Raw genomic sequence first — 144,179 nt, forward strand, 5'->3', positions numbered from 1 at the left:
ACTCTCTCCCTCCCCCGAGACCCTCACTAAACACCGGACACTCCCTCACCTCAGACTCTCTCCCTCTCCCGAGACCCTCACTAAACACCGGACACTCCCTCACCTCAGACTCTCTCCCTACCCCGAGACCCTCACTAAACACCGGACACTCCCTCACCTCAGAGTCTCTCCTTCCCACGAGACCCTCACTAAACACCGGACACTCCTTCACCTCAGACTCTCTCCCTCTCCCAAGCCCCTCACTAAACACTGGACACTCCCTCACCTCAGACTCTCTCCCTCCCCCGAGACCCTCACTAAACACCGGACACTCCCTCACCTCAGACTCTCTCCCTCCTCCGAGACCCTTACTAAACACCGGACAATCCCTCACCTCAGACTCTCTCCCTCCCCCGAGACCCTCACTAAACACCGGACACTCCCTCACCTCAGACTCTCTCCCTCCCCCGAGACCCTCACTAAACTCCGGACACTCCCTCACCTCAGACTCTCTCCCTCCCCCGAGACCCTCACTAAACACCGGACACTCCCTCACCTCAGACTCTCTCCCTCCCCCGAGACCCTCACTAAACACCGGACACTCCCTCACCTCAGAGTCTCTCCTTCCCACGAGACCCTCACTAAACACCGGACACTCCTTCACCTCAGACTCTCTCCCTCTCCCAAGACCCTCACTAAACACTGGACACTCCCTCACCTCAGACTCTCTCCCTCCCCCGAGACCCTCACTAAACACCGGACACTCCCTCACCTCAGACTCTCTCCCTCCCCCGAGACCCTCACACTAAACACCGGACAATCCCTCACCTCAGACTCTCTCCCTCCCCCGAGACCCTCACTAAACACCGGACACTCCCTCACCTCAGACTCTCTCCCTCCCCCGAGACCCTCACTAAACACCGGACACTCCCTCACCTCAGACTCTCTCCCTCCCCCGAGACCCTCACTAAACACCGGACACTCCCTCACCTCAGACTCTCTCCCTCCCCCGAGACCCTCACTAAACACCGGACACTCCCTCACCTCAGACTCTCTCCCTCCCCAGAGACCCTCACTAAACACCGGACACTCCCTCACCTCAGACTCTCTCCCTCCCCCGAGACCCTCACTAAACACCGGACACTCCTTCACCTCAGACTCTCTCCCTCCCCCAAGACCCTCACTAAACACCTGACACTCCCTCACCTCAGACTCTCTCCCTCCCCCGAGACCCTCAGTACACACCGGACACTCCCGCACCTCAGACTCTCTCCCTCCCCCGAGACCCTCACTAAACACCGGACACTCCCTCACCTCAGACTCTCTCCCTCCCCCGAGACCCTCACTAAACACCGGACACTCCCTCCCCTCAGACTCTCTCCCTCCCCCGAGACCCTCACTAAACACCGGACACTCCCTCACCTCAGACTCTCTCCATCCCCCGAGACCCTCACTAAACACCGGACACTCCCTCACCTCAGACTCTCTGCCTCCCCCGAGACCCTCACTAAACACCGGACACTCCCTCACCTCAGACTCTCTCCCTCCCCGAGACCCTCACTAAACACCGGACACTCCCTCCCCTCAGACTCTCTCCCTCCCCCGAGACCCTCACTAAACACCGGACACTCCCTCACCTCAGACTCTCTCCCTCTCCCGAGACCCTCACTAAACACCGGACACTCCCTTCACCTCTCAGACTCTCTCCCTCCCCCGAGACCCTCACTAAACACCGGACACTCCCTCACCTCAGACTCTCTCCCTCCCCCGAGACCCTCACTAAACACCGGACACTCCCTCCCCTCAGACTCTCTCCCTCCCCCGAGACCCTCACTAAACACCGGACACTCCCTCACCTCAGACTCTCTCCCTCCCCCGAGACCCTCACTAAACACCGCACACTCCCTCCCTTCCCCGAGACCCTTATTAAACACCGGACACTCCCTCACCTCAGACTCTCTCCCTCCCCCGAGACCCTCACTAAACACCGGACACTCCCTCACCTCAGACTCTCTCCCTCCCCCGAGACCCTCACTAAACACCTGACACTCCCTCACCTCAGACTCTCTCCCTCCCCCGAGACCCTCACTAAACACCGGACACTCCCTCACCTCAGACTCTCTCCCTCCCCCGAGACCCTCACTAAACACCGGACACTCCCTCACCTCAGACTCTCTCCCTCCCCCGAGACCCTCACTAAACTTCGGACACACCCTCACCTCAGACTCTCTCCCTCCCCCGAGACCCTCATTAAACACCGGACACTCCCTCACCTCAGACTCTCTCCCTCCCCCGAGACCCTCACTAAACACCTGACACTCCCTCACCTCAGACTCTCTCCCTCCCCCGAGACCCTCAGTAAACACCGGACACTCCCTCACCTCAGACTCTCTCCCTCCCACGAGACCCTCACTAAACACCGGACACTCCCTCACCTCAGACTCTCTCCCTCCCCCGAGACCCTCACTAAACACCGGACACTCCCTCCCCTCAGATTCTCTCCCTCCCCCGAGACCCTCACTAAACACCGGACACTCCCTCACCTCAGACTCTCTCCCTCCCCCGAGACCCTCACTAAACACCGGACACTCCCTCACCTCAGACTCTCTCCCTCCCCCGAGACCCTCACTAAACACCGGACACTCCCTCACCTCAGACTCTCTCCCTCCCCGAGACCCTCACTAAACACCGGACACTCCCTCACCTCAGACTCTCTCCCTCCCCCGAGACCCTCACTAAACACCGGACACTCCCTCACCTCAGACTCTCTCCCTCCCCCAAGACCCTCACTAAACACCGGACACTCCCTCACCTCAGACTCTCTCCCTCCCCCGAGACCCTCACTAAACACCGGACACTCCCTCACCTCAGACTCTCTCCCTCCCCCGAGACCCTCACTTAACACCGGACACTCCCTCCCCTCAGACTCTCTCCCTCCCCAGAGACCCTCATTAAACACCGGACACTCCCTCACCTCAGACTCTCTCCCTCCCCCGAGACCCGCACTAAACACCGCACACTCCCTCCCTTCCCCGAGACCCTCATTAAACACCGGACACTCCCTCACCTCAGACTCTCTCCCTCCCCCGAGACCATCACTAAAACACCGGACACTCCCTCCCCTCAGACTCTCTCCCTACCCCGAGACCCTCACTAAACACCGGACACTCCCTCACCTCAGACTCTCTCCCTCCCCCGAGACCCTCACTAAACACCGGACACTCCCTCACCTCAGACTCTCTCCCTCCCCCGAGACCCTCACTAAACACCGGACACTCCCTCACCTCAGACTCTCTCCCTCCCCCGAGACCCTCACTAAACACCGGACACTCCCTCACCTCAGACTCTCTCCCTCCCCCGAGACCCTCACTAAACACCGGACACTCCTTCACCTCAGACTCTCTCCCTCTCCCAAGCCCCTCACTAAACACTGGACACTCCCTCACCTCAGACTGTCTCCCTCCCCCGAGTCCCTCAGTAAACACCGGACACTCCTTCACCTCAGACTCTCTCCCTCTCCCAAGACCCTCACCAAACACAAGACACTCCCTCATCTCAGACTCTCTCCCTCCCCAGAGACCCTCAGTACACACCGGACACTCCCGCACCTCGGCCTCTCTCACTCCCCCGAGACCCTCACTAAACACCGGACACTCCCTCACCTCAGACTCTCTCCCTCCCCCGAGACCCTCACTAAACACCGGACACTCCCTCACCTCAGACTCTCTCCCTCCCCCGAGACCCTCACTAAACACCGGACACTCCCTCACCTCAGACTCTCTCCCTGCCCCGAGACCCTCACTAAACACCGGACACTCCCTCACCTCAGACTCTCTCCCTCCCCCGAGACCCTCACTAAACACCGGACAATCCCTCACCTCAGACTCTCTCCCTCCCCCGAGACCCTCACTAAACACCGGACACTCCCTCACCTCAGACTCTCTCCCTCCCCCGAGACCCTCACTAAACTCCGGACACTCCCTCACCTCAGACTCTCTCCCTCCCCCGAGACCCTCACTAAACACCGGACACTCCCTCACCTCAGACTGTCTCCCTCCCCCGAGTCCCTCAGTAAACACCGGACACTCCTTCACCTCAGACTCTCTCCCTCGCCCAAGACCCTCACCAAACACCAGACACTCCCTCATCTCAGTCTCTCTCCCTCCCCCGAGACCCTCAGTCCACACCGGACACTCCCGCACCTCGGCCTCTCTCACTCCCCCGAGACCCTCACTAAACACCGGACACTCCCTCACCTCAGACTCTCTCCCTCCCCCGAGACCCTCACTAAACACCGGACACTCCCTCACCTCAGACTCTCTCCCTCCCTCGAGACCCTCACTAAACACCGGACACTCCCTCACCTCAGACTCTCTCCCTCCCCCGAGACCCTCACTAAACACCAGACACTCCCTCACCTCAGACTCTCTCCCTCCCCCGAGACCCTCACTAAACACCGGACACTCCCTCACCTCAGACTCTCTCCCTCCTCCGAGACCCTCACTAAACACCGGACACTCCCTCACCTCAGACTCTCTCCCTCCCCCGAGACCCTCACTAAACACCGGACACTCCCGCACCTCGGCCTCTCTCACTCCCCCGAGACCCTCACTAAACACCGGACACTCCCTCACCTCAGACTCTCTCCCTCCCCCGAGACCCTCACTAAACACCGGACACTCCCTCACCTCAGACTCTCTCCCTCCCCCGAGACCCTCACTAAACACCGGACAATCGATCACCTCAGACTCTCTCCCTCCCCCGAGACCCTCACTAAACACGGGACACTCCCTCACCTCAGACTCTCTCCCTCCCCCGAGACCCTCACTAAACACCGGACACTCCCTCACCTCAGACTCTCTCCCTCTCCCGAGACCCTCACTAAACACCGGACACTCCCTCACCTCAGACTCTCTCCCTACCCCGAGACCCTCACTAAACACCGGACACTCCCTCACCTCAGAGTCTCTCCCTCCCCCGAGACCCTCACTAAACACCGGACACTCCTTCACCTCAGACTCTCTCCCTCTCCCAAGCCCCTCACTAAACACTGGACACTCCCTCACCTCAGACTCTCTCCCTGCCCCGAGACCCTCACTAAACAGCGGACACTCCCTCACCTCAGACTCTCTCCCTCCCCCGAGACCCTTACTAAACACCGGACACTCCCTCACCTCAGACTCTCTCCCTCCCCGAGACCCTCACTAAACACCGGACACTCCCTCACCTCAGACTCTCTCCCTCCCCCGAGACCCTCACTAAACTCCGGACACTCCCTCACCTCAGACTCTCTCCCTCCCCCGAGACCCTCACTAAACACCGGACACTCCCTCACCTCAGACTCTCTCCCTACCCCGAGACCCTCACTAAACACCGGACACTCCCTCACCTCAGAGTCTCTCCTTCCCACGAGACCCTCACTAAACACCGGACACTCCTTCACCTCAGACTCTCTCCCTCTCCCAAGCCCCTCACTAAACACTGGACACTCCCTAACCTCAGACTCTCTCCCTGCCCCGAGACCCTCACTAAACACCGGACACTCCCTCACCTCAGACTCTCTCCCTCCCCCGAGACCCTCACTAAACACCGGACAATCCCTCACCTCAGACTCTCTCCCTCCCCCGAGACCCTCACTAAACACCGGACACTCCCTCACCTCAGACTCTCTCCCTCCCCCGAGACCCTCACTAAACACCGGACACTCCCTCACCTCAGACTCTCTCCCTCCCCCGAGACCCTCACTAAACACCGGACACTCCCTCACCTCAGACTCTCTCCCTCCCCCGAGACCCTCACTAAACACCGGACACTCCCTCCCCTCAGACTCTCTCCCTCCCCCGAGACCCTCACTAAACACCGGACACTCCCTCACCTCAGACTCTCTCCCTCCCCCGAGACCCTCACTAAACACCGGACACTCCCTCACCTCAGACTCTCTCCCTCCCCCGAGACCCTCACTAAACACCGGACACTCCCTCCCCTCAGACTCTCTCCCTCCCCCGAGACCCTCACTAAACACCGGACACTCCCTCACCTCAGACTCTCTCCCTCCCCCGAGACCCTCACTAAACACCGGACACTCCCTCACCTCAGACTCTCTCCCTTCCCCGAGACCCTCACTAAACACCGGACACTCCCTCACCTCAGACTCTCTCCCTCCCCCGAGACCCTCACTAAACACCGGACACTCCCTCACCTCAGACTCTCTCCCTCCCCCGAGACCCTCACTAAACACCGGACACTCCCTCACCTCAGACTCTCTCCCTCCCCCGAGACCCTCACTAAACACCGGACACTCCCTCACCTCAGACTCTCTCCCTCCCCCAAGACCCTCACTAAACACCGGACACTCCCTCACCTCAGACTCTCTCCCTCCCCCGAGACCCTCACTAAACACCGGACACTCCCTCACCTCAGACTCTCTCCCTCCCCCGAGACCCTCACTAAACACCAGACACTCCCTCACCTCAGACTCTCTCCCTCCCCCGAGACCCTCACTAAACACCGGACACTCCCTCACCTCAGACTCTCTCCCTTTCCCCGAGACCCTCACTAAACACCGGACACTCCCTCACCTCAGACTCTCTCCCTCCCCGGAGACCCTCACTAAACACCGGACACTCCGTCACCTCAGACTCTCTCCCTCCCCCGAGACCCTCACTAAACACCGGACACTCCCTCACCTCACAACTCTCTCCCTCCCCCGAGACCCTCACTAAACACCGGACACTCCCTCCCTCAGATTCTCTCCCTCCCCCTAGACCCTCACTAAACATCGGACACTCCCTCACCTCAGACTCTCTCCCTCCCCCGAGACCCTCACTAAACACCGGACACTCCCTCACCTCAGACTCTCTCCCTCCCCCGAGACCCTCACTAAACACCGGACACTCCCTCACCTCAGACTCTCTCCCTACCCCGAGAACCTCACTAAACACCGGACTCTCCCTCCCCTCAGATCTCTCTCCCTCCCCCGAGACCCTCACTAAACACCGGACACTCCCTCACCTCAGACTCTCTCCCTCCCCCGAGACCCTCACTAAACACCGGACACTCCCTCACCTCAGACTCTTTGCCTCCCCCGAGACCCTCACTAAACACCGGACACTCCCTCACCTCAGACTCTCTCCCTCCCCCGAGACCCTCACTAAACACCGGACACTCCCTCACCTCAGACTCTCTCCCTCCCCCGAGACCCTCACTAAACACTGGGAACTCCCTCACCTCAGACTCTCTCCCTCCCCCGAGACCCTCACTAAACATCTGACACTCCCTCACCTCAGACTCTCTTCCTCCCCCGAGACCCTCACTAAACACCGGACACTCCCTCACCTCAGACTCTCTCCCTCCCCAGAGACCCTCACTAAACACCGGACACTCCCTCACCTCAGACTCTCTCCCTCCCCCGAGACCCTCACTAAACACCGGACACTCCCTCACCTCAGACTCTCTCCCTCCCCCGAGACCCTCACTAAACACCGGACACTCCCTCACCTCAGACTCTCTCCCTCCCCCAAGACCCTCACTAAACACCGGACACTCCCTCACCTCAGACTCTCTCCCTCCCCCGAGACCCTCACTAAACACCGGACACTCCCTCACCTCAGACTCTCTCCCTCCCCCGAGACCCTCAGTACACACCGGACACTCCCGCACCTCAGACTCTCTCACTCCCCCGAGACCCTCACTAAACACCGGACACTCCCTCACCTCAGACTCTCTCCCTCCCCCGAGACCCTCACTAAACACCGGACACTCCCTCACCTCAGACTCTCTCCCTCCCCCGAGACCCTCACTAAACACCGGACACTCCCTCACCTCAGACTCTCTCCCTCCCCCGAGACCCTCACTAAACTCCGGACACTCCCTCACCTCAGACTCTCTCCCTCCCCCGAGACCCTCACTAAACACCGGACACTCCCTCACCTCAGACTATCTCCCTCCCCCGAGTCCCTCAGTAAACACCGGACACTCCTTCACCTCAGACTCTCTCCCTCCCCCAAGACCCTCACCAAACACCAGACACTCCCTCATCTCAGACTCTCTCCCTCCCCCGAGACCCTCAGTACACACCGGACACTCCCGCACCTCAGCCTCTCTCACTCCCCAGAGACCCTCACTAAACACCGGACACTCCCTCACCTCAGACTCTCTCCCTCCCCCGAGACCCTCACTAAACACCGGACACTCCCTCACCTCAGACTCTCTCACTCCCCCGAGACCCTCACTAAACACCGGACACTCCCTCACCTCAGACTCTCTCCCTGCCCCGAGACCCTCACTAAACACCGGACACTCCCTCACCTCAGACTCTCTCCCTCCCCCGAGACCCTCACTAAACACCGGACACTCCCTCACCTCAGACTCTCTCCCTCCCCCGAGACCCTCACTAAACACCGGACACTCCCTCACCTCAGACTCTCTCCCTCCCCCGAGACCCTCACTAAACACCGGACACTCCCTCACCTCAGACTCTCTCCCTCCCCCGAGACCCTCACTAAACAGCGGACACTCCCTCACCTCAGACTCTCTCCCTCCTCCGAGACCCTCACTAAACATCGGACACTCCCTCACCTCAGACTCTCTCCCTCCCCCGAGACCCTCACTAAACACCGGACACTCCCGCACCTCGGCCTCTCTCACTCCCCCGAGACCCTCACTAAACACCGGACACTCCCTCACCTCAGACTCTCTCCCTGCCCCGAGACCCTCACTAAACACCGGACACTCCCTCACCTCAGACTCTCTCCCTCCCCCGAGACCCTCACTAAACACCGGACACTCCCTCACCTCAGACTCTCTCCCTCCCCCGAGACCCTCACTAAACACCGGACACTCCCTCACCTCAGACTCTCTCCCTCCCCCGAGACCCTCACTAAACACCGGACACTCCCTCACCTCAGACTCTCTCCCTCCCCCGAGACCCTCACTAAACACCGGACACTCCCTCACCTCAGACTCTCTCCCTACCCCGAGACCCTCACTAAACACCGGACACTCCCTCACCTCAGAGTCTCTCCCTCCCCCGAGACCCTCACTAAACACCGGACACTCCTTCACCTCAGACTCTCTCCCTCTCCCAAGACCCTCACTAAACACTGGACACTCCCTCACCTCAGACTCTCTCCCTCCCCCGAGACCCTCACTAAACACCGGACACTCCCTCACCTCAGACTCTCTCCCTCCCCCGAGACCCTCACTAAACACCGGACACTCCCTCACCTCAGACTCTCTCCCTCCCCCGAGACCCTCACTAAACACCGGACACTCCCTCACCTCAGACTCTCTCCCTCCCCCGAGACCCTCACTAAACTCCGGACACTCCCTCACCTCAGACTCTCTCCCTCCCCCGAGACCCTCACTAAACACCGGACACTCCCTCACCTCAGACTCTCTCCCTCCCCCGAGACCCTCACTAAACACCGGACACTCCCTCACCTCAGACTCTCTCCCTCCCACGAGACCCTCACTAAACACCGGACACTCCTTCACCTCAGACTCTCTCCCTCTCCCAAGCCCCTCACTAAACACTGGACACTCCCTCACCTCAGACTCTCTCCCTCCCCCGAGACCCTCACTAAACACCGGACACTCCCTCACCTCAGACTCTCTCCCTCCCCCGAGACCCTCACTAAACACCGGACAATCCCTCACCTCAGACTCTCTCCCTCCCCCGAGACCCTCACTAAACACCGGACACTCCCTCACCTCAGACTCTCTCCCTCCCCCGAGACCCTCACTAAACACCGGACACTCCCTCACCTCAGACTCTCTCCCTCCCCGAGACCCTCACTAAACACCGGACACTCCCTCACCTCAGACTCTCTCCCTACCCCGAGACCCTCACTAAACACCGGACACTCCCTCACCTCAGACTCTCTCCCTCCCCCGAGACCCTCACTAAACACCGGACACTCCCTCACCTCAGACTCTCTCCCTCCCCCGAGACCCTCACTAAACACCGGACACTCCTTCACCTCAGACTCTCTCCCTCCCCCGAGACCCTCACTAAACACCGGACACTCCCTCACCTCAGACTCTCTCCCTCCCCCGAGACCCTCACTAAACACCGGACACTCCCTCACCTCAGACTCTCTCCCTCCCCCGAGACCCTCACTAAACACCGGACACTCCCTCACCTCAGACTCTCTCCCTCCCCCGAGACCCTCACTAAACACCGGACACTCCCTCCCCTCAGACTCTCTCCCTCCCCCGAGACCCTCACTAAACACCGGACACTCCCTCACCTCAGACTCTCTCCCTCCCCCGAGACCCTCACTAAACACCGGACACTCCCTCACCTCAGACTCTCTCTCCCTCCCCGAGACCCTCACTAAACACCGGACACTCCCTCACCTCAGACTCTCTCCCTCCCCCGAGACCCTCACTAAACACCGGACACTCCCTCACCTCAGACTCTCTCCCTCCCCCGAGACCCTCACTAAACACCGGACACTCCCTCACCTCAGACTCTCTCCCTCCCCCGAGACCCTCACTAAACACCGGACACTCCCTCACCTCAGACTCTCTCCCTCCCCCGAGACCCTCACTAAACACCGGACACTCCCTCACCTCAGACTCTCTCCCTCCCCAGAGACCCTCACTAAACTTCGGACACTCCCTCACCTCAGACTCTCTCCCTCCCCCGAGACCCTCACTAAACACCGGACACTCCCTCACCTCAGACTCTCTCCCTCCCCCGAGACCCTCAGTAAACACCGGACACTCCCTCACCTCAGACTCTCTCCCTCCCCCGAGACCCTCATTAAACACCGGACACTCCCTCACCTCAGACTCTCTCCCTCCCCGAGACCCTCACTAAACACCGGACACTCCCTCACCTCAGACTCTCTCCCTCCCCCGAGACCCTCACTAAACACCGGACACTCCCTCACCTCAGACTCTCTCCCTCCCCCGAGACCCTCACTAAACACCGGACACTCCCTCACCTCAGACTCTCTCCCTACCCCGAGACCCTCACTAAACACCGGACACTCCCTCACCTCAGACTCTCTCCTTCCCACGAGACCCTCACTAAACACCGGACACTCCTTCACCTCAGACTCTCTCCCTCTCCCAAGCCCCTCACTAAACACTGGACACTCCCTCACCTCAGACTCTCTCCCTGCCCCGAGACCCTCACTAAACACCGGACACTCCCTCACCTCAGACTCTCTCCCTCCCCCGAGACCCTCACTAAACACCGGACACTCCCTCACCTCAGACTCTCTCCCTCCCCCGAGACCCTCACTAAACACCGGACACTCCCTCACCTCAGACTCTCTCCCTCCCCCGAGACCCTCACTAAACACCGGACACTCCCTCACCTCAGACTCTCTCCCTCCCCGAGACCCTCACTAAACACCGGACACTCCCTCACCTCAGACTCTCTCCCTACCCCGAGACCCTCACTAAACACCGGACACTCCCTCACCTCAGACTCTCTCCCTCCCCCGAGACCCTCACTAAACACCGGACACTCCCTCACCTCAGACTCTCTCCCTCCCCCGAGACCCTCACTAAACACCGGACACTCCTTCACCTCAGACTCTCTCCCTCCCCCCAGACCCTCACTAAACACCGGACACTCCCTCACCTCAGACTCTCTCCCTCCCCCGAGACCCTCACTAAACACCGGACACTCCCTCACCTCAGACTCTCTCCCTCCCCCGAGACCCTCACTAAACACCGGACACTCCCTCACCTCAGACTCTCTCCCTCCCCCGAGACCCTCACTAAACACCGGACACTCCCTCCCCTCAGACTCTCTCCCTCCCCCGAGACCCTCACTAAACACCGGACACTCCCTCACCTCAGACTCTCTCCCTCCCCCGAGACCCTCACTAAACACCGGACACTCCCTCCCCTCAGACTCTCTCCCTTCCCCGAGACCCTCATTAAACACCGGACACTCCCTCACCTCAGACTCTCTCCCTCCCCCGAGACCCTCACTAAACACCGGACACTCCCTCACCTCAGACTCTCTCCCTCCCCCGAGACCCTCACTAAACACCGGACACTCCCTCACCTCAGACTCTCTCCCTCCCCCGAGACCCTCACTAAACACCGGACACTCCCTCACCTCAGACTCTCTCCCTCCCCCAAGACCCTCACTAAACACCGGACACTCCCTCACCTCAGACTCTCTCCCTCCCCCGAGACCCTCACTAAACACCGGACACTCCCTCACCTCAGACTCTCTCCCTCCCCCGAGACCCTCACTAAACACCGGACACTCCCTCACCTCAGACTCTCTCCCTCCCCCGAGACCCTCACTAAACACCGGACACTCCCTCACCTCAGACTCTCTCCCTCCCCCGAGACCCTCATTAAACACCGGACACTCCCTCACCTCAGACTCTCTCCCTCCCCCGAGACCCTCACCAAACACCGGACACTCCCTCCCCTCAGACTCTCTCCCTTCCCCGAGACCCTCATTAAACACCGGACACTCCCTCACCTCAGACTCTCTCCCTCCCCCGAGACCCTCACTAAACACCGGACACTCCCTCACCTCAGACTCTCTCCCTCCCCCGAGACCCTCACTAAACACCGGACACTCCCTCACCTCAGACTCTCTCCCTCCCCCGAGACCCTCACTAAACACCGGACACTCCCTCACCTCAGACTCTCTCCCTCCCCCAAGACCCTCACTAAACACCGGACACTCCCTCACCTCAGACTCTCTCCCTCCCCCGAGACCCTCACTAAACACCGGACACTCCCTCACCTCAGACTCTCTCCCTCCCCCGAGACCCTCACTAAACACCAGACACTCCCTCACCTCAGACTCTCTCCCTCCCCCGAGACCCTCACTAAACACCGGACACTCCCTCCCCTCAGACTCTCTCCCTCCCCCGAGACCCTCACTAAACACCGGACACTCCCTCACCTCAGACTCTCTCCCTCCCCCGAGACCCTCACTAAACACCGGACACTCCCTCACCTCAGACTCTCTCCCTCCCCCGAGACCCTCACTAAACACCGGACACTCCCTCACCTCAGACTCTCTCCCTCCCCCGAGACCCTCACTAAACACCGGACACTCCCTCACCTCAGACTCTCTCCCTCCCCCGAGACCCTCACTAAACACCGGACACTCCCTCACCTCAGACTCTCTCCCTCCCCCGAGACCCTCACTAAACACCGGACACTCCCTCACCTCAGACTCTCTCCCTCCCCCGAGACCCTCACTAAACACCGGACACTCCCTCACCTCAGACTCTCTCCCTCCCCCGAGACCCTCACTAAACACCGGACACTCCCTCACCTCAGACTCTCTCCCTCCCCCGAGACCCTCACTAAACACCGGACACTCCCTCACCTCAGACTCTCTCCCTCCCCCGAGACCCTCACTAAACACCGGACACTCCCTCACCTCAGACTCTCTCCCTCCCCCGAGACCCTCACTAAACACCGGACACTCCCTCACCTCAGACTCTCTCCCTCCCCCGAGACCCTCACTAAACACCGGACACTCCTTCACCTCAGACTCTCTCCCTCTCCCAAGCCCCTCACTAAACACTGGACACTCCCTCACCTCAGACTCTCTCCCTCCCCGAGACCCTCACTAAACACCGGACACTCCCTCACCTCAGACTCTCTCCCTCCCCCGAGACCCTCACTAAACACCGGACACTCCCTCACCTCAGACTCTCTCCCTCCCCCGAGACCCTCACTAAACACCGGACACTCCCTCACCTCAGACTCTCTCCCTCCCCCGAGACCCTCACTAAACACCGGACACTCCCTCACCTCAGACTCTCTCCCTCCCCCGAGACCCTCACGAAACACCGGACACTCCCTCACCTCAGACTCTCTCCCTCCCCCGAGACCCTCACTAAACACCGGACACTCCCTCACCTCAGACTCTCTCCCTCCCCGAGACCCTCACTAAACACCGGACACTCCCTCACCTCAGACTCTCTCCCTCCCCCGAGACCCTCACTAAAACCGGACACTCCTTCACCTCAGACTCTCTCCCTCTCCCAAGCCCCTCACTAAACACTGGACACTCCCTCACCTCAGACTCTCTCCCTCCCCCGAGTCCCTCAGTAAACACCGGACACTCCTTCACCTCAGACTCTCTCCCTCCCCCAAGACCCTCACCAAACACCAGACACTCCCTCATCTCAGACTCTCTCCCTCCCCCGAGACCCTCAGTAAACACCGGACACTCCCGCACCTCAGACTCTCTCCCTCCCCCGAGACCCTCACTAAACACCGGACACTCCCTCACCTCAGACTCTCTCCCTCCCCCGAGACCCTCACTAAACACCGGACACTCCCTCATCTCAGACTCTCTCCCTCCCCCGAGACCCTCACTAAACACCGGACACTCCCTCACCTCAGACTCTCTCCCTCCCCCGAGACCCTCACTAAACACCGGACACTCCCTCACCTCAGACTCTCTCCCTCCCCCGAGACCCTCACTAAACACCGGACACTCCCTCACCTCAGACTCTCTCCCTCCCCCGAGACCCTCACTAAACACCGGACACTCCCTCCCCTCAGACTCTCTCCCTCCCCCGAGACCCTCACTAAACACCGGACACTCCCTCACCTCAGACTCTCTCCCTCCCCCGAGACCCTCACTAAACACCGGACACTCCCTCACCTCAGACTCTCTCCCTCCCCCGAGACCCTCACTAAACACCGGACACTCCCTCACCTCAGACTCTCTCCCTCCCCCGAGACCCTCACTAAACTCCGGACACTCCCTCACCTCAGACTCTCTCCCTACCCCGAGACCCTCACTAAACACCGGACACTCCTTCACCTCAGACTCTCTCCCTCTCCCAAGCCCCTCACTAAACACTGGACACTCCCTCACCTCAGACTATCTCCCTCCCCCGAGTCCCTCAGTAAACACCGGACACTCCTTCACCTCAGACTCTCTCCCTCCCCCAAGACCCTCACCAAACACCAGACACTCCCTCATCTCAGACTCTCTCCCTCCCCCGAGACCCTCAGTACACACCGGACACTCCCGCACCTCAGCCTCTCTCACTCCCCAGAGACCCTCACTAAACACCGGACACTCCCTCACCTCAGACTCTCTCCCTCCCCCGAGACCCTCACTAAACACCGGACACTCCCTCACCTCAGACTCTCTCCCTCCCCCGAGACCCTCACTAAACACCGGACACTCCCTCACCTCAGACTCTCTCCCTCCCCCGAGACCCTCACTAAACACCGGACACTCCCTCACCTCAGACTCTCTCCCTCCCCCGAGACCCTCACTAAACACCGGACACTCCCTCACCTCAGACTCTCTCCCTCCCCCGAGACCCTCACTAAACACCGGACACTCCCTCACCTCAGACTCTCTCCCTCCCCCGAGACCCTCACTAAACACCGGACACTCCCTCACCTCAGACTCTCTCCCTCCCCCGAGACCCTCACTAAACACCGGACACTCCCTCACCTCAGACTCTCTCCCTCCCCCGAGACCCTCACTAAACACCGGACACTCCTTCACCTCAGACTCTCCTCCCTCTCCCAAGACCCTCACTAAACACCGGACACTCCCTCACCTCAGACTCTCTCCCTCCCCCGAGACCCTCACTAAACACCGGACACTCCCTCACCTCAGACTCTCTCCCTCGCCCAAGACCCTCACCAAACACCGGACACTCCCTCACCTCAGACTCTCTCCCTCCCCCGAGACCCTCACTAAACACCGGACACTCCCTCACCTCAGACTCTCTCCCTCCCCCGAGACCCTCACTAAACACCGGACACTCCCTCACCTCAGACTCTCTCCCTCCCCCGAGACCCTCACTAAACACCGGACACTCCCTCACCTCAGACTCTCTCCCTCCCCCGAGACCCTCACTAAACACCGGACACTCCCTCACCTCAGACTCTCTCCCTCCCCCGAGACCCTCACTAAACACCGGACACTCCCTCACCTCAGACTCTCTCCCTCCCCCGCGAGACCCTCACTAAACACCCGGACACTCCGTCACCTCAGACTCTCTCCCTCCCCCAAGACCCTCACTAAACACTGGACACTCCCTCACCTCAGACTCTCTCCCTCCCCCGAGACCCTCACTAAACACCGGACACTCCTTCACCTCAGACTCTCTCCCTCCCCCAAGACCCTCACTAAACACCAGACACTCCCTCACCTCAGACTCTCTCCCTCCCCCGAGACCCTCACTAAACACCGGACACTCCCTCACCTCAGACTCTCTCCCTCCCCCGAGACCCTCACTAAACACCGGACACTCCCTCACCTCAGACTCTCTCCCTCCCCCGAGACCCTCACTAAACACCGGACACTCCCTCACCTCAGACTCTCTCCCTCCCCGAGACCCTCACTAAACACCGGACACTCCCTCACCTCAGACTCTCTCCCTCCCCCGAGACCCTCACTAAACACCGGACACTCCCTCACCTCAGACTCTCTCCCTCCCCCGAGACCCTCACTAAACACCGGACACTCCCTCACCTCAGACTCTCTCCCTCCCCCGAGACCCTCACTAAACACCGGACACTCCCTCACCTCAGACTCTCTCCCTCCCCCGAGACCCTCACTAAACACCGGACACTCCCTCACCTCAGACTCTCTCCCTCCCCCGAGACCCTCACTAAACACCGGACACTCCCTCACCTCAGACTCTCTCCCTCCCCCGAGACCCTCACTAAACACCGGACACTCCCTCACCTCAGACTCTCTCCCTCCCCCGAGTCCCTCAGTAAACACCGGACACTCCTTCACCTCAGACTCTCTCCCTCCCCCAAGACCCTCACTAAACACCAGACACTCCCTCACCTCAGACTCTCTCCCTCCCCCGAGACCCTCAGTAAACACCGGACACTCCCGCACCTCAGACTCTCTCCCTCCCCCGAGACCCTCACTAAACACCGGACACTCCCTCACCTCAGACTCTCTCCCTCCCCCGAGACCCTCACTAAACACCGGACACTCCCTCACCTCAGACTCTCTCCCTCCCCGAGACCCTCACTAAACACCGGACACTCCCTCACCTCAGACTCTCTCCCTCCCCCGAGACCCTCACTAAACACCGGACACTCCCTCACCTCAGACTCTCTCCCTCCCCCGAGACCCTCACTAAACACCGGACACTCCCTCACCTCAGACTCTCTCCCTCCCCCGAGACCCTCACTAAACACCGGACACTCCCTCACCTCAGACTCTCTCCCTCCCCCGAGACCCTCACTAAACACCGGACACTCCCTCACCTCAGACTCTCTCCCTCCCCCGAGACCCTCACTAAACACCGGACACTCCTTCACCTCAGACTCTCTCCCTCTCCCAAGCCCCTCACTAAACACTGGACACTCCCTCACCTCAGACTATCTCCCTCCCCCGAGTCCCTCAGTAAACACCGGACACTCCTTCACCTCAGACTCTCTCCCTCCCCCAAGACCCTCACCAAACACCAGACACTCCCTCATCTCAGACTCTCTCCCTCCCCCGAGACCCTCAGTACACACCGGACACTCCCGCACCTCAGCCTCTCTCACTCCCCAGAGACCCTCACTAAACACCGGACACTCCCTCACCTCAGACTCTCTCCCTCCCCCGAGACCCTCACTAAACACCGGACACTCCCTCCCCTCAGACTCTCTCCCTCCCCCGAGACCCTCACTAAACACCGGACACTCCCTCACCTCAGACTCTCTCCCTCCCCCGAGACCCTCACTAAACACCGGACACTCCCTCACCTCAGACTCTCTCCCTCCCCCGAGACCCTCACTAAACACCGGACACTCCCTCACCTCAGACTCTCTCCCTCCCCCGAGACCCTCACTAAACACCGGACACTCCCTCACCTCAGACTCTCTCCCTCCCCCGAGACCCTCACTAAACACCGGACACTCCCTCACCTCAGACTCTCTCCCTCCCCCGAGACCCTCACTAAACACCGGACACTCCCTCACCTCAGACTCTCTCCCTCCCCCGAGACCCTCACTAAACACCGGACACTCCTTCACCTCAGACTCTCTCCCTCCCCCAAGACCCTCACTAAACACCAGACACTCCCTCACCTCAGACTCTCTCCCTCCCCCGAGACCCTCAGTAAACACCGGACACTCCCGCACCTCAGACTCTCTCCCTCCCCCGAGACCCTCACTAAACACCGGACACTCCCTCACCTCAGACTCTCTCCCTCCCCCGAGACCCTCAGTAAACACCGGACACTCCTTCACCTCAGACTCTCTCCCTCCCCCAAGACCCTCACTAAACACCAGACACTCCCTCACCTCAGACTCTCTCCCTCCCCCGAGACCCTCAGTACACACCGGACACTCCCGCACCTCAGCCTCTCTCACTCCCCCGAGACCCTCACTAAACACCGGACACTCCCTCACCTCAGACTCTCTCCCTCCCCCGAGACCCTCACTAAACACCGGACACTCCCTCACCTCAGACTCTCTCCCTCCCCCGAGACCCTCACTAAACACCAGACACTCCCTCACCTCAGACTCTCTCCCTCCCCCGAGACCCTCACTAAACACCGGACACTCCCTCACCTCAGACTCTCTCCCTCCCCCGAGACCCTCACTAAACACCGGACACTCCCTCACCTCAGACTCTCTCCCTCCCCCGAGACCCTCACTAAACACCGGACACTCCCTCACCTCAGACTCTCTCCCTCCCCCGAGACCCTCACTAAACACCGGACACTCCCTCACCTCAGACTCTCTCCCTCCCCCGAGACCCTCACTAAACACCGGACACTCCCTCACCTCAGACTCTCTCCCCTCCCCGAGACCCTCACTAAACACCGGACACTCCCTCACCTCAGACTCTCTCCCTCCCCCGAGACCCTCACTAAACACCGGACACTCCCTCACCTCAGACTCTCTCCCTCCCCCGAGACCCTCACTAAACACCGGACACTCCCTCACCTCAGACTCTCTCCCTCCCCCGAGACCCTCACTAAACACCGGACACTCCCTCACCTCAGACTCTCTCCCTCCCCGAGACCCTCACTAAACACCGGACACTCCCTCACCTCAGACTCTCTCCCTCCCCCGAGACCCTCACTAAACACCGGACACTCCCTCACCTCAGACTCTCTCCCTCCCCCGAGACCCTCACTAAACACCGGACACTCCCTCACCTCAGACTCTCTCCCTCCCCCGAGACCCTCACTAAACACCGGACACTCCCTCACCTCAGACTCTCTCCCTCCCCCGAGACCCTCACTAAACACCGGACACTCCCTCACCTCAGACTCTCTCCCTCCCCCGAGACCCTCACTAAACACCGGACACTCCTTCACCTCAGACTCTCTCCCTCTCCCAAGCCCCTCACTAAACACTGGACACTCCCTCACCTCAGACTGTCTCCCTCCCCCGAGTCCCTCAGTAAACACCGGACACTCCTTCACCTCAGACTCTCTCCCTCCCCAAGACCCTCACCAAACACCAGACACTCCCTCATCTCAGACTCTCTCCCTCCCCCGAGACCCTCAGTCACACCGGACACTCCCGCACCTCAGACTCTCTCACTCCCCCGAGACCCTCACTAAACACCGGACACTCCCTCCCCTCAGACTCTCTCCCTCCCCCGAGACCCTCACTAAACACCGGACACTCCCTCACCTCAGACTCTCTCCCTCCCCCGAGACCCTCACTAAACACCGGACACTCCCTCACCTCAGACTCTCTCCCTCCCCCGAGACCCTCACTAAACACCGGACACTCCCTCACCTCAGACTCTCTCCCTCCCCCGAGACCCTCACTAAACACCGGACACTCCCTCACCTCAGACTCTCTCCCTCCCCCGAGACCCTCACTAAACACCGGACACTCCCTCACCTCAGACTCTCTCCCTCCCCCGAGACCCTCACTAAACACCGGACACTCCTCACCTCAGACTCTCTCCCTCCCCCGAGACCCTCACTAAACACCGGACACTCCCTCACCTCAGACTCTCTCCCTCCCCCGAGACCCTCACTAAACACCGGACACTCCCTCACCTCAGACTCTCTCCCTCCCCCGAGACCCTCACTAAACACCGGACACTCCCTCACCTCAGACTCTCTCCCTCCCCCGAGACCCTCACTAAACACCGGACACTCCTTCACCTCAGACTCTCTCCCTCCCCCAAGACCCTCACTAAACACTGGACACTCCCTCACCTCAGACTCTCTCCCTCCCCCGAGACCCTCACTAAACACCGGACACTCCCTCACCTCAGACTCTCTCCCTCCCCCGAGACCCTCACTAAACACCGGACACTCCCTCACCTCAGACTCTCTCCCTCCCCCGAGACCCTCACTAAACACCGGACACTCCCTCACCTCAGACTCTCTCCCTCCCCCGAGACCCTCACTAAACACCGGACACTCCCTCACCTCAGACTCTCTCCCTCCCCCGAGACCCTCACTAAACACCGGACACTCCCTCACCTCAGACTCTCTCCCTCCCCCGAGACCCTCACTAAACACCGGACACTCCCTCACCTCAGACTCTCTCCCTCCCCCGAGACCCTCACTAAACACCGGACACTCCTCACCTCAGATCTCTCCCTTCCCACGAGACCCTCACTAAACACCGGACACTCCTTCACCTCAGACTCTCTCCCTCTCCCAAGACCCTCACTAAACACTGGACACTCCCTCACCTCAGACTATCTCCCTCCCCCGAGTCCCTCAGTAAACACCGGACACTCCTTCACCTCAGACTCTCTCCCTCCACCAAGACCCTCACTAAACACCAGACACTCCCTCACCTCAGACTCTCTCCTTCCCCCGAGACCCTCACTAAACACCAGACACTCCCTCACCTCAGACTCTCTCCCTCCCCCGAGACCCTCACTAAACACCGGACACTCCCTCACCTCAGACTCTCTCCCTCCCCCGAGACCCTCACTAAACACCGGACACTCCCTCACCTCAGACTCTCTCCCTCCCCCGAGACCCTCACTAAACACCGGACACTCCCTCACCTCAGACTCTCTCCCTCCCCCGAGACCCTCACTAAACACCGGACACTCCCTCACCTCAGACTCTCTCCCTCCCCCGAGACCCTCACTAAACACCGGACACTCCCTCACCTCAGACTCTCTCCCTCCCCCGAGACCCTCACTAAACACCGGACACTCCCTCACCTCAGACTCTCTCCCTCCCCCGAGACCCTCACTAAACACCGGACACTCCCTCACCTCAGACTCTCTCCCTCCCCCGAGACCCTCACTAAACACCGGACACTCCCTCACCTCAGACTCTCTCCCTCCCCCGAGACCCTCACTAAACACCGGACACTCCTTCACCTCAGACTCTCTCCCTCTCCCAAGACCCTCACTAAACACTGGACACTCCCTCACCTCAGACTCTCTCCCTCCCCCGAGACCCTCACTAAACACCGGACACTCCTTCACCTCAGACTCTCTCCCTCCCCCAAGACCCTCACTAAACACCGGACACTCCCTCACCTCAGACTCTCTCCCTCCCCCGAGACCCTCACTAAACACCGGACACTCCCTCACCTCAGACTCTCTCCCTCCCCCGAGACCCTCACTAAACACCGGACACTTCCTCACCTCAGACTCTCTCCCTCTCCCAAGACCCTCACTAAACACCGGACACTCCCTCACCTCAGACTCTCTCCCTCCCCCGAGACCCTCACTAAACACCGGACACTCCTTCACCTCAGACTCTCTCCCTCCCCCAAGACCCTCACCAAACACCAGACACTCCCTCATCTCAGACTCTCTCCCTCCCCCGAGACCCTCAGTAAACACCGGACACTCCCGCACCTCAGACTCTCTCCCTCCCCCGAGACCCTCACTAAACACCGGACACTCCCTCACCTCAGACTCTCTCCCTCCCCCGAGACCCTCACTAAACACCGGACACTCCCTCACCTCAGACTCACTCCCTCCCCCGAGACCCACACTAAACACCGGACACTCCCTCACCTCAGACTCTCTCCCTCCCCCGAGACCCTCACTAAACATCGGACACTCCCTCACCTCAGACTCTCTCCCTCCCCCGAGACCCTCACTAAACACCGGACACTCCCTCACCTCAGACTCTCTCCCTCCCCCGAGACCCTCACTAAACACCGGACACTCCCTCCCCTCAGACTCTCTCCCTCCCCCGAGACCCTCACTAAACACCGGACACTCCCTCACCTCAGACTCTCTCCCTCCCCCGAGACCCTCACTAAACACCGGACAATCCCTCACCTCAGACTCTCTCCCTCCCCCGAGACCCTCACTAAACACCGGACACTCCCTCACCTCAGACTCTCTCCCTCCCCCGAGACCCTCACTAAACTCCGGACACTCCCTCACCTCAGACTCTCTCCCTCCCCCGAGACCCTCACTAAACACCGGACACTCCTTCACCTCAGACTCTCTCCCTCTCCCAAGCCCCTCACTAAACACTGGAAACTCCCTCACCTCAGACTGTCTCCCTCCCCCGAGTCCCTCAGTAAACACCGGACACTCCTTCACCTCAGACTCTCTCCCTCGCCCAAGACCCTCACTAAACACCGGACACTCCCTCATCTCAGACTCTCTCCCTCCCCCGAGACCCTCAGTACACACCGGACACTCCCGCACCTCAGCCTCTCTCACTCCCCAGAGACCCTCACTAAACACCGGACACTCCCTCACCTCAGACTCTCTCCCTGCCCCGAGACCCTCACTAAACACCGGACACTCCCTCACCTCAGACTCTCTCCCTCCCCCGAGACCCTCACTAAACACCGGACACTCCCTCACCTCAGACTCTCTCCCTCCCCCGAGACCCTCACTAAACACCGGACACTCCCTCACCTCAGACTCTCTCCCTCCCCCGAGACCCTCACTAAACTCCGGACACTCCCTCACCTCAGACTCTCTCCCTCCCCCGAGACCCTCACTAAACACCGGACACTCCCTCACCTCAGACTCTCTCCCTCCCCCGAGACCCTCACTAAACACCGGACACTCCCTCACCTCAGACTCTCTCCCTACCCCGAGACCCTCACTAAACACCGGACACTCCCTCACCTCAGAGTCTCTCCTTCCCACGAGACCCTCACTAAACACCGGACACTCCTTCACCTCAGACTCTCTCCCTCTCCCAAGACCCTCACTAAACACTGGACACTCCCTCACCTCAGACTCTCTCCCTCCCCCGAGACCCTCACTAAACACCGGACACTCCCTCACCTCAGACTCTCTCCCTCCCCCGAGACCCTCACTAAACACCGGACACTCCCTCACTCACCTCAGACTCTCTCCCTCCCCCGAGACCCTCACTAAACACCGGACACTCCCTCACCTCAGACTCTCTCCCTCCCCCGAGACCCTCACTAAACACCGGACACTCCCTCACCTCAGACTCTCTCCCTCCCCCGAGACCCTCACTAAACACCGGACACTCCCTCACCTCAGACTCTCTCCCTCCCCGAGACCCTCACTAAACACCGGACACTCCCTCACCTCAGACTCTCTCCCTCCCCCGAGACCCTCACTAAACACCGGACACTCCCTCACCTCAGACTCTCTCCCTCCCACGAGACCCTCACTAAACACCGGACACTCCCTCACCTCAGACTCTCTCCCTCTCCCAAGACCCTCACTAAACACTGGACACTCCCTCACCTCAGACTCTCTCCCTCCCCCGAGACCCTCACTAAACACCGGACACTCCTTCACCTCAGACTCTCTCCCTCCCCCAAGACCCTCACCAAACACCAGACACTCCCTCATCTCAGACTCTCTCCCTCCCCCGAGACCCTCAGTACACACCGGACACTCCCGCACCTCAGACTCTCTCACTCCCCCGAGACCCTCACTAAACACCGGACACTCCCTCACCTCAGACTCTCTCCCTCCCCCGAGACCCTCACTAAACACCGGACACTCCCTCACCTCAGACTCTCTCCCTCCCCCGAGACCCTCACTAAACACCGGACACTCCCTCACCTCAGACTCTCTCCCTCCCTCGAGACCCTCACTAAACACCGGACACTCCCTCACCTCAGACTCTCTCCCTCCCCCGAGACCCTCACTAAACACCAGACACTCCCTCACCTCAGACTCTCTCCCTCCCCCGAGACCCTCACTAAACACCGGACACTCCCTCACCTCAGACTCTCTCCCTCCCCCGAGACCCTCACTAAACACCGGACACTCCCTCACCTCAGACTCTCTCCCTCCCCCGAGACCCTCACTAAACACCGGACACTCCTTCACCTCAGACTCTCTCCCTCTCCCAAGACCCTCACTAAACACTGGACACTCCCTCACCTCAGACTCTCTCCCTCCCCGAGTCCCTCAGTAAACACCGGACACTCCTTCACCTCAGACTCTCTCCCTCCCCCAAGACCCTCACTAAACACCGGACACTCCCTCACCTCAGACTCTCTCCCTCCCCCGAGACCCTCACTAAACACCGGACACTCCCGCACCTCAGACTCTCTCCCTCCCCCGAGACCCTCACTAAACACCGGACACTCCCTCACCTCAGACTCTCTCCCTCCCCCGAGACCCTCACTAAACACCGGACACTCCCTCACCTCAGACTCTCTCCCTCCCCCGAGACCCTCACTAAACACCGGACACTCCCTCACCTCAGACTCTCTCCCTCCCCCGAGACCCTCACTAAACACCGGACACTCCCTCACCTCAGACTCTCTCCCTCCCCCGAGACCCTCACTAAACACCGGACACTCCCTCACCTCAGACTCTCTCCCTCCCCCGAGACCCTCACTAAACACCGGACACTCCCTCACCTCAGACTCTCTCCCTCCCCCGAGACCCTCACTAAACACCGGACACTCCCTCACCTCAGACTCTCTCCTTCCCCCGAGACCCTCACTAAACACCGGACACTCCTTCACCTCAGACTCTCTCCCTCTCCCAAGCCCCTCACTAAACACTGGACACTCCCTCACCTCAGACTCTCTCCCTCCCCCGAGTCCCTCAGTAAACACCGGACACTCCTTCACCTCAGACTCTCTCCCTCGCCCAAGACCCTCACCAAACACCAGACACTCCCTCATCTCAGTCTCTCTCCCTCCCCCGAGACCCTCAGTCCACACCGGACACTCCCGCACCTCAGACTCTCTCACTCCCCCGAGACCCTCACTAAACACCGGACACTCCCTCACCTCAGACTCTCTCCCTCCCCCGAGACCCTCACTAAACACCGGACACTCCCTCACCTCAGACTCTCTCCCTCCCCCGAGACCCTCACTAAACACCGGACACTCCCTCACCTCAGACTCTCTCCCTCCCCCGAGACCCTCACTAAACACCGGACACTCCCTCACCTCAGACTCTCTCCCTCCCCCGAGACCCTCACTAAACACCGGACACTCCCTCACCTCAGACTCTCTCCCTCCCCCGAGACCCTCACTAAACACCGGACACTCCCTCACCTCAGACTCTCTCCTTCCCCCGAGACCCTCACTAAACACCGGACACTCCTTCACCTCAGACTCTCTCCCTCTCCCAAGCCCCTCACTAAACACTGGAAACTCCCTCACCTCAGACTGTCTCCCTCCCCCGAGTCCCTCAGTAAACACCGGACACTCCTTCACCTCAGACTCTCTCCCTCGCCCAAGACCCTCACCAAACACCAGACACTCCCTCATCTCAGACTCTCTCCCTCCCCCGAGACCCTCAGTCCACACCGGACACTCCCGCACCTCAGCCTCTCTCACTCCCCCGAGACCCTCACTAAACACCGGACACTCCCTCACCTCAGACTCTCTCCCTCCCCCGAGACCCTCACTAAACACCGGACACTCCTTCACCTCAGACTCTCTCCCTCGCCCAAGACCCTCACCAAACACCAGACACTCCCTCACCTCAGACTCTCTCCCTCCCCCGAGACCCTCAGTACACACCGGACACTCCCGCACCTCAGACTCTCTCCCTCCCCCGAGACCCTCACTAAACACCGGACACTCCCTCACCTCAGACTCTCTCCCTCCCCCGAGACCCTCACTAAACACCGGACACTCCCTCACCTCAGACTCTCTCCCTCCCCCGAGACCCTCACTAAACACCAGACACTCCCTCACCTCAGACTCTCTCCCTCCCCCGAGACCCTCACTAAACACCGGACACTCCCTCACCTCAGACTCTCTCCCTCCCCCGAGACCCTCACTAAACACCGGACACTCCCTCACCTCAGACTCTCTCCCTCCCCCGAGACCCTCACTAAACACCGGACACTCCCTCACCTCAGACTCTCTCCCTCCCCCGAGACCCTCACTAAACACCGGACACTCCCTCACCTCAGACTCTCTCCCTCCCCCGAGACCCTCACTAAACACCGGACACTCCCTCACCTCAGACTCTCTCCCTCCCCGAGACCCTCACTAAACACCGGACACTCCCTCACCTCAGACTCTCTCCCTCCCCCGAGACCCTCACTAAACACCGGACACTCCCTCACCTCAGACTCTCTCCCTCCCCCGAGACCCTCACTAAACACCGGACACTCCCTCACCTCAGACTCTCTCCCTCCCCCGAGACCCTCACTAAACACCGGACACTCCCTCACCTCAGACTCTCTCCCTCCCCCGAGACCCTCACTAAACACCGGACACTCCCTCACCTCAGACTCTCTCCCTCCCCCGAGACCCTCACTAAACACCGGACACTCCCTCACCTCAGACTCTCTCCCTCCCCCGAGACCCTCACTAAACACCGGACACTCCCTCACCTCAGACTCTCTCCCTCCCCCGAGACCCTCACTAAACACCGGACACTCCCTCACCTCAGACTCTCTCCCTCCCCCGAGACCCTCACTAAACACCGGACACTCCCTCACCTCAGACTCTCTCCCTCCCCCGAGACCCTCACTAAACACCGGACACTCCTTCACCTCAGACTCTCTCCCTCTCCCAAGCCCCTCACTAAACACTGGACACTCCCTCACCTCAGACTGTCTCCCTCCCCCGAGTCCCTCAGTAAACACCGGACACTCCTTCACCTCAGACTCTCTCCCTCCCCCCAGACCCTCACCAAACACCAGACACTCCCTCATCTCAGTCTCTCTCCCTCCCCCGAGACCCTCAGTCCACACCGGACACTCCCGCACCTCAGACTCTCTCCCTCCCCCGAGACCCTCACTAAACACCGGACACTCCCTCACCTCAGACTCTCTCCCTCCCCCGAGACCCTCACTAAACACCGGACACTCCCTCACCTCAGACTCTCTCCCTCCCCCGAGACCCTCACTAAACACCGGACACTCCCTCACCTCAGACTCTCTCCCTCCCCGAGACCCTCACTAAACACCGGACACTCCCTCACCTCAGACTCTCTCCCTCCCCCGAGACCCTCACTAAACACCGGACACTCCCTCACCTCAGACTCTCTCCCTCCCCCGAGACCCTCACTAAACACCGGACACTCCCTCACCTCAGACTCTCTCCCTCCCCCGAGACCCTCACTAAACACCGGACACTCCTTCACCTCAGACTCTCTCCCTCCCCCAAGACCCTCACTAAACACCAGACACTCCCTCACCTCAGACTCTCTCCCTCCCCCGAGACCCTCAGTACACACCGGACACTCCCGCACCTCAGACTCTCTCCCTCCCCCGAGACCCTCACTAAACACCGGACACTCCCTCACCTCAGACTCTCTCCCTCCCCCGAGACCCTCACTAAACACCGGACACTCCCTCACCTCAGACTCTCTCCCTCCCCCGAGACCCTCACTAAACACCGGACACTCCCTCACCTCAGACTCTCTCCCTCCCCCGAGACCCTCACTAAACACCGGACACTCCCTCACCTCAGACTCTCTCCCTCCCCCGAGACCCTCACTAAACACCGGACACTCCCTCACCTCAGACTCTCTCCCTCCCCCGAGACCCTCACTAAACACCGGACACTCCCTCACCTCAGACTCTCTCCCTCCCCCGAGACCCTCACTAAACACCGGACACTCCCTCACCTCAGACTCTCTCCCTCCCCCGAGACCCTCACTAAACACCGGACACTCCCTCACCTCAGACTCTCTCCCTCCCCCGAGACCCTCACAAAACACCGGACACTCCCTCACCTCAGACTCTCTCCCTCCCCCGAGACCCTCACTAAACACCGGACACTCCCTCACCTCAGAGTCTCTCCTTCCCACGAGACCCTCACTAAACACCGGACACTCCTTCACCTCAGACTCTCTCCCTCTCCCAAGCCCCTCACTAAACACTGGACACTCCCTCACCTCAGACTATCTCCCTCCCCCGAGTCCCTCAGTAAACACCGGACACTCCTTCACCTCAGACTCTCTCCCTCCCCCAAGACCCTCACCAAACACCAGACACTCCCTCATCTCAGACTCTCTCCCTCCCCCGAGACCCTCAGTCCACACCGGACACTCCCGCACCTCAGACTCTCTCACTCCCCCGAGACCCTCACTAAACACCGGACACTCCCTCCCCTCAGACTCTCTCCCTCCCCCGAGACCCTCACTAAACACCGGACACTCCCTCACCTCAGACTCTCTCCCTCCCCCGAGACCCTCACTAAACACCGGACACTCCCTCACCTCAGACTCTCTCCCTCCCCCGAGACCCTCACTAAACACCGGACACTCCCTCACCTCAGACTCTCTCCCTCCCCCGAGACCCTCACTAAACACCAGACACTCCCTCACCTCAGACTCTCTCCCTCCCCCGAGACCCTCACTAAACAGCGGACACTCCGTCACCTCAGACTCTCTCCCTTCCCCGAGACCCTCACTAAACACCGGACACTCCCTCACCTCAGACTCTCTCCCTCCCCCGAGACCCTCACTAAACACCGGACACTCCCTCACCTCAGACTCTCTCCCTCCCCCGAGACCCTCACTAAACACCGGACACTCCCTCACCTCAGACTCTCTCCCTCCCCCGAGACCCTCACTAAACACCGGACACTCCCTCACCTCAGACTCTCTCCCTCCCCCGAGACCCTCACTAAACACCGGACACTCCCTCACCTCAGACTCTCTCCCTCCCCCGAGACCCTCACTAAACACCGGACACTCCCTCACCTCAGACTCTCTCCCTCCCCCGAGACCCTCACTAAACACCGGACACTCCCTCACCTCAGACTCTCTCCCTCCCCCGAGACCCTCACTAAACACCGGACACTCCCTCACCTCAGACTCTCTCCCTCCCCGAGACCCTCACTAAACACCGGACACTCCCTCACCTCAGACTCTCTCCCTCCCCGAGACCCTCACTAAACACCGGACACTCCCTCACCTCAGACTCTCTCCTTCCCACGAGACCCTCACTAAACACCGGACACTCCTTCACCTCAGACTCTCTCCCTCTCCCAAGCCCCTCACTAAACACTGGACACTCCCTCACCTCAGACTCTCTCCCTCCCCAGAGACACTCACTAAACACCGGACACTCCCTCACCTCAGACTCTCTCCCTCCCCCGAGACCCTCACTAAACACCAGACACTCCCTCACCTCAGACTCTCTCCCTCCCCCGAGACCCTCACTAAACACCGGACACTCCCTCACCTCAGACTCTCTCCCTCCCCCGAGACCCACACTAAACACCGGACACTCCCTCACCTCAGACTCTCTCCCTCCCCCGAGACCCTCACTAAACACCGGACACTCCCTCACCTCAGACTCTCTCCCTCCCCCGAGACCCTCACTAAACACCGGACACTCCCTCACCTCAGACTCTCTCCCTCCCCCGAGACCCTCACTAAACACCGGACACTCCCTCACCTCAGACTCTCTCCCTCCCCCGAGACCCTCACTAAACACCAGACACTCCCTCACCTCAGACTCTCTCCCTCCCCCGAGACCCTCACTAAACACCGGACACTCCCTCACCTCAGACTCTCTCCCTCCCCCGAGACCCTCACTAAACACCGGACACTCCCTCACCTCAGACTCTCTCCCTCCCCCGAGACCCTCACTAAACACCGGACACTCCCTCACCTCAGACTCTCTCATTGCCCCGAGACCCTCACTAAACACCGGACACTCCCTCACCTCAGACTCTCTCCCTCCCCCGAGACCCTCACTAAACACCGGACACTCCCTCACCTCAGACTCTCTCCCTCCCCCGAGACCCTCACTAAACACCGGACACTCCCTCACCTCAGACTCTCTCCCTCCCCCGAGACCCTCACTAAACACCGGACACTCCCTCACCTCAGACTCTCTCCCTCCCCCGAGACCCTCACTAAACACCGGACACTCCCTCACCTCAGACTCTCTCCCTCCCCCGAGACCCTCACTAAACACCGGACACTCCCTCACCTCAGACTCTCTCCCTCCCCCGAGACCCTCACTAAACACCGGACACTCCCTCACCTCAGACTCTCTCCCTACCCCGAGACCCTCACTAAACACCGGACACTCCCTCACCTCAGACTCTCTCCCTTCCCACGAGACCCTCACTAAACACCGGACACTCCTTCACCTCAGACTCTCTCCCTCTCCCAAGCCCCTCACTAAACACTGGACACTCCCTCACCTCAGACTCTCTCCCTCCCCCGAGACCCTCACTAAACACCGGACACTCCCTCACCTCAGACTCTCTCCCTCCCCCGAGACCCTCACTAAACACCAGACACTCCCTCACCTCAGACTCTCTCCCTCCCCCGAGACCCTCACTAAACACCGGACACTCCCTCACCTCAGACTCTCTCCCTCCCCCGAGACCCTCACTAAACACCGGACACTCCCTCACCTCAGACTCTCTCCCTCCCCCGAGACCCTCACTAAACACCGGACACTCCCTCACCTCAGACTCTCTCCCTCCCCCGAGACCCTCACTAAACACCGGACACTCCCTCACCTCAGACTCTCTCCCTCCCCCGAGACCCTCACTAAACACCGGACACTCCCTCACCTCAGACTCTCTCCCTCCCCCGAGACTCTCACTAAACAGCGGACACTCTCTCACCTCAGACTCTCTCCCTCCCCCGAGACCCTCACTAAACACCTGACACTCCCTCATCTCAGACACTGCCTCCCCCGAGACCCACACTAAACACCGGACACTCCCTCACCTCAGAGTCTCTCCCTCCCCCGAGACCCTCACTAAACATCGGACACTCCCTCACCTCAGACTCTCTTCCTCCCCCGAGACCCTCACTAAACACCGGACACTCCCTCACCTCAGACTCTCTCCCTCCCCCGAGACCCTCACTAAACACCAGACACTCCCTCCCCTCAGACTCTCTCCCTTCCCCGAGACCCTCATTAAACACCGGACACTCCCTCACCTCAGACTCTCTCCCTCCCCCGAGACCCTCACTAAACACCGGACACTCCCTCCCCTCAGACTCTCTCCCTGCCCCGAGACCCTCACTAAACACCGGACACTCCCTCACCTCAGACTCTCTCCCTCCCCCGAGACCCTCACTAAACACCGGACACTCCCTCACCTCAGACTCTCTCCCTCCCCCGAGACCCTCACTAAACACCGGACACTCCCTCACCTCAGACTCTCTCCCTCCCCCGAGACCCTCACTAAACTCCGGACACTCCCTCACCTCAGACTCTCTCCCTCCCCCGAGACCCTCACTAAACACCGGACACTCCTTCACCTCAGACTCTCTCCCTCTCCCAAGCCCCTCACTAAACACTGGACACTCCCTCACCTCAGACTGTCTCCCTCCCCCGAGTCCCTCAGTAAACACCGGACACTCCTTCACCTCAGACTCTCTCCCTCTCCCAAGACCCTCACCAAACACCAGACACTCCCTCATCTCAGACTCTCTCCCTCCCCCGAGACCCTCAGTACACACCGGACACTCCCGCACCTCAGCCTCTCTCACTCCCCAGAGACCCTCACTAAACACCGGACACTCCCTCACCTCAGACTCTCTCCCTCCCCCGAGACCCTCACTAAACACCGGACACTCCCTCCCCTCAGACTCTCTCCCTCCCCCGAGACCCTCACTAAACACCGGACACTCCCTCACCTCAGACTCTCTCCCTCCCCCGAGACCCTCACTAAACACCGGACACTCCCTCACCTCAGACTCTCTCCCTCCCCCGAGACCCTCACTAAACTCCGGACACTCCCTCACCTCAGACTCTCTCCCTCCCCCGAGACCCTCACTAAACACCGGACACTCCCTCACCTCAGACTGTCTCCCTCCCCCGAGTCCCTCAGTAAACACCGGACACTCCTTCACCTCAGACTCTCTCCCTCGCCCAAGACCCTCACCAAACACCAGACACTCCCTCATCTCAGTCTCTCTCCCTCCCCCGAGACCCTCAGTCCACACCGGACACTCCCGCACCTCGGCCTCTCTCACTCCCCCGAGACCCTCACTAAACACCGGACACTCCCTCACCTCAGACTCTCTCCCTCCCCCGAGACCCTCACTAAACACCGGACACTCCCTCACCTCAGACTCTCTCCCTCCCCCGAGACCCTCACTAAACACCGGACACTCCCTCACCTCAGACTCTCTCCCTCCCTCGAGACCCTCACTAAACACCGGACACTCCCTCACCTCAGACTCTCTCCCTCCCCCGAGACCCTCACTAAACACCAGACACTCCCTCACCTCAGACTCTCTCCCTCCCCCGAGACCCTCACTAAACAGCGGACACTCCCTCACCTCAGACTCTCTCCCTCCTCCGAGACCCTCACTAAACATCGGACACTCCCTCACCTCAGACTCTCTCCCTCCCCCGAGACCCTCACTAAACACCGGACACTCCCGCACCTCAGACTCTCTCACTCCCCCGAGACCCTCACTAAACACCGGACACTCCCTCACCTCAGACTCTCTCCCTGCCCCGAGACCCTCACTAAACACCGGACACTCCCTCACCTCAGACTCTCTCCCTCCCCCGAGACCCTCACTAAACACCGGACACTCCCTCACCTCAGACTCTCTCCCTCCCCCGAGACCCTCACTAAACACCGGACACTCCCTCACCTCAGACTCTCTCCCTCCCCCGAGACCCTCACTAAACTCCGGACACTCCCTCACCTCAGACTCTCTCCCTACCCCGAGACCCTCACTAAACACCGGACACTCCTTCACCTCAGACTCTCTCCCTCTCCCAAGCCCCTCACTAAACACTGGACACTCCCTCACCTCAGACTCTCTCCCTCCCCCAGAGACCCTCACTAAACACCGGACACTCCCTCACCTCAGACTCTCTCCCTCCCCCGAGACCCTCACTAAACACCAGACACTCCCTCACCTCAGACTCTCTCCCTCCCCCGAGACCCTCACTAAACACCGGACACTCCCTCACCTCAGACTCTCTCCCTCCCCCGAGACCCTCACTAAACACCGGACACTCCCTCACCTCAGACTCTCTCCCTCCCCCGAGACCCTCACTAAACACCGGACACTCCCTCACCTCAGACTCTCTCCCTCCCCCGAGACCCTCACTAAACACCTGACACTCCCTCACCTCAGACTCTCTCCCTCCCCCGAGACCCTCACTAAACACCGGACACTCCCTCACCTCAGACTCTCTCCTTCCCTCGAGACCCTCACTAAACACCGGACACTCCCTCACCTCAGACTCTCTCCCTCCCCCGAGACTCTCAATAAACAGCGGACACTCGGTCACCTCAGACTCTCTCCCTCCCCCGAGACCCTCACTAAACACCTGACACTCCCTCATCTCAGACTCTGCCTCCCCCGAGACCCACACTAAACACCGGACACTCCCTCACCTCAGAGTCTCTCCCTCCCCCGAGACCCTCACTAAACATCGGACACTCCCTCACCTCAGACTCTCTCCCTCCCCCGAGACCCTCACTAAACACCGGACACTCCCTCACCTCAGACTCTCTCCCTCCCCCGAGACCCTCACTAAACACCAGACACTCCCTCCCCTCAGACTCTCTCCCTTCCCCGAGACCCTCATTAAACACCGGACACTCCCTCACCTCAGACTCTCTCCCTCCCCCGAGACCATCACTAAACACCGGACACTCCCTCCCCTCAGACTCTCTCCCTGCCCCGAGACCCTCACTAAACACCGGACACTCCCTCACCTCAGACTCTCTCCCTCCCCCGAGACCCTCACTAAACACCGGACAATCCCTCACCTCAGACTCTCTCCCTCCCCCGAGACCCTCACTAAACACCGGACACTCCCTCACCTCAGACTCTCTCCCTCCCCCGAGACCCTCACTAAACTCCGGACACTCCCTCACCTCAGACTCTCTCCCTACCCCGAGACCCTCACTAAACACCGGACACTCCTTCACCTCAGACTCTCTCCCTCTCCCAAGCCCCTCACTAAACACTGGACACTCCCTCACCTCAGACTGTCTCCCTCCCCCGAGTCCCTCAGTAAACACCGGACACTCCTTCACCTCAGACTCTCTCCCTCTCCCAAGACCCTCACCAAACACAAGACACTCCCTCATCTCAGACTCTCTCCCTCCCCAGAGACCCTCAGTACACACCGGACACTCCCGCACCTCGGCCTCTCTCACTCCCCCGAGACCCTCACTAAACACCGGACACTCCCTCACCTCAGACTCTCTCCCTGCCCCGAGACCCTCACTAAACACCGGACACTCCCTCACCTCAGACTCTCTCCCTCCCCCGAGACCCTCACTAAACACCGGACAATCCCTCACCTCAGACTCTCTCCCTCCCCCGAGACCCTCACTAAACACCGGACACTCCCTCACCTCAGACTCTCTCCCTCCCCCGAGACCCTCACTAAACTCCGGACACTCCCTCACCTCAGACTCTCTCCCTCCCCCGAGACCCTCACTAAACACCGGACACTCCCTCACCTCAGACTGTCTCCCTCCCCCGAGTCCCTCAGTAAACACCGGACACTCCTTCACCTCAGACTCTCTCCCTCGCCCAAGACCCTCACCAAACACCAAACACTCCCTCATCTCAGTCTCTCTCCCTCCCCCGAGACCCTCAGTCCACACCGGACACTCCCGCACCTTGGCCTCTCTCACTCCCCCGAGACCTTCACTAAACACCGGACACTCCCTCACCTCAGACTCTCTCCCTCCCCCGAGACCCTCACTAAACACCAGACACTCCCTCACCTCAGACTCTCTCCCTCCCTCGAGACCCTCACTAAACACCGGACACTCCCTCACCTCAGACTCTCTCCCTCCCTCGAGACCCTCACTAAACACCGGACACTCCCTCACCTCAGACTCTCTCCCTCCCCCGAGACCCTCACTAAACACCAGACACTCCCTCACCTCAGACTCTCTCCCTCCCCCGAGACCCTCACTAAACAGCGGACACTCCCTCACCTCAGACTCTCTCCCTCCTCCGAGACCCTCACTAAACATCGGACACTCCCTCACCTCAGACTCTCTCCCTCCCCCGAGACCCTCACTAAACACCGGACACTCCCGCACCTCGGCCTCTCTCACTCCCCCGAGACCCTCACTAAACACCGGATACTCCCTCACCTCAGACTCTCTCCCTGCCCCGAGACCCTCACTAAACACCGGACACTCCCTCACCTCAGACTCTCTCCCTCCCCCGAGACCCTCACTAAACACCGGACAATCCCTCACCTCAGACTCTCTCCCTCCCCCGAGACCCTCACTAAACACGGGACACTCCCTCACCTCAGACTCTCTCCCTCCCCCGAGACCCTCAATAAACTCCGGACACTCCCTCACCTCAGACTCTCTCCCTCCCCCGAGACCCTCACTAAACACCGGACACTCCCTCACCTCAGACTCTCTCCCTCTCCCGAGACCCTCACTAAACACCGGACACTCCCTCACCTCAGACTCTCTCCCTACCCCGAGACCCTCACTAAACACCGGACACTCCCTCACCTCAGAGTCTCTCCTTCCCATGAGACCCTCACTAAACACCGGACACTCCTTCACCTCAGACTCTCTCCCTCTCCCAAGCCCCTCACTAAACACTGGACACTCCCTCACCTCAGACTCTCTCCCTGCCCCGAGACCCTCACTAAACACCGGACACTCCCTCACCTCAGACTCTCTCCCTCCCCCGAGACCCTCACTAAACACCGGACACTCCCTCACCTCAGACTCTCTCCCTCCCCCAAGACCCTCACTAAACACCGGACACTCCCTCACCTCAGACTCTCTCCCTCCCCCGAGACCCTCACTAAACACCGGACACTCCCTCACCTCAGACTCTCTCCCTCCCCCGAGACCCTCACTAAACACCGGACACTCCCTCACCTCAGACTCTCTCCCTACCCCGAGACCCTCACTAAACACCGGACACTCCCTCACCTCAGAGTCTCTCCTTCCCACGAGACCCTCACTAAACACCGGACACTCCTTCACCTCAGACTCTCTCCCTCTCCCAAGCCCCTCACTAAACACTGGACACTCCCTAACCTCAGACTCTCTCCCTGCCCCGAGACCCTCACTAAACACCGGACACTCCCTCACCTCAGACTCTCTCCCTCCCCCGAGACCCTCACTAAACACCGGACACTCCCTCACCTCAGACTCTCTCCCTCCCCCGAGACCCTCACTAAACACCGGACACTCCCTCACCTCAGACTCTCTCCCTCTCCCGAGACCCTCACTAAACACCGGACACTCCCTCACCTCAGACTCTCTCCCTACCCCGAGACCCTCACTAAACACCGGACACTCCCTCACCTCAGACTCTCTCCCTCCCCAGAGACCCTCACTAAACTTCGGACACACCCTCACCTCAGACTCTCTCCCTCCCCCGAGACCCTCATTAAACACTGGACACTCCTTCACCTCAGACTCTCTCCCTCCCCCAAGACCCTCACTAAACACCTGACACTCCCTCACCTCAGACTCTCTCCCTCCCCCGAGACCCTCAGTACACACCGGACACTCCCGCACCCCAGACTCTCTCCCTCCCCCGAGACCCTCACTAAACACCGGACACTCCCTCCCCTCAGACTCTCTCCCTCCCCCGAGACCCTCACTAAACACCGGACACTCCCTCACCTCAGACTCTCTCCCTCCCCCGAGACACTCACTAAACACCGGACTCTCCCTCCCCTCAGATTCTCTCCCTCTCCCGAGACCCTCACTAAACACCGGACACTCCCTCACCTCAGACTCTCTCCATCCCCCGAGACCCTCACTGAACACCGGTCACTCCCTCACCTCAGACTCTTTGCCTCCCCCGAGACCCTCACTAAACACCGGACACTCCCTCACCTCAGACTTGCTCCCTCCCCGACACACTCACTAATCACCGGACACTCCCTCCCCTCAGACTCTCTCCCTCCCCCGAGAATCTCAGTACACACCGGACACTCCCGCACCTCAGCCTCTCTCACTCCCCAGAGACCCTCACTAAACACCGGACACTCCCTCACCTCAGACTCTCTCCCTCCCCCGAGACGTTCACTAAACACCGGACACTCCTTCACCTCAGACTCTCTCCCTCTCCCAAGACCCTCACTAAACACCGGACTCTCCTTCACCTCAGACTCTCTCCCTCCCCCGAGACCCTCACTAAACACCGGACACTCCCTCACCTCAGACTCTGTCCCTCCCCCGTGACCCTCACTTAACACCGGACACTCCCTCCCCTCAGACTCTCTCCCTCCCCAGAGACCCTCATTAAACACCGGACACTCCCTCACCTCAGACTCTCTCCCTCCCCCGAGACCCTCACTAAACACCGCACACTCCCTCCCTTCCCCGAGACCCTTATTAAACACCGGACACTCCCTCACCTCAGACTCTCTCCCTCCCCCGAGACCATCACTAAACACCGGACACTCCCTCCACTCAGACTCTCTCCCTCCCCCGAGACCCTCATTAAACACCGGACACTCCCTCACCTCAGACTCTCTCCCTCCCCCGAGACCATCACTAAACACCGGACACTCCCTCCCCTCAGACTCTCTCCCTCCCCCGAGACCCTCACTAAACACCGGACACTCCCTCACCTCAGACTCTCTCCCTCCCCCGAGACCCTCACTAAACAGCGGACACTCCGTCACCTCAGACTCTCTCCCTCCCCCGAGACGCTCACTAAACACCTGACACTCCCTCATCTCAGACTCTCTCCCTCCCCCGAGACCCACACTAAACACCGGACACTCCCTCACCTCAGACTCTCTCCGTCCCCCGAGACCCTCACTAAACATCGGACACTCCCTCACCTCAGACTCTCTCCCTCCCCCGAGACCCACACTAAACACCGGACACTCCCTCACCTCAGACTCTCTCCCTCCCCAGAGACCCTCACTAAATACCGGACACTCCCTCACCTCAGACTCTCTCCCTCCCCAGAGACCCTCACTAAACTTCGGACACTCCCTGACCTCAGACTCTCTCCCTCCCCCGAGACCCTCACTAAACACCGGACACTCCCTGACCTCAGACTCTCTCCCTCCCCCGGCTCCCTCAGTAAACACCGGACACTCCTTCACCTCAGACTCTCTCCCTCCCCCAAGACCCTCACTAAACACCGGACACTCCCTCACCTCAGACTCTCTCCCTCCCCCGAGACGTTCACTAAACACCGGACACTCCTTCACCTCAGACTCTCTCCCTCTCCCAAGACCCTCACTAAACACCGGACTCTCCTTCACCTCAGACTCTCTCCCTCCCCCGAGACCCTCACTAAACACCGGACACTCCCTCACCTCAGACTCTCTCCCTCCCCCGAGACCCTCACTTAACACCGGACACTCCCTCCCCTCAGACTCTCTCCCTCCCCAGAGACCCTCATTAAACACCGGACACTCCCTCACCTCAGACTCTCTCCCTCCCCCGAGACCCTCACTAAACACCGGACACTCCCTCACCTCAGACTCTCTCCCTCCCCCGAGACCCTCACTAAACACCGGACACTCCCTCACCTCAGACTCTCTCCCTCCCCCGAGACCATCACTAAACACCGGACACTCCCTCCACTCAGACTCTCTCCCTCCCCCGAGACCCTCATTAAACACCGGACACTCCCTCACCTCAGACTCTCTCCCTCCCCCGAGACCATCACTAAACACCGGACACTCCCTCCCCTCAGACTCTCTCCCTCCCCCGAGACCCTCACTAAACACCGGACAGTCCCTCACCTCAGACTCTCTCCCTCCCCCGAGACCCTCACTAAACAGCGGACACTCCGTCAACTCAGACTCTCTCCCTCCACCGAGACGCTCACGAAACACCTGACACTCCCTCATCTCAGACTCTCTCCATCCCCCTAGACCCACACTAAACACCGGACACTCCCTCACTTCAGACTCTATCCGTCCCCCGAGACCCTCACTAAACATCGGACACTCCCTCACCTCAGACTCTCTTCCTCCCCCGAGACCCTCACTAAACACCGGACACTCCCTCACCTCAGACTCTCTCCCTCCCCAGAGACCCTCACTAAATACCGGACACTCCCTCACCTCAGACTCTCTCCCTCCCCAGAGACCCTCACTAAACTTCGGACACTCCCTGACCTCAGACTCTCTCCCTCCCCCGAGACCCTCACTAAACACCGGACACTCCCTGACCTCAGACTCTCTCCCTCCCCCGACTCCCTCAGTAAACACCGGACACTCCTTCACATCAGACTCTCTCCCTCCCCCAAGACCCTCACTAAACACCAGACACTCCCTCATCTCAGACTCTCTCCCTCCCCCGAGACCCTCAGTACACACCGGACACTCCCGCACCTCAGACTCTCTCCCTCCCCCGAGACCCTCACTAAACACCGGACACTCCCTCACCTCAGACTCTCTCCCTCCCCCGTGACCCTCACTAAACACCGGACACTCCCTCCCCTCAGACTTTCTCCCTCCCCCGAGACCCTCATTAAACACCGGACACTCCCTCGCCTCAGACTCTCTCCCTCCCCCGAGACCCTCACTAAACACCGGACACTCCCTCCCCTCAGACTCTCTCCCTTCTCCGAGACCCTCATTAAACACCGGACACTCCCTCACCTCAGACTCTCTCTCTCCCCCGAGACCCTCACTCAACAGCGGACACTCCGTCACCTCAGACTCTCTCCCTCCCCCGAGACCCTCACTAAACACCTGACACTCCCTCATCTCAGACTCTCTCCCTCCCCCGTGACCCACACTAAACACCAGACACTCCCTCACCTCAGACTCTCTCCCTCCCCAGAGACCCTCACTAAACTTCGGACACTCCCTCACCTCAGACTCTCTCCCTCCCCCGAGACCCTCACTAAACACCGGACACTCCCTGACCTCAGACTCTCTCCCTCCCCCGAGTCCCTCAGTAAACACCGGACACTCCCTCCCCTCAAACTCTCTCCCTCCCCCGAGACCCTCATTAAACACCGGACACTCCCTCACCTCAGACTCTCTCCCTCCCCCGAGACCCTCACCAGACACCGGACACTCCCTCCCCTCAGACTCTCTCCCTTCCCCGAGACCCTCATTAAACACCGGACACTCCCTCACCTCAGACTCTCTCCCTCCCCCGAGACCATCACTAAACACCGGACACTCACTCACCTCAGACTCTCTCCCTCCCCCGAGACCCTCACTAAACACCGGACACTCCCTCACCTCAGACTCTCTCCTTCCCCCGAGACCCTCACTAAACACCGGACAGTCCCTCACCTCAGACTCTCTCCCTCCCCCAAGACCCTCACTAAACACCGGACACTCCCTCACCTCAGACTCTCCCCCTCCCCCGAGACCCTCACTAAACACCGGACACTCCCTCCCCTCAGACTCTCTCCCTCCCCCGAGACCCTCAATAAAAACCAGACACTCCCTCACCTCAGACTCTCTCCCTCCCCCGAGACCCTCACTAAACACCGGACACTCCCTCCCCTCAGATTCTCTCCCTCCCCCGAGACCCTCACTAAACATCGGACACTCCCTCACCTCAGACTCTCTCCATCCCCCGAGACCCTCACTAAACACCGGACACTCCCTCACCTCAGACTCTCTCCCTCCCCCGAGACCCTCACTGAACACCGGACACTCCCTCACCTCAGACTCTCTCCCTCCCCCGAGACCCTCACTAAACACCGGACACTCCATCACCTCAGACTCTCTCCCTCCCCCGAGCCCCTCACTAAACACCGGACACTCCCTCCCCTCAGACTCTCTCCCTCCCCCGAGACCCTCACTAAACACCGGACACTCCCTCACCTCAGACTCTCTCCCTCCCCTGAGACCCTCACTAAACACCGGACACTCCCTCACCTCAGACTCTCTCCCTCCTCCGAGACCCTCACTAAACACCGGACACTCCCTCACCTCAGACTCTCTCCCTCCCCCGAGACCTTCACTAAACACCGGACACTCCCTCACCTCAGACTCTCTCCCTCCCCCGAGACCCTCACTAAACACCGGACACTCCCTCACCTCAGACTCTCTCCATCCCCCGAGACCCTCACTAAACACTGGACACTCCCTCACCTCAGACTCTCTCCCTCCCCCGAGACCCTCACTAAACACCGGACACTCCCTCACCTCAGACTCTCTCCCTCCCCCGAGACCCTCACTAAACACTGGACACTCCCTCACCTCAGACTCTCTCCCTCCCCCGAGACCCTCACTAAACACCGGACACTCCCTCACCTCAGACTCTCTCCCTCCCCCGAGACCCTCACTAAACACCGGACACTCCCTCACCTCAGACTCTCTCCATCCCCCGAGACCCTCACTAAACACTGGACACTCCCTCACCTCAGACTCTCTCCCTCCCCCGAGACCCTCACTAAACACCGGACACTCCCTCACCTCAGACTCTCTCCCTCCCCCGAGACCCTCACTAAACACCGGACACTCCGTCTCCTCTGAAGCTTCTCGGACTCAGTCAGTCTGAGCGGAGTTTTCCAGACGGATGTAAAGCGCAGAGCGGAGATCGCGCAACCGACAGGAATTCCTGACCAATCGGGGAGAGCGGTTAGAGCTCGTGCCGTGAGCTGGGCGATTGAACGAATCTGGAGAGTGTTTAAAACTCGCGCGGAGGGCGGAGCCACCGGCAATGCTGGAAAGCGATTGGACCTCGCGCCGTGGGCGGGGCTATTGTGCAATGATGAAGAGAGATTAAACCTCTACTGGCCAATGCTAGAGAGCGATTGGAGTTCGCGCGGTCAGGACCTGACGGTGAGGGCGGAGCGCGATGATCGCGCGTTGGGCGGGGCTCCCCGATCAATGACGGAGAGATCTCGGAGCTCAGCAGAGGGGAGCGGTGACTGGGAGACAGGGCAATTGATGTTGATCCCCTGCTCCCCGTCCCTCTGTGGGTGAGGGGGTGTCCGGGTCTTCCCTCTCTCTGCTGGGTTACACATCAGTGACAGGGGAGAGGTGACTGGGAGACAGGGCAATTGATGTTGATCCCCTGCCCCCCGTCCCTCTGTGGGTGAGGGGGTGTCCGGGTCTTCCCTCTCTCTGCTGGGTTACACATCACTGACAGGGGAGAGGTGACTGGGAGACAGGGCAATTGATGTTGATCCCCTGCTCCCCGTCCCTCTGTGGGTGAGGGGGTGTCCGGGTCTTCCCTCTCTCTGCTGGGTTACACATCAGTGACAGGGGAGAGGTGACTGGGAGACAGGGCAATTGATGTTGATCCCCTGCTCCCCGTCCCTCTGTGGGTGAGGGGGTGTCCGGGTCTTCCCTCTCTCTGCTGGGTTACACATCAGTGACAGGGGAGAGGTGACTGGGAGACAGGGCAATTGATGTTGATCCCCTGCCCCCCGTCCCTCTGTGGGTGAGGGGGTGTCCGGGTCTTCCCTCTCTCTGCTGGGTTACACATCACTGACAGGGGAGAGGTGACTGGGAGACAGGGCAATTGATGTTGATCCCCTGCCCCCTGTCCCTCTGTGGGTGAGGGGGTGTCCGGGTCTTCCGTCTCTCTGCTGGGTTCCACATCAGTGACAGGGGAGAGGTGACTGGGAGACAGGGCAATTGATGTTGATCCCCTGCTCCCCGTCCCTCTGTGGGTGAGGGGGTGTCCGGGTCTTCCGTCTCTCTGCTGGGTTCCACATCAGTGACAGGGGAGAGGTGACTGGGAGACAGGGCAATTGATGTTGATCCCCTGCTCCCCGTCCCTCTGTGGGTGAGGGGGTGTCCGGGTCTTCCCTCTCTCTGCTGGGTTCCACATCAGTGACAGTACCGTCCCCTCTGTTCACACTCCCGCAATCAGACAGTGAAACTCCCTTTACCAGGCGTCTCGGCCCGAAACGTCGGCGTACCTCTTCCTAGAGATGCTGCCTCGCCTGCTGCGTTCAGCAGCAAATTTTACGTGTGTTGCTTGAAATTCCAGCATCTGCAGATTTCCTCCTGTCTGCGTTGCCAGCTTTTCTCTGCCATGGACCTCTCCCATTAACTGAGGGTACCTGGACCCAGGTTGGGAACTCCTACTTCTACATGGTCCCATCACACACGCCCAGAATCAGACACGCAGTGAAGCTCCTTCTGCTACGTCCAATTACACACTCCTAGGGATTAGACAAGGAATATAGCTCCCTGCACAATATCCCATCAGTGAAGCTGTTTCTACGTGTCCCATCTCACAATACCGGTGTCAGACACAGTGACTCTATCACACACTCCCACAATTAGATACATAGTGAAACTCCCTCCATACTCTCCCATCTCACATCCCAGTGGTCAGACCGAGTCATGCTCCCTCTACATTGTCCATCACATACTTCTGGAGTTCGGCCTCATCAACCCCTTGTCAATCAGCTTGCTGATGTCACTCGGGTCAAGGGTTCAATGTTCAGCGACATTCCCATTACCTTGATAGTGGGTTGGGGTCAGTGGGTGTGGATAGAAAATTGGAGTCACAGGGCAGAGATTTCAATTGACAGCTGGAGGTCGTGGCAGTTCGTGTCACAGGTCAAGGACGATCTCCTCGTTGTGGGGATCATTGGTCAAGTTTAGGGGATCAAAATTCACTGTAAATCAGGTATCGGGGCACCACAGAGATCAAGGTGACCCTGCTGACATCAGAATCAGAATCACAATCAGATTCATTATCACGGGCATGTGACATGAAATTTGTTAAATTAGCTGCAGCAGTTCAATGCAATGCATGACATAGAAGAGGAAAATAAATTAATAATAATAAATACATCAATTACAGTATACGTATATTGAATAGATTAAAAGCGTGCAAAACCCCAAAATACTGTATATTAAAAAAAAGTTAGGTAGAGTTTAAAGTCCATTTAGGAATCGAATGGCAGAGGGGAAGAAGCTGTTACTGAATCGCTGAGTGTATGCCTTCCAGATTCTGTATCTCCTGCCTGATGGTAACAGTGAGAAAAGGGCATGCGCTGGGTGCTGGGGTTCCTTAATAATGGACACTGCCTCTCTGAGACACCACTCCCTGAAGATGCCCTAGGTACATTGTAGGCTAGTACCCAAAATGGAGTTGAGTAGACTTACAATCCTCTGCAGCTTCTTTCAGTCCTGTGCAGTAGGTAGCCAATCCCATACCAGACAGGGATGCAGCCTGTTAGAGTGCTCTTCACGGTACATCTGTTGAAGTTTTTGAGTGTATTTGTTGACAACACGAAGGTGTTTGTTTTCACCAACTTTTCCTCTGACCTGTGGTGAATGAGAGTTGTCACCAGGTGACCAATGCCACTCCGGAAACAGTCCGAGGAAGGGGTGGGCACATTGCAGAATGGAAGGACTCGGAGGTCAGTAGAACAGGGAGCTGGGGCGGGAATGTGTATTTGCTACAGGAAGTGGCCATAGGGAGTGGGAATGTTCGTTGTAAATAAGAGGACCAATACTGGGAATGAAGCCAACATTCGAGAATAGGAAATGGTCCTTTTTCATTGGAAATTCCCATTGAAAATAGAAGTGTCTTCATTAGGAATTGGAGGATCATTGGAAATGTGACAGCGGCCGTCAGGAATCAATCTTTGATTTAGGACTGAGGGCACGGGAAATGTGACAGAGTTGATTGGGAATGGGAAGTGACCTTTAGGAATGCCAAAAATCCTTAGTGAATGGGCATGGAAAATAGGTAACGGGATCAGAGGACATTGGGAGGCTGGATGAGGCCTTTGGCAAATGGCAGACACTAAATGATTGGGCCAGATAACATTGGGAATGGGAAGCGGTCATCGTAAATGGGGCTGTTATTGGGAAGGGTAATGGAGGCAACAGATATGGGGCAGAGCTCATAATAAAAGGAAATAATCTATGGGGAATGGAACAGGTGCCAATGGAATTGGGATGGAGGCAATGGGAACGTTGTAGAGATAATTGAGTATGTGGCAGAGTCCACTGGGAAAGGACAAACCCCAAACAATTCTAATTTCACCTACCGAATGCCAACCCCCACCCTACCCTTCCCCGTCCAGATGCTGACCATCGCAGACGATTAGGTTACCGTCCTCCCCCTGGACTCCAATCGTAGCCTGGATCCATTTGTCTCCGACAGCAGTGCACCGAGACTGTCCAGCCCATCCCAAAATGTTTGAACCCTTCCCATCCAACCCTCATGAGTTCCAACACTTCAATTCCAATTGGAGTCCCCACTGGATTCCTGTCCTTTCCATTCCATCACATCCCAATCAGGTTTAATATCATCTGCATATGTTGTGACATTTGTTTACCTTGTGGCAGCACTGACAATGAAATCTACATGATGAATATAGAAAAATGAATGGCAGTAAGTATATATATTTGTATATTCACTAGTCCAATTGAAATAAGCGGTGCAAAAACTGTAAAAAGTAGTAAGGTAGAGTTCATGGGTTCAATGTCTATTTAGAAATCGGATTGCAGAGAGCAAGAAGCTGTTACTGAATCGCTGAGTGTTTGCCTTCAGGCCTCTGTACCTCCTAACTGATGGTAACAATGAGAAGAGGGCATGCCTTCGGAGATTGGGGTCCTTCATAAAGGACACCGCTTTTCTGAGGCACTGCTCGTTGAAGGTATCTTGAATACTCCAGAAGCTAGTTTTCAAGATGGATCTGGCTAATTTTAATTCTTTCTGTAGCTTATTTCTGTCCTGTGCAGTAGCACCCCTCCCACCCCACCGTCCCCATACCAGGCAGTGACGCAGCCTGTCAGAATGCTCTTCACAGTATGTCTGTAGAAGTTTTCAAGTTTTTAGCTGACAAACCAAATCTGCTCCAACTCCTAATGAAATATAGCCACTCTCTTGCTTTCCTTATAGCAGGATCGATATGCTGGGACCAGATTCGATCCACAAAGATACTAACACACAGGAGCTTGAAATTGCTAACTCACTCCACTCTAATCCCTCTATGAAGATTGGTTCTTGTTCCACTCAACTAGCTTGTATATCTCGCTCTTGTGTGCCCTCTCCTCTTCATCTGAGATTCTGCCAGCAATGGTTGTATCATCAGCAAACTTATCGATGGTAGTTGATTTATACCTTGCCACGGAGTCATCAGTATAGGGAATAGACGAGTGGGCTAAGCATACATCCCTGAGTCTTGCCAGTGTTGATAGACAGTGCAGAGAATATATTATTTTCAAACGGTACAGACTGTGGTCTTCCGGTTGGGAAGTCTAGGATCCAGTTGATGAGGGAGATACAGAGGCCCGGGTTCTATAGCTTGTTGATCAGGTCTCTAGTAATGATAGTGTGAAACGCTGAGCTATAGTCAATGAACAGCAGCCTGACAGAGATGTTTGTATTGTCCAGGTGATCTAAGCTCGTGTGAAGAGCCATTGCGATTGCATCTCCGTAGATATATTGTGGCGATGTGCAAATTGCAATGGGACCTGGTCCTTGCTGAGGCAGGAGTTGATTCTCGCCATGACCAACCTCTCAAAGCATTTCATCACCGTAGATGTGAGTGCGGCAGGACGATAGTCATTAAGGGAGCTCACCCTCTTTTTGTGCACGAGTATAATTGTTATCGTTTTGAGTCAGGTGGGAACTTCGGACTTTAGCAATGAGATATTGAAGATGTCCCTGAATACTGCAGTTAGTTAGTTGTCACAGGTTTTCAGAGCCTTATCAGGTACTCCATCGGGGCCTGTCACCTTCCGTAGGTTCACCCTCCTGAACTCTTGCCTAACTTCAGCCTTTGAGACAAAGATAACAGGATCACCCGGTGCAGCAGGAATCTTCACAGCTGCAGTTATATTCTCTCTTTCAAAGAGAGGATAGGAGTTGAGTTCATCTGGTAGTGAAACATCGCTGAAATTCATGTCGTTAGGTTTTGCTTTGCACAAAGTACTGTCTTGCAAACCCAGCCAGAGTTGACGTGCAACCGGTCATCTCCAACCGCACTCGGAATTTATTGAAATAGCCCTCCACAAGTCATACCTTGTTTTCTTGCGAAGACTTAAATCCCACAGATTTAGCCCTCAGCAGCCGGTGAACCTCCTGGTTCATCCACGGCTCTTGAATTGGGGATCGTCGGTACACACTCATCCACGCAGGTTTTAATGAAGATGGTAACAACTGCAGGTATACTCATCCAGGTTCGAAGATGAATCCCTGAATACAGTCCAGTTCACCAATTCCAAGCGCTCCTGTGCTTCCCTTGTGCCTACCTTCATGGTCCTCACTACTGGTGTTGCACTCTTCATTCTCTGCTGAAATCAGCCGGGTGATCAGACTTCCCGAAGTGAGGGCGTGGGATGCCACAGTACGCACTCTTGATGGCGATGTAACAATGGTCCAGTGTTTCCTCTGGTACTACAAGTGATTTGTTGATAAGTGTTCAGTGACTTTTACAAACCAGCCTGTTTAAAATCCCCCAGAATGATGGTGAAGGGCGTCAGGGTGTGTTGTTTCGTCCACGTTGATCAGCTAAGTTCATCTGGAACCTATTAGACATTGGCCGGAGGTGGAATATCCACTGCTACCAGAATGATCACTGAAAATTCTCACGGCTGGTAAAATAGACGATGATAAACAACGGCTTCATTAATGTAATACAGAATTTCCCACGCGGTACACACACAGTGTATTTGTTAACAGAAAACCCCCTAGTTCCTGCAGTCTTCTGGTTAAAACAACACTCCGACAATGCGAACCATAGGTACCTTTCACACTAAAAGGCCGTGAATCACTCAGACAGCTGATCGCCCGGAGGAATTATGTTTGTTGGTCATTTAAATTCACACAGAGTTGGTTGCATGGAGTTGTTGTGGATGTTGGTGGAGTCCCAGTGAATGGGCCGGACAGCCGAACCCTTTACATTGTCCCTCCGACCTCTGACCGCCTGGGGGCACTGCGGAGTATGTCGGGCAACCTCGTTACACTCACAACACGCTGTAGGAACTCAGCAGGTCGAGCAACATCCGCGGAAACGATGAGTCGACGTTTCGGGCCGGAATCCTTCGTCAGGACTGTAGAGGGAAAGGGCAGAGGCCCTATAAAGAAGGTGGAGGGAGGGTGGGAAGGACATAGTGAAGCTTGCGGGACCTCCTGCGAAGCCTCAGGTGTTCCTGCGATTATCTTGGAGGAAGGGACTGATCTCGCATTGTCCAAATCGGTGGCGGGGGGGGGGGCGGAGTTGCAGTAGAAAAGGGCCGGTACTGAGGGTCCGGGCTTTTCGATTTCAGTTTTGCGTCCAGGCTGGGGCTCTGGGGTCAGTTAGTTCCTGTTCCCCAAGCTGGGAGGGGTTAGGGGAGCAGTAATGGGTAGACGTGTGGGTGTGGGGTGAGTGGTGGGAATGGTGTGCGACTGTAGGCAGAGTAATGTTGGGGGTAGTTGGGCTATCGGATGCAGCGTGAACCGGGGAGGATAGGTCCCGGGGCAAATTAACTTGTGAACAAGGGAGGATCTGGTCCATTCGATCAGACAGCTCGCGTGTACTTTCAGGAAGCAACAATCATCTCTTCTCGTCAATTACTGTCAAATCGTCCTGTGAACGTTGTGTTTGTCACAGAGCCCTAAGGTCTGGGAACAGCTGTCATCGTCATGGACTGCGAGTGCAGATTGGGAAGTGGGAGGGAGTCAGTGACCTCTGCATCAGAGAGGACACGGATTTGCACAGCCTCTTGTAAGATATAAATGTCTCACTAGATTTGGATCTAGTGGCATGTCTGAAGTTGACAACGGGAAAAATAGCGAAAGGGATAAGTAGAGAGAGTTTTTTTTTCTGGAGAAGCATCGTCAGGGGTGAAGGGGTACTGGAGTTGTCCAATAGATCGGTTTAGTTGGCTTTTTTTCGGATCTCACAGACAGTGACTGAGTAAAGAGGCTTGTTGAGGAGGAGAGTGAGCCGAGAGGATACCCGGAGGTGAGCAGGTCAGACGCGGTAACGGGAGAGTGACAGTGATGTGGTTCCCTGTTTCGTGGGCGTAAGCAGCCCTCTCCCGCGAGGACTTCTTGTGAAGGCAAAGGTTCCCTGAAGGGGGAGGAATGGGGACGCATCAGCAGATGCGAGCATTTATCGGAAACCATGGTTTGTCAGGTCTGTCGACGAGCTGAATAAACCATAGTCTTATGACAGAATCAGAAAACCATTCTGAGGGTATTTGAAAAGTCAGAATCCGGGCAGATGTGATCACATGTGCAGAGGGCAGGGATTGTGTCTCCATCAGTCCCTCAGTGAGATAGTTCAAGTTAAAATGTGCAGGGATGAAAGCACAAGGGTTTGGGGCCTGATTTAATCACTGATGTGGTTTAATTAGAGTGTAAATCTGTAAGATAACTTCCTAACCTTTGATCTCAATATCTCAACTAATAAAGGAAAGCATGTCATTTTAATTCTTCACTGCCCTAACAACCTCTGTAACCACTTTCAGGGAGCTGTGAACTTGGACACCAAGATCCCTACGCTCTTACCCATCTTGCCATTAACAGCACAATTCTCCACTTTTCCAACGTGTACCATCACCTTAGATTTGAACCACCAAGGTTGCAAAACTTCACATTTGCTGGATTGAACGTCATCTTGCACTTCTTCACCCATATCTGTAACTGTCCTGCAGGATACCCCAATGTGTTCTTTGCCATTCTCAATGCTATCCACACCGCCAATCTTTGTATCATCTGCATGCTTACTAACCTGCCCATTTACATTTCGCCCAGGTCGTTTATATACATCACAAACTGCAGAGGTCCCAGTTCATATCCCTGTGGAACACCTCTAATCACAGACCCCCCGCTGGCATAAGTCCCTTCGAGTACCACACACTGTTCTGTGTTTATGAATTCAAATGGCTTAATCTTATGGATGAGCCTCCCATGAGGAACCACTTCAATAGCCTCAATAAAATCCATGTACATTTCATCTACAGTTCTACCGTCACCAATCACCCTCACTAGCTCGTCAAAAAACTCAGTCTAGTTAGTAACACGATTTGTCCTGCACAAAATCATGTTTGCTCTTCCTGACAAGGCCATGGGCTTCCAAATGGTTATGAATCGGATCCCTCAGAACTATCTCCAGTCAATTCCCTACCACTGCTGTGAGACTCACCTGCCTGTAGTTTCTAGGTTTATCCCTGGTTCCCTTCTTGGAAGATGGATAAACGTTAACTTCTCGCCAGTCTTCCAGGACACTGCCTGTGGCTGGGAGGGCACAGGTATTGATCTAGGCCCCAGCAATCTCCTAAGGTGCTTCTCGATAATCAGCCCTGAGAAATGAAACAGCTTAATTCTAATTAAGAGACTCAACACTGTTTCCTCCTTTACTTCCAAACGCCCCAGCACATTAATTATCTCGGCATTGATCTCGCTCTTCTCTACGTGCTTCTCATTGGTAAATACTGATGTAAGTTATGCATTAAGGGCCTCAGTCACATTCTTCACAATGATACATACATGCAACCCTATAAAAATATCAGCAGCAATAGAACAACCTGGAGTCAGGTGTCGCTGTTAACAAATCACTATTTTATCAGTAACTACCTAATACAGTAACTTAAACCAGGTAAATCAAGAGTTAAGTGTTGTGCATATATAGATGCATAGATAAAGTTCCCAAACTCATTCAAGCTCAGGTGGTCAGAGTTGCAGTCTTACAATGGTATGTAAGAAAGTTCAGTTCAGTCCACGGAACTGAGGTGAGAGATATTTGTAATCCAAGGCAAAATCCACGATAGGAGAAAAAACAAGTAAAGAGGTACCGTTGGTCTTCCGTCGTCAGCTCCGAATCCACACACGAAGTATCACCGACAGGACTGTTTGGGGCCTTGAATGGTAGTGAGCGAGAAGGTGTAGGGGCAGGTGTAACACTTGATCTGCTTGCAAGGATAAGTGCTAAGAGGGAGATAAGTGGGAAGAGATGAATGGACAAGGCAGTTATCCCTGCAGACAGCAGAAAGTGGGGTGAGGGAAAGATGTGTTTGCTGGTGGGATTCAGTTGGAGGTGGCGGAAGTTTCAGAGAATTATGTGCTGGACATGGAGACAAGTGGGGTGGTAGGTGAGGACAAGTGGAACCCTATCCCTGGCAGGAGAACGGGGTAAGTGCAGACATGTATGAAATGGAAGAGACATGGTTGAAGGCAGAGTTGATGGTGGAGGAAGGAAGGGAAGCCCCTTCCTTTGAAAAAGGAGAACACCTCCTTCATTTTATAATGAAAAGCCTCATCCTGAGAGCAGAAGTGGTGGAGACGGAGCAATTGAGAATGAGGTAGACCTGAGATTCAATCGAATTAAGCATCGGGCTGAATTGGAAAGGTCAGGTACAGCTCGTTTCGAAGGGGGTGGTTTCCAGACCCCAGAGCAGATTAAGGTGTTAGAACCCAGAGTTTAGATGACAATTTAGGTACTGGGCTAAAAGGAAATGTCAGGTGCAGGCCCCATGTTGGGCAGAGGTGACTGAAACTGATGCCTGGATGACAATTTAAGTGCTATTATGAATTGGAAAGGTTGGGTACAGGCTGAATAGAGCCGGCAGGGTTTGGACGATGATTTAGTCACCAGGTCAGATTGAAGAGGTCAGGGGCCTGAGGTGAAGAACAGACCTGTTCAGCTTGCCGCTCCACGACACTGACTCGGCTCTGTGCTGAACTGAGGGTCTGGGAACGGACTTTTTGTGGACGTCAGGTCATAACTCTGTTTACTTGCGTTTATTGTTTTATGATTTGGGGTTGTTTTGAACATTGGGTGTTCAATGTTTTTTTATAGGTTCTATTGGGGTTCTTTGTTTCAGGGCTCCCTGTTAGGAGGCAAACCTCAAGGATGTGCAACACATACATACGTTGAAATTAAATGTACTTTGTACTTTATTTTCAGACCATTCTCTCTAAACTCGAATGACTGCTGTGCATGAAAATCGCAGCACCTGAGTGGTTTCCAATATACTCAAACCACCCCATCTGGCACCAATCATTACATGGTCAAACTCACTTCAATCACTTTCTTCCCCATTCTGATGTTTGGTCTGAACAAATGAACCTGTGAATCATGTCGGCTTGTGTTTATGCATCGAGTTGCTGCCACATTATTTGCTGATTCGACATTTACACTAATGAACAGATGTACAGGTATACCTAATAAAGTGGCCACTGAGTACGTGGAAAACAAGATACTACAAAATTATTGTTTGGACAACATTATTAACATGAAGAATGCAAAGTACTGTAGTATATTTCCTGGATATATTTTGTGAATAAAGTTTGCATGTCAGATTTTTAGAAAAATCTACCTGGATTGAATTTGAGATGAATAGAGTACAGAGGGACTGAAATGTTCTGTCGAATGAAACACTATAAAGTAAGCTTGAAGCTGCAGCAAGCAATCAGGAAGGTAAAGGGTATTCTGTCATTATTGTGAGGGGTTAGAGTTTACAGGACTAATGTCACACAAAGGAGGGTGTGTGAAGACAACTGGAATATTATGTCCACCTTTGGCACCCTCATTTAAACAAAAGTAGAGACCAGCATTGAAGGTAGATGAGAAGAGATTCACTCAGCTGATTCCAGGTATGAGAAAGCTGCCTTTCGCTGAGGAGCTAAAAGCTTCAGACCTGTACAGTTTGGAATTTGGTGTAATGAGGGGTGATCTTATTGAGATTTGAATGGTCCAGAGAGAGATGACAGTGTAGATGTTGAGAAGTTCCCAGAAGTGGGTACAACTCAAATAAGGGGAATGTGGTAACAAGTTGTGTGGTCATTTAAAAGTGATGTACATTGTTATTTCTTCTCACAGTTTTAAATCCAGAATCTTAAACACTGGGGTCATGAATGAAATGGTCAATCTGTAAAGGAATGGAGATTTGGGAGCTTTGTGGAGTTGGTTCAGGAGAGGAGTTGAGGCTGGGGGCAAATCACCCGGATCGATTTGAGAAGTGGATCAGGGTTGAGGAGACCGGTGACCCAGTCAAGCTCCTGATCTGTTGTGTATTCCTGTGGAGGTGGAGGTGTCTCGTGATGTAATTCTACAGCAGAAGGTCATGGGACAGTGCTGAAGGATTTAAATAACAATAATAGAGGCAGAGATTGGACAGCAGTGATAACTCAGTGGAGAGCAAGACCAGATGAAACATTCAACCTCCCAGTCTCAGCTCCATCTCTCACCTCAGCCTGGTTTCCATCTGTTGTTCTGTGTTCCCCTGTGGCTCCTCATTAGACATTGCCTCTGCATCTGACAAGAGTCCATCACTCTCGGTCTGATACCTTCCTGTAACAGACCCGTCATCAGTGGGCTCCGACCATTGGAACTCTACCCACCTCAGACCCTCTCAAATCCATCCCTCACTCGAGCGAGCTCACTCAGTCTGTCCCTCACCATAAAAAGATCCCTCAAAAACCTTCCCTCAGGGCCTCCCTCATTATCAGGACACCCTTCTACCTGAGGACTTCCTTCAATTACCATGAGATCCTTCACTAAACCCGAATTAGACCCTCACCCTCAAACCCTCGCTCAGCCCATGTCCCTCACTGCATCACAGGAGTTCTGACATCCCAGACGATGAGCTTGGAGTAGGTGTGGGAGTGAGGGAGAGCATGAGGGGAATGAGCTTTGGCCACAATGAGAATCCAGGTTTCCCTGCAAATTCTCCACTCCCAGAGGAGTTGAGGAGCTCAGCTTGCTCAGTTTATCACATCTTAAGGAATTCCCTCACCTCCATTTGCACACGGGTCAGGTTAGCTGAGCAATGACTAAGGGCTTCCTGCTCCCTCCATTCATCCCTCTCCCCTTGCTTGCATATTTTATCCCAATGACTAACTCCTCCTGTCTCTCTCTCTCTCTCTCTCTCTCCAGACAATCCCTCTCTCCCTTCCTCTCTCTGCCCACACGATCTCACCCTCCCAACATCTCCCCCCAGACAATCCCTTCCAGCTTTCTCTCCTCCCTCGGGCTATGTCTTTCTCTTTCTCCCCTGCTTTGGGAATTGGGAAGAGAGAGTGAGGTTGACGCTGCGTAACTCTCCCTCACTTAAATCCAAATCACGCGCTAGTCTCGACACCATCAAATGGTGTCGAGGTCCTCATCGACGTCGACGACGGACGAACACAGGTTGATATATGAAGAAGAAGGGAACATTTTTAAAGAGGGGCAGCATGCCGGATGATAACAGAATCTCAGCTGCAGTTTTTCTGGTGCGATAGTTCGATTTCCGCTTCTGGCAGCAGATGGCGACAAACCGATCTAACGTAAAAGTGACGGTGAACCAGAAATTTCCGTGGCCGCCCCTCCCAGGGCAGAGATCACACTGCACACGGGGGTGATGTCCAGGAAAATCCCGGGGAAATACTAATAACTGACCCGCCACAATACAGTACGACCTCAAAGATGACCGTCAATAGATCCGCCGTTGCCATGGCCACCAGGTAGCGAGTGGTGCAGGTGGAGAGGCCGCACTTTCCCCGGGACAGGATGCCAATCGCCACTAAATTCACTGGGGGAACAGAAAATAAGATGAGTGAAATAATTCCAATCTATGGGTCTCAGGGCAGAGATAAACTGGAAATTGAGAATAATCAGACTTTGCATACAACTCACTTCTGGAAGTTATAAAATGTGCAAAGCCTCAGACGCGTGCATGGTGGATGAGAGGCAACGTACTGGTTATTGGAAGAGGAACAGCGTTTTGGGAAGGAGGCATTGTCAACTGTTCGCCAAAGTCACTTTGGAGAAATCAACATAAATCTCCCAGCATCAGAGTATAAAGCCGGATACGTCGGCAACTTTGTCAGCGATGGCGTTTGCCGATTTCCGGCACCAATTTTCCCCTACAGCGAAGCCTCGCTCCCTCCCCGCTCCATCCACCTCTCTCCATTCACAAATTTCTAAGTTCAGTAGAAATTTATTTCCACCGTTCGGCCGTGTCATCGTCCCCACCCCGATTTCCGTTCGTCAGCCGCCCTCCGGGGCGCCACTGGGCTCGGTTCTTTCAATTCTACAACTACTAGACGGGGGCTCCTTCACACTTATGTCAAAGTGTCCCAATTTTCATTTTTAATGATTCCGCCTTACCAGCTGAATGGACTAGGTACTGGAGTTGTACACTTTGGTGATTTAAAACATCCAGTTTCCAAAGGAAAGACAATAGATGTACTTCAACGCATTTGCTTCTGTTAGGGGTTGCCCCAAATTACTGCAGCATTATTCTAAATGCATCGATGCCTATTGTTCCAGAGAGAAGTATCTCATGGATCTTAATCCGTCTGACCTCCACAAGGCAGGGCAAGGTTGGCTCGGCACTCCCACTGCACTTCAAGGATAACGGGGCAGGGGAACAAAATCTGGTCCACCAAAACCCACCATGACCCTCTGAGATTTTCCACCCTCCCGATGGTTCAGAGACTAACTCAAAAGTGATGTCTACCGCTCTCTCCTGAATCTTATGGAGGGTTCGGTTTCTGCGTTCCCTTAAAACATGCAGCAATTTCTTAAAACACAGCGCAATACCTTTAGATGTAAATTTAAAGCATGTTGCGCTACTAGTGTAGTCCAGAAAGGTACTCAGCGCGCTGGATTATCCAGATTTACTTTAACAGATGCTTTGTATTGATTAAACACAACTGTCTGCCGAGAATCGAAAAAAAATAACCCGTCTTCCCGCTCTACATCTGTTTCAACAGCCGGTTTATTTTTGCCCGAAGTGACTGATTAAACTGACGGAGCACAGAGTTTTATCACAATGTCTGTACCGCACTCACTGATACCCGGCATCACAACGCCGTCGGTAACTGAACGAGTCCAAAGACCGCGCAACAGAACTGCAAATGTTAGTTCACAAATGTACTTACCAGGATCACCAATAACGGCGATGATTAAGTAATATATCTTGCTCACACTGTACAATGTTTCAAGCATGTTGTGTGAGATTCAGCTTGTCTTCCCGCGATCTCGCTGAAGAAACTGAGCTGGTGAATCTCCGTGAACAATCATTCATACTCGGTCCAAACTCAATGAATATTCAACACTACACAAGGCTGATGTGTCTTCCTACATTTGGTTAAAAATAAACGTGATGTCATTCAAATAAAATCCCAATTGTGATGAGGTATGGATGTTTGACACGAAATCGCAAAATCTCAAAGTCTCAGAAAAGACGATCCGAGGAATGAGTGAATGTTATTGCGAAACCCTCTCAGACTCACCTCTCGGTTTCATGGTTCATTCCTAGACTTTGTCATCATAGACCAATGCTATACTGTCACTGGGCTGCTCTGTTTCACTCTGGGATTTTTCTGTTTATAGATCTTCCGATATAAATATTCAAATGCTGTTTGTACGTTTCTGGAATACACCGAAGATGCATAAACTGACAGTATCCAGACTGACGAAGATACTAATCGTATGGAAACTGCGATCAATTTAATGACCGCTTTGTCCAGCACTTCAGCTTTATCCACACGAAGCGGAGTTTCTCGGTTGTCAATCACTTTAATTCCAATCAAATTCCCGCTCCAACATGTCTGTTCATGCCCTCATCCTCTGCTATGATGAGCCAACCCTCAAGTTGGACACGCCATACCTTGTATTCCGTCTGGGTAGCATCCAATCTGATGGCATAAACATCGAATTCTCTAACTTCTAATAAATTCCCCTTTCCCCTTCCCTCTTCTCTATTTCTGCATTTTGGCCTCTTACCACTTCTCCTGACCTGTCTACCACCTCCCTGCTGGTGCATCTGTTCCTTCCCTTTCACCCATGTTCCACTCTCCTCTCCTATCTATAGCCTCTTCTCCAGCCGTTTGATTTTTCTGCTTATCAACTCCCAGTCTCTAATTTGCCCCCTACCCCATCCACATGACTAGACCCCTCACCTTCCTGTTTGTCCTCCGCCTCCTCCTCCCACGCCAACCTTCTTATTCTGGCATCCTCTCCGTTCCTTTCCAGCCGCGATGAAGGGCCTTGTTTCGAAAGGTCGACATTTTCATTGCGATACATTTTGCCTGACCGACCGAGGAACAGAAGCGAGCCTCCCCTCCAATCACAAGCCAGTTAATTTTGCGCATTAATCCTTCCCTCATTCCAGCCAGCCACTAATACATTTCCCCCTACAGAACTATTACTACATAATTATTACAAATCTATGTTTTCTCCCTCCACACTCATCCCCTATCCCGTATCTGTAAACTGTATCCCGTCTAACTACATCCTGTCCCTCTATAGACCCATTAATTAGCCAACGAATATTATCGCATTCTGCCGCCCTTCGAAAATCAATTGTTTTCACCATTTAATCTCACTCTCTTTCCGCACACTCCTTAATACTGCATCTTGCATAATGTCACCTCCTCACACCAGACAAGCATTAATACCCGAACCGATAGAATTCCGAACTCCCCTTTATCCAATCACCCTTTTATATCCCACTGAACACAGTCCCCCAATGGCCTCAGCACACACCCTTCAATACTGTACCCAGGATAATCCCTTTCGCCCCTCCCTCAATCCCCTACTGACACTCTACCAAGTCTAATCACACAGTAGACTTCGTCCACACACTCATTAATACAATAACCACTGTAATATCTCTTCATCCACACACTCATTAATAGAATAACCACTGTAATATCCCTTCCCTCCGAAATGGCAGACGAGCTCAGTGTCCCATCATTCCGCACTGTGAAAGACACCAGCAGCATGTCAGAAGTTCGCGACTGTCACGGCACAGAAGTGAGTGTAATTGCCACTACTGAGGTGAAAGTGCTTGGAGGCTGAAAACTGCGATGTAAGTTGCGTCGTCTTCACCAGGATGTTCTGTTTTGTTCGCTGGCAATTATACATCTGATCGGTTTGTCGCCAGCTGTTTCCAGGAGCAACAAGTAATGTATTGTTCCGGGAAAACTGGGGCTGTACTTCTGACAACAGCCGACGCTTTCTGAAAGAGGTCGCTGAGAGATTGTGGATGCACTAGCGGTGAACTGAATCATCACTGGAAAAGTCCGGATGAGTAGATAATTACAAGAGCAGAAAATTACAGATGTCAATCCATGCCACTCCTTGGGAAGGAAGGTAGGTAAAAGACAGGAAATTATCAGCCAGATAGCCTGACATCAGTGGTTGGAACGATATATGACTCCATTGTTAAGGATGCAGTTTCCGGTATTTGGATACACATGATAAAATAGGCTTGATTTCCCACGGTTTCCTGAAGGAGGAACACGGTCTGACGAAGCTGTTTGAATTCTTTGAGGAAAACAACAGTCAGAGAGTCGGTGGATGTTGTTTACGGGGATTCTCAAGGTCTTTGACAAGATGCGGCACTTGAAGCTTCTAAACAAGATAAAACTGCCTTCGTATTGCAGGAAAGACGCTGTGATCGATGAAAGATTGGCCGAATGGGACGAAGCAAGGTGTGTGAATGAAAGGAAACTTTCTCTGTTTGGCCGACTGGGGGTGTTTCGTAAGAGTGGATGTTGAGGCCGCTTCTATTCACTTTGAGTTATGGGAAAGTTTTTCTCATCAGGGAATAAAATCTCCCAATGCGCAGTTGTCAAATTATGGCTTTTTCAACTATAGATTTCACACAGTATTCTCTGACGCAACTTACAATGTAGTGGCAAGTAGTTCCTTAGTCATCCGGCGGGCGACTATTCGTTTTCTCAGAAAATCTACGGAAATGTCTTCATTCCGATCGACATGTACATCGTGAGCTCACCCGGTAGGACCCTGTGGGGGTGGTTACCTGGCAGTACAGGGTGGGAAGTGCCAAGGCTATGAGTTCGAGCCTCATCTAGAGCACGCGTGGTTTAAATAGTTATCCCACATGCGATGGGGGCGACTCTCAAACTATGCAGGTTCTATTTTGTTTTGTGCTTTTAAGACGCCCTGTTTGAGGGTTGAGACCAGAAAGCAAAGTAAGTCTCAATTAATTCCCATGTGGCAGACCAAATGCAAAGAGTACTTGTATTGGCAGCCTTAAGACACAAAATAATTCCCAGAAACACAGGACCCACTTTTTACGATCGTAAGTGGCCCTCAAAACCTTATATTCGGGTTACCTTACTTCATAATTTCCATTAGCGCTCACCCTGCCTCCCCCCCCCGCCCCCCGCCGCCATCCATCCCACTTGCTGACAACTCACCCTACCTGTCACCTTTCCAGCTGTCTTTCACTGCTTTCCATGCGTGTTTTTTTCTGTTGGGAACTTCAATACATGAACTGTGTGCAAACAATTTCAGATCATCATGTCATCTGCTCACGGGTAGTGTAGCCGAGAGGATTCTGTCTCCAGTCTTTAAAGTGAAGGGGCTTCGACTCACAGCACTGCCACGGCTCGAATGTCCCCCTGTGGTTTTTCGAGAAGCTGCCGTTGGGCGGACGGTCGCAACCGACATTCACCAACCTACAGTTGTAACAGAAATCTCTCATACCTCTGATGATCACGTACATCGATTCTCCTTCCACCCCAGCGCAGTAAAATAGTGGCTAAGATTGTGTCACTAAATTGAATGTAGATTGTTTTTTACAAGTGGAGTCCTCATGTTGTAATTCCTTTTGGAAAGAGCTGACCATCCATTCTCCGAACAGACTGGCCGGAGCTCTCATCATTGAAGCCAGTCTGTTCTTTACATAGGTTAACCCAGCGTAAAAAAACAGGTTGAAGAGAGAATCTGCCTGCCCACCAAAGTCCGTCCCTCATTGAAACAAGCGATAGAAACACCATTACAGTCTCTCCACGTTGCTAAAATTACCTCTGCATTGAACGGAGTCACATCCACGTTTCACTCACGTAATAAATATGCGCACTGATCTGCCAGCGTAAATTAAAACAATATACTGTCCATAATCCCGATAAAACCCCGCATGGATTTGTTCCTGCAGTACATGACATTAAATCAAAAGTAGAGTCCCGGCCGATATGCAAGCTATCAGTTACCCAGTGAAACAGCGCGACATGCGATGTACCCACCATAGGCGCCGCGCCGCAAATGCTTGGAGGACAGTATTAAACTCCATCTTCCAGCACCCTGACGTGGGGTTAAACTGGAGGAATTATCCATGTCATTACGGCTGCTGATACGATACAAGGTGAGCGCACGGAATGAAAACTAAAAGGTCCGGAAATGGGCAATTCCTTGGTTACTTTTCACACTAAACTATTGAAACCTGCAGTTGAGACGATTCCATTCTGGAACAGAATTATAAATCAGTTCTTCCATGTCCAGTGTAATCCGATTTCTGACTTGCTTTACCAAGCTGCTGTTAAAGAATGGAGCCCTCCACCAAATCTACTGACATGCCGATTATCAGATCCTTCAGGCTGTCTGTGACCTGCGACCTCTGATGTGACCGACTCCGCGCTGCTGTAAAATGCTCACATTCCCGCTCTCCTGTCACACGGGGCTCGCTTCCTGATTGTTATGTGATTAATATAATTTTCCATCCGAAATAGGTTGTTTAATTATCCGCAGATGAGTGGGTCTGGTTCAGATACGACGGAACAGTTTGGAAAATGATTAAGATGAAATTACTGAAACATTCGTGCGATTGTGTGCTTAATAATAGCGCGCTTGTGCACTAGACTGGGCTAAAGACCATGGTTTCCGACTCTACACATTTCCGTTGTCTATGAATTATTTCCTTCAATTAACGTCCTGGCTGAAGTGACGAGAACGGAAGATTAGCGAAGACTGGCGAAGAACTAATCTATGGCGAGAAATGTCAAAACTACGGGCGAATTATCCTTGGGAGGCGGGGAGCCACCATGTGGTGACTGAAGGACCCTGCAGCGGCCGATACGTTTTTTGTTGCAACATACATCAAAGTTGCTGGTGAACGCAGCAGGCCAGGCAGCATCTCTAGGAAGAGGTACAGTCGGATGTTGTTGGATGTTGCGCCTTGACCAACACATCACAGCAAATTCGTCGTGAATGTAATAAATATGCCCAATAAAGTTGGCCCTTGTTCCTGAAACGGGGACGAAATGTGGTCAAAGTTTCGTTTTCTATTTCTTGCGGGCAGAAAAGAATTGTCCTTAAGAGCAGGATGAATAAATAGAGAGTGGGAGGTGCAGGTTGTCTGGTCAATGCTGAAAAGCGTAGAACATTGAGCTCCTTGCAGCGTTTCTGTGGTGTAGTGGTTATCACGTTCGCTTTACACGCGAAAGGTCTCCAGTTCAATCCTGGACAGAAACACCCTTTAGGCTCCAGGATTTAGGAGGGCTGTGATCTCAAAGATCCCGCGAACTTTTACGTTCGTATTTACATTTATTATCATGGGAATACCCCTGCGGGAAATTGAAAAGGAATGCCCAAAAATCTCGTGCATAATCTACAGAGCAAGGGAATTGGGAACCGTTTTGTTTCGAGACAAGATGATGATGCGAGATCGTATATCGGTATAGAGTTATGGTCAGTATATTTTAATATGTCGGTCTTGCTGAGTACTGATGCAACATGTAACTACTTACGGAATATCCCACGCGTGCATGCAGATTAGTAATTAACCAGTGATGTTTTTGTTTTCTTCGTCGTTAACGTCACGAATAAGTTTATATTTCGGTGTACACTTTGCCCTGTGACTCAACACATAGCTCCCGATGTCCCCTCGGCACCCTGTTACCTCTGTTACATTATTAAAACCTGAGGGTCAGTTATCCACATCAAACCGGCCACTGTTACGTATATTGTTCAATGTCTTGATGGCGGATTTACCACTGATGTTCCAATCTGCCCACAGTCGATATAAAATATGTATCACTGAAGTTGCAGAAATGTCAGTCAAAATGCATCCCGAGGTATCAGCAGAATGGAAGGGAGAAAACTTAAAACTCAGCATCGGAAGTAAAGAGACAGATGGGTGGGGAAATCGCGGTTTAATCGGTGCCGCCCACAGTATTCATGCGCTGTATGGAAATTCCTTCAGTTTGTGTTTTACTTGTAGATTCCTCGCCTGCCGGGCCGCGGTTGATGCATTTCACTTACTCGGTCCGGACGCTGGGCCGCTCTTCTGCTGCCTCCGGAATCACATGACGAGAACATACTCCGCTCGATCTGTCTTTGATATCAGGTCGGTGCACTCGAGCATTAATCGACACCGCGCTGTGTTTAATCGTTTCTGACGCGTGTTCCGCAGGAAGCATTCAAAATCACCTCCTTCAGGATCTGTGCGCTCAACTCGCAGTTCAGAATTTCCGCACGCACCTCCATCCGCCCTTCATCTTTGCGAAGAGACGGAGGTTGAACGGGGAAACTGATAAACATCGCATCGTATAGCGACATTCACGCATTTTCCCCTGCAGGCGCATTTGTACTGATCGTTCAAGGAACAGCAGACTTTGGGAATGTTCAGGAGGACTGGAAAATTGGAAATGTCTCTCCACTCTTTAAAGGGAGAGGAACAAAAGACAGGAAATTTTATTCCCATTCCCATTCTGAACACATTCTGAATTCATTTTAATTGCACGTCCCATTCCCATTCTGATACGTCTATCCACGGCCTCCTCTACTGTCAAGATGAAGCCACACTCAGGTTGGAGGAACAACACCTTATATTCCGTCTGGGTAGCCTCCAACCTGATGGCATGAACATCGACTTCTCTAACTTCCGCTAATGCCCCACCTCCCCCTCGTACCCCATCCGTTATTTATTTATATACACATATTCTTTTTCTCTCTCTCCGTTTTCTCCCTCTGTCCCTCTCACTATACCCCTTGCCCATCCTCTGGGTCCCCCCCTCCCCCTTTTCCTTCTTCCCGGGCCTCCTGTCCCATGATCCTCTCATATCCTTTTTGCCAATCACCTGTCCAGCTCTTGGCTCCATCCCTCCCTCTCCTGTCTTCACCTATCATTTCGGATCTCCCCCTTCCCTTCCCACTTTCAAATTCTTACTAGCTCTTCCTTCAGTTAGTCCTGACGAAGGGTCTCGGCCTGAAACGTCGACTACACCTCTTCCTAGAGATACTGCCTGGCCTGCTGCATTCACCAGCAACTTTTATCTGTGTTACAGGAAATCTTAGGCCAGTTAGTCTTCTTCCGTGTTTAGGACGATGTTGTCCATTATTAAGGATGAAGTTTCGGGGTACTTCGAGGCACATATTAAAATAGGGCAAAGTCAGTATGGTGTTCCTCAGGGGAAATTTAGCCTGACAAATCTGTTGGAATTCCTCGAGGAAATAACAGACAGGATAAATGGAGACGGGTCAGTGGATGTTGCTGGCCTAGAAAATCAGAAGGAATGTCACAGGGTGCAACTCTTGAGGTTTCTTAACAAGAGGAGAGCCGATGGTCTTACGGGAGTTATACTAGCATGGATCGAAGATTGGCTGAATGGCCGGAGGCAGCGAGTGGAATTAAATGGAGCGTTTTTCTTGTCGGCTGCCGGTGACCAGTTGGTGTTTGGACCACTTATTTTCACGTTATATGTCAATAATCTGAATAAGGGGATTGATAGTTTTCTGGCCAGTTTGCAAACCGTATAAATATAGGTTGATGGTTATGTTGTGTGAGTGTTGATCAGCTGGAACTTGGCAGAAGGAACTGAACTGATTAGGAGAGAGATGTAAAATTATGTTGGGAAGTGTATGGTCCTGCACTTAGGCAGAAGCTATAAGAGTGTACTCTATTTTCTTTTCTTTTCTTTTTAAATCGTTTTTATTAATTATTATTGAAAATCAACAACAGAGAAAAATATGTCAAAATAATCAAGACAACATATCCATATGTAGAATAAGAGTTAAACTATCAACCAAGCTGAACAGTATATCAAAGGAATAAAAAAAAACAAAATGTTAACGCTTTTTGATGGAAAAAAGAAAGAAAGGAAAAAAGAACCCCTGTACTCTATTTTCTAAATGGGGAGCAAGTTCAGAAAATAGATGTGTGGAAGGAACCGGGGGACCTGGTACAGGATTCCCGAAAGATTAACTTACAGGTTGACTCAGTACTAACGAAGGGAAATGCAGTGACAGCTTACGTTTCGGGAGAACTGGAAAATGAAAACAAGGTTATAATGCTGAGTCTTTATACGGCATTGGTCAGACCGCAGTTGGAATACAGTGAGCAGCTTGGGTCCCTTAACTAAAAGCGGGTGTGCTGGCACTGGAAAGCGCCCAGGAGACGTTCGCGAGAATGATCCCGGGAATTAAAAGGTGAAATATGAACAGCGTTTAATGACTCTGGCCTGTACTCGCTGTAGTTTCGGAGATTAGAAGTATAGAACATAGAACAGTACAGCACAGTACAGGCCCTTCGACCCACAATGTTGTGCCAACCCTCGAACCTTGCCTCCCATATAACCCTCCACCTTAAATTCCTCCATATACCTGTCTAGTAGTCTCTTAAACTTCACTAATGTATCTGCCTCCACCACTGACTCAGGCAGTGCATTCCACGCACCAACCACTCTCTGAGTAAAAAACCTTCCTCTAATATCCCCCTTGAACTTCCCACCCCTTACCTTAAAGCCATGTCCCCTTGTATTGAGCAGTGGTGCCCTGGGGAAGAGTCGCTGGCTAACCACTCTATCTATTCCTCTTGTGACACGGGTATCCCATTGAAACTTATCGAATATTGAAAGGCCTGGAGATAGTGGACATGGAGAGGATGCTTCTTGCGTGGAGGAGTCTAGGAATAGAGGGAACAACCCCAGAATATAAGCAACACACATCGAAGTTGCTGGTGAACGCAGCGGGCCAGGCAGCATCTCTAGGAAGAGGTACAGTCGACGTTTCAGGCCGAGACCCTTCGTCAGGACTAACTGAAGGAAGAGTTAGGAAGAGATTTGAAAGTGGGAGGGGGAGTGGGAGATCCAAAATGATAGGAGAATGCAGGAGGGGGAGGGATGGAGGCAAGAGCTGGACTGACAAAAGGGATATGAGAGGATCATGGGACAGGAGGCCCAGAGAGAAAGTCAAGCGGGGTGGGGGGAACCCAGAGGATGGGCAAGGGATATAGTCAGAGGGACAGAGGGAGAAGAAAAGAGAGTGAGAGAAAGAACGTGTGTATTAAAATAAATAACGGATGGGGTACGAGGGGGAGGTGGGGCATTAGCAGAAGTTAGAGAAGTCAATGTTCATGCCATCAGGTTGGAGGCTACCCAGACGGAATATAAGGTGTTGTTCCTCCAACCTGAGTGTGGCTTCATCTTGACAGTAGAGGAGGCCGTGGATGGACATGTCAGAATGGGAATGGGATGTGGAATTAAAATGTATGGCCACTGGGAGATCCTGCTTTCTCTGGCGGACAGAGCGTAGGTGTTCAGTAAAATGATCTCCCAGTCTGCGTCGGGTCTCGCCAATATATAGAAGGCCACATTGGGAGCACCGGACGCAGTATATCACCCCAGCCGACTCACAGGTGAAGTGTCGCCTCACCTGGAAGAACTGTCTGGGGCCCTGAATGGTGTTAGGGGAGGAAGTGTAAGGGCATGTGTAGCACTTGTTCCGCTTACAAGGATACGTGTCAAGAAGGAGATCAGTGGGGAGGGATGGGGGGGGGAGGGGACGAATGGACAAGGGAGTCGCGTAGGGAGCGATCCTTGCAGAAAGCTGGGGGGGGGGAAGGGAAAGATGTGCTTAGTGGTGGGATCCCATTGGAGGTGGCGGAAGTTATGGAGAATAATATGTTGGACCCGGAGGCTGGTGGGGTGGTAGGTGAGGACCAGGGGAACCCTATTCCTAGCCGGGTGGCGGGAAGATGGAGTGAGAGCAGATGTGCGTGAAATGGGAGAGGTCCGTTTGAGAGCAGAGTTGATGGTGGATGAAGGGAAGCCCCTTTCTTTAAAAAAGGAGGACATCTCCCTTGTCCTGGAATGAAAAGCCTCATTCTGAGAGCAAATGCGGCAGAGACGGAGGAATTGCGAGAAGGGGATGGCATTTTTGCAAGAGACAGAGTGAGAAGAGGAATAGTCCAGATAGCTGTGAGAGTCAGTAGGCTTATAGTAGACATCAGTAGATAAACTGTCTCCAGAGATAGAGACAGAAAGATCTAGAAATGGGAGGGAGGTGTCGGAAATGGACCAGGTAAACTTGAGGGCAGGGTGAAAGTTGGAGGTAAAGTTAATAAAGTCAACAAGCTCAGCATACGTGCAGGAAGCAGCGCCAATGCAGTCGGATTCCAGACCTAATCAGTTCCCTTCCACCACCTTGGATTCCAGACCTAATCAGTTCCCCTCTACCACCACTCTGCTCCGTCTAGCGGAATTAGTCCTTACTCTTAATAATTTCTCCTTTGGCTCCTCCCACTTCCTCCAAACTAAAGGTGTAGCTATGGGCACCCGTATGGGTCCTAGCTATGCCTGCCTTTTTGTTGGCTTTGTGGAACAATCTATGTTCCAAACCTATTCTCGTATCTGTCCCCCATTTTTCCTTCGCTACATTGACGACTGCATTGGTGCTGCTTCCTGCACGCATGCTGAGCTCGTTGACTTTATTAACTTTACCTCCAACTTTCACCCTGCCCTCAAGTTTACCTGGTCCATTTCGGACACCTCCCTCCCCTTTCTAGATCTTTCTGTCTCTGGAGACAGCTTATCTACTGATGTCTACAATAAGCCTACTGACTCTCACAGCTATCTGGACTATTCCTCTTCTCACCCTGTCTCTTGCAAAAATGCCATCCCCTTCTCGCAATTCCTCCGTCACCGCCGCATCTGCTCTCAGGATGAGGCTTTTCATTCCAAGACGAGGGAGATGTCCTCCTTTTTTAAAGAAAGGGGCTTCCCTTCATCCACCATCAACTCTGCTCTCAAACGGACCTCTCCCATTTCACGCACATCTGCTCTCACTCCATCTTCCCGCCACCCGGCTAGGAATAGGGTTCCCCTGGTCCTCACCTACCACCCCACCAGCCTCCGGGTCCAACATATTATTCTCCATAACTTCCGCCACCTCCAACGGGATCCCACCACTAAGCACATCTTTCCCTCCCCCCCCCCAGCTTTCTGCAAGGATCGCTCCCTACGCGACTCCCTTGTCCATTCGTCCCCTCCCCCCCCATCCCTCCCCACTGATCTCCTTCTTGACACGTATCCTTGTAAGCGGAACAAGTGCTACACATGCCCTTACACTTCCTCCCCTAACACCATTCAGGGCCCCAGACAGTTCTTCCAGGCGAGGCGACACTTCACCTGTGAGTCGACTGGGGTGATATACTGCGTCCGGTGCTCCCAATGTGGCCTTCTATATATTGGCGAGACCCGACGCAGACTGGGAGATCATTTTAATGAACACCTACGCTCTGTCCGCCAGAGAAAGCAGGATCTCCCAGTGGCCATACATTTTAATTCCACATCCCATTCCCATTCTGACATGTCCATCCACGGCCTCCTCTACTGTCAAGATGAAGCCACACTCAGGTTGGAGGAACAATACCTTATATTCCGTCTGGGTAGCCTCCAACCTGATGGCATGAACATTGACATCTCTAACTTCCACTAATGCCCCACCTCCCCTCGTACCCCATCCGTTATTTATTTATATACACATATTCTTTTTCTCTCTCTCCGTTTTCTCCCTCTGTCCCTCTCACTATACCCCTTGCCCATCCTCTGGGTCCCCCCCCTCCCCCTTTTCCTTCTCCCTGGGCCTCCTGTTCCATGATCCTCTCATATCCCCTTTGCCAATCACCTGTCCAGCTCTTGGCTCCATCCCTCCCTCTCCTGTCTTCTCCTGTCATTTCGGATCTCCCCCTTCCCCTCCCACTTTCAAATTTCTTACTAGCTCTTCCTTCAGTTAGTCCTGACGAAGGGTCTCGGCCTGAAACGTCGACTGCACCTCTTCCTAGAGATGCTGCCTGGCCTGCTGCGTTCACCAGCAACTTTGATCTGTGTTACAGGAAATCTTAGGCCTGTTAGTCTTCTTCCGTGTTTAGGACGATGTTGTCCATTATTAAGGATGAAGTTTCGGGGCACTTCGAGGCACATATTAAAATAGGGCAAAGTCAGTATGGTGTTCCTCAGGGGAAATTTAGCCTGACAAATCTGTTGGAATTCCGCGAGGAAATAACAGACAGGATAAATGGAGACGGGTCAGTGGATGTTGCTGGCCTAGAAAATCAGAAGGAATGTCACAGGGTGCAACTCTTGAGGTTTCTTAACAAGAGGAGAGCCGATGGTCTTACGGGAGTTATACTAGCATGGATCGAAGATTGGCTGAATGGCCGGAGGCAGCGAGTGGAATTAAATGGAGCGTTTTTCTTGTCGGCTGCCGGTGACCAGTTGGTGTTTGGACCACTTATTTTCACGTTATATGTCAATAATCTGAATAAGGGGATTGATAGTTTTCTGGCCAGTTTGCAAACCGTATAAATATAGGTTGATGGTTATGTTGTGTGAGTGTTGATCAGCTGGAACTTGGCAGAAGGAACTGAACTGATTAGGAGAGAGATGTAAAATTATGTTGGGAAGTGTATGGTCCTGCACTTAGGCAGAAGCTATAAGGGCGTACTCTATTTTCTAAACGGTGAGCATGTTCAGAAAACAGATGTGTAGAAGGAAGCGGGAGACCTGGTACAGGATTCCCCAAAGATCAACTTGCAGGTTGACTCAGTATTAACGAAGGGAAATGCAGTGACAGTTTACATTTCGAGAGAACTGGAAAATGAAAACAAGGATGTAATGCTGAGTCTTTATAAGGCATTGGTCAGACCGCAGTTGGAATACAGTGAGCAGCTTGGGTCCCTTAACTAAAAGCAGGTGTGCTGGCACTGGAAAGCGCCCAGGAGACGTTCGCGAGAATGATCCCGGGAATTAAAAGGTGAAATATGCAGAGCGTTTAATGACTTTGGGACTATACTTGCTGTAGTTTCGGAGAATGACGCGGGTATCCCATTGAGACTTATCGAATAATGAAAGGCCTGGAGATAGTGGACATGGAGAGGATGCTTCTTGTCGTGGAGAAGTCTAAGAATAGAGAAAACTAACCCAGAATATAAGGAAGTCATTTTCGAACTGGGGTAAGGAGAGGTTTCTGTAGCCTGATGGTTGTGAATTTGTGGAATTTATTGCTACAGATAGCTGTGGAGGCCACGTCATTCGATATATTAAAAGAGGTGATTGACAGTTTCATGATCAGTAAGGGGGTCACATGTGACGAGGAGAAGGCAGGAGAATAGGGTTGAAAGGGATAGTATGTCAGCCATGCTGGAACGGCAGAGCAGACCCGATGGGCGGAATGGACTAATTCCTCTCCAAATGACCAAATTTGGAGACAAATTCCAATTGTGAACATTATTTTTCATGACTCACAAAGCAAACTATCTGGCAAATATTGGAGACTTGGAAGCTTTAAAGTACAGTAATAGTTCAACAGATGGCCCCTCACATAAAGAGGTCTCGGCGAGGATGGGATTCGACCCCACGCGTGCAAAGCACAATGGATTAGCAGTCCATCGCCTTAACCTCTCGGCCACCTCGTCTGTTCTTCTATCTCTTGTGTTACAAAATTCTGAATTTCTTCACAGCACTTAGAAACTCCGGTTATGTTTGTTTGTTTTCAGATACCATTTCTATTTACTTTGCCTGTGATGCTTACCAGAATTTCTGGACATAGGGAAGAAAGACTTAGTGAGATAGGTGCTAACCATAGAGAAAAAACAGAACTAGCTATTATTGGCATTTCAGACGCCACCGCCGTGCTATGCCAAATTGATCGATTCCGTGTGCTGTAGCTCTAAGAAATAGTGTGTTTTGGGTAGTGCAGTGAGATAAAATTATATCGAATTTAGTAAACGTCTAGTAACTTGTTTATCAAATTGTTTGATTTCAAGAAACACATATTATCGTAAATTATCATCTGGCTCCAAAACAACGGCGTTTCGTGTATTGGCAATTATGAGAACCCGATAGCTATTAAATTACAGAAACGCTGAAGAGCACTTAGCTCTGTGTGCGGCAGCAGATCTGAATATCCCAACCTTAACCGACACAATGCATGGCTGCTCGGTTCTGGTATATGCATATGATATATAAAAAGAAATCACGCCCGATGACGTTTTGAATGAACTGGACCGTTTTGCTGATTCCACTCCCAGAATTTAGGGCCGCCTCAAAAGTCAGAGGCGCGTGCCTTTAAGGGTGGCTTTTTATGTAAGAGAAACAGAGATACAGAATATTAAATCGTTGTAAATGAAAGTCGCAAGATGTAGTGATAGTAACAACATTGGCCGAACGTTCATCTGGACGTGCGTAGCAGCATTGGGCCGGTACCGAATTTACACGAGAGTCGATGGTGGTACGGCCTGCGGGAAGTATCTGAGGGTGAGACCCTCTTAGTGCAAGCTCCAAAATACCACGAGGGAGGGGAGTTGACCGCTGAAGACACCTCGGTAAGAGAGAGGTCGCGGCGACTGGCCCCTGCAGCTGTGAAGGACGTGTGTGTGGATTATAGGACTCTGACAAGGCGCGCTGTCATTGACCTGAAGACGCGATGGTTTGTCTGAATGGGGCGATGTGGTTTAATGTGCTGGATCTGAGGAGCGGATGTTGCCAGATCCCGATGAGTGAGGCCAATGAGGAGAAGACGGCAGTTATAGGTCCCCCAGGATTCTTCCAGTCCGAAAAGATGCCACAGGGCATATCCGGAGCCCTTGCAACCTTCCCGCGGGGGACGGGGGATGTGGACTTGTTTGGAGTTTTGGTGTATTTGGATGGTCTCCCAGCATTGGGATTCACCTTGGAAGACTATGAATTGAGGCGAGTGAGGGATCCCGGGCGACTAGGGATAAACTAAGTAAAACTTTCTTTGGACGAGTGCCAGCTCTGGAGAAGGACGCAGATCCTGAGTGTTTGGCTGAGAGAGGAGAGTTGTACCGCTGAACTGAACGCTCAGAAATGCAGGATGGAGACTGAGTGCTGCAAATTTGGGACAACCATTGAAGGATTGGAGTCCACGCTCATCAAAGTGGAGACGGGAAAACGATATTCCGAGCCGAAACTGCGGCCATTTACTGATGAATTAATCCAAAGAGACGCTGCAATGACCAACCTTCGAAAGGATCAGCAGAAGCTCAAGAAATCAATCCAGAACAGATTGGAAGAAGCTGGTGGTGTAATTGCGTCCCAGATAGAGATGGACACGAAGCGTGGGTCAGAACTGCTGCGACTGCGGCTGGAGGCTGAGGAGTCAAAGAGTCAGAGGACGTCTCGATTGCCGGAGGATGAAGAGGCCGCAGTAGCAGCCCAGGCTAAGTGCTTCCGTTTGGAGAGCATCAAACAGCAGCTACCAATCGAGGAAATGGGGAAGAATATGGATTCGAAGGATGGTGTGCTGGTTGTGTGGTACATACTAGGTGAGAGTAAGCGTTCGGCACGGACTAGAAGGGCCGAGATGGACTGGTTCCGTGCTGTAATTGTTATATGGTTAAATGGTTATAGAAGGAGGTGGGACCATGAGGGAGGTGGTAGGCAGCAGGGGGAGGGGGCAGAGTAAAACTGGGATAGGGGAAAGGCGGGGGCGGGAATTTCCGGAAGTTGGGGAATTCAATGTTCATACCAAGGGGCTGGAGACTACCCAGACGGTATATGAGGTGTTGCTCCTCCACCCTGAGTTTAACCTCATCATGGCAGTAGAGGAGGCCATGTATGGACATATCCGAATGGGAATGTGAAGCAAAGTTGAAGTGGGCGGCAACCAGGAGATCCTGTCTATTGTGGTCGACGAAGCAGTCCCCCAATCTGCATCGGGTTTCACCGATGTAGAGGAGGCCGCACCGGGAGCACTGGATGCAATAGATGACCTCTCATGGTAATTTTTAATTCAAATCAGCCCTGTGTCAAATGTTTAACCATCACGGTGACTGAAGGCAGCTGCAGGTTCATGAGGGACTGTTACTGTCAGATTCTGCAGTTCTTGCGGCTGCTCATCGCACCCAGGACTGAACCCTGGTCACTGAGCATTGGAGGAGTCTGTTCTGCTGATGTTAGCCTTAAACTAGACTGATGTTTAATATTGTGGATCTGTGAAAGATAAATCCGTTCTGTATCAAATCCCGTGTCTCAGGTACTTACTGTCTTTATCACACTCACAATGTACACTAGAGAGGCCAGTCGGCCCATCTGGTCCCTGCCCAGGTTTCTGTTCCATATCAGTATATGAAAATCTATCCCTGCCGTTCCCCTCTCACTCTCCCTGTGATGACAGGTTGCAACTAGTTACTACTCCGTGGGATAGGAGATTTTCTTTGAATTTCATGGAATCATAGAAATCTAGAGCCCATTACAGACCCTTTGGCCCACAATGTTGTGTCGACCATGTAACTTACTCTAGAAACTGTCTAGAATTACCCTACTGCATAACCCTCTATTTTCCTAACCTCCATGTATCTATCTAAGAATCTCTTAAAAGACCCTATTGTATCCACCTCTACCACCATCGCTGGCTGTGCATTCCACACACACACCACACTTTGTGTAAAAACTTAGCTCTGACATCTCCTCTGTACCTACTTCCAAGCAGCTTAAACCTATTCCTCCCTCATGTTAGCCATTTAAGCCCTGGGAAAAGCCTCTGGCTATCCACACGACCAATGCCTCTCATCATCCTATACACCTGCATGAATTTCCTGCATGCTTCTCTCCAGGCTGAATAAGACGATGAGCTCACGGTGGTTTTGATGTTCTTCAGGTCTCTGAGCTAAGGTGGTTAAACTCCTCCTTCCCCGCTCTTTTTAACGTTTTCTGTCATTTTCACTCATTTCAAAGGACTGTGCCATAGACAGCTGGGTTGTTGCAATGCACCTCTAAAGTCTGACAGCAGACTAGCGAGTGAATCTTAGATGGAGCAGAGGCAGAAACCAAAGAGTTGCCAGCCTGAGTCAGGGCTTTGGGGCTCCAGAAAGGGATGGGATCTAGAGTTTATGAGGAGGAGGAAGAAGAGGAATCAGACCAGCAGGATGTGGCTACAGAAACATTTGGAAGCTGATTGATTTTTAAAAAGGTGGTTAATTTCTGCAAAATACTGGAGAAAATCAACAGATGAGGCCGCAAATGTGGAGAGGAATAAATAGACAATGTGTAGGCCGGGTCCCTTCAGCATGCCCAGACTGTGTATTCCTCTGCTTAGTTGCTGCCTGAACTGCAGAGTTCATCCAGAATAGTGTGTGTGTGTGTGTGTGTGTGTGTGTGTCTATATTTCCAGCAACAGCAGAATCTCTTGTGTTTTATATCTGTATTTTGTAAGAGGATTGTACCTTGGCTCCTGACACGCGAACTGCCTGTTGATATTCAGTATATTATTTATAGAAGCTGCTTTCTGCGTGAAAACAGCTGCTGAGTTTTCTATACACAAAACACAGTGAGGCATGGACATGGAACCGGTGCCTGCAGAAACCTAAAGTCACCGTGATCAGCCAGAAAGCGGTGCCTTAAAAATAACACCCGCACTGCAGCACTGATTAAATGCGCAGGCGTCAGGGTTGTTGACGTTCCCGAATAACACGCATGCGCGCAGCACACAAAAGGCCGCGGAACGATCAGCTACAGGTAAGAGTGTATACCGGGCGGGGGGTTTCGACTCTGGCTGAGGGGCAATTGCTCCTGCCACCGTGGCCCGCAATCCCGGGGCAGTCCTGTTCTCTTCCCTCTCTCTCTCTCTCTCTCAGCCCCACCATCCGTACACGGGTCCCGGGGAGCTTCCGGCTGATGAGGGAATGGGAACCGATGGATCTCTCAGACAGAGCTGAGCTCCAGCTGTCTAAATGCAAGGATTGGGAACTCGGAGAAAGGGAACAAATCTTTTACATCAGCTGTTGAGAAAATCACCTTTGTTCTACCTTCAACCACAAACAAGAGAAAAGCTGCAGATGCTGGAAATCCAAGCAACACATACAAAATAAGTAAAACAGAATTATTTTCCATAGATGCTGCCTGGCCAGCTGAGTTCCTCCAACATTTTGTGTGTGTTGCTTGTTCTACCTCCTCTTGTTCTGGATGTTTCTACCCGTGGGAACATATTTTGACCCATTCTCTCCGGGTACACAATGATATCAAACACCTTTGTCCTGGGCAACATGCTTTCACATCACAAACGTGCCAGACTCCAATGAGACAGACTGCTGCCCTTCCCTTCATATTCTTTTGCATTGCCATCAATGAGTTCACCACCGTCAGTCACCTGGGGGAGGGTTCAGGAGAAATATTTATGTACAATACAGAAAATGATGTTACCTGTGTGTATTGTGGCAATGCAAAAGTTGCTGGAGAATTTGCAAGTGGGAACAAGTGGAGCGATATTGGGAAATCTGACTTTTTAAAATATTATTTTGCAAGCAAATCAGATATGGACAGCGTGCAAAATTTTTGTTGAGAAGATCCTTCATTACCCGCTACAGGCCTGCTACATAGGTTGTGTGAGAGTGCAGATGAACATGATCAAACCTAGGGGAGATCAAAGTTCTTATTGATTGTGATTTGCTAGCTGTTAAAATCAATACCTCTCTATATAAAATTCAGTGTGCACGTTTTTGTTACTGTTAAAAATTGCACAGCACAAGATATTTGCACACACTTGTCATTACAAATTTGAGGGGGCATTGGTGGGAAGGTGGGGAGACCTCCAGTGTCCCTGACACCCTCACCTACAAGATGTGTATCCAGCTACACTTTAAGGAGTTGGAACTCAAAATGGATGAATTCCAGATCATCTGGGACTCGGAAGGGTTGATAGATATGACATGAAGAGAGGTGAGTTACACCCAAGGTACAGGACACAGGAAACTGGGTGAGAGTCAGGAAGGGGAATGAGGTTAAATAGCCATCGCAGAGTACTCTTGTTGCCATCCCACACAACAGCAGGTAGACCACTTTAGAAACTTGTTGGGCGGGGAGGGGGGGGAATTACTTTGCAGAGGAAAGTCAAAGTGGTGATAGGGGATTCGTTAGTTAGGGAAATAAAACTAGCAGAGGTCTAATATCCTAGTGGTAAGGCTTGCTAGTGCTAGTGTGGCGGTGGGAGTGTTGGTTAAAGTTGCAGTGGGGTGGGGGGGTGGGAGCCAGAATGACAGAACAGATAGTGGAGAGGGTGGATTGAATTGAATTGATGTGATTACATACATCCTTCATATACATGAGGAGTAGAAATCTTTACATTACGTCTCCGTGTAAATGTGCAATGTGTAATTTATAGTAATTTATAATAAATAGTTTGTACATAGGACAGTCTATATAACATAGAAATACAGTTCTATCAGCATGAATTAATCAGTCTGATGGCCTGCTGGAAGAAGCTGTCCCAGAGCCTGTTGATCCTGGCATTTATGCTATGGTACCACTTCCCGGGTGGTAGCAGCTGGAACAGTTGGTGGCTGTCTCTGTAAATGTCCTGTCAGTGGAAAGTTCACATCTGCAGATTCGCTGTGCTGCCCGCACCACTCTCTGCAGAATCCTGCAATTAAGGGAAGTACAGTTCCAAACCAGGCAGTGATGCAGCCAATTAGATTGCTCTCAATATTGCCCCTATACAGTATTCTTAGGATTTGGTGGCCCATAACAAACTTCTTCAACTGTCTGAGGTGAAAGAGGCACTGTTGTGCCTTTTTCACCACACAGACGGTATGTACAGACTACATGAGATCCTCGGTCCCATGATCCTCTCATATCCCCTTTTGCCAATCACATGTCCAGCTCTTGGCTCCATTCCTCCCCCTCCTGTCTTCTCCTATCATTTTGGATCTCCCCCTCCCCCTCCCACTTTAAAATCTCTTACTAGCTCTTCCTTCAGTTAGTCCTGACGAAGGGTCTCGGCCTGAAACGTCGACTGTACCTCTTCCTAGAGATGCTGCCTGGCCTGCTGAGTTCACCAGCAACTTTGATGTGTGTTGCTTGAATTTCCAGCATCTGCAGAATTCCTGTTGTTTGAGATCCTCGGTGATGTTTATGCCTAGGAACTCAAAGCTGTTCACCCTCTCAACACCAGATCCATTAGTATCAACAGGGGTTAACCTGTCTCTATTCCTCCTGTCGTCCACAATCAGCTCCTTTGTTTTTCTGACATTGAGGGAGAGGTTGTTTTCTTGACACCAGACAGATGTTGTTCAGACCTAAGACGAAGTCAGCAATCAGAAGGTTGAGCATGGTGCGATGAATGTGCTGAGCTGTGTATATCACAATGCAAGAAGCATTGTAGGAAAGCCAGATGAGCTCATGGCATGGAATTATGATATTGTAGGCATTACTGGGAGCTGGTTGCACCCAACAGTCTGAGGGATTTAGAGGAACAAATTTGTAGAGAGTTCACAGACTATACCAAGAAACAAAAGTTGAAATTGTAAGTGATTATAACTTCCCATATGTAGCCCCCGGGTAAGCCTCAGGCTCGCTCAACTCGCTTACATCTAGGGGAAGCGGCCTTCAGCCCCGCCAAACTGGGTTTGTGTGGATGCTGTGGCCAGTTAGAAGATGAGGTTTTGTTCCTTCAAATTAATCACGGAAATGGGCACGTGATTGGGCTTTTCTTGTAGCGTGTGGGGCGCTGTCTTCTCCAGCATCTCCGCCTCCACATTCAAGGATCGGTGGCATTCCCGCAAAATAACAGACAATACAGCATATGCCATTAAATGATTACAATTTATAGATATTACTGGAACTATGTAATTCATAGAGATAAAATAAAAAAAGAAATAAAAGGCGCCAAACTTATCAAAGTTCACTTCGTGCATAACAGTTGGAGCTCAAGTAACGGGATCTTCTTTCCACCATTCAATCCCCTCCGACCACCTCGACCCGCTGCCTGGGGCCAGCCACAGTGGTCGACCAGACGCTCCACACGAGTCTGTCTTCGTCTCCTCTCCTCGCTGAAGACTCTGGGATCTTCTTTCCACCATTCGATCCCCTCCGACCACCTCGACCCGCCGCCTGGGACCAGCCACAGTGGTCAACCAGACACTCCACACGAGTCTGTCTTCGTCTCCTTTCCTCGCTGAAGACTCTGGGATCTTCTTTCCACCATTCGATCCCCTCCGACCACCTCGACCCGCCGCCTGGGACCAGCCACAGTGGTCAACCAGACGCTCCACACGAGTCTGTCTTCGTCTCCTCTCCTCGCTGAAGACTCTGGGATCTTCTTTCCACCATTCGATCCCCTCCGACCACCTCGACCCGCCGCCTGGGACCAGCCACAGTGGTCAACCAGACGCTCCACACGAGTCTGTCTTCATCTCCTTTCCTCGCTGAAGACTCTGGGATCTTCTTTCCACCATTCGATCCCCTCCGACCACCTCGACCCGCCGCCTGGGACCAGCCACAGTGGTCAACCAGACGCTCCACACGAGTCTGTCTTCGTCTCCTCTCCTCGCTGAAGACCCTGGGCCTCGAACTCTGGCTCGGGGTCCATCCCCTCGGCCAGTTCACAGCATCGTGTCCACTCTCTCTGTCCCCATCGTGCCTTCTGCGCCAAAGCCCGTGCATCACAATAGCTTACAGACACACAAGAAAGAATAACATCTATCCCAATTGGGTAGCAACTGAATACAACTCTCTTTGTAACCCAAACAAGCTGCTAGAGAGAGAACTTTCTCAGCAGTTAACATAACAAAGAAGCCATTTTGATTAGCCTACATAGTAACCTAAAAGAAGAAACCCCTTACACATATATTGACTGGGACTCCCATACTGTAAAAGGACTAGTTGGGGTAGAGTTTGTCAAATGTGCCTTAATCAGTACGTAAAATTTCTGATGTTGAAGTGTGCAGTAAGCTATTAGGAAATGGCCCAGGGCTGGTGACAGAAATTAGTGTACGGGAACATGTTGTCTCTAGTGATCATAGTGCCACGAGATTCCAAGTAAATACGGAAAAACAGAGGTATGGACCACAGGTTGAGATTCTAAATTGGAGAAAGTCAATTTTTAAGGTATTTGCAAGGATTTGACAAGTGTGGATAGGGACAGGCTGTTTTCTGGCAAAGGAGTACTTGGTAAGTGGGAGTTCTTCAGAAGTGAAATTTTGAGGGTGTAGAGTTTGTATGTGCCTGTCAAAATAAAAGTTGAATTGTAACTAGTGCAGGGAACCTTGGTTTTCAAGAGATATTGAAGCCCCATATATTTTGTTCCTCTAAATGCCTCAGGCTGTTGGGTGCTACCAAAACACATTAATGACTGCAGTATCATATTTCCACACCCTGAGCTCATCTTTCTTTAGTTGTCTTCTGTTGGTTTCTAAAAGCTTCTCAATCTTTTTTGCTTATTATCTGCCCTCTCTTTGTTTTTTATGTTGGCTTTGGCTTCTCATTTCAGCCACGGTTGTGCCCTCCTGCCTTTCCAATGCTTCCACTTTTTTGGGATGTGTCCATCACTCACCTCCCGACTTGCTCCCAAAAACTCCAGCCATTGCTGCTCTGTCGTCATTCCTACCAGTTTCCCTTCCAAACAAGTTTGGCGAGCTTCTCTGTCACAGAAACGTGGAGAAGGTCAGTGCAGAAACATGCCCACTCTGGAAGATCTGAATGGTAATTTATATGAGGAGACAAAATAGATGGGGGAGATTTTACATAGTATTTTTCCATCTGTATTTACTCAGGAGATGGACACAGAGTTCATAGAAGTGAGGCAAAGGGACATCACCTTCATGGACCCTGTACAGATTACGGAGGTGGAGGTGTTTGCTGTCTTAAGGCAAATAAGCATGGATAAATCACCAGGTCCTGACAAGTTGTTCCCTGGGACCCTGCGGAAGACAAGTGCAGAAATCGTTGGGGCCCAAGCAGAGATATTTAAATCGTCCTTAGTGACAGGTGAGGGACTGGAGGATTGGAGGACAGCCAATGTTGTTCTGCTGTTCAAGAAAGGCTCTAAAAATAAATAGGAAATTCTACATTGGTGAGCTTGACATCAGTTGTGGGGAAGTTATTGGAAAGTATGTGCAGGAAATCAATATATAAGTATTTGGATACATGTGGACTGATTAAGGATAGGCAGCATGGCTTTGTGCATGGTAGGTCATGTCTAACCAATCTTATAGAGTCTCTCGAGGAAGTTATCAGGAAAGTGGATGAAGGCAATGCAGTGGATGTTGTCTACATGGACTTTAGCAAAGCACTTGACAGAGTCTCATATGGGAGGTTGGTCAAGAAGGTTCAGTCATTCAGCATTCAAGATGAGATGGTAAATTGGATGAGACACTGGCTTTGGGAGAAGCCGAGGTTGTGGTTGCAGATGGTTGCCTCTCTGACTGGAGACCTGTGACTAGTGGTGTGCCACAGGGATCGGTGCTGGATCTGTTGTTGTTTGTCATCTATATCAGTAATCTGGATGATAGTGTGGTTAACTGGATCAGCAAATTTGTGGATGACACCAAGATTGGGGTGTAGTGGACAGTGAGGAAGACTATCATGGCCTGCAGTGTGATCTGGACCAGCTGGGAAATAGTTTGAGAAATGGAAAATGCAATTTAATGCAGACTAGTGTGAACCATTGCATGTTGGTAGGACCAAGGTCTTACACAGTGACTGGTAGGGCACTGAGGAACGCTGTAGAAGGAAGGGATCTGGGAATACAGGTCCATAATTCACTGAAAGTGGTGCCCCATTTAGATAGGGATGGAGAGAAAGATTTTGGCACATTGGCCTTCATAAGCCAAAGTACTGAGTACAGGAGATGGATGTTATGTTGACATTGTACAAGACATTGGTGAGGCCTAATTTGGAGTATTGTGTACAGTTTTGGTCACCGACCTACAGGAGAGATATAAAAGAGGTTGAAAGAGTCCAGAGAAAATTCATAAGGTTGTTGCCAGGTTTGGAGGACTTGGGTTATAAGGAAAGATTGAACAGGTTAAGTGTTTATTCCTTGGACTGTAAAACATTGAGGAGAGACTTGATGGAGGTGTACCACAATTATGAGGGGTAAAGATAGGGTAAATGCAAGCTGGCCTTCTCCACTGAGATGGGGTGGGACAACAACAAGAGGCCATGGGTTAATGGTGAAAGGTAAAATATTGAGGGGAACATGACGGGAAACTTCTTCACACAGAAGGTCATCCGGGTGTGGAATGAGCAGACAGCACAAGTGGTGAATGTGACCTCAATTTCAACATTTAAGAGGTTTGTGTCGGTACCTGGATAGTAGGGATATGGGAGTAGAAAGCTTAAATAGTTCAGCACAAACTAGATGGGCCGAAGGGTCTTGTTCTGTGTTGTACTTTTCTATGACTGTGACAAGAACCATAAATAATATTAATATTCACTCTAATTCCTTTTAACAGACCAACCGTTCATCTCAGCAGCAAAATTTTATATGGCGTTAAAACTGTGGCACTTTAATCTAACAGTGCATAAAAGAAAATCCTAGCTGCAGGTCAACAAAGGCTATTTGTGTGAGAGTGTTTCAGTTACTGTGGGGCCAGGCACCCATGCAGCTCAGTGGGAAGAGGGAATAATACCAATGGAGAGACTCAAACTGAGGCAAGTCACAGATTGGAGATGGCAGAAATGCCCCATTCTTATAGAGACAGGAAAAGCATCAGAGAGTTTAATTCCAGATACCAGATACCATTTAATTCCAGATACCAGCACTCTGCACAGTTAGAAGATGATTTCTCCTTCCAACTTGTGTTGACCCTCACTGTAACAGTGTGATGTCAGATCACTCCTTGGTGACTAAAGTAATCTCATCTGAAATGTTGTCCTTCACCCATTGATGGATTTTGTAAATCTTTTTACAGGTTAAAAACGACAAGGAATTTATCTACAGGAATCTCGAACACAACACGCCAGTTTTTCTGTATCTGTCCAGATATTTAAGAATTGGAGCAAGGGATTCACTCGATCTTCCTTCCTGCTCAGACTGGGCAGGGATTCAGTCAATCATCTGACTGACTGGCATGGTCGTCAATTTACACAGGGGAGAGGCAATTCCATTCACTTGCTCAGTCTGTGGGAATGGATTCACTGGGTCACCTCAACTGAAGGTATATCAGCAAGTTTACACTGGGCAAGACCATTCACCTGTTCTGTGGGTGAGAAGGGATTCAGTTGGTCTTCCCACCTGTAAGTACACTAGTCAGTTCACACTGGGCAGAGGCTGGTCATCTGCTGAATTCGTGGGGAAGGATTCACTCGGTCAGCTGACCTAATGGCTGACCAGCGAGTTCACACCAGGGAGCGTCCGTTCACCTGCTCAGACTGTGGGAAGGGATTCCATCAGTCAACCACCCTACTGGTACACAAGTCAGTTCACACTGGGGAGAGGCCGTTCACCTGCTCAGACTGTGGGAAGGGATTCACTCAATCGTCCAACCTAATAGTGCATCAGCGAGTTCACATCAGGGAGAAGCCATTCACCTGCTCAGACTGCGGGAAGGGATTCACTCGGTCATCTGACCTACTGGTGCACCAACGAGTTCACACTGGGGAGAGGCCATTCACCTGCTCAGATTGTGGGATGGGATTCACTCGGTCATCCAAACTGAAGGAACATCAGAGAATTCACACCGGGGAATGGCCATTCACCTGCTCAGACTGTGGGAAGGGATTCACTTGTTTATCTAAACTGAAGGTACATCAGCGAGTTCACACTGGAGAGAGGCCGTTCACCTGCTCAGACTGTGGGAAGGGATTCACTCGGTCATCCAAGCTACTGGCACACCAGTCAGTTCACACTGGAGAGAGGCCATTCACCTGCTCAGACTGCGGGAAGGGATTCACTTGCTCATCTAATCTGAAGGCACATCAGCGAGTTCACACTGGAGAGAGGCTGTTCACCTGCTCAGACTGTGGAAAGGGCTTTACTCGGTCACCCGACCTACTGGTACACCAGCGAGTTCACACTGCAGAGAGGCCGTTCATCTGCTCAGACTGTGGGAAGGGATTCACTCGGTCACCCGACCTACTGGCACACCAGAGAGTTCACACTGGAGAGAGGCCGTTCAGCTGCTCAGACTGTGGGAAGGGGTTCAGTCGGTCACCCGACCTACTGGTACACCAGCGAGTTCACACTGGGGAGAGGCCGTTCACCTGTTCAGACTGTGGGAGGAGGTTCACTCAGTCCTCCACTTTACAGAGACACCAGTCAGTTCACACAGGGGAGAGGCCGTTCAGCTGCTCAGTCTGTGGGAAGACATTCACTCGGTCATCCAACCTGGAGAGTCATCAGCGAGTTCACACTGGGGAGAAGCCATTCACCTGCTCAGAATGTGGGAAGGGATTCACTCGGTCATCCAGCCTAGAGAGTCATCAGCGAGTTCACACAGGGGAGAAGCCGTTCACCTGCTCAGAATGTGGGAAGAGATTCACTTGGTCATCCCAACTACTGGCACACCAGTCAGTTCATACGGGAGAGGCTGCTTCCCTGCTATGAATGTGGGAAAGCATTTCTGCAATCATCCTGCCTACAGAGACACCAGCGAGTTCACACTGGGTAGAGGCCATACACCTGCTCAGAGATTGGGAAGAGATTCTCTCAGCCATCTCCATCAAATGTGCATCATTGAGTTCACACTGGGGAGAGGCCGCTCACCTGCTGTGAATGTGAGAAGGGATTCACTCAGTAATCTAACCTTGTGACACATCACCGGGTTCACACTGGGGATAAAGTTTCAATAAGCTTCATGCTGGATATTTGTCCATCATTGTTTCTCAATGCAATTTTGAGACTGACTGTCGGTGCTGAACTCTGCAATTATTGCTGCTGCTCACCACACCCAGTTCTGCACCCTGGTCACTGGGCATGGGAGGAGTTTCTTCTGCTGCACATTCACCTTTAATGGGACTGGAATTTAATATTCTGGATCTGAGACAAATAAATCAGTTCTATTTTGAAGTCTGTCTCCGGTACTTAGTGAATTTATAACACACCTAATGTAGAGTAAAGAGGCAACTCAGGCCGGCTGGACCCTGCCAGTGATTCTGTTCCACGACAGTCCTTTTAAATCATCCCCTGTTGTTCATCTCTCACTCTCCCTGTGGTGATCGGTTCCAAACAGTCACCACTCTGTGGGTGAAGAGGTTCCCCTTGAATTTTCTGCAGACTGACGAAATCGAGCTGACTGCGGTTCTGTCTGAGATGTTCTTTGCCCCTCTAATCTCTCGGCTGAGGAAGAATAACATTGGTAGTTAACCTTATTGACGGCTCATTTCCACATTATAGGTCATTTTCCCTGCTGCTAAAGGGTTGTTAGAAAACACCCCTGTCCTCTAAAGACTGAAAGCAGAATGGGAAACCATCAGTTGGATGTTCAACGAAGCAGGGTGAGAAACCAGAGGCAGGTCTGCATCACATTGAATTAAACTGCTGCAGGATCCTGGAATGTGTTGGATTGTGTCTGGTTTCTCTTGGCATTTTCTGCACTTACTGCCTTGTTTGTTTGTATTTCCTGTATTTTCGATATTTTTCCCCCCTTTTTTTAACCACCTTGTCCTGTATTTCTGCAAAGAACCCCTCATGGATGGTCATACTCATTCCACTGGTTAATGTTTTCTTCCATAGTGGTGATTCATTTTTCTGAGTTGGCCTCTCATTTAAGTTTTCTGGTCTGTATTTCTTATCACGATTGCATAGACACACATGGAGTGCTGAATCCTGTTCATTTTTGATGAAAATATATACTTTCTGTTGTGTGATTTTTTTTCAAGTGTGTTATTTCTCTACCTTATTCTGTCCAAGGTAGTGTTAATCTAAGTGTGTTTGAGTGTAAATAGTCTTTTGTAAAGTTTTCTAGAGTTATTTATCTTTGTAAAATTTACTGATTGAAATGGGACAAAGATATTTTCATATAAAAAAGTCAATGTCGGTATTGATGCAAGTGTTTATTGCCTTTGTTGTATTTGTTAACTTTGAACTCTGTTTGGCAGGTTTTTTAAAGCCTTGAATGAAATTTTGTCAAAGGTTTTCCCTATTTCGCACTACTTTCTATTTTCTTTGCTTGTTGATATTCCAGATACGTGGGTATCAAGAGTCCCAGTGAAGGGTCTTGGCCAGAAATGTTGATTCCCATCCGTAGATGCTGCCTGACATGCTGAGCTCCTCCAGCACTTTGTGTGTAGTTCTCTAGATTTCTAGCATCTGCAGGTCCTCTTGTTTCCCAGATACTTACATGCTTCTTGAAAGAACAAGCTGGTAGTGGCTTTCTGTGGCTGTGTTTGTAAAATATTAAATAAAATCATTAGAAAGAGGTGGCATAGGGTTGGAAGGTGTAGAACCTGTGGGTAGAATTAAGGAACAGCAAATGTAAAAAAAAATCCCTGATGGGAATTGTATAGAGACCTCCAAACAGTAGTAAGTATGTGGTCCACAGATTACAATGGGAGATAGAAAGTGCGTGCCAAAAGGGCAATGTTACAATAGTCATGGGGGATTGTCATGCAGGTGATTAGGAAAATTAGGATAGTGTTGATCTCAAGAGGAGGAATTCCTAGAATGCCTACAAGATGCTTTTTTAGAGCAGCTCGTGATTGAGCCCACTTGGGGATCAGCTATTCTGGATTGGGTGTTGTAATGAACCAGATTTAATTAGGTCACTTCAGTTCAAAGAACCCTTAGGGGCAAGTGATCTTAATTTGATCAAATTCACCCTGACCTTCGAGAAGGAGAAGCTAATGTCAGATGTGCAATAAGCAGAATTAGAGAGGCATGAGAGAAGAAAAGATCAAAGTTGATTTTCTGGAAGCAATTTGAAAGGCACAGGATATATAAATCACAAAGAGGAAGTAGTATTCTAAAGGTAAGATGACAAAACCGTGACTGATAAGAGAAATCAAAGACAACATATAAACCAAAGAGTGGGCATGGAGCAAAAATTACCAGGAAGTTAGAGGATTGGGAAGCTTTTAAAAACCAACAGAATGCAACTAAAATAAATAAGAAGGGGAAGATGGAATACATAGGCGAGCTAGCCAGTAATATTAAAAAGGATACCAAATTTTTCTTCAGGTACATATAGTGTACAAGAGAGGTGGAAGTGGATATCGGACCACTGAAAAATGATGCTGGAGAGGTAGTAATGGGGTGGGGGTGCAAGGTGATGGTAGCGGAACTGAATAAGTATTGTACATCACTCTTATCTGTCGAAGACACTGGCAGGAATATGGAAGTCCCAGATGTCAGTTGTCAGAATGTGTAAAGTTATGTTACTCAGGAGAAGGTTCTTGGGAAACAGAGATGGTCTGAAGGTAAATAGGTCACCTGGACCAGATGGTGTTCACCCCAGAGATCTGAAAGAGGTGACTGAAGAGATGTAGAGTCAATGGCAATGATCTTTTGAGAATCATTAAGGAAATGATCTTCCACCCCTCTCACCCCCATACTTCTTCCTCTGACATCTCATCTTTTTTTTTCCCCAGTCCTGATAAAGGGTCTCGGCCCGAAACATCGTCTGTTTACTATTTCCCATATATGCTGTCTGGCCTCCTATGTTCCTCCTGCACTTTGTGTATGTGTTGCTTGGATTTCCAGCATCCACAGATTTTCTCCTGTTTTTGATAATAAAAGCAAAAGCGGGGTCATATAGTATAGCAAGAAAATAGTGGGAAGTTAGAGGACTGGAAACTTTTACATAACCAACAGGAGACAACAAAAAAAGACACACAGGAGAGACAAGATGAAAATTAAGATAAGTGAGCCAATAATATCAAGTATAAAAATTTCTTTTTCAGATATATAAAGAGTAAAAGAGAGGCAAGTATGGATATTGTACTGCTGGAAGGTGATGCTGGCGAGTTATTAATAGAGCAAAGAAATAGCGGCCGAATGTAATAAGTATTTTGTGTCAATATTCACTGTGTAAGACACCAGCAGTATCAGACCATAAGACACAGGAGCAGAATTAGGCCATTCAGCCCCATCAAGTCTGCTCCGCCATTCCACCATGGCTGATCCCGGTTCTCACTCAACCCCATGCACCTGCCTCCTCGGCAGATCCGGTAATGCCCTGACTGATCAGGCAATATTTCCCTGTACAGAAGCTATGCTGGCTTTGACCTATTTCATCATAAGTCTCCTAGTACCCCAAAACCTCATCTGTTATAATAGACTCCAACCCCTCCCCAGCCACTGATGTTAGGCTAACAGGACTATACCTTGCTTTCTTTTGCCTTCCTCCCTTCTCAAAGAGTGGATTGACATTTGCAATCTTCCTGACCTCCGGGACCATGCCAGAATCAAGTGATTCTTGACAGGTCATGACCAATGCATCTGATATCTCTTCAGCAACCTCTATCAGCACTCTGGGATGTAGTCCATCTGGTCCAGGTGACTTATCCACTTTAAGAACCTGAGTTTGCCCAGCTCATTTTCCTTTGTAATAGCAATGGCACTCACTTCTGCTCCCTGACACTCACAGATCGGATCTCTGGCACAGTGCTAATGTCTTCCACAGAGAAGACGGATGCAAAGTACCTATCAAGTTCATCTACCATCTCTTCCCCATTTCTACCTCATGAGCATCATTTTCCAGCAGTCCAATGTCAACTGTCGCCTCCCTTTCTCATTTTTATAACTAGTTTATATTATTGTCTAGTTTGCCCTCTTATTTTACCTTTAGCATTCTTACCTATTTTTCGTTGCCTGTTTTGGATTTTAAAAGCTACCCAATTATCTAACTTCCTACTCACTTTTGCTACCTTATATGCACTTTCCTTCACTTTTATACAGTCCTTAACTTCCTTTGTCAGCCACGGTAGCCTAGCCCCGCTGTTTGAGAGCTACTTCATCGGGACATATCTATCCTGTACATTATGAACTATTCTCAGAAACGTCAGCCATTTCTGCTCTGGTATCATCCCCACGAGTATCCTTCTCCAATCCACCTGGAGAATCACCTCTCTCATGCCTGTGTAATTCCCTTTGTTCCATTGAGATACTATGCATGTGACCTATGCTCCTCCCTCACAAATTGCAGTAGGAATTGAATCATATTATTGTTCCTGCCTTCTAATGGTTCCTTTACATTAACCTTCCTAATAAGATCTGGGTTATTACACAACACCCAATCAAAGATTGTAGTTCCCCGAGTAGGCTCAACCATCAGCTGCTCTAAAAAGCCCTTTCGTAGGAATTCAATACATTCCCTCTCTTGCGATCTGACACAAATATGACTTTCTCAATTGTTCTGCAGATTGAAGTCACGCACTACAATTGTGTCATTAAATTTATTACATAACTGCCAACCATTCGGGAGTATCTGGGGCAGAAGTGAGGATACATGCTTTTACCAAGGAGCGAAGGTGTTTTGGAAGCTGAAAGGCCTGAAGGTAGATAAGACTCCTGGACCAGAACGTGAACACCCCAGGATTCAGAAAGAGGTAGCTGAAGAGATTGTGAAGGCATTAGAGTCATAGAACACCACAACACAGGAAAATGCCATTCGGCCAATCTAGTTCATGCCAAAACATTAATCTGCCGAATTCCAACAACTTCCACCTGGACCATAGCCCTCCATATCCTTCTCATCCATGGACCAAAGCAAACTTCTCTTAAAGGTTGAAATCATCCCTGCCACTTGCTCTGGCAGATCGTTGCACACTCTCCCCGCCTCTGAACGAATAATTTCCCCCTTAGTTTTCTCTTAAAGTAATGAGTAATGATGTATCACCAATCAACAGATTTTGGAATGGTTCTGGTGGACTAGAAAGTACAAATGAAAGGGAGGCAGAATAAAGAAAGTTGTAGGACAGTAGTTCGGCTGACCACAGTCGTCAAGAAGGTGTTAGTATGTATTAAGGGTGAGTTTTTTGGGTACTGTAATTGGGGACGCCTGATGAAGTAGGCCAAGGTCAGCCGGAATCCTTTAGATGAAATTATGTCTGACAAATCTCTTGGAATACTTTGAGGAAATAGCAGGTAGGATAGATAAAGCAGAGCCAGTGGATGTTGTTTGACTGGATTTTCAGATGATCTTTAACAAGATACCCCATGAAAGGCTCACTGAGAAAGTAAGGAGGCAGGAGATCCAAGGCGACATTGTTTTGTGGATCCAGAACTGGCTTTCCCACAGAAGGCAAAGAGTGGTTGAAGATGGGTCAAATTCTGCATGGAGGTCGGTGACCAGTGGTGTGCCTCAGGGATCTGTTCTGGGACCCCTACTCTTTTTATAAATGACCTGGATGAGGAAGTTAGTAAATTTGCTTATGACAAAAAAGGTTGGGGGTGTTGTGAATAGTGTGGAGACCTGCGTAGGAATTGTCGCTGTCGCTGAAGCGCTGATCGAATGCGCATGCGTCAGGGTTGCGGATTGTCCCGAATATCGCTCATGCGCAGTACACAAAAGGCCTCGGAAAATCGGCTCCAGGTAAGAGATTTTCCCCGGTTGCCGGATTTGGAACAATTGCTGTGAGCTCCGGATACCGTGGCCCGCAAACCCGGGACGGTCCTGCTCTCTTCCCTCTCTCTCAGCCCCACGATCCGTACACGGGCCCCGGGGAGCTTCCGGCTGATGAGGGAATGGGAACCGATGGATCTCTCAGACAGAGCTGAGCTCCAGCTGTCTAAATGCAAGGATTGGGAACTCGGAGAAAGGGAACAAAATCTTTTACATCACCAGTTGAGAAAATCACCTTTGTTCTGCCTCCAGTCACAAATAAGATAAAATCTGCAGATATTGAAAATCCAAGCAACACACACAAAATGCTGGAGGAACTCAGCATTAGTACTGTTTTCCATAACGCTGGCTGGCCTGCTGAGTTCCTCCATCATTTTGTGTGTGTTGGTTGTTCTATCTCCTCTTGTTCTGGACCTTTCTACCCGTGGGGACATGTTTTGACCCATTCTTTCTGAGTACATAATGATATCAAACACCTTTGTCCTTGGCAACAAGTGCCAGACTCCAATGAGACAGACTACTGCCCTTCCCTTCATAATCATTGGCCGTCAGTCACCTGGGGGAGGGTTCAGGGGAAATATTTATGTACAATACAGAAACTGGTGTTACCCGTGTGTATTGTGACGATGCAAACGTTGCTGGAGAACTTGCAAGTGGGAGGAAGTGGAGTGGTATTTGGAAATCTGATTTAAAGTGTCATTTAGCAAGCAAATCAGATATGGACAGTGTGCAAAAGCTGGTGTGAGAAAATCCTTCATAACCCTCTACAGGCCTGCTACACAGATTGTGTGAGAGTGCAGATTAACTTGATGAAACCCAGAGGATATCAAAGTTCTTATTAATAGTGATTTGCTAGCTGTTAAAATAAATCCCTCTCTATTTAAAGTTCAGTGTGCACATGTTGTCACTGGGTAAAAATTGCACAGCACAAGATTTTTCGGCACACTGGTCATTACAAATTAGAGAGGACATTGGTGGGAAGGTGAGGAGACCTCCAGTGTCCCTGATGCCCTCACCTGCAAGATGTGCATCCAGCTGCAGCTTCGACATACCCACCCCACAGAATCCACAGCCTCCCGTAACTTCCTGTCGTCTATCACGCAGGTCTTAGACGACGGCAAGCAGGAGAGTCTGGATCGGCCACTGACCCTGGACGAGCTGACAGGCTCCATCCGTTCCTTTGGGTCGGGTAAGACTCCCAGAAGCGGCTCTGTGGAACTGGATGGGCCCAGACCTGCTGGAAGTGTACAATGCTATGCTTCTGGCCGGCAGTATGTCTGAGTCCATGAGGAAGGGCATCATCACCCTCATCTGCAAGCAAAACGGGGAAAGGGAGGACACTAGAAATTGGAGACCCATCTCTCTCCTGAATGTGGATTACAAGATCCTGTCCAAGGCTATCGCCAACAGGGTCGAGTCTGCTCTAGGACAGGTGATTCACCCGGACCAAACCTGTGCTGTACTGGGCAGGAAAATCTCAGACAACCTCGCGCTGCTGAGGGACACCATCGCCTACGTGCAGGACAGGGTAGTGAACACCTGCCTGGTCAACTTGGACCAGGAGAAAGCCTTCGACAGGATATCACACACGTACATGGCGGATGTGCTTTCCAAAATGGGATTTGGGGAGGGAATCCAGAATTGGATCAGACTGCTCTACACAGACATCCGTAGTGCAGTCCAGGTCAACGGGTGGGAAACAAACAGCTTCCCCATCAGGTCGGGAGTCAGGCAGGGCTGTCCCTTCTCCCCTGTCTTGATTGTCTGCTGCATAGAACCCTTTGCGGAAGCCATCAGGAGGGATGAGGGCATAAGAGGGATGACGCTGCCAGGCAGTGGAGGGACCCAAGTGAAAACCTCCCTGTATATGGACGACGTCACTGTCTTCTGCTCTGATCCGAGGTCAGTTGACAGGTTGATTGGCACCTGCGAACAGTTCGAGCTAGCGTCGGGGGTCAGGGTCAACCGCACGAAGAGCGAAGCTATGCTCTTCGGCAACTGGCCCAACCGATCCAGCGTCCCCTTCACCATCAGGTCTGACCACGTGAAGGTGTTGGGGATCTGGTTCGGAGGGGCTGAGGCATGCAACAAGAACTGGCAGGAGCGGACTGCCAAGGTGAAACAGAAACTGGGACAGAGGGGAGGGCGCTCCCTGTCAATAACGGGCAAGAACCTGGTCATCAGGTGTGAGGTGCTATCAGGGCTGCTGTACTTGGCGCAGGTGTGGCCCGTCCCCCGCTCCAACAGCTCGGAAATCACCCGAGCTGTCTTCAGATTCGTCTGGGGATCCAAGATGGAGCGGGTGAGACGGACCGTCATGCACAAGTCGCTGAACAACGGGGGCAAGAACGTCCCCAATGTCGCCCTCACCCTAATGGCCAGCTTCGTATGTGGCTGCATCAGGTTGTGTGTAGAACCCAGGTATGTGGGCACCAAATACCACTATGTGCCCAGGCTCTACCTGTCGCCCTGGCTACGAAGGATGGGTCTGGCCCCACTCCCGCGCAATGCCCCAGTCAGCTGGTCGTTGCCGGCATACCTGTCCTACGTAGCAAAGTTCTTCCAGGAGAATGCCTTTGACCACGGGGCCATCAGGCAGTGGTCGGCACGTAATGTCCTGCAGGCACTGCAGGAGAAGGACGTGATGGACACAGTGGGGTAGTTCCCTGAGCAGACCGTCCAGTTCATCTGGCAAAATGCCTCATCGCCAGATCTAACCAACAGGCACCAAGACCTCACCTGGCTGGCGGTGAGAGGGGCCCTCCCAGTCAGATCCCTCTTGTACGCCTGGAACGTCATCTCCGCACCCCACTGCCCACGGGAGGACTGCAGTGAGGAGGAGTCTGTGACCCACCTCTTTGCACACTGTCAGTTCGCAGAGAGGGTGTGGAGGAGGATGGACGGGCTAGTGTCACGTTTCATCCCCAGCAGCTGCGTAACACAGGACTCTCTGATCTACGGGCTGTTCCCGGGGACGCACACAGAGACCAACATCCGGTGCTGCTGGCAGATCATCAACTCAGTGAAAGACGCTCTTTGGTCGGCCCGAAACTTGATGATCTACCAGCACATGGAGATGTCCGTGGCAGAATGCTGCCAACTGGCACATTCTCGGCTGCAGGAGTACGTGCTGAGGGACGCACTGAAACTCGGTGCAGCCACCGCAAGGGCCCGGTGGGGAAGGACCACAGTATAGGTTTCTTCACCCGTGGGAGTGGGAGGGGCCGGGTGGCGGGGAGTATACCCCTCAACAGTGGTGTGGAAAGGTGAACAACTGGAGTGCCACGTGGGTGGCCATAAGTATGGATATGTACAGACTATAAGGGAAACGTATGTAAAGGATGGGAAGTTATTGAATGGTTTATTGTATATATTTATTTTTGAATATAGTATATTTTGAAACATTAAAAAAACCCTGCACTTTAAGGCATTGGATCTGGTGTTTTATAAGGAATAGGATGGGAGGTAGAAAATAGCATTACTGGTCAGGGATAGTATCACGGCTGTAGAAAGGGAGGACACTGCAGAGGGAGTGTCCACTGAGTCGGTGTGGCTGGAAGTCAGGAATAGGAAGGGATCAATCACTTTGCTGGGAGTAGTCTATAGTTCCCCAAATAGCCCTCGGGACACCAAGGAGCAGATAAGCAGACAGAGTTTAGAATGGTGCAGGAAATACAGGGTTGTAGTTATGGGTGATTTCAACTTCCCTCGTATTGACTGGCACCTCCTGACTGCAAGGGGGAGAGATGGGGCTGAATTTGTCAGGTGCATTCAAGAAGGATTCCTGACACAGTATGTAGACCGGCCGACGAGAGGAGAGGCCATACTAGATCTAGTTCTGGGTAATGAACCTGGTCAGGTGGCAGACCTCTTAGTGGGGGAGCATTTTGGTGAGAGTGACCACAACTCCCTTAGCTTCAGCATAGCTATGGAAAAGAATAAAAACAGACAAAATGGGAAAGTGCTAAACTGGGGAAGGGCTAACTATGAAGGGATGAGGCAGGAACAAGCGAGAGTAAATTGGAAATAGATGTTCAAGGGTGAAAGCACAGCAGTAATGTGGAGGAAGTTTAGGGACCACTTGTGCTGGGTTCAGGATAGGTTTTGTCCCTCTGAGACAAGGAAAAAATGGTAGGAAAAGGGAATTGTGGCTGACGAAACACGTGAGGCAACTCGTCAAGAGGAAGAAGGAAGCATATGTTAGATATAAGAAGCAGGAAGCAGGAGGGGCTTACGAGAAATATAGGGTAGCCAGGAAGGAGCTTAAGAAAGGACTTAGGAGAGCTCGAAGGGGGCATGAGAAGGCCTTGGCGTGTAGGATTAAGGAGAACCCCAAGACGTTCTATGCGAATGTGAAGAACAGAAGGATGGCAAGAATGAAGGTGGGGTTGCTCAAGGATGAAGAAGACAACATGTGCCTGGAGATGGGGGAGGTTGGGGAGGTCCTAAATGAATACTTTGCTTCAGTATTTACAATTGAAAAGGATCTTGATCAGGGTGAGGTCGAGATAGAACACGCCTGTGTGCAGGACAATGTGGAGATTAAGGAAGAAGAAGTGTTGGATCTTCTTAAAAACATCAGTAAAGAGCTTTTCCAAATGTTCCCGTTAAATTTTCACTTCCCCACTTATCCATGACCTCTGGTTGTCATCCCACCCAACCTCAGTGGAAAATGCTGCTTTCATTTACTCTATCTATACCCTTATAATTTTGTATACTTCTCACAAATCCTCAATGCAATGCATAATTTCCTTGTTTATGTTTAAAGCCATTTTTAGGTGTATAAGATGATGAGGGGCATTGATCGTGTGGATAGCCAGAGGTTTCTTCCCAGGGCTGAAGTGGCTAACACAAGGGGGCAGAGTTTTAAGGTGCTTGGAAATAGATACCGAGGGGATGTCAGGGGTAAGTTTTTTATACAGAGAGTGGTGGGTGTGTGGAATGCACTGCCAGCTATTTCTGTGAGAGTGTTTCAGTTACTGTGGGGCCAGGAACCCATGCAGCTCAGTGGGAACAGGGAATAATACCAATGGAGAGAGTCAGACTGAGCCAGGTCACAGATTGGAGATGGCAGACGTGCCCCATTCTTATAGAGACAGGAAGAGAATCAGACAGTTTGATGGTCATTCCAGATGCCAGCACTGTGCCCATTTAGAAGATGATTTCTCTCTCCAACTTGGGTTGAACCTCACTGTAACAATGTGATTCCAGATCACACCTTGACAACTCAAGTGATCTCATCTCAAATGTTGTCCTTCACCCATTGATGGATTTTGTAAATCTTTTTACAGGTTAAAAATGACAAGGAATTTGTCTACGGGAACCTCGAACACAACACGCCAGTTTTGCTGTCTCTGTCCAGATATTTAAGAAGTGGAGCAAGGGATTCACTCGATCATCCGTCCTGCTCAGACAGTGGGGAGGGATTCACTCAGTCATTTCAACTGAAGGTACATCAGCAAGTTCACACTGGGAAAGGCCATTCGTCCATTCTGTGTGTGAGAAGGGATTCAGTCAGTCTTCCCACCTGTGGACACCAGAGGCTGGTCATCTGCTGAATTTGTGGGGTAGGATTCACTTGGTCATCTGACCTAATGGCTCACCAGCGAGTTCACACCGGGGAGCAGCCGTTCACCTGCTCAGACTGTGGGAAGGGATTCTCTCGGTCATCTTACCTAATGGTACACCAGCGAATTCACACTGGACAGTGGCCATTCTCCTGCTCGGATTGTGGGAAGGGATTCACTTGGTCATCTCAACTGAAGGTACATCAGCGACTTCACACTGGCGAGAGGCCGTTCACCTGCTCAGACTGTGGGAAGGGATTCACTTCGTCATCTCAACTGAAGGTACATCAGCGAGTTCACACTGGAGAGAGGCCGTTCACCTGCTCAGACTGTGGGAAGGGATTCACTCAGTCATCTGACCTAAAGGCTCACCAGCGAGTTCACACCGGGGAGAGGCCATTCACCTGCTCGGACTGTGGGAAGGGATTCACTTGCTCATCTCACCTGAAGGTACATCAGCGAGTTCACACCGGGGAGCGGCCATTCACCTGCTCAGACTGCGGGAAGAGATTCACTATGTCATCTGATCTACTAAAACACCAGTCAGTTCACACCAGAGAGAGGCCATTCACCTGCTCAGACTGTGGGAAGGGATTCACTCGGTCATCTTACCTAATAGTACACCAGCGAATTCACACTGGAGAGTGGCCGTTCTCCTGCTCGGATTGTGGGAAGGGATTCACTTGGTCATCTCAACTGAAGGTACATCAGCGACTTCACACTGGCGAGAGGCCGTTCACCTGCTCAGACTGTGGGAAGGGATTCACTCTATCATCTCATCTGAAAGAACATCAGCGAGTTCATACTGGAGAGAGGCCATTCACCTGCTCAGACTGTGGGAAGGGATTCGCTTCGTCATCTCCACTGAAGGTACATCAGCGACTTCACACTGGCGAGAGGCCATTCACCTGCTCAGTGTGTGGGAAGAGATTCACTTTGTCAACTGATCTACTGAGACACCAGTCAGTTCACACCAGAGAGTGGCCATTCACCTGCTCAGACTGTGGGAAGGGATTCACTTCGTCATCTAATCTGAAGGTACACCAGCGAGTTCACACTGGGGAGAGGCATTTTTATGCTCAGACTGTGAGAAGGGATTCACATCGTCATCTAAAGTGAAGGTACATCAGAGAGTTCACACTGGGGAGAGGCCTTTCACCTGCTCAGACTGTCGGAAGGTATTGATTCTGTCATCTCAACTGAAGGTACATCAGCGAGTTCACACAGGGGAGAGGCCGTTCACCTGCTCAGACTTTGATAAGAGATTCTCTCAGCCAAATCAACCGAATGTGCATCATTGAGTTCACACTGGGGAGAGGACGTTCACCTGCTGTGAATGCGGGAAGGGATTCACTCAGTCATCTATCCTATGTAAATCCCGTTTTGGCTAGCAGCTTAATATAGGGGGTGATAGCCCCCCAGCCTGGGAAAACTTAAGAAATCTCATTTGGTTGAACGCTGCGTGATGTGTCCCCTGTTACAAATCAGTACCCCGAAATAACAAGAACAGTACAGAGTATGTGATTACACGGTTGAGCTTTATAATTCTTACTTTGACTATAGGGTCAGGAAAGAAAACCAAAAAAAGAAAAGGGGCCCACTCTCTCCATTCGCGTCTTCTCATCTCTCCCCAGCAAAAGACCGGGAAAATCTGTCTTCCAGACTCACATGAAAGAACAACATTTCTCTCAGTGGATAACCCCGCATTCCAAAATCCTGTTATCTGTAGTCATAACCTAAAGATTGCTGCTACAGAGAAACCATTACCTCAGCAATGAAACGTTACAGAGAGGCCATTACATTAGCAGTGAAACTTACAACATATTACACTTGTGACACACTGCCGGGTTCACACTGGGGAGAAAGTTTCAATCGGCTACATGCTGGATATTTGTCCATTATCATTGCTGAATGCAATTTTGAGAGTGACTGTTGGTGCTGAACTCTGCAAATATTGCTGCTGCTCACCACACCCAGTTCTGCACCCTGGTCACTGGGCATGGGAGGAGTTTCTTCTGCTGCATATTCACCTTTAATGGGACTGGAGTTTAATATTCTGGATCTGTGACATATAAATCAGTTCTATTTTAAACTCTGTCTCTGGTACTTAGTGAATTTATGACACACCTAGTGTACAGTAGAGAGTCAACTCAGGCCGGCTGGACCCTGCCAGTGATTCAGTTCCACGACAGTCCTTTTAAATCCACCCCTGTTGTTCATCTCTCGCTCTCCCTGTGGGATGGGGTCCAAACAGTCACCACTCTGTGGGTGAAGAGGTTTTGCTTGAATTTTCTGCAGACTGACGAAATCAAGCTGACTGTAGTTCTGTCTGAGATGTTCTTTGCCCCTCTAATCTCTCGGCTGAGGAAGAATGTCATTGGGAGTTAACCTCTTTATTCAGGGCTCATTCCCACATTATGGGTCATTTTCTCTACTTCTAAAGGGTTGTAAGGAAACACCACTGTCCTCTAAAGACTGAAATCAGAATGGGAAACCATCAGTTGGATGCTCAACGGAACAGGGTCAGAAACCAGAGGCGGGTCTGCACAGGCAGAGTTTTGGGCTCTGGACGATGGTCGGGGTAGGAACGTATGATGAGGAGAAGGGAATCAGCAGCGGGGCGTGGCAACGAATGACAGAGTAGCAACATTTGGAAGCTGATTGACAGGGAAAATAGCAACATACATCAAAGTTGCTGGTGAACGCAGCAACTAGTCCTGACGAAGGGTCTCGGCCTGAAACGTCGACTGCGCCTCTTCCTATAGATGCTGCCTGGCCTGCTGCGTTCACCAGCAACTTTGATGTCTGTTGCTTGAATTTCCAGCATCTGCAGAATTCCTGTTGACAGGGAAAATAATTTGTTTGTCTGACTGATGACACAAACAATACCTGTGGTGAGGTGCTCCACTGGTCGAGGAACATATGTGTGTTGGGAATGGTTTTATCTATTGAGGGAGTTGTTCCTGCTTGTTTATCCTGTAACATTATATCCGGATGGTTATTATGGATTGTCCTATCTGTAATAATGTATTGATTATCATATAATCTGTAAGATTTGGACTCTAAAACTGGATCGGGCTTGAATTTATGATGCCTTAATGAAGTGATGGAGGGCATTCATGAGTTTGTATTTTACAGCAAGATTTTGGTGAATGATATTTACCACTTGATTGTACCTTTGTAATTAATCAGATTGAGCTAAACTGCTGCAAGATCCTGAAATGTGTTGGTTTTTGTCTCGTTTCTCTTGGCATTATCTGCACTTACTGCCTTGTTTGTTTGTATTCCATGTATTTTTGATTTTTTTTCCCCCCTTTTGTTAACCACATTGTCCTGTATTTCTGCAAGGAACCCCTCTGTTTCTGGGAAGAGGTCTCCAACTCTCAGTCAGGTGCTCGATGCTTCCTTGTCACCATCTCGTCTGCTCAGATCGTTGGGATGTCTTCCATGGAGGGTCGTACTTATTCCACTGGTTAATATTTTCTTCCATAGGGATGATTCCTTTTTCTGAGTTGGCCTCTCATTTAAGTTTTCTGGTCTGTATTTCTTATCGTGATTGCATATACACACATGGAGTGCTGAATCCTGTTCATTTTTGATGAAAATATATACTTAGAAGTTTTATCTGACTGTTGTGTGATTTTTTTTCATGTGTGTTATTTCTCTTCCTCCTTCTGTCCAAGGTAGTGTTAATCTAAATGGGTTTGAGTGTAAATAGTCTTTTCTAAAGTTGTTATTTATCTTTGTAAATTTTACTGATTGAAATGGGACCAAGGTATTTTTATATTTAAAGAAGTCAATGTCGGTTTTGATGAAAATGTTTATTGCCTTTGTTGTATTTGTTAACAATTGAGCTCTGCTTGGCAGGTTTTTTTAAGCTTTAAACTAAATTTTGTTAAAGGTTTTCCCTATTTCGCACGACTTTCTATTTTCCTTGCTTGTTGATATTCCAGATACGTGGGTATCAAGAGTCCCGAAGAAGGGTCTTGGCCAGAAATGTTGATTCCCATCCATAGATGCTGCCTGACATGCTGAGCTCCTCCAGCACTTTGTGTGTAGATTTCTAGCATCTGCAGGTCCTTTTGTTTCCCAGATACTTATATGCTTCTTGAAAGAACAAGCCAAGAACAAGCTGGTATTGGGGTTGTGTGGGTCTGTCTTTAAAATATTAAATAAAATCATTAGAAAGAGCTGGCATAGGGTTGGAAGGTGTAGAATCTGTGGGTAGAATTAAGGAACAGCAAATGTAAAAAAAATCCCTGATGGGAATTGTATAGAGACCTCCAAACAGTAGTAAGTATGTGGTCCACAAATTACTATAGGAGATAGAAAATGTGTGCCAGAAGGGCAATGTTACAATAGTCATGGGGGATTGTCATGCAGGTGATTAGGAAAATTAGGATGTTGTTGGTCTCAAGAGGAGGAATTCCTAGAATGCCTACAAGATGCTTTTTTAGAGCAGCTCATGGTTGAGCCCACTTGGGGATCAGCTATTCTGGATTGGGTGTTGTAATGATCCAGAATTAATTACGTCTCTTAAGTTCAAACAACCCTTAGGGGCAAGTGATATTAATATGATCAAATTCACCCTGACATTGGAGAAGGAGAAGCTAATGTCAGGTGTGGAATAAAGTGAACTAGAGAGGCATGACAGCAGAATTGGTCAAAATTGTTTGAGAAGAATACGGGCAGGGATGAAAACAGAGCAGCAATGGCTGGAATTTCTGGAAGCAATTCCGAAGGCACAAGATAGACACATCACAAAGAGGAAGTAATATTCTGAAGGTAAGGTGACAAAACCGTGACTGATATGAGAAACCAAAAATCAACATAAAAACCAAAGAGAGCGCATGGAGCAAAAATTACTAGGAAGTTAGAGGATTGGGAAGCTTTTAAAAACCAACAGAATGCAACTGAAGTAATTAAGTAGGAAAAGATGGAATACATTGGTGAGCTAACCAGTAATATTAAAGAGGATGCCAATTTTTTCTTCAGGTATATATTGTGTAAAAGAGAGGTGGAAGTGGATATCAAACCACTGGGAAATGATGCTGGAGAGGTAGTAATGGGGTGGGGGTGCAAGGTGATGGCAGATGAACTGAATAAGTATTGTACATCACTCTTATCTGTCGAAGACTCTGGCAGGAATATGGAAGTCCCAGATGTCAGTGGTCAGAATGTGTAAAGTTACTTTACTCGGGAGAAGGTTCTTGGGAAACAGAGATGGTCTGAAGGTAAATAGATCACCTGGACCAGATGGTGAACACCCCAGAGATCTGAAAGAGGTGGCTGAAGAGATGTGGAGGCATTAGCAATGATCTTTCGAGATCTTACCCCGACTATCCGAAATGTCCTCTCCTCACCCACCCTCCCAACACCACCCCTGTCCCCGCTCGCAGGGCAACAGTCTGCCGGTGTTTGCCCCCCAATGTGGTGAATCCCTCTGCTCGCCACCACCGTGGGCTCAGACATTTCCACAGATGAGCCCCTCCTGTCCCCACCGGGACAAACATCCTGTCCGCCCCCTCTCTCACCGTCTTCATCCTTTCAATAAAATCCCCCTCTCCCTCCCCGGGGAACCGGCATCAAACCGACGGGCCGAGCGGTCTCCTCCTACCTCTCAGCGACACATCAGACTCCGGCCACAGGAGACGCTTCACAAACGCCCCAACTTCCCTCGGAGGGAAATGGAAATAAATAAAAAAGCGGACATTTTCTTTCCGCTAACGGTCAGGTCGCGCTGCAGCAGGAGACGGGGTAACGCCCTCTCGGCTGGTCCGCCTCCAGTATTGGGTGTAACCAGTGATTGACATCGCTTCCGACCAATGCGAATAGCGCAGCTCTGCAATCAATTCAATTCCTCTGTTGACTGTTCGGGGGGGGGGCGTGGCTCGTGCTCAGTAGCTCAGCCGTTAAACCGAAAAAGCTCGAGCACAGCAGCGCGTGTGTGACGTAAGGCACCGTGCTCGTAACAGCAGAAGCAGATACGGGGAGACCATGGGTGACGTCAGGCGCGTGGGACGAGGGGGCTGCTGTGTGACGTCACGTGAGGGGGAGCGCTTCAGTTTTAAAACACCTTTTGTTGGGTCCGATCTGGAACAACAAAATTAAATTCGGGTTTCATCGGGACCGGATCCGGTGTTGTGAGATGTGTCCGGCTGTGCCGTGTTGTTGGTGGAGTGGGCAGCGGGGTGTTTGTCTCCGGGCTCTCCTCAGCCCCGGTTTTCACTTTGCGACCGAGCCCGGGCCGTGGATCAATTCCTTGTGGTTGTGCAGGGGGTTTGGGGCGAAGGGACAGTCTGTCTGTCTGTGTGGGTCGGGGTTATGAGTGGGTGTGGGTGTGGGTCCCGGGACAAATTAACTTGTAAACACCGGACCATCTGGTGAATTGGATCAGACAGCTTCGCTCGCCTGTCCTTTCAGGAAACAACAATTCTCTCTTCATATTAATGACTGTCTAAACTTGCTGTGAACAAGATTCTGTGTTACAAGATTGTGAGTTACAGAGTCTAGGACAGCTGTCACCGTCATGGGCTGCGAGTGCAGACAGGGATTGGGGTCACTGAGCTGTGCATCAGAGAAGGACACGGGTTTGTACAGCCTCCTGTGGGGTAGAAATGTCCACACGGTGAATTCGGATCTGCTGGCACATCGGGAGTCTGAAAGGGAAAGGGAATAGGGAAGGGGCTGAGCAGAGAGTTGTAACAGGGGAACCTGTTCAGGGGTGGAGGGGTACAGGAGCTGTCTGATAGATCGTTTTAATTGTTTTTTATAATCTGACAGATGGTGACTGAGGAAGAAGCTTGTTGACGGAGGATACCCGGAGGCGAGCAGCTCAGACACGGAATCAGGAATTGAATTGAATTGACTTTATTTCTTACATCGATCAGGAGTAAAAATCTTTATGTTACGTCTCCATCTAAATGTGCAACGTGCAATCATAATAATTTATAATAGTTTATAATAAATAAAACAGACAATGTAATATAGAGCACACTCAAATCAGCGTGAGTTCATCAGTCTGACGGCCTGGTGGAAGAAGCTGTCCCGGAGCCTGTTGGTCCTGGCTTTTATGTTGCGGTACCGCTTCCCGGATGGTATCAGGAGAGTGACAGTGATGTGATTTCCTGTGTCACTGGTACAGACAGTCGTCTCAAGTGAGGAGTTTGTGTGGAGATGCAGCTTCCCTGGAGGTGGAGGAAAGAGGACACACCAACAGGTGGAACCAGCTGTGGGAAGACATGGTTTGTCAGGTCTGACGATGAGCTGAATGTACCATAACCTTCAGACTGAATCAGAAAACCATTCTGAGGGTATTTGAAATGTCAGAAGCAGGGGAGATGTGACCACATGTGCAGAGGGCAGGGGTTGTGTCTCCATCAGACCCTCAGTGAGATGGTTCAAATTACAATGTGCAGCGATATGAAAGTACGGTGTTTGGGGTCGGATTTTATCACTGATTCTGACACAGTGAGAGGGTTAATTTTGCTGTAAGGAAGCAACATTAATGGAAGACGACACAGGGACTTAATCAATTGCCAGTTGTTTAGCAGAAGTGACCAATTTGTATGTTACCTTGACAGAAACAGATATTCGCAGTGGTGACAAAGGGGTTCAGTCTGGTTTACTTCAGGTTGGAGAGGGGTGTGGAGTTTTGAAATCAATGCCTTGCGGTGTCACCATCGTTAATTTGTCATGTCCGGAGTGGTGGATCACACAGCACGGAAACAGGCCTTTGGTGGGACATACCTGTTCTGACCATCCACTCACTGTCTACACTGATCCCATTTATCAGCACTTGGTTCATAGCCGACTGTATCTCGGCAGTTTCAGTGCTCACCCACTTCGTAATGTTGTGAAGGGACCTGCCTCCACCACCACCTCGGACAGTGTGTTCCAGATTTCAGCTACCCCCGAGAGAAAAATCTCTTCCTCAGATCCCTCTAATCCTCTTCGTCCTCTTTAAATCTATGCCCTCTGATCTGTGACACCTCTGTCCCAGGATCGTGGCCGACATGGGCATCAGTGAGGCCTTTGACAAGGTTCAGCATGATAAGTTGCTGTGGGAAGTTAGATCACATGGGATCCAGGGAGAGTTGGCTAACTGGATGCACATTTGTTTTGATGGTAGGAAGCAGAGAGTGATGGTGGGAGGCTGTTTATTGGACTCAAGGCCCGGTCCATTTGGGTTCCCCAGGGTTACAACCATTGCTCTTGTTATCTATTGATATTTAATTATATTTGCATTTGCACAGTTTGTTGAATTATATGCTCTACTTGATCTTTCATTGATTCCATTGCTATTCTATAGATTTGCTAAGTGTTCCTGCAGAAAAAAGAATCTCACGGTTATATGTGGTGAAATTTAATGAAGGCTATGGTGCAGGTAGTTGGAAATAGGCAGTAAAAACAAAAGCAGGTCAGCATTGACTAGGAGGGCCGAAGGGCCTGTTTCAGTGCTGCTGGGCTCTGTGACTGTAATAATATTCTGATTTGTAATTTCCACAATCAGTGCTTTGCTACTAAACACTGAACCCAGAAATTTACCAAACAAGAATGGGAACCCTTAGCTGGCTACAAAAAGCGTTTACAAGTGTTGATACTTGCCAAAGGGGGTGTTACTAAGTACTGACCATGCAGGGTGCCCAAACTTTTACTTTGGGCCCTTTTCCTTTTTTGCTATTTTGGAACTGTGAAAGATGGAAATAAAAATGTAATCTTGCTTAAAATAAAGAAATCTGTTATCTTTATCTATATGCCTTTTGGAAGTCAGGTCATCTTTTACTCGTTTAGCTATTCACTGTAACAGAAATTTAACCTGGGGTGCCCAAACATTTGCATGCCACTGTATATATCCTGTGCCTTCCGAATTGCTTCCAGAAATTCCAGCCATTGGTGCTCTGTTTTCATCCCTGCCTGTGTTCTTTTCAAATCAATTTTGACCAATTTTCCTCTCATGCCTCTCTAATTCTCTTTATTCCACATCTGACTTTAGCTTCTCCTTCTCCAATGTCAGGGTGAATTTGATCACATTAAGATCACTTGGCCCTAAGGGTTCTTTGAATTTAAGTGACCTAATTAATTCTGGATCATTACAACACCCAATCCAGAATAGTTGATCCCCAAATGGGCTCAACCACGAGCTGCTCTAAAAAAGCATCTTGTAGGCATTCTAGGAATTCCTCCACTTGAGACCAACACCGTCCTAATTTTCCTAATCACCTGCATGACAATCCCCTATGACTATTGTGTGCCCTTTTGGCACACATTTTCTATTTCCCATTGTAATTTGTGGACCACATACTTACTACTGTTTGGAGGTCTCTATACAATTCCCATCAGGGATTTTTTTTTTTTTGACATTTGCTGTTCCTTAATTCTACCAACAGATTCTACACCTTCCAACCCTATGCCATCTCTTTCTAATGATTTTATTTAATATTTTACCAACAGATCCACACAACCCCACTACCAGCTTGTTCTTTCAAGAAACATACAAGTATCTGGGAAACAAGAGGACCTGCAGATGCTAGAAATCTAGAGAACTACACACAAAGTGCTGGAGGAGTTCAGCATGTTAGGCAGCATCTATGGATGGGAATCAACATTTCAGGCCGAGACCCTTCATCGGGACTCTTGATACCCTCATATCTGGAATATCAACAAGCAAAGAAAATAGAAAGTAGTGTGAAATAGGGAAAACCTTTGACAAAATTTAGTTCAAGGCGTTTAAAAACCTGCCAAACAGAGCTCAAAGTTAACAAATACAACAAAGACAATAAACACTTTTATCAATACCAACATTGATTTTTTAAAAAAAATAAAAATATCTTGGTCCCATTTCAATCAGTAAAATTTAAAGATAAATAAGAACTGAAATGATAACCTTAGAAACGACTATTTACACTCAAACACACTTAGATTAACACTACCTTGGACAGAAGGAGGAAGAGAAGTAACACACATGAAAAAAATATCACACAAAGGTCAGATAAAACTTCTAAGTATATACTTTCAACAAAATTGAACAGGATTCAGAACTCCATGTGTGTGCATGCAATTGTGATAAGAAATATAGACCAGAAAACTTAAATGAGATGCCAACTCAGGAAAATGAAAAATCACTATGGAAGAAAACATTAACCAGTGGAATGAGTATGACCCTCCATGGGAGACATCCCAACGATCTGAGCAGACGAGATGGTGACAAGGAAGCATCGAGCATCTGACTGAGAGTTGGAGACCTCTTCCCAGAAACAGAGCGGTTCCTTGCAGAAATATGGGACAAGGTGGTTAACAAAAGGAAAAAAAACATGGTGGTAGGAGAAGATGGCGGCACGCCTGCGTGTGCACAGCCCTCCAGTGAAAAATGATATCGTATCTGTTAAATAGGGGCCGTGGACAACTCTGATTTGATGGAGAATGGATGTGAAAGCACAGAGGAACATCTGGAGAAATTTATGAAATGCTCGTTTGCTGCTGTCATTACTGTGTGGTCGGGAATGTTTCGGAGGGTAGGCCTCATAATCCCCGGCCTTGCCTGCTTTTGGTGACCGAGATTGAGGTCGAATCGTTCGGACTCAGTACTCGGTGTCAGAGAGCTGATCACAGCTCGAAGTTTTCGGATGACTCAGAGTCGGATTGTGGTCGGGTATGGCAGGGAGAGTTTCTCTTCCTTCTCCCGTCTGCGTGAGATGTGGGACATTTGAGAAACTTTGAACTTTACTGTGCTCACGGATTTCTTCATCAAGTTATGGTATTGTTACACTGTTTGTAACTATATGTTATAATTATGTGGTTTTGTCAGTTTTTTCAGTCTTGGTTTGTCCTGTGTTTTGTGATATCACACCGGAGGAAATAATGTATCATTTCTTAAGGCATGCATTATACTAAATGACAATAAAAGAGGACTACGTGTCTTCATAATCACATAAAAACAAGGCAGTAAGTGCAGAAAATGCCAAGAGAAACCAGACACAATCCAACACATTCCAGGATCCTGCAGCAGTTTAACTCAATCTGATTACTTGCAAAGGTACAATCAAATGGCAAATAATATTCACAAAAATCTTGCTTTAAAATACAAACTCATGAAGGCCCTCCATCACTTCATAAAGGCATCAGATTTCAAGCCTGATCCAGTTCAGTCAAAATATTACAAATTATATGATAATCAATACATTATTTCAGATAGGACAATCCATAATAACCATCCGGATATAATATTACAGGATAAACAAGCAGAAACAATTCTCTCAATAGATAAAACCATTCCCCACACACACATGTTCCTCGACCAGTGGAGCACCTCACCACAGGTATTGTTTGTGTCACCAGTCAGACAACTGAAAGATTTTCTCTGTCAATCAGCTTCCAAATGTTGTTACTCTGTCATTCGTTGCCGCACCCCCATCATATCCCTTCTCCTCATCATACGTTCTTACCCCGACCATCATCCAGATCCACAAACTGTCCTGTGCAGACCTGCCTCTGGTTTCTGACCCTGCTTCATTGAACATCCAACTAATGGTTTCCCATTCTGCTTTCAGTCTTTAGAGGACAGTGGTGTGTTCTAACAACCCTTTCGAAGCAGGGAAAATGACCCATAATGTGGAAATGAGTCGTCATTACGGAAGTTAACGACCAATGTCATTCTTCCTCAGCCCAGAGACTTGAGAGGCGAAGAACATCTCAGACAGAACTGCAGTCAGCTCGACTTCTTGAGTCTGCAGAAAATTCAAGGGAAGCCTCTTCACCCACAGAGTGGTGACTGTTTGGAACCCATAAGCACAGGGAGAGCGAGAGATGAACAACAGGGCAGGATTTCAAAGGACCGTCGTGGAACTGAATCACTGGCAGGGTCCAGCCGGCCTGAGTTGATTCTCTACTGTATACTTGGTGCGTTATAAATTCACTAAGTCTGGAGACAGAGTTTAAAATAGAACTGATATATTTGTCTCCGATCTAGAATATTAAACTACAGTTCCATTAAAGGTGAATATGCAGCAGAAGAAACTCCTCCCATGCCCAGTGACCAGGGTGCAGAACTGGGTGTGGTGAGCACCAGCAATAATTGCAGAGTTCAGCACCAACAGTCACTCTCAAAATTGCATTCAGCAACTGTGATGGACAAATATCCAGCAAGCAGCTTATTGAAACTTTCTCCCCAGTGTGAACCCGGTAGTGTATCACAAGTGTAACATGCTGTAAGGTTTCACTGCTAATGTAACGGCCTCTCTGTAATGTTTCACTTCTGAGGTAATGGTTCTCTGTAGCAGCAATGTTTAGGTTATGACTAGAGATAACAGGGTTTTGGCGTGCAGGGCTTTCCAATGACAGAAATGTTTTTTCTTGTGAGTCTGGAAGGGAGATTTCATGGTCTTTTGCTGGGGAGAGATGAGAAGACACGAATGGAGAGAGTGGGCCCTTTTGCTTATTTTTTGTTTCCTTTACTAACCCTACAGTCAAAGTAAGAATTATAAAGCTCAATCGTTTAATCACATATGGTATACTGTTTGTTATTTCGGGGTACTGATTTGTAACAGGGAACACATCACACAGCATCCACCCAAACGAGATTTCTTAAGTTTGGCCGGGCTGGAGGGCTATCACCCCCTATATTAAACTGCTAGCTGAAGCGAGAGTTACATAAGGTTAGATGACTGAGTGACTCACTTCCCACATTCAGAGCAGGTGAACGGCCTCTCCCCAGTGTGAACTCAGTGATGCACATTTGGTTGATTTGGCTGAGAGAATCTCTTCCAAATATCTGAGCAGGTGAACGGCTTCTACACAGTGTGAAGTCGCTGGTGTCTCAGGAGGTGGAATGACCGAGTGAATCCTTTTCCACATTCTGAGCAGGTGAATGGCCTCTCCCCAGTGTGAACTGACTGGTGTTCCTTCAATTGAGATGACTGAGTGAATCCCTTCCCACACACTGAACAGGTGAACGGCCTCTCCCCTGTGTGAACTGACTTGTGTACAAGTAGGTGGGATGACCGAGTGAATCCCTTCCCACAGTCTGAGCAGGTGAATGGTCTCTCCCCAGTGTGAACTCTCTGATGTTCCTTCAGATGAGATGAGTAAGTGAATCCCTTCCCACAGTCTGAGCAGGTGAACGGCAGCTCCCTGGTGTGAACTCGCTGGTGTGCCTTTAGGTTAGATGACCAAGTGAATCCCTTCCCACACACTGAGCAGGTGAATAACCTCTCCCCAGTGTGAACTCTCTGATGTACCTTCAGTTTAGATGACTGAGTGAATCCCTTCCCACAGTCTGAGCATTTGAACGGCCTCTCCCCAGTATGAACTGACGTATGTACCAGTAGGTCGGATGACCGAGTGAATCCCTTCCCACAGTCTGAGCAGGTGAACGGCTTCTCACCGGTGTGAAATCGCTGATGTCCCTTCAGTTCAGATGACGAAGTGAATCCCTTCCCACAGTCTGAGCAGGTGAACGGCCGCTCCCCAGTGTGAAATCGCTGATGTATCTTCAGTTGAGATGATGAACTGAATCCCTTCCCACAGTCTGAGCAGATGAAAGGCCTCTCTCCAGTGTGAACTCTCTGATGTACCTTCAGTTTAGATGAGCAAGTAAATCCCTTCCCACAGTCTGGGCAGGTGAACGGCCGCTCCCCGGTGTGAACTGCCTGGTGTCTCAGTAGGGCGGATGACCGAGTGAATCCCTTCCCACAGTCTGAGCAGGTGAACAGCTGCTCTCCAGTGTGAACTCGCTGGTGAGCCATTAGGTCAGATGACCGAGTGAATCCTACCCCACAAATTCAGCAGATGACCAGCCTCTGCCCAGTGTGATCTGACTGGTGTGTCCACAGGTCGGAAGACCGACTGAATCCCTTTTCACATACAGAACAGGTGAATGGCCTTGTCCCAGTGTGAACTTGCTGATGTACCTTCAGTTGAAATAACCAACTGAATCCATTCCCACTGTCTGAGCAGATGAATGGGTTACCCCCTGTGAAGTGATGGGCTTGCCAGTCGGTCAGATGATTGAGTGAATCCCTCCCCACAGTCTGAGCAGGAAGGATGATCGAGTGAATCCCTTGCTGCACTTCTTAAATATCTGGACAGAGATAGCAAAACTGGCGTGTTGTGCTCAAGATTGCTGTAGACAAATTCCTTGCTGTGTTTAACCTGTAAAAATATTTACAAAATCCATCAATGGGTGTCGGTCAACATTTCAGAAGAGATCAATTAAGTTGTCAAGGTGTGATCTGACATCACATTGTTACAGTGAAGTTCAACCCAAGTTCGAGACAGAAATCATCTTCTCACTGGGCACTGTGCTGGTATCTGGAATGACCATCAATTCCCTGATGCTGTTCCTGTCTCTATGAGAATGGGGCATTTCCATCATCTCCAATCTCTGACCTGGCTCAGTTTGACTCTCTCCACTGGTATTATTCCCTGTTCCCAATGAGCTACATGGGTTCCTGGCCCCACAGTAACTGAAACACTCTGACACAAATAGCTGGCAGTGCATTCCACACACCCACCACTCTGTGTAAAAAATTACCCCTGACATACCCTTGGTATTTATTTCCAAGCACCTTAAAACTATGACCCCTCTTGTTATCCATTTCAGCCCTGGGAAAAAGCCTCTGGCTATCCACACGATCAATGCCCCTCATCATCCTATACCCCTAAAAAAGGCTCTAAACATAAACAAGGAAATTATACATTAAAGATTTGTTAGAAGTATACAAAATTATAAGGGTATAGATAGGGTTAATGCAAGCAGCTCTTTCCACTGAGGTTCGGTGGGATGGCAACCAGAGGTCATGGGTGAAAATTTAACGGGAACGTTTGGAAAATCTCTTTACTGAAATGGTCGTGACAGTGTGGAATGAGATGCCAGCACAAGTGGTGAATATGAGCTCGGTTTCATCATTTCGAAGAGGTTTGGATGGGAGTCTGGATGGTAGGGGTACGGAGGGCAATGGTCCCAGTGCACGTGGTTGCATTAGACAGCTTAAATGTTTTTTTGGCATTGAATAGATGGGCCAAATAGCCTGTTTCTGTACTGAACTTGCCCCATGTTTCCATGACAGAGAAGCTGGACAAACTTGTTTGGAAGGGATACAGTAGGCGTGACAATGGAGCAGCAATGGCTGGAGTTTCTGGGAGCAATTCGGGAGCTGAGTGATCGATACATCCCAAAGAAGTGGAAGCAGTGGAAAGGCAGGAGGACACAACCGTGGCTGAAATGAGAAGCCAAAGCCAACATAAAAGCCAAAGAGAGGGCAAACAAAAGAGCAAACACTGACAGGGAATGGACTGGCACAGTGTGAACTTGCTGATGTACCTTCAGTTGAGATTACTGACTGAATCCATTCCCACTGTCTGAGCAGGTGAATGGGTTCCCCCCTGTGTAAAATGACGAGCATGCCAGTCGCTCAGATGATCGAGTGAATCCCTTGCTCCACTTCTTAAATATCTGGACAGAGACAGCAAAACCGGCGTGTTGTGTTCGAGATTCCCGTAGACAAATTCCTTGTCATTTTTAACCTGTAAAAGGATTTATAAAATTCATCAATTGGTGTAGCACAACAGTTCAGATGAGATCACTTCAGTTGTCAAGGTGTGATCTGGCATCACACTGTTACAGTGAAGTTCAACCCAAGTTGGAGAGAGAAATCATCTTCTAACTGGGCACAGTGATGGTATCTGTAATAACCATCAAATTCTCTGATATTCTTTCTGTCTCTATGAGAATGGTTTCAGAGGAGATGAGAGGGGTAAGTTTTGTTACGCAGAGAGTGCTGAGTGTGTGGAATGGGCTGTCGGCAACAGTGGCAGAGGTGGATACAATAGGGTTTTTAAGAGACCCCTGGACAGGTATATGGAGAAAATTAGAGTTAATTTCTCAGGTATGGACATATTCGGCACAGCTTTGTGGGCCGAAGTGCCCGTGTTGTGGGGTAGTTTTTTTTCTCTATGTTTCTACCATCCCCAATCTGTCACCTGGCTCAGTTTGACTCTCTCCATTGGTATTATTCCCTGTTCCCACTGAGCTGCATCGGTGCCTGGCCCCACAGTAACTGAAACACTCTCACACAAATAGCCTTTGTTGACCTGCAGCTGGGATTTTCTTTCATGTATATTAACTTAAAGTGCCACAGTTTTAACACCATATAAACAATTCCTGCTGAGATGAATGGTTGGTCTGCACAGCTGTTAAAAGGACTTAATGTGAATTTTTGTATTATTTCAGGTTCTTGTCACAGTCACAGAAAATTACAACACAGAAACAGACCCTTTGGGCCATCTAGTTGATGCCGAGCTACTTAAACTGTCTACTCCCATACCCCTACCATCCAGGTACCTATACAAACCTCTTAAATGTTGGACTTGAGCTTGCATGAACCAGTTGTGCTGGCTGCTCATTCCACACCTGGATGACCATCTGTGTGAAGAAGTTTCCCCTCATGTTCCCCTTACCGTTACACCTTTCACACTTAACCCATGGCCTCTGGTTGTAGCCCACCCAATCCCAGTGGAGAAAGCCAGCTTGCATTTACCCTGTCTATGCATCTCTATCACAATCAAATCTCCCCTCAGTCTTCCACATTCCAAGGAATAAAGTCCTGATCTGTTCAATCTTTCCTAATAACCCAAGTCCTCCAGACCTGGCCACATCCTTGTGAATTTTCTCAGAACTCTTTCTACCTCTTTTACATCTTCCCTGTAGGTAGGTGACCACAACTGCAAACAAGACTCCAAATTAGGCCTCACCAATGTCTTCTACAAGTCAACATAACATCCATGGGACCGAAAGAAGCTGCAGAAGATTGTGAACACGGCGCGGCGCAGCGCATCACACAAACCAATCTTCCGTCCTTGGACTCACTTTACACCGCACACTGTCGGAGCAGTGCTGCCAGGATAATCAAGGACACGACCCACCCAGCCAACACACTTTTCGTCCCTCTTCCCTCCAGGAGAAGGTTCAGGAGCTTGAAGACTCGTATGGCCAGATTTGGGAACAGTTTCTTTCCAGCTGTGTTTAACCAACACCCCTGACCCCCCACACTCACACAAGCCAATCTTACCACTAGAATATTAGACCTCTGCTAGTTTAAATTCCTGAACTAACAAATCCCTTGTCACCGCTTTGACTTTCCTCTGCCAGGTAATTTCCCGACCCCCCCCCCCCCCCCCCACCTCGAGCAGTTTCTAAAGTGGCCCACCTGTTGTTGTGCAGGATAGCATCAAGAGTACTCTGCGATGGCTGTTTAACCTCATTCCCCTTCCTGACTCTCACCCAGTTTCCTGTGTCCCGCACCTTGGATGTAACTCACCTCTCTTCATGTCATATCTATCACCCCCTCCAACTCCTGGATGATCTGGAATTCATCCATCTCAAGTTCCAACACCTTAAAGTGCAGGGTTAGAAGCTGCAGCTGGATGCACATCTTGTAGGTCAGTGGTCCCCAGCCACCGGGCTACGGACCGGTACCGGGCCGCGAGGCAATGATATGATTTGGCGATATGAGTCAGCTGCACCCTTCCTCATTCCCTATCATGCCCACTGCTGAACTTGAACGCACGCGAGGTCAAAACGCACACGTCATCTATATCAGCACGGGAAGAAGATCAACTCTTCGAGCTTGCAAATGACGGCAGGCTGAAAAGTACATTTGACATAACATCTCTGCCGGCATTCTGGATCAAAGTCAAGGCTGAATATCCTGGGATAGTCACGAAAGCATGGAAAACGTTGCTCCCATTTCCAACATATTTCTGCAAAGCGGGGTTTTCTGCAATGAATGCAATGAAAACTAAATTGTGGAATAGAGTGGACATAAGGAACCCCCTTCGAGTATCGCTGTCTCCCATTACCCCTCGATGGCATCGTCTTGCTGCAGGAAAACAAGCCCAGGGCTCCCACTGATTCAGCGATATTGGTGTGTTGCAATGATTTTATATGTTCATATGGGGAAAATATGTGCTGTGTGTTTAATATCCAAACGTTACTTAAAATGTTATGATGACCTACAAGTGACTTATAATTGACTTATCACTATATAACAGTAACATATAGTAAAAGCAGGAATGATACGATAAATACACAGCCTATATAAAGTAGAAATAATGTATGTACAGTGTAGTTTCACTGAAGAGAATCGCCAAAAACAATTTGTAGAAAAAAAATCGGTACGTACACGCATGCGCACACAAGTGCCCGTGCAAGGCTTCATGGTCATTGTAGTCTTTCTCAGAGTAAACACAACTTATTTGACTGCTACCCTTGTCCCTTGGTAACTCTACCCTGCCCCGCTCCCCAGTCGGCCGCTCCGCAAGAATATTGTCAATAATAAACCAGTCTGTGGTGCAAAAATGGTTGGGGACCCCTGTTGTAGGTGAGGGCATCATGAACACTGCAGGTCTCCCCACCTTCCCACCAATGTCCCTTCTAATTGGTAATGACCAGTGTGCACAAAAATCTTGTACTGTGCATTTTTCCCACCCAGTGACAAAATGTGAACAGTGAATTTTATACAGAGAGGTATTCATTTTTACAGCTAGCAAATCACTGTCACTAAGAACTTTGATCTCCTTTGGGTTCGATCGGGTTCATCTGCACTCTCACACAACCTATCTCGTAGGCCTGTTAACAGGTAATGAAGGATTTTCTCACAAGAGCCTTTGCACCCAGCGCTCCGGAACCCCAATCCTCCCAGTGCTCAGATACGGTGGCCACTCGGGTAAAACAGCAGTGGCAGGGAAGGGAAGGTCCCTATACCCTGAGATCCACACAGGGAATACTGAGGATTATTCCGAGACAGGGAGGGAAGAATCCAATAAAACCCCCAGAGTTAATGGCTCCACAAAGACAATTGCCCACCCAAATGCTGCCCAATCCATGAGCAGGAGGAGGGACAGCCCTCAGTGATTCCTGTGTCTGCACCCTGGAAGCCTCAGGAAATGATAATGATCACGAATCAGGCCCCAGATAGAAAAGAACAACCAGCACAGTTTGCTCAGTATGTCCGCAGTACTACACAAATGTATAATGCGACCCAGGAAGATTTATTCGGTCTCTGCTGCATGATTCTGTCAGCTGATGAGGGGTGGAAATGGAAGGCAGAATTGAGATACCAAACCTATCAGCAGTTACAGGCGGGAAACCATAATGAGAATGAACAGACAGACCAGATTATTCAGGCCTTGGAAAGGGCTCTCCAGCAACTCGTAAACATCACTAAGGTACAAGAATGCAAACCTCAGCCTGGGGAAATTGGGACCAGACTATTGGGAGCGATTTGTGCCCTGTTAGGGCACTTTCACAGGAGACCAAGCCTTTAATGATGGGAATCCGTCCCCCAGTTTAATGCTTACTGCTCCAATGCTTACCAATTAAGTTAGTCATAGTCATAGTCAGAGTCATACTTTATTGATCCCGGGGGAAATTGGTTAAAGTTAGCCAACATGATTAAAACAAATCATATGGATTGGCCTGAGAATCAACGAAATCGAATGCAACGAGCTTTGACATATTTTGGGACCCGGCTTTTGAATCCCGATCAACCCCGAAGGGAGCTAATATTAAAGGTGATTATGTTCAGCGGGAAGCAGGACGCGAGCGGGCTATATCTGGGGATCAGAAATTGGAACGAAAACTGACTAAGGGACAGGTGGGGACAACAACCGAGGGAAGAGTCTGGAGTTCCTTGCCTACACTTGACGAAACAAGCATCCAGCACCAAGGGAGACTGGCAAGACTTGGTTGTGGGCCAACTCTGATACTAGAAGGAGTCTGAGGTGAAGGCGGGACATCTGGTAAGGCACTCTTTTAATATTGACCGAACCCAAGATGGTGTTCCCCATCTCTGGGCAATTTCAGGCCATGAATTCGACTACACCAACTGCCCCCCTGTCCGGATCATCATGAAAGAAGGCCAGACTCTCCCACCCATTCCACAATATCCCCTCAATCCCGAGGCAATATTTTATGACGATGCAAGCTCTTCTGTGGATCCAGCAGCATATTCTGGCTATGCGATGGTGACGGACAGTGAGATAGTTGAGCAAGCCTCTTTTGAGGCAGCTGTCTCCGCCCAGAAGGCTGAGCTGTTTGCTCTGACTCGTGCCTGTATCCCAGCAACAGACTAAAGTGTGAACGTTAACCCAGATTCCCGTTATGCATTTGGAATTGTACATGACTATGGGCCAACTAACCAAAATACTCCAAGCATTACATTCGCAGGTACAGCAGGCTTACAAGGAAGAGAACTACCCTGCAGAGAGGAGGGACTATCCCACCATAGAACCTGGGGACTTTGTCCTGATCAAGAACTGGAATTGAGGGAAACTCAGTTCTCGGTGGAGAGGACCACATCAGGAGTTACTGACCACCCCCATGCTGTGAAACTGAAGGGGCAATCTCGGTGGATACATCGAACGGACTGCAAACATGTTACTGAAGGAACTGAGTAGAAGGACTCTCTCGGACTAAAGGAAAATGTATTGGTTGATAGTCGTGTTCGTGTTTATGACTTTGAGAGGGCTCACCCCAGCATCTGGGGGCCCCGATGTTAACACCTTTCTGTCTGTGTGTCACACCTGTGCCAAACAGGTAGAACTAGGGGCCTGCTGGGTTTGTGGTGAAATTCCCCAGCATGGTAAAACTATGATTCCAATGTCAGTAATCCTGCTCAGAGTGAGGAACTCTCAGCCTGGGCTTTCTCATATAACACGCGGGGAAGAGAGGTGAGGAACTGTGGTTCAGTCAGAGATGACTGTGGATGTCAGTGTTTTGAGGGACGGTATCTCAGGCCCCCACCAAACGGAACTTCCTATACTGGGAAACATGCATCCTGGCCATACTTGCAGGTGCCCAGCAGCGGAGAGGAATAACTGAGACTGAGCGATTGTGGATGATCACTTTTCTCTCCTATGGAGTAGCCAGGAATTCATGAGAGACAATCAATTTGGCTACAGCACTTGAGGAGCTGGCCACAATACTGCAGGGGCCCTGACAGAAACACAGGCCCAAGTAACAGAAATATCCTCTGAAATAATTGCAATCCGGCAAACAGTCTTACAGAATCGTATGGCTTTAAATTTTATCCCAGCTGAGAAAGGGGGAACCTGTGCTATTATTGACACAGAATGCTGCACCTATATCCCTGATGAGTCTACTAACATTACGTCCCTCTCCGAGCACACTGCCAAGGAGATTGACAGTATCAAGAAAGTAGGGCAAGATTTACACGGGTTCACCGAAGAGTCGAAATGGTGGTCTTCGAAGGCCTTTTCGGTAATAGGTGGGGCATGATATTGCATTATGGCCTAATAGTTGTACATATCATTGTAATAATTACTGATGTATACTGTTTTTACCCACTGATAAGTCAATGCTGTACTCAGTTGCTTTCTCTGTAAAAAAAAAATACTGCTTTGGTGATCATGTAATGATCAAAAGGAGGGAATGATAAAGTATGTAAAAGGGTTAACACGTCGTTAACCAATAGCAGCCTGTTTTTCTGAAAGAAACTGCTGATGATCAACAGATGTGCAAAGCCATGCTGAGCCATATTTCTTCTTGAGGGTAGCTAGCTGGGGTTTCAGGATGCTTATCTCCTTGTGCACTCATGCGTAGAGATAGGACAGCTTCAGTCTGTTCTGTGTGTGTAAGCCATTATAACAATACGTAATTTGCCTTTCAGGGCTGTCCTGTAGTAAATAACTTTTGCTCCAGTCTGTCTTGTGTGTGGGCTATCTAGACAGATATACCTGTGGTGTAAGGGGAATTGTTAGTCAGTTAGTGGATTGGGTGGGAACAGTCATAGACTGTTCCTGTTTGAGCAACTAACTGAGTAAGCCCCGGGTGCTTGGAATAAAGAGTTTGTACTTATACAGTCTCTGAGTGACTTTATCCGGATTCGACTTCCACAGAATGGGAGTGGTTTTAAAGGGCTGGGCAGCTGGAAGCACATTACCAGACCTGGAGTGATTGCAAATGGGTCTGACAGAGGCATAATTGGTTCTTCTGGGCACATTCAGTCTTACTCCAACTATTTCCTACTTTCTCTTGTACAGTTATGTAAAGTCTAAAGGTCCAGTGTTTGAGTAAATGAGACTCACCAAACTTTCTCCTGACTGAATCACTGGATTCTCCGAGTCAGATGGGTCCTCTCCAGTTGATGCTCTCAATCCTCGGGCTGGTTCACTTGTTGCTGTTCCCTCGTCTTCAGTCGTGGTTTGCTTCCAGTTGGGGTTTTTCTTCCTATAAATCTCTCACCGCAGGTCTAACTTTAACAGGAAAGATAATGAAGCACATTAACAATAAAAAGGAGAACAAAACATTTCTGCTTAATGTTACTAAGAACAAAACTCACTGAAAATTAAACGTTGAAGGCCGATATAATGATCTCAGTGAACAATCTTTTATTGTCCCTCACACATCACAAAACAATATGGGATAAAAAGGAGCCATCATTCAGACACTGTCAGACATCAGACACTGGAACAGAATTAGGTGATTCGATCCAGCTGGTCTGCCCCACCACTCAACTATGGCTGATTTTTATTCCAATACCATATTCCTGCCTTCCACCTGTAACCCTGAAGCTACTTCGAAATCATGAATACATTAATCTCTGTCATAAATATACACAAATGGCAGCCTGAACCAACCTCTGTGGCAACAAATTCCACAGATCAGACATATTTTGGCCAAAATTTTTTCTCATCTCGGTTTTAAAGGGAAGCATCTTTATTCTGAGTCTGCTGTCAGATCTCCTCTCCAAGTCCACTGTATCCAGGCTTTTCAACATCCGGAAGGTTTACTTAACCATACATCCCTCCACCACCCCCACCGTCCCTCTGAACTCCATTGAGCACAGTTCCAGAACCATCAAATGCTCCTCATACATAAAGCTGATCATTCCTGAGATTATTCGTGTAAACCTCGTTAGCAACAATTGTACTGAACACATTTCCAGGAATAACAGACAAATTGGTACCAGGATAATTTACAGGGAAAAGTTGTGGTTTCTTTACTGTTCTACTATCACAGAATGAACCATTTCCATTCCCAGCTTAAAACAGGTCCATTTCAGGAAATATAAACCAGTTCAGGGTGAATGTAATAAAAAGAAACTTAATTTCCAGAAATGCTCAGGAGGCAAGGAACAGCTGTGGGGAGAGGAACAAACTTTACAATTCAGGTTAATAACGTTTTGTCAGAATGACTGCAAACATTTTCAGCTTTTAGTGCAGATCCGCAGCAACTTGAGATTCTGCTTGATTTCCACTGAGTCACAGACAGGTGACAGTGTGTTGTGGGGTTGGGATTTGCAAACACAGTTTGAACACCAAACTCACAGGTCTATTTCTACTGTTGTAAACACGGAACAGCCCATTTACTCATAGCCTCCCCCTGTGAGGATGGAATGGGACTGCATCCTCTCCTCAGATTAGCAGTCATTGCTTCCAAAGGAATTCCAGAAACAAACATCTGATCCCAGACCAGAAATACCCGCTCAACACCTCATAAGCCCAAGCAGCTTGATCCCCGGGTCCATTTTACCTGGATCAAAAACTGTGATATCCCCAGGACCCAACCTCACAGAGTCAACAGCTGAACCTGCCACTCACCGACCCTGAGAGTCTCACACATCGTCCCCGCATCTCACACTGGGTAGTGCAATCTGGGATTTCCCCACAACCAGTGTCCAGCTGCTCAAAATTTCTGCTTCACTGCAGAAAGACGACCATCCCATCCCATCTGTAGAAGCACTAACCAAAGTCAAAACCAAAACACCGACAGTTCCATATGCCTGGAAAGCTGATCACAGGATTATAGCCCAAGCACCAACTCTCCCAGTACTCTTTGCTGCCAGTAAAATGCTGCAGTGTGTCAGACAGTCACAGTTCAAAAACTAGCAATCCCACACCAATGCACAACAGAACTGGTACCTGATGACCCTCGGGCATTCCAGCTAACAAAAACTGATTCTGGAAATAACTCATCAAGGCCAAATGTGCAAAAGAAGACCTCACAATGAAGACAAAGGTTAGAAGAAAGATTTTAAACGCAAACAACAGGAATTCTGCAGATGCTGGAAATTCAAGCAATACACATCAAAGTTGCTGGTGAACGCAGCAGGCCAAGCAGCATCTATAGGAAGAGGCGCAGTCGACGTTTCAGGCCGAGACCCTTCGAAAGGACTAACTGAAGGAAGAGTGAGTAAGGGATTTGAAAGCTGGAGGGGGAGGGGGAGATGCAAAATGATAGGAGAAGACAGGAGGGGCAGGGATAGAGCCAAGAGCTGGACAGGTGATAGGCAAAAGGGGATACGAGAGGATCATGGGACAGGAGGTCCGGGAAGAAAGACAGGGGGGGGGTGACCCAGAGGATGGGCAAGAGGTATATTCAGAGGGACAGAGGGAGAAAAAGGAGAGTGAGAGAAAGAATGTGTGCATAAAAATGAGTAACAGATGGGGTACGAGGGGGAGGTGGGGCCTTAGCGGAAGTTAGAGAAGTCGATGTTCATGCCATCAGGTTGGAGGCTACCCAGACGGAATATAAGGTGTTGTTCCTCCAACCTGAGTGTGGCTTCATCTTTACAGTAGAGGAGGCCGTGGATAGACATGTCAGAATGGGAATGGGATGTGGAATTAAAATGTGTGGCCACTGGGAGATCCTGCTTTCTCTGGCGGACAGAGCGTAGATGTTCAGCAAAGCGGTCTCCCAGTCTGTGTCGGGTCTCACCAATATATAAAAGGCCACATCGGGAGCACCGGACGCAGTATATCACCCCAGTCGACTCACAGGTGAAGTGATGCCTCACCTGGAAGGACTGTTTGGGGCCCTGAATGGTGGTAAGGGAGGAAGTGTAAGGGCATGTGTGGCACTTGTTCCGCTTACACGGATAAGTGCCAGGAGGGAGATCAGTGGGGAGGGATGGGGGGGACGAATGGACAAGGGAGTTGTGTAGGGAGCGAACCCTGCGGAATGCAGAGAGAGGGGGGGAGGGAAAGATGTGCTTAGTGGTGGGATCCCGTTGGTGGTGGCGGAAGTTACGGAGAATAATATGTTGGACCCGGAGGCTGGTGGGGTGGGAGGTGAGGACCAGGGGAACCCTATTCCTAGTGGGGTGGTGGGAGGATGGAGTGAGAGCAGATGTACGTGAAATGGGGGAGATGCGTTTAAGAGCAGAGTTGATAGTGGAGGAAGGGAAGCCCCTTTCTTTAAAAAATGAAGACATCTCCCTCGTCCTAGAATGAAAAGCCTCATCCTGAGAGCAGATGCGGCGGAGACGGAGGAATTGCGAGAAGGGGATGGCGTTTTTGCAAGAGACAGGGTGAGAAGAGGAAAAGATTGCTCATATGTAACATTGAGGAGGTGGGACACAGGGTGGACCAAGGTTGACCCAGATGGCTGATGCATAGCACTGAAGCGGGTGGCAGGAGACTAAATAGAGGTTGAACAAGATGGCAGGGATGAGCAAATGGAACCAGGTGGGAGAAGGGATCAAGGACAATCACTGATGGTCCTCCAACAATACACAGATACTGAATGAATAGTACAAAAGATTCTAAAATAACAAAGTTATAACAAACAACAGGAAATTTTCCATATATACTTTGACCCTCACCAAATTTTTATCAACACACCATAGAAAATTTCCCATCCGGACACTTCTTGCTTTTGCATGGTAACTACCCTGCCTATGTCTGCGAGGAAATGCAGAGACCTTTAGATACAGATCTTGTCTTGTACATACTGCACCAACAACCATCGCTGGGCTCTTAACGTGCAGGAGCAATGGGTGGTTAAGTGCCTTGCTCACAGACAGAACACGCTGCCTGGACTGAGGCTCGAACTCATGACCTTCAGATTGCTAGTTCAACAGCTTAACCACTTGACCATGTGCATATCACAGAAACCCCTGGACTTCCCAGTCCCTTGGTAAACCAGGCAGTGAAATCAAAGATCCCCATCACGTAGGACATACTCCTTTCTCACCCACCCCAATCGGGGAGAAGACACAACAACCAGAAAGCTCAAGGACAAATGCGAGGAGCCTCAGGGAGCGAGGCAAGTTGGGGGAAGTTAACAGGACTCAGTGGCCAACATCATATTTCCCAACACGATATGGAGGAAGCATCACCACCCATCTGGGGACTATTGATAGATAGATAGATAGATAGATAGATAGATAGATAGATAGATACTTACTTAGACATACTTTATTGATCCCGAGGGAAATTGGGTTTCCTTACAGCCGCACCAACCAAGAATAGAGCATAGGTATAGCAATACAAAAACCACAAACAATCAAACAACAAAATGCAAACTATGCCAGATGGAAAAAAAGTCCAGGACCAGCCTATTGGCTCAGGGTGTCTGAGTACACACCACGTGATCCTGCGTCACAAAGCGGAGGGTGGGACAGATGTGCGGCACACAGCCTCACGTGACCTGTTGGCGGGACTTCCATTTCAATTCTGCGGAAACAGACAGCTTGGGCTCCTGGTTTGGATCGTTCAATGAAGATTAAGTGAAGTCTACGCATTTCTGACGAGCCCAGGTAACTGGAAAATAAACGAGTAATTGGCCCTCAGTTCGGGGCTCACGGCCAGCATCAGATCTCCCCGCTCGGGAACGGTCTTAATACTCACCGATAGGAAAGTGATACCTTCGGCCCGCAGAAGTGATCCCAACTCAGGAGGCGAGGATACCCTACCCGATCCCGCAGACGATCGGCTTCAGCACTGAGCGGAATGGAAAACACCGCCCACCCAGACACTGTGAGCATGCGCGAAGTGAGTGTTACATCATCCGGAGGGCGGGGCCTTGGAAACAGACGCGCAGATGTGCCCAGCTGTGGTTGGGGGGGGGGGGGCAAACGCGATCACGTGATCAATGGGGTCTACCACCCAGGCAGGGACTCCAGCTACCAACTACTCACCTTAAATGTATTCGACACTTTAACCCCAGGGAAAATATATCATCTGTCAACTCTACTTATTCCTCTCGTAATCTTATAAACGTCTACACGAGGAATTCTGCGGATGCTGGAAATTCAAGCAACACACATCAAAGTTGCTGGTGAACGCAGCAGGCCAGGCAGCATCTATAGGAAAAGGTACAGTTGACGTTTCGGGCCGAGACCCTTCGTCAGGTCATACTGAAAGAAGAGTTAAGAGATTTGAAAGTTGGCGGGGGTGGGGGGTGGATCCAAAATGATAGGAGAAGACAGGAGGGGGAGGGATGGAGCCAAGAGCTGGACAGGTGATTGGCAAAAGGCATATGAGAGGATCATGGGACAGGTCACACCAGCCTGCGCCGCTCTGGAGAAGACAACCTCTCGTTATGGCTCATGCCCTCTAATCCAGGCAGTATCCTGGTAAACCTCCTCTGCGCCCTCTCCAAAGCCCCGACATCCTTCCGAGAGTGGGGGCGACCAGAACTGTGTGAAACACTTCAGATGTGGTCTAACTAGTTTTATAAAGCTGTGTTACAAACTGTAACGTTTTAGAAACGAACCAGCAGCTGGAGTCTGGTTTTGATGTTAAAACCACTATCTTTATTAGTATCTACTTATTATATAGTAATTTAACGAACTAAAGGAAAGTTAACAGTGTTATGTGTGTATATATGTGTAAATATAACAGCCAAACTTGCCGCTCACATCTTCTCTCACCTTAACTGTATGAGACATTTCAACCCTCAGTAAAATATATATCGTCTATCCACTCTATCTATACCTCTCGTAATCTTATAAACGGCAAGTTTATTTCTTTGCACAGAGTGGTGGGTAGCTGGAGTCCCTGCCTTGTGTGGGAGACTGAGGGAACAAAGCTTTGAGTCTTGAGATAATAAAGTAGGAAAATTCAGTAATCCACGGAATAAATGATGGGGGAGAGATATTTGTAATCCAGGGTGAAACGTAAAGAAAAGGCCGTTACATCAAAATAACTGTCGTCGAAGTTCTTATCCGTTGAATCCGTCCACATACGAGTTATCAGCGAAAGTGACGAGTCACAGGAATACCGTCTTCCAGGGGTTACTATACAACACACCCAGGCAAGGGTTAACACAAGCGGTCCCCCAAGATATTCCAAAATTCACTCCTATGGATTATACAAAGTGATAGCCACATACATTCGTTGTGGTTCCGTGTACCGATGATCAACCTACTCTTCTGGGCATAGGAGAGTTCCAAGCCTCAGCTGCGACAAACTGAAGCTATCAGCTTTTCCAGTCTGTCTATCTGTCTGTCTGTCTCTCTCTCTCTCTTTCTTTCTCTCTCTCTCTCTCTCTCTCTCTCTCTCTCTCTCTCTCTCTCTCGCTCTCTCTTTAGACTGGCCGACTGCCTGTCTGCAGATCGCTCTCTCTCTCTTATGGTTAAATCCACAGTCAGCGCCGTCAGCCTGTGACTGACGTCATAGTCCCGCCTCCTCACTCCGGCGCTCTTAAAGACACAGTCACAGTCCGACCGCAGGCTCGCAACAGCCGCAACACAACTTCCCCACTTTTCAACTCAGTGCTTCAACTAATAAACACAACCACGCCATTTGCCTTCTTAACCACCGATCAATCTGTGCAGTCTCTTTCAGGGAGCGATGAACGTGGAGTCTAAGATCCCTCTGATCATCAACACTGTTCAGGGTTTTGCATTTAACAGTGTACTGTCTCATACATTCGACCTACCGAGCTGCCAAGATGATCATCACTAATCAAATCTCACTGAGATTTCTCAGGTCCTGTTGAATTTATTCCCAAGTGCACAAGTACGGGAAGGTACAGGTACAGAGAAACACTGACTTGTGGCAGCATCACAGGCAAGTACATTCAGATAACACACGGAACACAAATTATACGATTCTCTGTCAGTGACAATCTAGAAATATGTTTTATGCCATTAACAATATATAAAATATATTGTGTCCTGATCAATATTAAAATATGCATTTTAGATAGATATATAGATAGACATACTTTATTGATCCCGAGGGAAATTGGGTTTCGTTACAGTTGCACCGACCAAGAATAGAGTAGAAATATAGCCATATGAAAACATAAATAATTAAATAAAAATATGTAAATTATGCCAGATGGAAATAAATCCAGGACCGGCCTATTGGCTCAGGGTGTCTGACACTCCATGGTAGGAGTTGTAAAGTTTGATGGCCACAGGCAGGAATGACTTCCTATGACGCTCTGTGTTGCATCTCGGTGGAATGAGTCTCTGGCTGAATGTACTCCTGTGCCCAACCAGTACATTATGTAGTGGATGGGAGACTTTGTCCAAGATAGCATGCAATTTGGACAGCATCCTCTTTTGCATGTGAGATTTCCCTTGGCAAATCATATGGCCGGAGTCCAACAGCAAAAAAAAATGTTTTATTCTAAGACTTCTCTGAATTGCAATTGGAGTGGGTTTTATCTACACAGATGGCCATTTAATGTAAACACATACTTCATTCCATTCCTCAGCTCTTGTCTGAATCTCCTCCGGGTCAGTGTATAGATACAAGTATTGGTGCACACACTGAGAGTTTGCAACATGAGCCCAAACTGCTGTAGTATATATACCGGTGAACTCAAATATCTGTCCAAGTAATAGTAATTTTCCTTTAGCCATTTCAGAGAATTAGCTGCATAGGGAATCCAAAATGATATGAAATTAGCTGAAATTGCAAACAAAGTGTACCACCTCATCTTTCTCCGGGTTGAACTCCATCTGCCACTTCTCAGCCCACTTCTGCATCCTATCAATGTCTCTCTGCAATCTTTTACAATCCTCTACACTATGTGAAATAACACCAACCTTTGTGTCGTCTGCAAAATTGCCAACCCACCCCTCTATCCCCACATCCAGGTCATTAATAAAAGTCACGAAAGTTGGAGGTCCCAGAACAGATCCTTGTGGGACACCACTAGTCACAGTCCTCCAGTCTGAATGTACTCCCTCCACCACGACCCTCTGCCTTCTGCAGGCAAGCCAATTCTGAATCCATCTGGTCAAACTTCCCTGGATCCCATGACTTCTGACTTTCTGAATAAGCCTACCGTATGGAACCTTGTCAAATACCTTACTAAAATCCATGTGGATCACATCCACTGCACTACCCTCATCTATATGCCTGATCCCCTCCTCAAAGAACTCTATCAGACTTGTTAGACACGAACTGCCCTTCACAAACCTATGCTGACTGTCCCTGATCAGACCATGACTCTTTAAATGCCCATAGGTCCTGCCTCCAAGAATCTTTTCCAACAGCTTTCCCACCACAGACGTAAGGCTCACTGGTCTATAATTACCCGGACTATCCCTACAACCCTTTTTCGAACAAGGGGACAACATTCGCCTCCCTCCAGTCCTCTGGTATCATTCCCGTGGGCGACGAGGACATAAAGATCCCAGCCAGAGGCTCAGCAATCTCTTCCCTCGCCTCACGGAGCAGCCTGGGAAATATTCCGTCAGGCGCCGGAGACTTATCCGTCCTAATGTATTTTAACAACACCAACACCTTCTCTCCCTGAATATCAACATGCTCCAGAACATCAACCTCACTCATATTGTCCTCACCATCATCAAGTTCCCTCTCATTGGTGAATACCGAAGAGAAGTATTCATTGAAGACCTCGCTTACATCCACAGCCTCCAGGCACATCTTCCCACCTTTATCACTAATCGGTCCTACCTTCACTCCTGTCATCCTTTTGTTCTTTTCATAATTGAAGAACGGCTTGGGGTTTTCCTTTACCCTACTCACCAAGGCCTTCTCATGCCCCCTTCTTGCTCTCCTCAGCCTTTCTTAAGCTCCTTTCTTGCTACCCTATATTCCTCAATAGACCCATCTGACCCTTGCTTCCAAAACTCATGTATGCTTTCTTCTTCCACATGACTAGATTTTCCACCTCACTTGTCACCCATGGTTCCTTCACCCTACCAATATTTATCTTCCTCACCGGGATAAATTTATCTCTAACATCCTGCAAGAGATCTCTAAACGTCGACCACTGGGGTCTTGTGGCTTGAACTTGGAGACGGGCTGGGGTCTTGAGGCTTGGGCTTGGAGACAGGCTGGGGTCTTGAGTCTTGAACTTGGCGACAGGCTGGGGTCTTGAGGCTTGAGCTTGGAGACAGGCTGGGGTCTTGAGGTTTAAGCTTGGAGACAGGCCTGGGGTCTTGAGGCTTGAGGTCTTGAGGCTTGAGGCTGGCTTGAGGCTGAGAGGTGCGAGGTTTAAGCTTGGAGACAGGCTGGGGTCTTGAGGCTTGAGCTTGGAGACAGGCTGGGGTCTTGAGGCTTGAGCTTGGAGACAGGCTTGTGTCTTGAGGCTTGAGTTTGAGACAGGCTGGGGTCTTGAGGCTTCAGTTTCAGACAGGCTGGGGTCATGAGGCTTGAGCTTGGAGACAAGCTGCTTCTTGAGGTTTAAGCTTGGAGACATGCTGGGGTCTTCAGGCTTGAGCTTGGAGACAGGCTGCTTCTTGAGGTTTAAGCTTGGAGACAGGCTGGGGTCTTCAGGCTTGAGCTTGGAGACAGGCTTTTGTCTTGAGGCTTGAGTTTGAGACAGGCTGGGGTCTTGAGGCTTGAGCTGGTGGACAGGCTGGGTACTAGGCTCCTGAGGCTTGAGGCTAAGGACTTGGCTTTTGAGGCTTGAGGCTGGGATCTTCGCTCTTGAGGCTGGGGTCTTGGCGTCTTGGCTCTTGAGGCTGGGGTCTTGGCCTTTGAGGCTTGAGGCTGGGGTCTTGGCTCTTGGGATGCTTAGGCTGATAACTCGGAGATAGGTACTCGGAAACAAACTGGGAACTGTACATCAACATAGTGCCAGGACTAACCTTCGAAAAGCCGGGACTCATCTTTAACACGACACCAACATGAGACAGGACAGTACATAAACATAGAGCTGGGACTTAGACAAGCCGGGACTCAACTTCATCTCCACACGAAAACTGCCGGACTTACCCAACAGAGGCAAAGACAAAACAGATACCCTGCAGGGCAACGGCTGAACGGCCTGACATACCTCACGGAGGCGAGGACAAGAAGAGACAAATACCAAAGAACGGCAGACGGTTCCATCTCTGCATCGGGGTTGCTCCGAGTAGCAGTTACGGCCAGCAACCTTGGCTAGCTATGGAAACAGCTGGATCCGTACCTAGCTTGGAGTGGCTGACGGCCACTCAGCTGGCCCAGGAAACAGCCGAATCCATCCCGCAAAGACAGCTCCGACTACTGACAGCAAGGCTCCATGAGGGGATGATTCCGCAACGCGACCTAAAGACGGCAAATAGCCGCTCTAGCCTTCCACCGACAGGTTGCTCCCAGGGGATCTTGACAAGACAAACCAGTAACCCACAGTCGTCCCCAAGGCTACTTACATCCCAAGCCCCAAGATGCGAAACTGGTGCCTGTGATTAACTCAAATAAAACAGGGGACAGCTGGAAGACCCGGAGTCCTGACTCCACAGACTGTACCGTGACACCCACACTCTCATACTGTAGCATAGACTGACAGATACAGAATGAACCCCACACTCTCATACTGTAGCATAGACTGACAGATACAGAATGAACCCCACACTCTCATACTGTAGCATAGACTGACAAATACAGAATGAAACCCACATTCTCACACTGTAACAGAGACTGACAGATACAAATTGAATCCCACACTCCCACACTGTAGCAGAGACTGACAAATATAGAATGAAACCCACACTCTCATACTGTAACAGAGACTGGTATGTATGTACAGTATGAAATGCACACTCTCACAATGAACCAGAGAGTGGGGACTAAAGTACGCCACGCTCTCATTCTGTTCCAGGGACTGATAAATATAACATTATCCCCAAACTGTCACATTCTACCGGAGACAGGTGGGTACAGAATGAACCACCACTCCACACTCTACCGGCGACAGGCAGGTGGAGAATGAAACCCAGACTCTTATATTATCCGACTCAATGTCTCCTGTTTGTCGATTGTCTCTCACTGCTGTCGTTCTCTCTCACTAATTCTGCATTTTATATTAACTGCATATTAACCTTCTCTTCATTTTCACCTTGAAACCGACTGCATGCTCAGTCTTTTCCTCTCTCTGGCAGACTGGCCTGTGACTCTGTTCTCCCAATTTACTGTTCTTCTTCTTTCATTCTGCTGTGAATAATTCTTGTTTCTACAACATGGTCTTGCAGCTGTTTCAATGTCGCTTCTGTTTCTTCAATCGCTTCACCGATATGCTGACTCTTCCTGACGGAGAAGAGAAAGGCATGAACTGGGAGATCGGCAAAGAACTTAATAAATGTACTGACGTTCATTTGCCTCTGTGTGTGTCTGTGCGTGTGTGTGTGTGTGTGTGTGTGTGTGTGTTGTGTGCATCTGTGTGCCTGTGTGTGAGGGAAAGAGAGTATGTGTGTATTTGTGCGTACGTGCGTGTGTTGTATGTGTGTGTGTGTGTGCATTTGTCTCTCTGTGTGTGAGGGAGAGAGAGTATGTGTGTATATGTTCGTGTGTGTGTGTGTATATGTGCGTTTCTGTGTGTATCTGCTAATAGCGGTTTTTCATATGGCTTTATGTGATGGTGTAGCCCTATTTGTGGGTCCTGCATTCATTTCTGCAGGGCACTGCGAAGGTAATGCCATGGACACAGACATTTTTATGTTTAACCATGAGAAAAAACGGAATGGAATCTATAGTTGGCAGAAAATATTTTATTAAATTATGCCGGTATTCACACCTGGGAGAAACGTGTTGATGGTTGTGCTCTTAACCCACAGGACAGCGAATGGCAGTCGTATCAGCCCATTGTATTTCTACAGCTAATTGACAATATTTCAGAATCTAACTGTTCCTGAGGTGGATTCAACGTCGGCTTTGTCCGTCACTTTACCGTTTCAAAATCCACAGCACGAGTAGGAAATTTTATACATATTCGTTATAAGATATATAAGGGGTACACACTTACAAACGTAACTGTAACTGCTTAAAAAGCACTCTTTCCATGAATCAATTTCTTTCTGAAATCTAACTTCACAAATCACCTGGTGACTCTGTAATATCCTTACTGGTACTTATTTGCATTAAAACTAGTGTCGATACAATGCTTTCTATTTGTCTCTGACTCTGGTACTGCAGCGGATAATGTCATTGATTTTCATTTCGCACCGCATACTTGCCAACATCTGTGTTTGCCACTGAATCGGTAACAGTGCGAACAGTGAGGGTTTGCGCCAAAAAATACCCATTAACGTTAATGTATCATGGCCAGAAAAAAAAATCACCGGAGCAAAGTAAGTGAAACATATTAAAGGTGCGTCATCACAGAGAAATAACAAGGCAGAGACTTCATGTCAGAGTGGAATGAGGTGGACTCAGCAAAAGGATTACAGACTATTGTCGCCACCAGCGATGCTCAGATAATGTCCTATCATTACACAGAGTAGTTTGACAACAATCAGGTGTTGCAGTCCCAGCGTCAGCTGTCTCTTGGGGCGTCAACACTGGTGTTGAGTTCAGTTCAATGAAATCAGGCCTGTTCTTTCCCCATTGGCATTCCGGTTCGCTAAAGCAGGGAAATAATTGCTAATTAGCAGTAATTAGCACCAGTCAATGTACAAGTTGCTTTCATCATTGGTAACCGATTATTCTATAAAAGTTCGTCATTATTTACTTCGGCTGCATTTAGGACAGAAACATTTAGACGCGGAGGACTCTCAACAACGTGTGACCGGTGAAGAATTTTACGTATTAGGCGCAAAATAAGTTTGCTATCTGGGCTTTGTTATAACTGTTTGAGATTATTGACTGGTTATTTACAACTTTTATGACATTTAGAAATTGGGAACATTCCGAACAGAATTGTAAATACTAACAGCCTTGGATTAGCAATGCTTCAAGACAGCACCATCAGTTACACAGTGATTATAATTGTCGGTATCCCGGGTAAGTACCTTTCGATTACTTTATACTGAAGCAGAGACCTCACGCTGCTCTCAGCTACTGCTCATGTGGTTTTAATCGTATTTATTAAAAATGCCTATAATGCCGTCTCGTTCCTCTCAGCCTCCTGCCCTGTTAATATTTTAACCTGGGTCATACAGACTTGTCACTGGAACTGCCTGTAATCTTCTCATTTGTGGCGTTGAGACTTCGAACTGTACAGACACAACACACATAATCCGTGTCTATCAAAACCTCCTGTCATTAGCGAACCTCATTCCTTCCAACCCTGTCTCGTGAGCAGTAGATTAACGCTTAAACTCACAGTAAATAGCTTTGATTTCAATTTGAGAAATTATATTCCCTCTTCTTGTTCGGGTTCACGGGCGGTGAGCATCACAAGCAATTCTGATATTATTAGCGCTTCTCTAACTTTCCCGACCAGAGGATTAATGTAACAATCCACAGGATTCTTGTGTCTACAGCCGCATAAAATCCAGATGAAGGCCAATATTCTCCTTCCCTAAAGGACATTTGTGAAACAAATGAGGCTTTACAGCAACTTAGTCGTGTCGAGTGCTTCGTCACCGAGGCCGGCTTGTCATGGAGGGGCGAACGAGACTCGTCTACAGACAGGAAATCCAATAGCGCAGCCGGGTGGTCGGGTTCCATTTCAGCATAAACGATGCGCCGCCACAGCTGTGATCCAGAGACACTTGTCGCTCCACAAACACACACGCAACTTCCAGCGGTTGAGCGCCCAGTTGGAAATTTACCAATTTCCACCAAAAATTTCTCTTCCCTCTTTCTGAAAGGTAAATTCATCTTTTCCCCTTCTATTTTCCCCTTCCAACACTGCTCAATTAAAGGACGCTTGATGTTCTATCCTTTTCTTTGACAATTACCAAGTTTTTTCCAGTCACCGAATTCTTATCTATGTTTCTTGGTGTCAGCACGGTTCCCTCATGCTCCTGTACGCAGCTGCGCCATAACTGAAATAGGTCACTCTGTAAATATATTTTAAAAAATCTTTGTTAGTATGATTATGAGATACTGGGAAATTAACTGTATTATTGAATATAATCCATAAATGTGCTAAATACTAAACGTACCACATTTACGTTAGAACATTTTAGAGCTTCAACGTATTTGCATTGTCATTGTTTCAAGTTACAACACTGTCAAAAATGGTCACAATAGAGACAGAAACCACCAACGCCGTTCAGTCAAAACAGTTTACTTCGGCACACTCCCTGTCAGAGGTGACTGTGTAACAGCGTTACTTGTGTGGTGTATTATGTTATGTCATTGTTCGACATGCATATTGAAGCGCCGTGCACTTTTCAAACTGTGCAAAACTGTTCTACTCGGTGCAATGGTTTGCCCATGAATCAGTAAAAGAAAATAGACGGAAGGTTGCTGGGGTGCAAGATCCTGGTTTCAGAATCTGACCTTGCAATCGAATAATAACTAAACCCTTCATAAAGGAAGTGAGATGCGCACTTCAATCACACTACCTCTCTGCTTGGAGATGCCGCGCTTGGAGTTCTGTGAACAGTTTTGGTCGCCCTGTTATCGGAAAGGCAGAAGTGCGCTGAAAGGAGTGCAGACAGTATTTACAAAGAAGCTGCAGGAACTCCAGGGCCTGAGTTACAGGGAGAGGTTCGGCCGAGTGGCATTTTATTCCTTAAGGCAGGTGATTGGTGGAGGTGCATAAAACCGTGATAATATACGGATACAGTCATTCATCTCCGTGGGGTTGGGTAATCGTGAGTAAAAGGGAATATATTTAAAATCAGAGGGCAGAAGTAGAGTTGGATTCCGAGCGACGTTTTCCCACTCAGGGGTTGCTCAGTGTATTGAAGAGCCTGGCAAAGGAAATGAGCGATACAGGGTCATTAACAATATTTAAAATACACCTGGATAGTTTGACAAATGTGAACGCCGTAGAGAGATGTGATCTAAACGCGAACAAACGGTACCAGCTCAGATGGCCATGTCGGTCGGTGTGGAGATATTGAGCCGAACGACGCGTTGCTGTGCGTTAACATTCCTGGACTCTACTCATCGCTGCTGCATCCGAGATCGTGAGGAGATAATGTAGCATGTGCTACGGTAAAGCGCTTTATTCTGCGGTCAGGTTTTCAAACACACCGCATCAACACAGGCATTCTTCACTTCCACTGATAATGTCCGGCAGAGATGGTATTACTTTAAGCGAACAAATTATGGCTGTATTTCTATGCAAAATGCGTTTGATTTTCTTTATTCTTATTTTTGGTCCTTTTCTTTTTGTTTCACTGTAGTTAACCTCGTTGCAATCATCATTCTCTGCCGAGGACACTGCGGTCTCTCCAAATGCGTCACACGCTACCTGGTGGCGATGGCAGCGGCGGATCTAATGGTGGTGGTTATTGAAGTCCTGTTCTCCCAGATGGCTGAAGCATACGGATTTTACAGTGTCCTTGGCAGCGCTCCGTACTGCCTTGTCCACTACGTCATGTGTCACGTGGCCGTTGATTGTTCCGTCTGGTTTACCGTCGCGTTCACGTTCGACCGCTTTATGGCCATTTGTTCGGTTAATTTCAAAACAAAATACTGCATCCCCAAAATTGCGGGTGTGGTGATTGGTGCGGTATCTACCGGTTTATTTTTTAAAAACATACCATTTTATTTCATCTATATGGAAAGAATATCGTTGATGGTGAGGGGTAACTGGGTCTGTATCGGTAAACCCCTACTTCCTTTCTCGCTATCGTTTGAGGGGTTTTACTGGGTGGACCGTCTGTTGAATCCGCTACTTCCTTTCTTCCTCATTTTGACCTTCAATGCTCTGACCGTCAGACAGATACTGGCGGCGAGCAGAGTCCGTAGGGAGCTGAAGGGACGGGGAAATTGTGGGAAACAGCGAGATCCGGAGATGGAGAGTCGGAGACAATCCGTCATTCTGCTCTTCAGCCTGTCGGCGAGTTTCCTTCTGTGTTGGGCGACAAGCACTCTGGTCTTCATTCTCATGCGATGCCTCTACACAGATCTGGAAATGTCTATTCGGCTTTATCAGGCACAGTTTTGGGGTTCTGTTATTCAGAATTTCAGCAGTTGCACAAATACATTTATTTACGGAGTGACCCAGGCAAAATTCAGAGAGCAGTTGAAAGTTCTTCTGCTCTCCCCCGCTAATTTAGTTTTGAAATGTTTTAGAAAACTATTCTTCTCAGATGAAAGCGTCGAATAAATTTCCAATCATGGAAATAAACTCACAACTGCTTTGCGAGCAATTTAATAAATTAAACTCGGCGAAAACGTTTCCGTTTTTAAGTAATACCTTTGTTTCTAACAGATCTGCTTTCCCTTTCTTCCGGTAAAATAGTCTCATTTCCTGTTAAATTGTTTGGTCATTTTCATATTGTAAAATGTATTTTACCTCGCACTTTAAATTACCCAGGTATCCAATATTTTACTTAATTTCTATGGACCTATGTGGAGAGCTTTATGGGTGTTGCTTCACAGCCCGGTGTGGGGCGGGTATCCAATGCAGAGCACCGAAAGAGGCTGCTGAGTGATGTAGCCGTCGTCACTTCAATTACGGGCACACGCCTCGCCACCATCGCGGATATGATGCTCAGAGTACGATGCCAAGAGCAGGCTGCGTGCATCATTCAGGACCTACACCAAACCAAACTGCTCAGACACGTCTCAACACATTAACACTAAAGATTCCGTTTTAAATATCTATTTAATTTATTGTATTGTAACTTATAGTGATATACCGAAAATAAACCAAGTTCTTAGAGAGAGGTATCATAGGTTCAGAGGAAGACAGTTATATACAGGCCTCCAGCAGTGGACTGTGAGTACAAATAACAACGGGAGATACACAGGCATATGAAAACGACAGTATTGCGATGGTCATTGTAGCATTTCAATATGAAGATAGTTTGGGAAAGTCTAGTTGGCCCTGGATCCCCAGAGAGGGAATTTGGGCAAAGCCTACTAGATGGCTTCTTCGAACACGCTTTGGTTGAGTCCATTAGGAAAAAAAAAACAATTGTGAATTGCGTGTTGTGTTGTGATTTGTCTAGGAAGTTTAAGATACAGGAATGCTCATGATATGATCGAATTCACTCTGTAGTTTGAGAGCGAGAAGCTAAAATCACACATATGAGAATTACGTGCAGTATGTAGAACTGCAGAGGCACGAGAGAGGAAAATAACAAGGTTCAGAAGGTTAATTTTATTGTCAAAATCTGCTTGTACAATACAACTCTGAGATTTCTCTACTCCAGATAGCTATTAAATACAGAGAGACCATGGGTGTAGATGTAAGGGCAGACATCAAACCCGGCCCGAAAAAAATAAAATAAAAAAACCTCGCAGACCCTCCACTTCTGCAGCAAAAAAAAGTAGCGAAAATTACAGTCCCCGATCACGTCACTCGCAAAAATAAAAAGTCTGGGTAGCCTGACTTCAACGTATTCCAAGGTTCAAGGAACAGTTGAGGAAAATGGGCGAAGATTTGTCAAATAGATCATCGTGTAGTACGGTAATGCTCCTTGGAAAAAAAAAGATAACAAACGTCTCTAAAAGAGGATAGTTTTCAGAAATCAGAGATGCAAAGAGACCTTGTGCAGTATTCTCTACTTGCCTACTTCCAGGCTTAGTCATAGGTAAAGGAATTTTAACATGCAATTTTAACATCCAGTTCAAGAGTAGAATATAAAAGCAACAATGCAATGTTGACAGATATAAGACGTTGGTCAGAAGACACTCGGAGAGTCCAGAGGAGGTTCACGGGAATGACACGGGAACGCATGGGTTATCGGGTTCAAACGAGGGGAGATTGATAGTTCCGTGCCTGTGCTCACTGCAGGGGCATCTCATTGAAATCTATCGAATATTGAAACGCCTACTTAGAGTAGAAGTACGGAGGGTGTTTCCAATAGTGGGGTAGTCTAGGATTAGAGAGCGGGGCCTCAGAATAGAACATAGAACATAGAACAGTACAGCACAGTACAGGCCATTCGGCCCACGATTTTGTGCCGACCGTCAAACCCTGCCTCCCATATAAGCCCCCACCTTTCATTCCTCCATATACCTGTCTAGTAGTCTCTTAAACTTCACTAGTGTATCTGCCTCCACCACTGACTCAGGCACCAACCACTCTCTCAGTAAAAAACCTTCCTCTAACACCCCCCTTGAATTTCCCACCCCTTACCTTAAAGCCATGTCCTCTTGTATTGAGCAGTGATGCCCTGGGGAAGAGGCGCTGGCTATCCACTCTATCTATTCCTCTTATTATCTTGTACACCTCTATCATGTCTCCTCTCACCCTCCTTCTCTCCAAAGATAAAGCCCTAGCTCCCTTAATCTCTGATCATAATGCATACCCTCTAAACCGGGCAGCACCCTGATAAATCTCCCCTGTACCCTTTCCAATGCTTCCACATCCTTCCTACAGTGAGGTGACTAGAACTGGACACAGTACTCCAAGTGTGGCCTAACCGGAATAGAAAGATGATAGTTTAGAACAGGGATGAAGCAGAATACATTTATCCAAAGGGTGCTGCATCTGAGGAATTAGATGTCACAGACGGCTATGGAAGCCAAGTCATTGGGTTTGTTTGAAGCAAAGGTTGATAATTTCTTGTTTGTTAAGGACGTCAATGTCCATGTCCAGTCGAATAGGGTTGAGGGGATCATATATCAGCTCTGCTACCATGGTGGAACAGACTCGATGGGGCGAACTCCTGTTCCCGTTCCTTTGTTTTATGGACCTATGGATCTTATATTATTATTCTGTATGTGTTACAGGGTACAGCTGCCATAAAACAAAAAAAGACATATATCCGTCATTATAACCCTGATTCTAATCCTGACCTTTATCCCTAGCAGTGGAAATCTCCTTCATTTACGATACTGACGCCAATGTTATATATCTACACTCACGTTCTGACCTACCTGTCTTGAAGCAAATTCCCACATCATCCAATCATACTATTTGTATTGGAATGGTGATTTATCATTTCCATCACTGAAAATAAATCACTTCAGATGCAATGCTGCGGTGGGTGATTAACATAGATGGAGCTGCGATGGCCGAGTGGTTAAGGCGTTGGATTTGAAATCCAATGGGGATTCCCCGCGCAGGTTCGAGCCCTGCTCGCAGCGCTCACTCTACAGGCACGAGGGACCAGAACTCCACCTGCCTGTCAGTAACTCCCTGGCTGCTGTCTGAACGCTACATTCTCTGCCAAGTCCAGGCGGCAAATGTTAAGATTCTTACACTCTTCAATACTCTTCCATTTTCAGTGCCAAGAGTTCATTTTCACTCCGACTCTGATCAATCTCCGTGAGGCAGCTTAAACAACCCTTTCTCGTGTAGTTTACTTAGCGACGACATTGTTACTTTGCAAACGAGTATCTAACAATAGATTTCGAGTAGAAACAGAGCGATTGATGTCGGCGAGTTCTACAGCTGTTTGGATACAGGGCGCCTCACTTCGTTCACCAACCTTCTTCCTTCAGCTGGACTGGGGACGATTTATCCCACTGAGCAGAATTCCTGCATCCAAATCAACAGTAACTCTGGAAATTTTAGAATTAATGGCACCAATTTAATGTTAATTGTCTTCATAATTGAAGAAACTGGGAGAAGTAGCATCAATGAGTATAACGTAGCGCCCTCTCTTGCTCCCTCTGTTGGAGGATCATGTCTAAACGCATGAACCATTTTCCTTCCTCCGTCCGAACGGTGACAATTCCTACGAGCCCTCCAGCTTCCGAGTTTAAATGAAGGGATGGAAAGTAACATTTCGTTTTCTCGCTGGGGTGAAATATTCTGATGGTCAAGAAAACACTATGAGGAAAGCGATGGCCCAAAGTGAACATTAAATTGATAAACTGCCGTGTAACTCTCTCTCTTCCACTGCCTTTCAAACTCCCCCGCTTATCTTTCTTGCCCTGTCTACGATGTGACTCTCTCCCCTGCTTCACTTCCACGACTCGCTCTTTCTCTATCTCTCTCTGTAACAGACACAAACCCCCACACACACAAACACACATTCTCTCCTCCCTCTCTCTCTCTCTCTCTCTTTCCCCCCTCTCTCTCTCCACATTCTCCTTTCCTCCTAACTCACACATTCCTCTCAATCCTCTCAAGGCTGAAGCAAGCGTTCAGCAATCAATAATCAATGTCTGTGTTCAGAGAAAGGACTGCCTGTTTGGGGTGGAAAGTTTATAGATATTCCTTTACAACACAGCTGGGGTGGAGTATAGGGTAGGAGACGTGAACTGGTGCGGCAGCGTAGGAGCGAACAGGTAACAAGGCATGAAGGAGTAGCGATTTTCCAATAAATCTGTTCCCGGAACTTCAGTTCAATCCTCCGTTAAGATACGACCACCATATGAATTTGAGCTGAAAAAGAATTGAAGTTTGAACCAATAAAATATTTGCTTATTTCAATAAGAAATATTGTTCAGCCGAGGGTGGGAGGGGGATTGAGATTATGACCCAGTCGCTGAACAGGGCAGACGAGTCCATGAAATGGAAAAGCTTTCGCAGTTTCATGTCACTCGCTCTGCAGACTCCCCATTACACTCTTGACCAGCAAGCGACTGTACATTGTCGCTGGTTCGCTGATCTTCCGTCAATATCGCCCTCGCCGGTTGTGACTGGTGTGGTGTAGCGACTGTGCACACTCCCGCCATCAGCCAACGACCCACAAACCAACCCTCGTCAAAGACATGCAACGTACCTAGCTCCCATTGGTGTGTGCAGATGTCAATCTATATGTTGACCAATGGCGGAAAAGGGTTTCACCCGGTGTTTGTTCTCTCCCATGGACCCTGACTGGCTCTGCGTCCCCAAAGTCCTCTCAATCCTGAGCAAAATCTCAGAACAATGTCCCGTTTTTTAAAAGATATGTTTTTATCGGAAGCTGGGGGCGTTATCAGGGCATAGAAATGAAGGCAGACGACAGAAGATTATCTCCTCTCACCGAGGGAGACGGAAGGAGATTTGGTGGAGAACTTTTGACCGGCAAGTGTGGTATGGGGAGTAGGACTGAGAACAAGTTTGGTCCAGCCTGATCTTTTTGAATGTCAGGGCTGGCTGAAGAGGATTAGAGTCTTGCTCTTCTTACTGTTGTCTATGTGTTTCAAGAAAAGGAATAAACAGGCATTTCTTGGGCCGGTATGCTAACTCAGTGGATATAATAGGGACCGATGCTTGGAGATCAGTTGTTCGCAATCTATATCATCAGTTTGCCCGAGGGATCATTTCCAAGTCTAAAAATGACACAAGATTTATATCTAGCTTTTGTTAATAATGCAGAGCTGTATGATTTATGCTTTGCGGGCTCTCTGTCTCTTCGAGCCTGCAATGATGCTGCAAGTTTTTTATTGTACCTGTATCTCACCGTCCCTGGGCACACGGCAATAAACTCGACTAACTCGACTGGACCAGACAATACTCATTGAGATTTGAGCACTGATGAACCCGTCCAGATGAGTCAAGGTGATGTAGTCAAACTGAGTGATTACGACTGGAGTCCAATATGGGAAATATATGGTCACCCTCTTCTACAGAGAGACAGCATCACTGAGTGTGTTTAATAGGCGAGGGATTGAGGTGCAGTGAGTCGTGATGAAGATCAAATTATACATTGTATTTATTGTAAGTTAATGTCTGTAAGAACTCACACAGTTATTTCGGGCTTTATTGAGACTGCATCTGCGATTTTTTTTTTCAAAATCATGTTCTCCTTGTCAAACAAATGTCATATAGAATCAATAACGAATCGCTGCAGAAATAGTGGACAGCGGGTCAGGTAACATCTCTGGACGATAAGATATAGTACACAATTCCGATTCACACACTGCCGCTGAACTGAACGTAGAGAGGAGATGACTAGAGTGGGGAGCTAAGAATGGGGAAAGAGTTGGGAAGGAACTTGTGGGTGCAAGTGAGGATGTGTGGTGGTCAGCTCGATATGGTCACTGTTTTCGTTAATCGTTATTTATGTCGGTAATTTTGATGCAAAATCGCATCTTGATCAGGAAGTTTCTGCATGACACAAAATTAGGCGGTGCTGTTGATACTGAGGGAGATTACTCATGATTACAAGCGTACCTGGTTCAATTAAAGAAGTGGCGGATGTGTTGTAAATGGAGATAAGTATAACGTCGTACACTTTGGAAATAAAACTTGCAAAGCACTTGTACTGTAAATGGCAGGGCATTCCGGAGTACAGTTGACAAGAGGGACCCAGAGGCACAAGCTCACTGTTCGCTGATTTCGGAAGTATAGTGAAAAGCCTTTTCTCATTCCAGCCTTCCTCATTCAGGGCAACAGGAAGGAACGAAAAGTAAGACATTATGATAGGTCGTTGTTGAGTTTGTGGATAGAGTGCCATGTAGAGTTTCGGACGCTCTATTATAGAAAATAGGCCAATAAACTGGAAACAGTGCAAGTAAGTTATACAATGTCGTTTTCAGGACAAGAACTGGGTTATATAAAGAATTTGTCCAAGCCTGTCATTTGTTCATTCCAAGACGAGGAGAATGAGATTTAAAACAGAGATAACATGAATGTTAACAGCCTTTTTTTTTCTGTGCAAAGGAGACCAAATTATTTGACATTGGAATATTTGAAAGGAACATGGGCAGCAACTTTTCCATGAAGAGTTCAGTGAATATGTGGAATGACCTGCCAGAAGAAGTAGATCAGTCAGGTAGAACAGTTTCACGGAAGAGCGGGCCCGAGAGGAATATGGTCCGCACGCAGGAAACTGGGACTTACTCTGGTGGGAAGGTGGTCGGAATGGATCTTTGAGTCGAAGAGCCTGTATCAATTCATAATTCCTTCATGACTCGTATCAGTGGGTTATGTCAGATATCACTGGACAGACATAATGTGGAAGGCAATGGCAAAGAAGAATGCTTGGTTACTAAGCCAACTACCGCTATGATCAGGCGATGGAGATGCAGACACATTGCTGAACAACTATATTGTCTCTGATTTACTTTACACTTCTTACGAGCAATGCGGAACAATGGAATCCCGTGATGCGTTCACCGCCGGGACGAATGTGTAAACACGAAGACTTCGATCAACCACCAATATTCAGAATCAGAGTTGACGCTGGTACGTTGACTGTCCTCTTTCTAATTAAACGTGTCTTGCTGGTGCACAGGAAGACAGATAGCAAATAGATTAGATGAAGAAGCTTACATGAGCGCTAAACGGGCACAGTATATTGTCATGAAACGGTTTTTGATCTCACCGGTAAAGCAGATGAAATTAATGAAACATTCCAACTGTTCCACTGCAGGGACCTGGAACCTGGAATAGTCGAATCACTCCACTCACCATGTACAGATTCTTCAGAGCGAAACGAGCAGGAGGTCCTTCTCGGAGGTAGAGAGGGTACAGACGAACTTAGGCTGAGAAAATGGACAAAGTGGCAGATGAGATGCAGTGCAGGGAGATACATAGTCGTACGCTTTGCTATCAAAAATGAAGGAACACGCTTTCTAAAAGGAGAGAAGATGCAAGCAGTAAAATTGAGGCGCTAAGAGCCTTGGGAGTCCTTGTACAGGCCTCCCATTGCGACGTACACAACTGCACCATGATGTCCCAAAGGCTAATTTGTAGGTTGAATCTGTGGTGATAAAGGCACATGCGATGTTCACTTTCATTTCAAGAGGATTAGAATAGAAAGCAAGGATGTGATTCAGAGACTTTACAAAGCACTGGTGAGGCCTCGCTTGGAGTATTGTAAGCATTTTTAGTTCCTTTACCTGAGGAAGTATTGCTGAACCTGGAGAGGGTTCCAAGGAGATTCAGAGAAATGACGCTAGGATGGATTGGCTAGTGATATGAAGAGCGTTTGCCGGCGCCGGGCCCGCATTCAATGGAATTCAGTAGGGTGGCAGTGACCTCATTGAAACCTATCGAATGGTGAAAGGCCTTGATAGGGCGGATGTTGAGAGGATGTTTCCTATGGTGGGAGAAAATAAGACCAAAGGACGCAGTCTCGCGATAGGGGACCGTCCTTTTAGAACAGAGATGAGGAGTGAGTTCTTTAGCCATAGAGCGGTGAATCTGTTGAATTCATTGCCACGAGCCCCTGTGGAGTCCAAGTTTTTTTTTTGTATAATTGTCAGAGATCGATAGATTGTTGATTGATCAGGGCATGAAATGATACAAAAGCAGGAGAATGGGGCTCAGAGGAAATGTCGAAGCAAATCCGATGTGTCGGAGGGCCTAATGCTGCTCCTATATTTTGTGGTTTTATAGTGCTGTATCAGGCCATTGCAGGTTAAGCGTAGACAGGAATGGGGTTATAGTGGAAGCAGGCTAATCCACACCATAATTTAAAATTAACACATTAAATTACAGCGGCAATATGTTAATTCCCTGACCGGGAATCGAACCCAGGCCGCGGCGGTGAGAGCGCCGAATCCTAACCACTAGACCACCAGGGAAGCTGATAAAGCGCTGCACACAGCAATAGAAAACTATCAAATGAGCAAAATACTTTATACTTCATAGTTTATTGTCGCCAAACAATTGATACTAGAACGTACAATCATCTCAGCGATATTTGATTCTGCACTTCCCGCTCCCTGGATTACAAATCAATAGTAAATATTAAAAAAAAAATAAATTATAAATCATAAATAGAAAATAGAAAAATGGAAAGTAAGGTAGTGCAAAAAAACCGAGAGGCAGGTCCGGATATTTGGAGGGTACGGCCCAGATGCGGGTCAATATAAAACAAATCCTATAGATAAATAATAATAATGAATAAATGTGATAAGTATTGCCAATAATCCACCGCTCAGCATTTTGCAGATCCCTTGTTCATCCAGTGCTTCTGGTTGAAGAACACTCTGGACACTGAATGAATCTGAGGTAAACACTCGTTCTCCGTGTTTTTATAAAGATTGTGACATTCAGATTCTCTTAAGAGACCTGGGTCATTTTTATTTCTGTCTATCGCCTCGAAGCAATTCAGTGGTCGGCCCTACGATCCCGCGACCACATCACTGTTGCCGATACATCTGGTGTCTTCTTCCTAAAGGCTAATTCCGACGCCGTAACCTACGCAAATGGCCAACGCGCTTTGTGAGCATCCCTCCGCCTGGATGGAGGTAGGAGAAAGAAAAGCAGACGTTCAGAATGCCCGAAATATGGTCTGACGATGGAATGGTAGGCTTTCCTGGAATGGCGGCGACTCCTGGGCTGGGCGAGGAGCTCCAGCGCAGGACGAGGAAATCCAGCACAGGACGAGAAGCTCCAGCACAGGACGTCGCTCTTGGAGTAGATTTGGCTCTGTTCTTGGACTCGGCTTGATTAAGCTCTTTCGTACGGAGCCGGGACCCTCCTTGGAGGGCAGGGCCGGGATCCTTCTAGGACGCAGGGCAGGGACCTTTTCAGGGCGCAGGGCCGGGACACTTTTAAGGTGCAGGGCCGGAACACTTCTAGGACACAATGCACGGACCTTTCCAGGATGCAGGGCCGGGACGCTTCTGGAACGCAGGGACGGGTCCCTTCTAAGACGCAGGGCCGGAACCCTTCTGGGACACACGGGCGTGTCCCTTCTAGGACGCAGTGCCGGGATAACTGTCGAGGATACTTGCCGAGGTGACTGCCGGGGAAACTGCCGAGGTAACTGTGAGGGTTTCAGATCGGGAGGGGAAGGGAACAATCCAGCAGCCAATCCTTGGTTTCCAGAGGTATTTATGTGCCAGCCCAAAACGAGAATCAAGCGCCTCAATTAAGGCACTCAATGGAACAAGGGAAAACAGGAAAACCCGGAATACGGATCGATGAACCGGACTGTGAACGGGAATGCGGATTTCACGGACCGCACCATGACAGGTACATGGACTGTTTTACTTAGCCAACGAAATGGGAGACATATCTGGACTCATGCGAGTGTCCATGGCTACCCATTGAATTTGGAGTTAGTAGGAGGAACCGACGCTGAAACTGTTGAGGTGAGGGCCGGTTCTGCCGGACGGAGGATGGTGATGATAGAGGGGAACTGGTTGGTTCTTTCCTTGAGAAATGTGGAGATTTTTAAGGCCTTTTAATACGGGGACTGGACGTCCCTAGAGAAAATGAGACGGTCATAGCCAGGGAACTGGAATTTAGTGAGTCGATCAAGAGCTCGGGAAGGTTCGCGAATGCAGGTGGGAAGGGACTGAGTATGGGGCATAGGATGGACGGGAGCTATGAGAACACATAATCAGTGGGGCAGGAGTAGGCCGAGACAATGAGCCTACCTGGACAATCAGATTTGTGAATCGAGTCGGAGGTAGAGCGAGCAGTTCAGGGCAATGGAACCATGAATTTTCTACAGTGAATGCAGGTTCTCCAGAGTTGATGACGTCAGTGATACTGTCGGAGACAGTTCTGTGATCGTCCGCAGTCGGGATTATTCAAGGTGTAGGGATGAAGATGTGTCTGAGAGTTCCCGCCTTGTCTCAGCAAGGTAGAGGTCAGTCCGCCACTCTACAACAGCAGCACTTTGTCTGCGTGACTGAAGGTAAACTTGGGGATGGGGGTGAGATTTGGGAGGGCAGCGTATTCAGAGGTGTACTGTATGAGGAGAAGTGAGGATACCTGATGCTGAGGCGGTTGATGTCTAGTTGGCAATTAGTGATGAAGATATCCCAGAACAGGCAGAGGACCAGCGTTCTGAGTCCAAGAAGAGGAGGAGGGTTGGAGACAGGAGAATGTACCGTCACTGCTGGGGTAGTGAATCCTCGCCGATAAGGTGTGCTCGGAGACGGAGCTCAATGGGAAATAAACTTCACCTTCCCAGCAGCACCTCCTGAGCGTCTGAGAAGCTCCAACCAATTGTTTATGAAAGTGTCTGCAGAAATACCGCATAATATTATATGTTGTGAAGACGAAGCATTACGTTTTCACCGAGGGTGTAGTACTCCGGTTAATCTCCACGCGGAATTGAGACAACCAGTTGGCTGCAGGGAGTGAGAGACAGAATGGAACCGAATCCGCCAGGTTTTCAAAACGACCGAGGCAGGACTCGAACCTGCAATCTTCTGATAACTTCCAGCATGTCAAGCACCGAAGTCAGACTCCTTATCCATTAGGCCACACGGCAGTATTTTGTGAGAAAGGCCAAAGGGGACATGCTGAATGCCGCAAGAAGTTTCCACCTGTTAAGTGGCTTCCTGACCGAGCTAAAAGTACACGCAAGCAGTGATTTCATCCCAGGTGAACATTCGACCTGTTGTCAATATCTCTCCATGCATTCCTGCTTTGGGCTGTACAATATTTAGTTTCTGTCACACAGAAAGGAATTCTCAAAGGCACATACCACGGTCTTTTGCAGCGGCGTTATATTCTGGGATTGGAATCAGTGAAATGGTCCACCACATTAAATACATTATTGATAGAGTGAACTCGATTTCTTTTCCAGTATTTCAGCCGTTGGTTTGGTATTCCCGAACCGAGCAGCCATGTGTATGTGTCGGGTAAGCGTCAGGATGTTCGGATCTGCGGCTGCGCACAGCCGGGCGTGACGTCAGCGCGTCATAATGTGGTAACTATCGGGTTATTGTATTTGCCCAAAACAGGGAAATCGTCATTCTGAACCAGATGGCAAATTCCTATAATATCTGTTTACTTGAAATCAAGCAATATGATAACAAAGCTATTCAAATTTTATTTAATTCGACATAAATTTATCTCATTTTACAACTCAAAACATTCACAGTTTCTCCGAGTTACAGAGCACGGATTCGATAGTTATACCACAGCACGTCCATGGGGTCCAAAGTGCATAAAATACCTATTTCCATGTTTCCTGTGGTTGGCACACATCTCTCTAAACTGTCCTTATCCAACTCCATGAATTCTGGTAAGCACGGCGAGCAAAGTAATTCGGCCTAGAATCTGAACACACATGGGTGGACCTAAAGCAGAAGTTTTAAATGCTGTGAAAAAAATCAGAACTTCGGAGCACAAGAGAGAGAAGAGCAGACGAGGTGGCCGAGAGGTTAAGGCGATGGACTGCTAATCCATTGTGCTCTGCACGCGTGGGTTCGAATCCCATCCTCGTCGCGACATGTTAATCGGGAGGACCACTTTTGAAACTGTCACTTTAAAACATCCAAGCCTCCAAATTTTGTCACAGGGACGCCAGGCAGTTTGTTATCTGAGTCATGAAAAGCGATATTCATCATTAATTTATCACCAAATTTGGCCTCAATACCACAAGATATAGGAGCAAAATTAGGCTATTCGGCTCTCTGATCTCCGCCATTCCATCACGGCTGACGTCTCACCTTGAATATTGTGAACAGTTTTGGGTGC

At 50.2% G+C, this 144,179-nt stretch overlaps 2 protein-coding genes and 5 non-coding genes across 10 annotated transcripts; 4 read left to right on the top strand and 3 right to left on the bottom strand.

Moving 5' to 3' along the window:
• The first annotated feature begins 61,215 nt into the window (after positions 1-61,215).
• On the top strand, positions 61,216-61,288 carry trnav-uac (transfer RNA valine (anticodon UAC)). Its single transcript has one exon. It is a non-coding gene; the product is annotated as a tRNA-Val (tRNA).
• Positions 61,289-69,427: 8,139 nt separating this feature from the next.
• On the bottom strand, positions 69,428-69,509 carry trnas-gcu (transfer RNA serine (anticodon GCU)). Its single transcript has one exon. It is a non-coding gene; the product is annotated as a tRNA-Ser (tRNA).
• Positions 69,510-73,359: 3,850 nt separating this feature from the next.
• Positions 73,360-97,497, top strand: LOC134342186 (oocyte zinc finger protein XlCOF6-like). Its single transcript, XM_063040162.1, has 3 exons — positions 73,360-73,572; positions 80,745-82,333; positions 94,100-97,497. The coding sequence occupies exons 2-3, from the start codon at positions 81,155-81,157 to the stop codon at positions 95,018-95,020; spliced, it is 2,100 nt and encodes a 699-aa protein (XP_062896232.1). The 5' UTR covers positions 73,360-73,572; positions 80,745-81,154; the 3' UTR covers positions 95,021-97,497.
• Positions 97,498-100,688: 3,191 nt separating this feature from the next.
• Positions 100,689-120,661, bottom strand: LOC134342185 (zinc finger protein 239-like). Of its 4 annotated transcripts, XR_010016964.1 has the most exons (5): positions 120,551-120,661; positions 116,006-116,173; positions 109,221-109,423; positions 107,809-108,049; positions 100,689-104,169 (listed from the first exon to the last, which is right to left on the bottom strand). XR_010016964.1 is itself a non-coding variant. In XM_063040158.1 (4 exons), the coding sequence occupies exon 4, from the start codon at positions 107,641-107,643 to the stop codon at positions 106,690-106,692; it is 954 nt and encodes a 317-aa protein (XP_062896228.1). In that variant the 5' UTR covers positions 107,644-108,049; positions 109,221-109,423; positions 116,006-116,173; positions 120,551-120,659; the 3' UTR covers positions 100,689-106,689. The 4 variants fall into 4 exon arrangements, 3 of the variants coding, with proteins under 3 accessions (XP_062896228.1, XP_062896230.1, XP_062896229.1); XM_063040158.1 differs by having other exon boundaries at positions 100,689-108,049; positions 120,551-120,659; XM_063040160.1 differs by having other exon boundaries at positions 100,689-108,049; positions 116,006-116,169; positions 120,551-120,641.
• Positions 120,662-134,913: 14,252 nt separating this feature from the next.
• Positions 134,914-134,995, top strand: trnas-uga (transfer RNA serine (anticodon UGA)). The gene has a single exon. It is a non-coding gene; the product is annotated as a tRNA-Ser (tRNA).
• Positions 134,996-140,242: 5,247 nt separating this feature from the next.
• On the bottom strand, positions 140,243-140,314 carry trnae-cuc (transfer RNA glutamic acid (anticodon CUC)). The gene has a single exon. It is a non-coding gene; the product is annotated as a tRNA-Glu (tRNA).
• A 3,531-nt stretch (positions 140,315-143,845) lies between these two features.
• Positions 143,846-143,927, top strand: trnas-gcu (transfer RNA serine (anticodon GCU)). The gene has a single exon. It is a non-coding gene; the product is annotated as a tRNA-Ser (tRNA).
• Positions 143,928-144,179: the final 252 nt, after the last annotated feature.

Source organism: Mobula hypostoma, unplaced genomic scaffold (genome assembly GCF_963921235.1).
Source record: "Mobula hypostoma unplaced genomic scaffold, sMobHyp1.1 scaffold_82, whole genome shotgun sequence".
Taxonomy (NCBI): Eukaryota; Metazoa; Chordata; class Chondrichthyes; order Myliobatiformes; family Myliobatidae; genus Mobula; species Mobula hypostoma.

What these genes read in the sequence shown, in the direction of transcription:
- LOC134342186 (XM_063040162.1), top strand. Translation starts at nt 81,155, where the DNA reads ATGGCTGACCAGCGAGTTCACACCAGGGAGCGTCCGTTCACCTGCTCA. An exon ending in CTTGGTCATCCCAACTACTG is followed by an intron (nt 82,334 to 94,099) that starts GCACACCAGTCA and finishes TCTCAACTGAAG; the next exon opens with GTACATCAGCGACTTCACAC.
- LOC134342185 (XM_063040158.1), bottom strand. Translation starts at nt 107,643, where the DNA reads ATGGCTCACCAGCGAGTTCACACTGGAGAGCAGCTGTTCACCTGCTCA.